The sequence below is a fragment of the Pogona vitticeps genome, chromosome 1 (assembly GCF_051106095.1).
Source record: "Pogona vitticeps strain Pit_001003342236 chromosome 1, PviZW2.1, whole genome shotgun sequence".
NCBI classification, from domain to species: domain Eukaryota; kingdom Metazoa; phylum Chordata; class Lepidosauria; order Squamata; family Agamidae; genus Pogona; species Pogona vitticeps.
Window position 1 is genome coordinate 254367097 of NC_135783.1, and position 127599 is coordinate 254494695.

Consider the following 127599-nt stretch of genomic DNA (forward strand, 5'->3'; position numbering starts at 1 on the left):
TACCACCGAGTGCCTAGTAACCTCCAAGGTGTTTTTATATACAATGGTACTCCCCCTGCCCCTCCACTCTACCCTGGTGCTGGACAGGTACTAGTTTAAATAGCTTTTGACATGGGTTATTAGCTGTGAGAGTTAAAGAAAACCTCCCTGACCAATATGTTTGGAAAAACAAAAGAATTATGCTGAAATGGGACTAAGAAATTAAAAGAGAGAAATGCAGGTGCATGCCCATAGAATTTTCACTCTGAAACACCTGGCTAGGGCTTTCTGAACACTCATTTACAGGTTATTTTAGGTAACATAGCAATCAAGCCTGAAAGTTAACATTACCTTAAAATAAAGCACCCAAACGGCAAAATAGGCAAAATCACTTCTCATAATAAGCGCTTTGTGACGAATGGCCACATCACTCCTGTCACTCATAGCTGAAGGCCAGTTGCATTAGCCTATGAGAGGACTGGAGGGGTGGGATCATTCAGTCAGTCAGTGAGTTAGACAAGGAGAGTGTGACGTGTGAAGAAGAGAGGTTGAAAAGCAAAGAGAGAGAGAGAGAAATAGAGAGAACTGATATTTATTTATTTATTTATTTATTTATTTATTTATTTATTTATTTAATTAGATTTTTACCCCGCCCCTCTAGACAATGTCTACTCGGGGCGGCTTACATAGCTAAAAACACATTAATACATTAACACATTAATATAACTTACATAAAAATACAATTATAAGAATTAATTTCAAACAAAGATACGTAAACTGGTTAGACTGAATAAATAAAGCAAATGGTGATTGAGTGTGTAACAAAATATATGAGGTTTCAATGGTTTTCAGTGCTGTCCTCTGAAGATGCCGGCCACAGAGACTGGTGAAATGTTAGGACGAACAACCTTCAGAACATGGCCAAATAGCCCGAAAAACACACAACAACCATTTCAATGGTTTTGATTCTATAAAATGATTAAAGAACATCTGTGATTCAGATTCAACCTAATATTTTTTCATAAACAAGTTCTGTTGGCAGTAAGTATCTGGTTAAAGTCTTTTACAGTGTGGATGGGGGAAATCCACTGGTGGCAGCGAAGGAAATACAAAAACATTGCCAGAGTGAACCCTTGGTTTGCTAGCACAGACTAACATGGCTGCCTCTTCTAAAACCTCTACTATAGGTGTGTGAAAGAGAAATATTTAGCTCAGTGGGATAGGAGTTGAACGTCTCAACTTCCTTCTTTGGAGCTACCTCAGCGTTTGCCTTATAATTTATATTTTCATTTCCCCTTTCTGCACTTAATATTTAATATTATCATTTATCACTGCACAAATGTCAGATTTAAGAGTAGGGAACAACAGGGAATACTGCTCTGCTCTTGAGTGCCCATAGGTGCCACAGAAATAAACAAATATCCTTAATATGGTCTATATTTAAATGTTTGGCCAAAGGCTGCATATATCCCTAATTTAAATAATTCATTGGTTTTACAGGTGCCACAATGTTCTTGTTTTCATTTTGCTTTTGTTACACTTGCTGAGTATATTTACATGGCTATTTTTGGTGAAAACCATGATAGAAATAAGTTTTATTTGAGTTCACACCCCTCTAGTCTTTCCTTCTTTCCACCCCACTGCATGATTAATGCCCAGAGGTTGCCAGGATTGTTGAGGACACTCAATCATTTCCCCTTGAGATAAGTTCTTATCTTGCAGAGATGTCACACTCCTGAAATTCAGAATGCAATACTGCATTGCTGGGGTCAAAGTAATCCCCACTCCCCACTAGTATTCCTATTGCTAGTTGTATAGAATATGGTTCTGCTTACATCTCTCTATGACATTGACTGTGTTTATGATATCACTGGCCAAAGGGGACTTAGGTTCCACCCATGGCAGGAGAGAAAAGTGAAGAGGATGCAGCAAGTTACACAGGTCCCATGATTTGGATCACATCTGTATCATCTCTTCAGTTTTCTCTAAACATTATATGCTCTTTCTCTCCATGATGTGTGTGTGTGTGTGTGTGTGTGTGTGTGTGTGTGTGTGTGTGTGTGTGTGTGTGTGTGTGTGTGTGTGTGTGTGTGTGTGTGTGTGTGTGTGTGTGTGTGTGTGTGTGTGTGTGTGTGTGTGTGTGTGTGTGTGTGTACTTTCCTGATACTGAAAACCAACTAAAATTGTAACTTACTTCTTCATTAATTTTTATTATTTATCCACAAGCTGCAAGGTTATTTTACAACTGATATTCCTCCTACCTACCTTATTGTTTAGGTGACAATAACAGAGCGCATGGCAGCCGCATGAGGCATAGCAGAAGCCAGTGTCTGAAGCATTTAATATTTTCCTTCCTCTATTTCATAAGGTCATTCTCAACAATCCGAGCAATTTAAATGTATCATCCACTATTGCTAAAGAAGTGCATCTGCTCCCTCACTAAGGGCTCTCCCAAGTGTCACATTTGTGCTCCATAATGTGTCTGACTCATCAATGAAGTTAACAGTACTTTTCTTGCCATCCATATGACATCCTCCTCATTGTGGTAAATAAAGTGACATTTTTCATTATGTTTAGTGCTTTTTTTTTGTCCTGCTTCAATAATAATAGTAATCATTTGTCAAGTCAATTCTGACTTATGGCTACCCTTTTCAAAATTTTCCAGGTAGAGAATACTCTGAAGTGGTTGACCACTCCCTTCTTCTGGTGGTACCCTGGGATTGTGCAGCTTGTCCAACACCATACAAGTTGGCTCTACTCATAGAAGGAATACTGGGGAATTGAATTCCCAACCTCTGGCTGCACAGCCAGAGTCCTAAACTACTGAGCTATCAAGCCACCTGTACCTCTTCAAGGAATGGTTTATTTTGCCTTGGGGGCGGATAGGAAATAGCACTATGATATCAAACAAAAACTAAAGAAAAATAAGAAGTAAAGACAGAAAATTGTGGCACCTTAAAGACTAACTGCTATGTTTTAATTTGAACTTTTATGGAGAAGTGCACTTTTTGTCTTCTTGATTGTTTATTGTATTTTATTGTATTGTATGTGCCTGATATGCTAGCAGACTAAAATGACTATCTTTTCTAAAACTAGAACTATAGTGTTTCCCATGAAGTTTGTTTCCCAGTCACAGCTTCCCTCTTGAAAGAGGTCAATATCCTTTAAATTCTCTCCCTCCCCTGAAGGAGACTAGACACGAATCTCTAGCAGAAAAAATTATTACATGTTTATTAAAGGATTTAATACATTTCCTTTTTAAAAAAGTATTTATTTAAGGACAGGGTAGGGAATACAAAAAGTAAGGGGAAATAGGGAAGAGGGAAAAAGGGTTAGGGGGATAGGAGAACACAGAGTATACTATCATCCAATCAATTCATATTACAATAACAAATCAACTTTTTGCTTTTTCACAGTTTGATTACCCTCCTGCTTTCATCTTATCATTTAATTTTAGTTTAATTCTATGTTACTCCAACATTATCTGGTAACTGCAGCCATTTATACAATACATCCCATCGTTCAGTTTCCTTTTGAATTGAACACTCTTTCAGCCCATCTGACAGAATATCCATTTTTGTCACTTCCCATATTTTCACAGTAAGATTCTCTTGTTTCAGTATCTCTGCTTTCTTGAGATTTTTAACATAATGCTTTTTAGTTTAGAAGCTGCATAGGTCACTGGATAACTCTCTATCCCATCTATGTTACCTGGTGCCGTGCCCAATAAAGACGGTTCTAAGATCACAGCAGCTAATCTGCAAGGAGGCAGCATCAGTACGAGGTCACAATGACCAGTCTATCTCTCTGCAAAAAAGGCAAAACAGAAACACTTTGGTCGTTTCCCCTTATTCAAGGAAGGAACGGTTTGTGGATTCATTGTCACTCCATGCATGCATGGAGGTTGCCAGAGGCAGAATCGTGTGGGCACAGGTCATATATAATTAAGGTAGGTACTTGTATGGCCATGTATGTACAATCTCTTTTTTATGGGCACATGTGGGTAGAATGGTAACTGGTTCCTCTTACACAAGTGGGCAAGTGCTGTGTGGGCAGAACACCAGAAGGCAAGATGAGGAACAGAGCTGGCAACCAGACACTCATTCTGTTACAGGTTCCTATTTATAAATGCTCCATATTGACTTAACACAGGAAGCAGTGGAGTTCATAGAGATGGGCACAGGTATGTTGGCAACACCCCAGATATAACAAGGTGACATTTTGCAAAGTCTGTCACAACAGGGTGCTATTGGAAAGACAAACTGGCAGAAGAATAACAGGTACTGACATAATAGCCCCTATATAGTGGGGCTTCACCATTCTGCGGATTTTCATAGATGTCCTGGGGGAGAGCAGATCAAGCAGCAGGAGGCACCAGACAGAACAGCAGCAGGCAGATGTAGACATTATCAGGTGCTGGAGGTACTGTACAGTAGAGCTTCCAGCCTGTGCTCATGGAGCAGATTACGAAAGATACTAGAGCATAGCATAAGAGCAATTGAAAAACAAACAAACAGAGACTGGCATTGGAGCTGAGGGAGAATATGTAGGTACCACCCTAAACCTGGCAATGTGCAATTCACCCAAAGTCAATGGCCAACTTACAGGATCCCAATAGCCAAAAATTATTGTTCAGAAACAAAGGGAAGTAGGGAAGGGAAAGAAATAGAAAGAAAAGAAAGTGGGAGAAGACAAAGAGGCACCCCAAGATAGGAAGACATTTAAAATGTAAACTAGAAATTGGTTTTTCAATGCAAACCAGTAGAAGGTTTGGTGATCTGGATTTTCAAATCACTCAGTTAAGGACCTGCTTTGCAGTTCCCTAGTGTAAATTCATTGAATAATCTTGAGCTTTACTCTCTCAAAATGTGCTTAGAGGTTTCCTGCTGTTGAAGGACTATTCTCCACAGCACTCATTATATGCTAGGATTTGGGAAATAACTGAGATGCTAGCAGCTGTCACTATTATTACCTTCCATGTGCTACTTTGAAGCATTAAATTAAAACATACATTGTAATGTTTGCATAGGAGGAAGTGATACAATTTTAACTGAAGTGATTGAGATGTCAAAATTCAAAGCAAAGTTGTGGTTTTTTAAATCTAAACTTTCTAAACCTTTCCTGAAGTCTCATCTCTGCAGTTTGTTATAGATAAACAAAATTCAGTGTTTGTCAATTCTGAACTGGATATAGATTTGCCACATAGTAAAGGCCTTTGAAAAAGTAAATGGGCTGTACTAGACAACCATAGGACCCTGCAGTAAGAGTGGTGGTTGCAATACTGTAATCTTGAACTCATTTTCAAAGAAGTAATAATGCAAACATATGCATGGTCGTTGTGGGTTTTCCGGGCTCTTTGGCCGTGTTCTGAAGGTTGTTCTTCCTAACGTTTCGCCAGTCTCTGTGGCTGGCATCTTCAGAGGACAGCACTCAATCATATGCATGTTTCCTCAAAAAAATAAATCTCATAATTTATTTTTTATTTCAAACCTCCATTGCCTTGCGGCTATATCCACTCATGGAAAAGGCTTCAGGAGTTAACCTCCAGGCAAAATCCAGAGCTGGAGTCCCGAAGGCAGTTCATGTTGTTCTGCCAACTCCTGAGGTGTTGCTGGAACCAGTTGTATTGGCTCTTGCCTTTCCATTGGACCATTTCAGCAACGTGGAGAGGGGGGATCTGCTGGTTGGGTAACAGCCTATCCTCCATACTACTTTACCCAGGCTTCATGCTCTGGAGAAACAAGATAGCAAATCTAACATCATAAATGTAAAGTAATACTGTATTACATCACAGACCCCCTACAGACGGCAACGCCCAAAGATGCCAAATAAGGCGTTTCCTATGGCGGGGGGGGGGGAATAGGTCAGTAACCTAAACCCCTTTCAAAGTCATAGTGGGTATAATTCATTTCCGAGTAAGGCCGTGACTTATGGCAGGTTGCGATTGTTTTGTTTTGTTTGCGTGTCGCCCAAGGGCACTGAAATACCTCGGTGTGCTATTTCTACCCGGCGGATGCTTCCCTAGGGCGAAAGTCCCGCCGCTTTCCGGCCTGGGGCGGGGGAGGCTTGCTCTCCGGGACGAGCCGCTCGCCCGAGGCTCCGAAGAAGCGGCGTCCCCTCCGGGCCGGGAGGCTACCTGCCCGCCTCCCCTCCTCCCTTGCCCTCCCTTGGCTCGGCTCCCCTCCCCGCAGGCCTCCTCCACACACGAGGTGGCGCTTCGGAGCCCTGCCTGGCGCCTCCCGGCCCGGTTGGGAAAGCGGAGGAGGAGCTCCGCGCTTGCGCCCCAGGCGGGGCGGCGTGGGCGGCGAGGCGGCTTCAGAGGCTAAAGGTCCTCAGAGCGAGGAGCGGCCGCCGTCGAGGTGGGAGGCTCGCTCGGGCTCGGTCGCCAAGATGCCGGCGGTGTCGAAGGGGGACGGGATGCGCGGCCTGGCCGTCTTCATCTCCGACATCAGGAACTGTAAGCGGCGGCCGAGGCGGCAGCGGGGGTGGTGGCGGCGGCGGTCCTTTATCATAGCGGTCGGGAGGCGCCGGGAGGACAGCCTTGCCTTGCCTTCCCCTCCTCTGGACAGGGGCGGGGGGCGCTGAATAATAGCGAGGGGGGGGGGAGCAGAGTCTGCGGGTGAGGGTGCGCTGGAGAGCCGGGGGCTCTTGCCGTCGGGTGGGGCTTTGGTCCGGAGGGGCCCCCGCTCCTATCCGGATCCCTCCTTTTCCCAGGAGAGGCATGACTCGCCTAGGGAAGGAGCTCCTCCAGGCTCAGGGCTGCTTGCGGAGGGGAGCCCTTGCAGCAGCAGCAGCAGCAGCAGTAGTAGAGGATCCTGCACGTCGTTGCAAGGGATATAGCGGGGGTTATTTTTTATGGAGGGGCTTGTTTATACTACGAGTTTCCCTCCTGGCCGTAAAGCCATTTGCTGCCCTCGGAATGACTTGCTTCTCTCCCCCCCCCCCCGGAAATCCTGAGGTCTTGCTTCTGCCGTCGCTTTAGTGGAGGCATCGTGGCTGGATAATCCTGTGTGAAACCACTCTCCCTTGAAGGGGCATTTTTAGGCAGTCTCTGGCTTGGTCTAAACCAGGATGTGTTCCTGGTGGACTTTGTCTAAATGAGTGAAACCAGGTGAGGTGCCAACTCAAATCCTGTGCAGTATGTTCTTAATGGAATCAATATACATACATGGTATCTGTCTTTTGGGCTAAAGAGAGAAACTAGGGGAGATGGTGTAGAAAGAAGTGCTGTGTATAAAGTGGCGGGGAGGGAAGTGGCTGCTTTTTGGAAAGGAAGTGTATACATTATTGTTCCCGTCTCCTTTTCTTCATTCATTGTATGAACCAGGAAATTTGATCTAAGATTAGAAGCATTTCAGTGTGCTGGAGAGAGATGTGGGACATATCACATTTTAAAACTGTATTATCTTTGGCTTGAAATCATTGTGGACTAGAATGGTGTGCTAGATCTCTTTAAGTGCGGCGCTGGTCTAATGAAGATGAATCTATTTGGAATCATCCTGTATGGCTGGTTTGTTTGGTTTTGCTGTTTCCAATCCCACTGTTCCCTAAACAATTCAATATAATGCAGAAAGAATAACAGTTGGAATGGCACAGGCTTAATTGCACGTTAGTAACGAGTGTGTTGGTTGAATTGGTGCTGTTTCTGTGTCTAGATAAGCCTGCAGTCATCTGAGGTTTTACAAATTCCGTGCTGCGTAGCTGGCAAAATACTCCTAATCTTCTCTTGGCAGCATGGCTGTTGTCTTCAGGAGACCTTTTAAAGCAGAGCTAGAGACATCTGTCTGAAGAGCCATTTGTGAGCTGGCCTGTGTTAATCTCAAGAACTGTGTGAAGAATGCTAATGGTGGTACAGTACATATAATCTTGCCAACAAGCATAGTTTTCAGGTACTTCTAGCAGTGCCTGTCAGAGCTGCATAAATCTGTCATGTGTAAAACGCCCTTCTTCCTGAAGAAAGATTATCCAGCACTCCAGATCCTGTATAGCTAGGCTTTAGCAGAAGGGATGAAAAGTGGTTTATTTCCTGGGGTGCCTCAGCGACAGCATCTCCTGAATCAGCACATGTGCTAGTGCAGGAAGCACTACAGGAAATATTTCCCAGTGGCTGTAGTTCAAGAGTTTGTCTTGATAGCTTGTCAGGCACTACCATTGATGTGCCATTCGCACTGATTTCTTGTGTTTAGGCTGGTTGTCACTGGAACAGAGCCTGGCATAGCGCCTATCTCATTTAGCGCTGTACAATGTTAGAAAACAGAACCAACATACCCTTCACTTGCAAAAATGCTCTAGTTGCTGGGGAAAACCACTTGAAATGAGCGCTGTGTTAATCGTTGATCTCAGTGCCCAGTTTTGAAGGTGCTTGTTCAGCTGTTTTTTGCCCAGTGCTTGCTACATCTCATTTGTCAAACAATTCTTGTTATATCTACCTGCGTGAAGTTCTACAGAATACAGTACAGTACCCAGCATAGTGTAAGGGATAGAATAATGGACTAGGACTCAGGATACCTGAGTTTGAATCTCCATTCAGCCATGGAGACTCAGAAGTGGTGATTATGGAACTGATCAAACCATTCCTTAAATGTGCCACTTACCATGAAAACCCTATTAGGGCTGTCACAAGTACGTTCTCACTTAACACACAAAGTATAACTCACTTATTTAGCTAGGGTTACACTATTTAGCAAAAGTCCTCATATTTAGATTTAGGAGGAGGTTGAGGGGACTATATCTCATTTTTTATTTACTAAATGAAAATTATCTATTGTCAAATAAAATAATTGCATACTAATGTTTCTACTACAAATTCTTCATAAGTGTTCCAAAGGGAACAAATTGAAGACAAATGTTTTATAATCCTACAGTAAAGCTTGGATCTGTGTCGTACGTGCTGTATTTTGACAGGCAAAGAGGAAGAGGCAGTGTTGAGTCAGACCGTTGAATCTGCATAAATTTCTGATTTATGCATATCCACAGATCTGACTCAAGACTTCTTTTCCCCTTTATCTGTCAAAACACACAAGACATGGAACCAAGAAGATTAGCTTTACTATAACTTATTTTTTTAAAAAATACAACTCATCTGTTACATAGAATCTGTACATGAAAAACATATTTGTCTCTTCTTTAATGCTGAGAAAAACAAAACAAAGTTGTGTATTGTTTGTCAAATCTGTTGTACTTTTTCCTCTGCATTGCCTTCTAATATCCCTTAATCACAATATTCAGTGATAAATCACAACACCAAGTAACACGTTGTACATTAAGAGTTGGGAGGTAGGATATAAAAAAGCATGATTTGTTTTAAAAACTAGTTTGGGGACGAATGCTTGAGCCTTGCACTTAATATCCAGAACATGTTCCTATCTTAGTACATACCCCTTACTATGTTTTCCCTTAACTGTAGAACTGATGGGAAAATTCTTTCCCTTCCTGCATGGATGCTTGTTGTTGGCATACTTGCCACCAGTATATCCAGTGCCAAGACAACTTCTTGCTTCCATGTCTTGGTGGAAAATCTGCCTAATATGCTAAGGATTGTAGGTGGAATGAAAAAATATCACAACATATTGAATAAAATCAAGATCAAATTTCAGTGCTACATCTAGATTGTATTCATAGCATTTGTAGTATTTTGACTCTTATGGACGTGTCACAATGCAGTATAGGTTTTATATAAAGCAATATAAAAATATAGTACTGTAGTTTTCAGTTTAAAACACGTGTATCTATGGTTTATATGTCAGTCAATTAACATTCAGTTTAACTAATTTTAGAAACAAGAGTAGGTTGGCTATTGGAAAATGAGTAGATCTTCATATCCCCTGTGCCATGTGTTCATACTATCAAGGATTCAGGTGCAGTTGTCCCGAGAGGGTAAGTCCTCCGGATTAGGGCACACAGTTTATTGTTTGTTTATTTAATTTATATGCTGCCCACATACGCGAGTCTATTTATCATCTCATTAAAATATAATTGTTGTCTTAATGTCACAGTAACTGTGCAGAGAATGGCTGTGTTTGCTTGTGATATTTAAAACTTGCCATGAATTCTGAACCCTTTTCCTGTCTCTTAACAGAAAGGACCACGGTGGGATTACCACTGTTTATGGTCATCTATCACAGAGTGCAAAAGAGGGTAAGACCCAGGCTGGGCAGACAGCTCTGTACATTATGGTCGCTGTGTAGAGGACATCCAGGACTCATGTTGTTATGTGCTGCCAAGTCACTTTCAACATTTGGCAGCCCTGTGAATTAGAGTTGATCTCCTGAAGATCTTGTTGTTACCAGCTTTGCTGTGGTCTTGCAAATTCAGACCCTTAGCTTCCTTTATTAAATCTGGCAGTCCTAGACCAAATCAATCCTGAACTGTGTTTCAGAAGTAGAAGTGACTAAATGGAGGTTCTCAAACATTCCACATGGCCTGAGAAGACGAAACTTACTGAAAACAGCAATTCAGAACTGGCAAAAGCTAATTGTAAATTTATGAACCAATTGTTTCAGCCTTGGATTTTTGATAAAAAAATTTAGCTGTTAAAACTTGAACTATTTTGCCTCTCTGATAATGCTGCACTTGTGGAGCCGAATAACAATTGCGTACAGTAGGAAGTCTGAAATCCTTACTTCGTTAAGAGCCCACATTACACCCAAATACTGTGGCTTCAGTGACAGTCACAAACTGTAGTATTGTTATAATTTGGGGTCTACTGATTGCTAAGACTGGGGCTTTCCTCATGGAGTGGAGTGGTGTTGGCATGGAAAAGAAGAGAGGCTGGTGGGACAAGGTTGTGGGCTTCTGCAGGGTGTTCTGTGCCAGTGCTTCGAGAAAGGAAAGGTGGTGGTGGTGGGGATTATGGGAAGGAGCCAGGTTAGGAAATGCCCAAGACATAGTGCAACCCTTGGGGTGGGTAGTGGGTGGGCCGGCATAAGAAATAGATGTGTGTCTGCTGCTTTGTTATTTTGACAAATGGTAGGAAGGTTATGGAAATAAGCTACCAAGAGGTATGCAAGAGCGAAAAGGTTGGGAACCACTTCCATAATGGTTTCCAGAATGTATTTGTTTTTCTGATCTGTCCTGTGAGATACTTTGGTAGAAGAATAGTGTTTCCAGGCAGGCTCATAGGGAGGAGGGGATTTGGAAGGGACCCAAGGCTTGGGCCATTCATGGTTTCAGTGTCAAAGCCATCACCTTGAATTGGGGAAGAGGTTCTGGTATTTAATGAGGCTGGTAATGTACTGGAGTAATAGGCTCTAATCTCTTGTTTCCTACCAGATTTCTGGTGGTTGTACACTGGACCAGTTTGCTCCAGATGGTCTTCAAGAATACGCCTGTGTAGAATGCATTAAAACAATCCACTCTGAAGGTGACCTAGGGTAGCCATTTTTGGCCAGGGTCATAAACACAATAGGAAACAAATATAGGCTGAATTAGAATTGTATGAATTGTATAATGGACCTTGTAAGGTGGTGTGTGAAGAATTGTTTCCAGTCTGTGGCCCCCGTCAAATGTGCCAAGGTCCCCATTGAGAATGGCTGACCTAGGCCATGAATTCTTGAGGCTTATTTTGGCATCTTGAGTTAAAGGCACAGATGGCCTTTTTAGAGAAATTGGTTGAAGGCATGTTTACTGCTCAAACACCTCTGCTCTCCCTGAGTCTTTCTGGGGCAGTTCTGTCCTAGAATGAGACTTGGGGTCTCCTTTATATTGCTGTGTTTCTGATTCTTGTGTATGGGGTAATCTGGGGACAGGGAGAGAAGGGGATATTATTTAATATGCCTATCAGTGAAGCAGGCCAGCCTCTACAAAACCCATCTGATGATTGATAAAATGCTTGTATCTTGTGTTCCATACAAATAAGTCAATGGCAAGAGACCCTTTCTTGTGTTGGATAAGGTGTTTCTTCTACTCCATAGGTTAACATCAAAGAAAAGATAAAATGGCTAGTGGAAGGAAATGCAAATTAATTTTCTCCATCATAATATGTATTCACATTCATTCTCCACACATATCTCAGTTACTTTTCTTTTCCAAATTCTGCACTCTCCTGTAGTCCTATAACAGATAATTTTTAAAAAAAACGAAAAAGCGAGTCAGTCACAGCTGGGCATGGAGATCCTGGTTAGTGCTTTGTGAACTCTTCTAGCATCTTGCCTTCATCGAAGCTTTCAGATTTATTGCTGGAAAAAAGTTTATGTTTTAATCCCTGTACTGTACTATGGGGTAAAAAGGCAACAACATGGCTTTTCCCCCCAGTCGCCCCTGCCTATTTATTCAATTCATTACTACATTATTCTGCAGTCAATTTCTGCTTTGTATATTTTAGTTGTTTGTTTATAATGCGGGGAGCTGCCCGAAGTGCTGATTGTTTTCACATATAACCTAACACTTCTCTGGCCTACAGCACTTAATTGTTTTTTAGTGTAATTAGGTTTAAAAAAAACATAATAGGAGGATTCAAAGCAGTGGCAATAAGCAAATCAAGCTGTTGCTGTCTATCAAATAGATGGAGTGCCCAGAAGGTATTTCTAATTGACTACTGAAGGTTTTTGATGCTTGGATAGGGAACATGTATGCTTGGATTTTGAAGGCTCATATAAGTACTGTATCAAATTGTTTTGGTTCCCCCCCCCCCTGTGTTTTGGATTATACTTAGCAAAGGAAAGGGCTTTTCTGTTTTTATATCTTGAGAAAGACTTGAATGCATCTTTTGGTTTTTAGAAGAATAAAAAGCCCATCTTCTTAGATACGCTTGGATGGCATGTGTTTATAGGCTACTGAAAACTGATCATGTGTTGATTTCAGTGGAACCTGCTAGAGACTGTAGTTTTACCTGGGATAAAATGTCATTGAAACTGATGAGATTTACTTCTGAGTAGGTATGCTTAGAAGTATGCACTTAAGTGTTTACATTTGGCGGAATAACACTTGCAATTGTGTGTTTTTGCTCTTTTCCTCACAGTGACATGACTATATTTTTTGCAATATTATGGCATTTGGAAGCTGCAACAGACTTTGGATGAGGTGGACTATAAAGGGGCTTAAGCAGTTCAGTATCAAAATTTTAAAGAGGGCAAGGATGGTAGAATCCTAAGAAGCATGTGTAATATTTTGCTTGTGAAATGGCATTTTCCTTTATTTCAGCCCATCTAGTTGAACCTCAGTTAAAAAAAACATCTCTTGAAGATTGTGGGAGATGGATAAAGAGGGCTACAACAGAAGGGGAAATCAACACAAATGGGAAAGAGGCAAGAGGACTTCCAACAGGTGGTACTCTGGATCTGAGTTGTATTACAAATGAACTGAAATTTTACAGTAATAAGTATAGAATTTCACATTGAGTCCTATAAAAATGAATTATCTAGTTCCATGAGGATTTGGCCAGTTTGCCTTCCAGCAGATTTTTTTTTAGAATTGTATTAGTTCTTCTTAGCAGCTCTTGTGAAGGAAAGCACATGTGGTTGTGAATGGTGGGTTTCTACTTAATTACACCTTCTTTCATTATGTTTGGTCATGTGTCGAAGTATCTGATTAAACAAGCCAGCTTAGAAATGGTCACTAACTCAGATGTTGTGTCTACATCACAATTTTTTGCATGACTGGCAATTTAGCAATATGTTTTGAGTAATAATTGCTGTGTCTGTCATCAAGAGTTTTACAAAAAACATATGCATTATTATTCTAGAATGGCATCAGCCTCTGCCCTTGATGGTAACCAATGCAATTATGCTTAAGATGGATTTGAATATTCCCCCATCACTATGACATTCTAAATATCTATAACTCTGTTATTTTATGGTTCCATTCAGTGGATCTATTTCTATATGCATGTGGTAGCTAGCTACATTTAAAAAGGTACAGTTTTCAACCCAAATTTATCTGCATTGACAACTTGGTCTTATAACAATGCAGAAACCAATCCAGCTCTTCTGTGAGGTTTTTAACTTAGGGAAAAATTAATATAATCATTGTCAAAGTTGTTAGAAATAGATGGTCATGTTGTCTTGAGAAGTGATTATACAACAGAGATCAGACAGAAAGGTTCCCATGTATGGCACCTCAGGTGTAATATAGTTGATTTCTCTCTCTCTCCTTAAAATAAACTCTAAAGTATAGCCAGAACAGTTTTGGTCCTGCCAGTATGGTGAAATGATGAAGCTGATATACAACTTGATATTGGCAACTGCTTATACAGAAAAATAGTACAGGAAATGGATAGAAACCAGTGGTTCCCAGCCTTGGGCTCCCAGGTGTTCCTGGACTAAAACTACAACTGGTTGTTGTGGGTTTTTCGGGCACTTTGGCCATGTTCTGAAGGTTGTTCAGAAACACTGACAGAGCATGGACAGAGTTCCTACTCCAGTCTTCTGAACATGCCAGCTACAGAGACTGGCGAAACATCAGGAGAAACAACCTTCAGAACATGGCCAAAGAGCCCGAAAAACCCACAATAACCATTAGATCCCGGCCATGAAAGCCTTCACGAATACATTAAAACTACAACTGTGCTGAGTTGCAGTCCAAGAACATCTGGGGATCCAAGTTTGGGAATCTGATATAAAAATAAATTGTATAACACTTTTTCTTAACATGCTGTCAGACTGGAGAATTTTTGTAGGAGTTATGCAACTATGTTATTGACAAGAATTCTCATTTAACTAAACAACCTATGTTGAGAAGCTGATTCTGTTTCAACAGCCATCATGTTTTCTTCCTTTGATCCTGCTTGAATGATACCCTTGACCTGGTACACAGAGCAGGAAGAGTAAACTTATCTGTTGGGAAACCATCTATGGCCTCTTTTATTCTTTCTGGGCTGAAGTTGCTTGGACTTACTCTTTTACCCCCTTATCAAATTTGGCTTGGGTTCTGTCAGTCCTGCTTTGGCCTTTCAATTTTGAACTTGGAGCCATGTTTTTGTACTAACCCACGACATGCACAACGTGTCTGTGACTTAAGCTACACTCACATATAATTCTTGGAACATGTTGTGATTCTGCACTGTAACAGAAACTGACAGAAGAATGCAGTGTGGATTCATGTATGGAAGGCCCAGCAATAGAAGCTTTATCTTAAACTGATGTTCTGAGCCATCATAGTATTTGATTAACCCAGAAATGAACTGGTTTATGGCTATGAATAGCTTTTGCCTTGACTATAACTCTAAAAATAGTGTTTTTCTTCCCAGGCCGTTGAAAGTATAATTTAAAGTTAATCATGGGGAAGAGAGAAAGAGGGGAAAAGCAAATACATTTTAAAAGAGAAGGAGAGATAATCTTGCCAGCATTGTAAGCTGTATAGTTTTTACCCAATTGAAGTGAGTGGTCATTAATTTTGCTAAAGGGGTATCAGCCATGTGTCTCAAACATCTGAAGCTCTGTGATGCAGTAATCTGTAGGGCACTCCATTGAAAAAACAAACCTTTGCTGCTTGGGGAGGGGGATGATATGGTGACTAGCATATCTTAGACTTTCATTTTGCCTACCCAAATTTTCTTGGATTTATTCTTACTGGCTCTGATCAATTACCAGTGAACAGCGATCATGATGATCTGTGGCTGTACTCCATTGAAGACAGTTTTGCATTCTTTTGCTCTTGGTCTTCTGAATGGCCTCCTTGGTGTCCCAAGAGTTATTTTGGATCCAGACAAAGACCATTGAAATGGATCCCCATGCATTTATCGCAGCCTGCCACCTTTGTCTATCATTCATCTTTGAGAGCACTCCCAAAACGAGCTGGGGGCAGGATGTCTGAAAGCGAGATGCTCCCTCAGAGAAGCAAACTCCTGTCCAGCTCAGCTCTGCAATGGAGAGGGAAGCAGGGCACTGGCTGTATTAGTGATATGACAGTAAGTGTGCGGGAGAGGGCATTAAATGCCTTTTAGAACTCACAAAACCAAGGGGTCTGTACAGTTTCTGCACACAGGCCAGGATCCAGTGGGGTATATCTGCTGATGGAATTGCTTCTATCTACAGAATTGGGGAAGGTTGGTTTCCTTTCCCTACTGCAACTCCCTGTGCACCCCAGTTTTGGAGGGTTGGGAAATCTTCTGGAGCCCTTTTCCGAGATTCCCTGAGGGCTTCAGTGGGAGAGAAAGTCAGTTCTCTCATACTGTCTAGCTATAGATTTAGTCTATATAATTGTAAATGCTTAGAAAAAACAGGTACTGAGGAATATGTTCCTGTTTCCCCCCTGCTTCCAGTTGTGTATCTGCCTTGGCTAAATCTAGTAGCACTGTAGAAAAAAAAGGTTACTGGATGTTCCTCTTTATCTGAATGACTTTTCCAAGGAAATGCATATGCCATTTTTTTACAATGTTCAGGGTTTGAAGCCAGTGTTTCAGTCCAGAGTAGAAAACAACACTTGTTGGCGTAAGCGTTTTCTACTTCCCTTTTCCTGATAATATGGGGAACTATAAGCAAGATGGTTAGAGCTGTTGAGGGAAATGGCACAAATGACCTTAATTCTCTCTGGTTTCGGTTAAATAACAAGACCATTTTTGGAGCTACTTGTGAATTCAGCTTATCAATTTAATTGAAGAAAGCTTAGTGGCCTTTTGCTAATTAAGCATGTCCATTCTAGCTGGAATGTAGAACCTCCTCGTGAAGAGCAGCACTTTGAAAGAGAGGTTTTTGCATTCTCTGCAGTGGTGACATTGCATTAGCAGAACATGTTCATACTGAAACAAGGTGGAACATTTAGTTCTTTGAAATTCAATTTGCAGTCGTGTTTCCAGGGAGCAAGGATTGACTTTCAGGAACAGCTTTGTGAGAATGCTGCAGGGGATGAAGTGGATAGAGGGACTGTGATATGCTTGCAAAGTGAGTGTGTTTCTTCTTTCAGAGTTACCAGTATATCCAGCCTTTTGCTTTTAAATGACATGCTTGTGTCAGCAGTTATTTTGGGAAGTTTATGTTACCCAAAAGACAGGGTGAAAAAAAATCTTGTTTTAAAGCTTTTAATCACAATTTAAATGATTATTTAAATATATATTTTTTTAAAAATTAGATTGTGAAAAAAAATCTGATTTAATTTAAAAAAACAAAACAAATCCACCCTTCTGAAGGATGAGCCAAGTGTACCTCACTGACTACATGTGGTTTACCAGCACTACGGGGGTCCCTGAGTCATCACACAGCCCAGAAATTAAAGTTCAAAAGTCCCTTGAACTTTTAAGGATTGTGGGAAGCAAATTTGGCATCTTCGTCCTGTAGCGCCACCACCATAATTTTGTAAATTTAAAACATTGGTCATTAGAGGGCACAAGGGGCTTTTTGATTATTTTGATTATTTTTTTGAAAGAAAAGTATTTTTGGAGTTGGCAAGTGTGGGAATGAGTTCCGCCGCTATTCCAAGGTCTAGGAGTAGCTATGTGCAGCCTTTGAGCCTGTGGAAACTACCCACCTCTGTATTAAAGAATAACGGGTAATAATTGTGCTTTATTGTTCTTGTGTGCTCCATTAGCTTCACATACAATTTAGGTCGTTCTTCCAACAACCGAGAAGAGAAGTCTCTCTTATTTCCAGTACACAGATGAAAGATTTGCAGTTCATTGAACTGATACATTGCACCAACTCCTGTACAGTTTAAAGTTTGAGCATATAATTTACTTTGTATGTTGGAATGATTTATGTATTGCCCTTCAGAATCACTCCAAGGTAGCTTATACAAATATGATGAAGTAAATAAATTAAGAACAAAATACTTTTTAAAAGCCAAGGATAACAAATTGATGCTTGCGCATAGTGGACCTCCCTGGGGAGGGAGTTCAGAAATGAAGTGAAACTGAAAAAAAAAAAACAATAACCGTAAAACCCCTGGGTGCCTTGCTGTGGATGATGGGCATTACATCAGGTATCCTAAGTACTAATCATATAGAATTTTAAAGGTAAGAAACTCCACTAGGAAGCAACAGCTAAGTGCAGTTTATGAACAGTTCTCACTGCCACATATGTGTATGAGACATTGCAAATGCTCATTGTAGTTTTAAAATGAAAGCTATACTTTGGCAGTTCAGGCAGTTCATTAAGTACTGATAATGGTATTCTGTCAAATTTGGCTCATGCTGCCATGCTTCATCTCCTTCATATTTGCCTCTAGATGTTTGGGTTTTTAGGTACTTGTTGGGTGAGAACTAAAATGTTTATGTACCAAAGAATATATTTCTTGCTTTGTGAAATTTCTTTGGGATTTTAGTTTAAGATTCGTTCAGTGCATATGGTTTTTTGGGTTGGGTTGGGGAAGAGAACTTATTTAAAATGCTGCACTCTGAACCAGATTCTTTCTCTGCTTTCAGGTAAGAGCAAAGAAGCTGAGATAAAAAGAATAAACAAAGAACTGGCAAACATTAGATCAAAATTTAAAGGTAAGTAAACTACTGTATTGTTGGTGTTATTTCAGTTTAGAACATGAAGGCTTGAATTCTATTCCATCCTTCCTCCCTCCCTCCCTCTGAGTGGGTGACCACCTGGAGGAGGCAGAGCAGGGAAGCACACTGCGGCTGGTGAGTGGGTGATCGCTTGGAGGACATGGAAAGGGAAGATTTGACACCCATGGGACACCTGTGGGAAACCACGTCAAACTGCCAAATCATGATTCGTGTCCACCTCTACCCATAACTGAAGAATTAATATTTTATCATCTTACCTACAACTAAAGAATTAATGTTCTTCATCAGAAACTATGGTCCTCAACCTTTTTAGCCCATGGACCAGCTGGGGAAGGCAAGGGTACCCCTCTGCACTCATGTGCATGCGCGAAGGAATGTGTACTGTCTCTCGGGCACTTGCTTGCTCGTGCGCATGAGCAAAGGAGTGGGAGGCGCCCGTGTGTGTGCCCACATGCTTGTGTGCATACGCAAAGGGTGGCGCAGCACTCATGCAGGCATGCTTGTGTGTATGTGCAAAGGGTGATATGGCACTCAGGGGGCACTCATGTGCATGTGCGAAAGGGTGGGGGAGTGCTCATGTGGGCGCAGGCGTGTGCGCACAGGTGCAAATGGGCTGTGCGGGGGGAGTGCGTGCAGGGGTGGGTGGGTGAGGTCTGTCTCTGTGGCCTAGTCCGGCTCAGGTCACGGATCAGCACTGGGCCGTGGACCGGGGGTTGGGGAACCTCTGCTATAAAACACTCAACTGCTGACTTTTTTCGGTTATACTTCCAAGAACAAATTGCACATATTGGGATAAGAGATGACTATTAATTATCTTTTTGTTCACGGTTTCTAAGTGTGTTTTGAGTATTGAACCTAGATAGTTTTCACTTGTGCAAAGGTGCATGAAACCCACTCCCTCCCTTTTTCCTTCTGTTGATCATGTTTGGGTGCCAGATGGGCATGTGAAGACACTGGCTTATTCTTAGTAGAGGCTTATGTGTTGTTGCTGCCCAGCAGGGCATCAATTTATTGTGTCTTAGCAGTATTCAACATTTCATAAGGCAAATTAAAAAAAGAGTGCCCCAAACAAAAAATTGTAGCTAGGAAACTGGACTTTGAATCAGCACCAAATTTGGCACGAATGTATCAGAGAGTCTGTTCTTGTTCTGTGCTAAATTTGGGGACATTTAGGCAAAGAACCTTTGAGTTGTGATTTTTTAAAAACCCACTGCTTTACTCCAATGCGGAAATATAACTTCTGAGAATTCCGAAGGAATTCCGAAGGAATAGCATAGCATTCTGGTTGATCAGGATGTGTCTCCAGTCAGCCCACAGAGCAGGTGTCTATCATTTTTAACCCTGCCATGGCCTTCAGCATGAAAGAAAGATGTGGTATGGTGAAGGAGAGTCTTGTATTATAGGGTGTTGTGGACAGAGCTTAGAGAAAATTACTTCTTTGACCTAAAACTCCCAGAATGACCCCTCCGTCATAGTTAATGTTTGGCATTTACTCAGAAATATATCCTCTTTGGATACCCAGTGTGATGTAGTGGGCAGAGGCCTGAGTTCGAATCACAGTTCTGCCATGGAAACTCACTGGGGGCATGGAACTAGTAAAACCACTTAGAAATTTTTGTTACCCTGAAAGCCTTGTTAGGGTCACTTCAAGTTGATTCCAGTTTAGTATTTTTTATAAGGTTTGGCTGAACCAATTCAAAAACTGATTTGGTGGCTCTAACTAAGTAGGGTTAGCAATTGAATACAGAACCATGTCTCCAGGTTTGCTACCCTGCCGGTCCCTCTACTGCCTCCTCCAGATTCTGGAACTCTCTCCCACAGGGGGCTAAACTGGCCCCATCTTTCCTGTCCTTCTGCAAGCAGTCTGTTTATGTTTTTTGGTACTGTATTCATTGATCCGTTTAGTATTAGACACTCATTGTTCATAATCTGAAATGCTGTCTTTTAATTGTTGCAAGCCACCTTGGATCTTTTTAAAGGAGACAGATGGGTTTAAATTATTTTAAAGAATTAACTAAATAAATGAACTACTGTGTTTTTACTATGTGACTGGTGATGATCTCAAAGCAAATTTTACCCAGCTTATTTGCAAGTAAGGAGAGAGCAGCAGCAAAGGATAGCTGCAGCAGGAGGGGAAAAACATTGGGGGGAAGGTTAGGGAGACAGAAGGGAGTTAAACTCACCTCCCCCACCACCACCTTGCTCACTCTGTATAAGTAGCTGGCTCACAGAATATCCAATCATTAAGCACTCTGGTGAGATCTTGCAAACCAACAGCATCTCATGGTAGGTTCTTCTCTCTTCCTGTTGTTCCTTCCCCTTGCTAGCAATATTGTCTTTTCCATTAAGTTCTGCTCAGATCTTGGAAAATAACAGGTGTGGCTTCCTTTTACTGTTTCAACCTGGCTCATGTTAGATCTTTCACTTTTCCTTCTGTTCCACTGCACTTTTCCAAACAATATAGGGATATGAAATTGGAACACAGCTTTCCAGTCTGCATTTGATGGAACAGGCATGGCAACATTAGTATAAAGAAGATGTTATAGCAAGCGTATGTTTCTTCATTGTATGTGTTTTATCTAGTCACATCTTTGCTTCAGCATTCCATTAAGTCCAAAACAGCCCTTCAAAATATTTTGGCACACAGAGATTATAGGCACATCCAAACAGGTCTCACTTCTGTCTTCTCCAGGAATCATAGTGCAGATCATGTGCTCATCTTCTTCAATCCTCTACCACTGGTAATTCTATATGAGGGAAATTTCTGACTGAATTGGTGGGTAGCATGCATATATTTAAACTCTCATTTTAAAAAGTGGGAAATTCAGTTCTTCAAAAAATGTCCGGATTATGAATGTGGGATAGTGTGCTTCTGTACCCATGATTCAAAAAGCCAGGAAATGGCTCAGTATTGCTGCACAATATCATGTCTGATTTGCCAACAGGAAAAGAGGATGCCAAGCTTTATGTAAGAAAGGGCAACTTGAATGTTGTCCACACCAATGGCAGCAGTCAAGATGGTCTACAGCAGTGTTCCCCAACCTTTTACGGTCCGTGGACCAGCTGGGGAAGGCGGGGCACCTTGCGCACATGCATGAACAAGTGAGCTCGCTGTCTTGCACGGGCACCCGTACAGGCAGCGCACCACCATTTGCTCATGCACATGGACATGCAGAAGCACGCATGAGCGTGCACTGCCATTTGCGTATGTGCGTAAGTGCCCATGCACATGCACAAATGGCAGCAATAACTCATGCGGGCCTGCACCCCCGTGCACATGTGCAAATGGCAGTGCAGCGCTCATGCAGGCATGCTGGAGTGCCTGCACAGGCGCAAACAGGCAGCGCAATGATGAGTGTGTGAGAGGGCAGGTGGCCTCTTGGCGGCCCGGCCTGGCCCACACCCCAGACCGGCACCGGGCCACAGGCTGGGGATTGGGAACGCTGGTTTACAAGATGCTCTCTTTTGGTCACTGCCATTCAAACTCTGACAATTGCTTTGTGTTTGGGTGAGAGGTGGTGAACTGATGAAAAAGGAGTCAGTTTCTGGGATTTTCCTTTGTGTGGCCTCACTTTGTGAATGGTAGTGGTGGTGGTGGTGGGCTCCTGTTCAGCACTTTGACCTGTAGAATGTCTCAGGTTTCCATAATTCTCCATACTATTTCACATATATATGAAAAACCTGAAAGAGGCTGTTGAGAATGTTGTGGTCTGGTACCACCAGTGTGCTGATGTCACCCAACTCCACCTGCTTTTTTAGGTCTTCCAGGAGGCTCTTCTCTCAGTCTCTCACCCTTGAATCTATCTTATTCCCCCATTGAAAATGGCTGACTTCATTGTTACAGATAGAACTGATAAGCCATGCTTGGATAGCTAAAATCATGCCAGACTTCTTTCTAGTGTCAGATTTGAAGGCTTTGGTCTTCTGTTACTGAAGGTTTTGGCAGGCACTCTGGAAAAAATATTTTTCTTGTTTTGCTGCTAGACTTAATTCAGAGAGTAATGATTCAGGTAAGATTCAGCGTGATTGGAAGCCCTCTGGCTCATGATGTAAAAACAGTAAAATTGTTTTGTAATCCCAGTGTAGCAATTATTTGATTCCTGCTGAGATCGCAGCTTGTCTGCTGTTTTGGCATGCTCGTGCGGGGTTGTTTTTTTTAGTGGTTTTTTTTTTAAATGAAAGTCAAACTTATATTTATTCAAGTCTTACCTTGAAACAAGGAAAGTAAATAATGGTTTTCATTCATTTAACTACTGGTTCCTGTAGAATAAATTTTCCACATTTGCTAATATAAGCAAAAGAATTTATTGTCTTTGGGGACTTTTCGGGAGCTTATTTTTACATGGGGGAATTTAGAGGTCTGTTTCACATATTCTTAATTTTAATTCTGCATTTTTACCTAAAAGCTGCACAGTGGTTCATAACCGAACATGAGGAACAATAATCAGCTGGTGTTTTTGTTTGTTTGTTTGTTTGTTTTTGTTTTAAGTTTAACACACGGGGCTGTACTCAAGCAATTTGATTTTGCAGTGTGCTCTGTGAAAAGTACAGGGAAATGTCGACACTGCTGCACATTCCTGAGATAAGCGGACATTCAGGGAAAACACTGCCTAGGAAAGATAGTGGCTTGTCTCCTCCTGCAGATACCATTGTCAACTGAATGTAGCATTGCTCTTCTTGGAAAAGAAGGCTGGGCTTTGAGCCGTTTGATGAGCAAGCATATTTGCCAGAGCTGGACATCCTCAGGCCTCCTTACACAGAGAATGGTATTTTTAAACTATTTATTAACTTGCTCTTATGTGAGAATAAAAAGGACTCATTTTTGTTAACCGGACGTATTTAAAAATCTATATATAAATCATACAACACACACACATGGAAGGCAAAACACTGCAGCCTTGCCATCATTTCTCAGTGTCCCAGTGAGACAAACATTTGGGAGATCAGTCACCATTCTGGGAAGAGGAAATTGGACAACAATCTCTCAGATCTGCTTTGGCTTGGATTCCTGGGTTGAGCAGGGGGTTGGACATGATGGCCTTATAGACCCCTTCCAACTCAATTATTTTGTGCTTCTATGATTGTATGTGAAGCAACAACAATAATGGCATGGAATGCTTAGCAATGTTACAGACTACCAGGGAATAATGCATTTTTAAATGCTTTGTCCTTCTGAAGCCTGGAATGTTCTGTTTTTCTGGAAAGGCAGTTATTCTTCCTTTGATTCTACCACATTCTCTGATATGGTTCAAAAAAGGCAACTGTCTTTCTCTGAGATCAGCACATTTTCGATTTAAGGACCCTCCTTGGTTAATAAGGTAAATCTTATATTGGAAGAAGGCTTCCAGAGTTTGTTTAACCCCGCTTGACTTGCTGGAGGTTGGTGACATTTCATGGACAGCTTAACTGTAGCAAAAATTCTGTATTTAAGCTGTTTATTGAAATGCCTGAAATAACTTTACAGTAACTTAGGTATCTTGAGCAACTTGGAAAAAGTAAATGAATAAATAAAAAATATTCAGAAGAATCCGCAAAGGCTTTCACAGCTGGGATCTAATGGTTGTTGTGGGTTTTTCAGGCTCTTTGGCCGTGTTCTGAAGGTTGTTCTTCTTAACGTTTCGCTAGTCTCTGTGGCCGGCATCTTCAGAGGACAGGGAAAAACCTTCAGAACAACCTTCAGAACACGGCCGAAAAGCCTGAAAAACCCACAACAGCCATTCAGAAGAATCCATCAATAGTGGAGAAAATCTGGGTAGACTGTGCTTGAATATAACTCAGATGTAATGAGAAATAATCTCTAATAAGATGAGCTATATTCATTGTTGTATGATATAGTGAAAATTTCAAATGCTTAACTTCAAAACAGAAAAAAGAAAATGGATCAAATATCCAAACTTGATTACTTGACAGAAAGCAAAAATCCTGTTTCCAACTACCTATATGCATAGGATGCTTCTTCAAATTCATAGAACTCAGTAGCTCATATATAAAATACTTTTAGGTAAAATGTGGTACTAATCATAGTCATCTAACATTTGCGGATGTATCACAACCATTCTGACTAGGAAAGTCTTTCATCAGTTGTTACATGAATCCAATTTCATGTGGATAACATTAACTTAAACCAAAATGGTACCTTGGAAAGCGCTTGCTTCTGGCTTGCAGATTTCCACCAGCAGTTACAACTTACATCACAGTTATAAAGGTATACTTGGGAAAATGAGTGTTGTGAGCCGTATCTAGTGTTTCAGATGCTTAGCTGATAAAATAAACCCCTTATGACTTCTGAATCTTTATCTAGAGGGCACTGTCAAATGTTCTCCTTTTGAGATTAACACTAATGTAATGTTAATGAATAATTATCTCAAAAATAAGTCTAGAAATATAGTTTGGCATCTGTCATTTTTGCAAATGAATTTGATTGAGATATGGAAACTAGCGCTGGCTCTCCTCCTGGCAATTATGACCATATTGCTGAACCTATTTCTCATGCATTGCTTGCATGAAGTTGGTGCTGGAAACTGTTTCCTTTATATATATGTACCAGATACTGGAAAAAAATTATGAGCCAGTGTCCTTGGAAATCTATATTTTTCCAAGTTCCATGTGTAATGAGTAAATTGAATGCATATTGAGAATCTGCTGTCGCTTCTATCAGCTAATTGGCCTTTTCCCATCATGTCATTTAACTTGTTTCTGCAGAGCTAGCTTGTTAAAATTTGTCTTCATAACTCCCTGGCGGATGAAGAGTTGCATCTTGAGAGACCTGGAGATGTAAACAATTTTAACTAAGACATCCGGGAAACCTATTGCTCTTATTTCCTGCAGTATTCTCAGAAGAATGGAGTAGAAAACGCCTTATCAGTTTAAATTACGACAAAGACCATTTTATTAACTCTTACCGGCACACTCACTAAAGCTTCTTCCAGGGTTTTCAAAATATGTATGCATCCCAGGTTTCAGAACATTTCATTTCTCAGCTTATGTTATGATTCCGAATACCTCTGTTCAGACCTTAGCATACATAAAATGTGAAAGGAACACTGTCTTTTCAGTGTTCAAAACTGCTTGGAGTGCCTCCACAGGCATAGGAAGCTCTCCTCTTCAGAATGTCTCCCTCCAAATACAGTCACAAATATTTTAAAAAACTGAGGGTAGAGGACTCCCTGATATGCATTTATGGTAGTAATTTTCTGAATGCTTGGATAGGAATTGTACATCTTTGGGAACAATTGCCAAAGAAAATGTTTGTAAACAAGCCTCATTGACCAGATTGCTTGGATTGAGGATGGAAACTAAGTTCTTTTAAAATCCAGATGCAAGATATGACGAGTAACGTGACTGAGGGTATTAACACATTTTTAGTGTTCATTTACTAGTCACTGTGGCCCAACTGAAATTGCTGTACTCAGTAGGATAATTTTTAATGTGCTGCCACAGATGACAAGTCTTCAAAAATGAAACAGTGTAATCCATTTGTATTCCTATAGAAAAACATCACTTTACCATAACTATATACCCTCCACTGTTCTGCTCTGCTGTTGCTAAAAATAGCTTTATGAAGCAGTTTGCATGGTTGGGCTAGAGTTGCCTGCAGTTAAGTATGAGATATGGCCATTTCAGCCATGCATACAGACATTGGTGTTCTGTATTTGATTTAAAATTCTAATTATGCCCATAATGCAGTAGTGATTAAACAACAAGTTTATGGCTTGGAAAATAGAGCAATGACTCTACTTGCTTGATGGTCTGATTACACATTCATTAAATATCATTAAAAGGGAGATTGAAAATGAAACAGTCAACATTATAATGCCATTGTACAAAATGCTGGTAAGGCCACTCCTGGAGCATTGCATACAGTTCTGGTCACCACACCTCAAAAAAGGCATAGTGGATCTGGAAAAGGTGCAGAAGAGAGCAACAAAAATGATGACTGGGCTGGGACACCTCCCTTATGAGGAAAGGCTACAGCGTTGGGGGCTCTTTAGAGAAAAGGCACCAGAGGGAGTACACGATTGAGACGTATAAAATTATGCAGGGGATGGGTAAAGTGGATAGAGGGGAGCTCTTTTCCCTCTCATGCAATACTAGAACCAGGGGACATCCACTCCAATGGAGTGTTGGGAGAGTGAGAACAGACAAAAGAAAATATTTCTTGACCCAGCGTGTTGTTAGTCTTTGGAACACCTTGCCATAGGATGTGGTGATGGCATCTGGCCTAGATGCTTTTAAAAGGGGATTGGACAGATTTCTGGAGGAAAAGTCCATTGCAGGTTACAAGCCACGATGGGGATGTATAATCTCCAGGCTTAAAAGGAAGGTACTTCAAAATGCCAGATGCAGCGGAAGGGTATCAGGAGACAGGTAGCTAGTTGTCTCGTGTGCTCCCAGAGGCATCTGGTGGGGCTACTGTGAGAAAGAGGAAGCTGGAGTAGATGGGCTCTTGGCCTGATCCAGCAAGGCTCTTCTTATGTTCTTAAGTTCTTATATTCATTTCATATAACATTCACAGTTTTTTTTTCAGATGATGTACACTCAGCTGGGTGTTGGACCTAATCCCCATTTTCCAACACATTCACATTTGAAACATACTCAAAGCCTTATCTACCACATTTACACTTCATTTTTTTCAGGCGTGTACTTAACAGTATTTGTCACAATTCTGCTGCGAAAAAAATATGTAAGGGCAATCATACAACTGATTTCTGCTGTTTCCTGTTTGGCTGTCATGTGATTTGTGGAGGGATCATTGGGTATATGATGGACAAGTCTGGAATACAGGACACTCTATTTGAGCAGTTGCCCATTTATGCTTTTAAATGCAATGGGATTCTGGCCATATACTACTGCTGTTTGATGATTGAGGAGAAAATGCCATCTTGATTGTGTCGTTGAAGCACTATAACTTGGGGACCAAATAATCTCATCTGTTTTTTCTTTTTTCTTTTTCTCTTTTAATGAGCAAAAATGTTGAGTACTTCAATCAGGTGCAGAAAATGAACAGAAAGAAAAATATTTACTTTTCCTCGCTTAGGTTGTTTCTCCTCCTCTTATACCTGTCTTGTCCCTTGGTGAGAGTGGAGTGGAGTGGGGGTGTAGATTCAGTGGCTCTGTGTAAAAGCATTTTTAGCAGGACCCTATGGAGAGCTCTCAAATAGAGGTTGTGGTGGGCTAGTTTCATAGGAAGATGTACTAGTGACACTTTGGAATTTGTGTGTGCGACTACGTTAGCATTGCACAAAGAACAGAGTTTCGGAATCTAATCTTAGGTTCATTTGGAAGTATAACTTGCTTCCAAATCATTCATGGCTTTAAAGACTTAAAATTGAGCCTGGAAAGAAAAAGAGGAATAGTGTAACTATTAGATGGTAATTACTAAAATATGAATCATCTCTCTATTCAGAAGGACCCCTCCCCAGAGTGATCTGCAGTCTCAGAAAACAACAAAGCTATTTTCAAATGCCCAGAGTACACAGTAAAACTTTAAAACGAAGCAAAAGCTGATCTAAAAAATAGTCATTAAACAGCAACAAACCCAGGTTTACTATGAAGTATGGTTATGCAAGTCTACCTGTAAAATGCACAGTGTGTTCCCAGATATGGTTGTCACAACTGTATTTTTCAGTTTGAACTTGAGAGAGAGAGATTGGAGAAGCCCATGATAGAGGCAGAATGTCCATCTTTGTACTACATGGTAACTTTGGGATATGTACATCTCAGGGTGCAATTACGTTTAAAAATTTTGGAAAACACTCAGGGATTGGGATGGTCACATTATTTTCCATTAACTACATGAGTTTCAGGTCAGTGCAAATCAGCCTGAAATTTTACCCTTCAATACGTATTTTCTCCTCTCTTGCTGGGGCTTATATATTTTTCAGAATCAAATGCATTTGCGTCACCGCAAGTGGTGTGATGGCTTGAGGCAATGCAATGAATAACTAGAAGGTGCGTGTCCCCACTTTCTCATTTGGGGTGGGGAAAGAGGAAGCAAAGGGGCATGCATAAAACTGCCAGTTCCCCTCCACCAAATATTCTTTTTTCTCCAAATTGTTTAGTTTTTTCTAAAGACTTAGTGCCAGCTCTGGTACACTAGAGGAACTGGAGACCGGGGGAAGGGGGGGGGGAAGGTGAGAGAGGAGGAAATTGGTGGGCAGCTGTTGTTTCCAGCTTGTTAAGGTAGCTCTACAGTAGCCATGCCTTCTGCAAATCTGGACAGTTGTAGCCACCTTAACAAGGTGGTAATGAATTCAGATTGACAGTTTTCTCTGCACTCTCTACTAACTCCTTTGTGATTTGTAATTTGCCTGGGGAAACCCCCCTTCCTGGATGTGACCACAGTGGATCACTTTTCATTTTTCCTCCTGTGTAGTTCTATCCTTGGATAGATGGTACAGTGTCATAATTTCACATTTCTACCAATAAGGTAGGTTTCATGATGCTTAGGGCTCATTTGATATCCCACATACCTTTCCCTAATTTTTTCAAAGTACTTTTCTTATTGTGTCTTGCAGTAAGATTTTCATTTTTTAAATTTACTTTAACAATATCATGTTTGTTCATCCTTGGATACCTAAATGTTCAGTGCTTGCTATCTTAGCATCTCTGGAACTGCATGTGCCTCAGAATAACTCAATTTTGAAGAGAACAGATTTGTCAGCTTTTGTCCTCATTTGATTAAAAAGCCCCAATTAAGTCAGTTCAACACAAGTCTTTACAAGAAAGGATGGCTCCTTTTGACCCACACTTTGTGTTTGTAAAATGCTGAGTCACCTTCCATCCTGTTTATTCTGACTGATTTTTAGTTTTAATTGGAGGGGTAGCAAAATATGCACCTATATCAAGTAAGTGTTATTTGTCCCTTTCTGATTAACTTGTTTTCAACAAATCACTATTTCTTTTTCAGGAGTCACTTATTAACAATACTTACGTTACTACAGCTTTCAGAAATTGGCTATTTTAAAGTGACAGTTCCTCTCTCTACCAATGTTCATTCAATTATTCTGCAAGTCTCCATTTCAGTTAACTCAGTAGCTGACTCTGAAGACTTAATTAACTGTCCTCTTTCCAATAGGATTGCTATATACTGTACTCCGAAGTACAGAAAATGCTGCTCTCAAGATTTTTCCAGGTTTCATTCTGGTGCGGCAATGGCTGAGATTCACTTCATTCCATTAACACTCCAGCTGTTGTACTGTTGTACTTTTGTACTGTCTCAAAGGCTGCCTCAGTAATTAGCTTCTCTTAATTTGCAGACTTCTCCAGCTGTTGTCCCAAGCAACATCAGCCTTTACTTATGATCTTCTCTCAGCCTTTGCTGCTGTGAGTTCTTCAAGCTTTATCCAGCCCAAACAAACCTGAAACAAATACTGTATAACATAAACATCAACAACTAAATAAATAAAATAAATAGGAGACTGATAAAATTAATTTATATTTTATTATATGAAATTGCATTATGTATTGTTCCTTTTCTTATAACCAAATGATCATGTGCTGTCAAGTCAACTTCAATGTACAGTCATGTGAAAAAGAAAGTACACCTTGAATTCTATGGTTTTAAATGTCAAGACTTAATAAAAATCATTGGTGAGTCTGAAAATTAAGTAAATACAATCTCAGATGAACAATAACATGTCATGATTTATTTAACAAAAAGCCAAAATGGAGAAGCCAAGTGTGAAAAACTAAGTGCACCTTATGATTCAGTAGCTTGTAGAACCACCTTTAGCAGCAATAACTTGAAGTACAGTAATCATTTTTCTCTATGACTTCATCAGTCTCTCACATAGTTGTGGAGGAATGTTGGCCCACTCTTCTTTACAGTGTTGCTTCTGTTCACTGAGGTTTGTGGGCATTTGTTTATGCACAACTCTGTTAAGGTCATGCCACAGCATTCCAATCAGGGTGAGGTCTGGACTTTGACAGAGCCATTGCAACACCTTGCTTCTTTTCTTTTTCAGCCGTTCTGTTGTAGATTTGCTGGTGTGCTTGCGATCATTGTCCTGTTGCATGACCCAGTTTTGGCCAGGCTTTACCTGCTGGGCAGATGGCCTCACATTTGACTCTAGAATGCTATGATACACAGAGGAGTTCATAGTCAATTCAATGACTGCAAGATGCCCAAAGTCCTGTGGCAGCAAAACAAGCCCAAATCATTACCCTTCCACCGCTGTGCTTGATGGTATGAGGTGTTTGTGCTGATATGCTGTGTTTGGTTTTCGCCAAACATGGCACTGTGCATTATGGCCAAACATCTCCACTTTGGCCTTGTCTGTCCAAAGGACATTGTTCCAGAAATCTTGTGGTTTGTCCAGATGCAACTTTGCAAACCTAAACCATGCTGCCATGTTTTTTTTTTTACAGAGAAGAGGTTTTCTCTTGGCAACCTTTCCAAAAAAATCATACTTGTTCAGCCTTTTTCTAATTGTGCTGTCATGAGCTTTAACATTTAACATGCTAACTGGCCTGTGGAGTCTGAGATGTAACTGTTGGTTTTTTGTTTGTTTGTGTGTGGTGGTTTCTTTTTTTCTTTTTTGCAATTTCTCTGAGCATTGCATGTCTAACCTTGGGGTGAATTTGCTTGGGCGTCCACTCCTGGGAAGATTGGCAGCTGTCTTGAATGTTTCCCACTTGTGAATAATCTTCTTCACTATAAAATGATGGACTTTAAATTGTTTGGGAATGGCCTTGTAACACTTCCCAGATTGATGGGCAGTGACAGTTGTGACCACTGCTAATGTGTTTCCTCCTTGGTATTGTGTGAATTATCCAGACCAGCAAATTGCTAAAACTTTTTTTACTCAAGGGCATTTGGTTAGCAACACCTAGCTTCTACTTAGCCTCTTAATTCCTATGGAAGCAGTAAGTATGTACTTAGTTTTTTCCATACATGGCTCCTTCATTTTGGCTATACCTTTGTAAAATAAATAATGGCATGGTATGTCATATGTTGTTGTTCATTTGAGGTTATATTTACCTAATTGTCAGACTTGCCTAAAGACCAGATGATTTTAATGTCCTGATACATAAAACAGTTTCTTTTTCACATGACTGTATGATGACCCTTTTGGTGACCCAGGTAGAGAAAGCTTAGAAATGATTTACCATTCCTTTCTTCTTGGGAGTGCCCCAAGACTGTGTGGCTTGCCCAAGGTCATATAGGCTGGCTTTACTCACAGGAGGCACAGTGGGGAATCAAACTCCCAACTTCTGTTTCCGCAGCTGGATAACTAAACCACTGAGCTATCCAACCAGTACTTATAACCAAACTTATTCTTAATTTATCAAATAACATCAATTCACAAATCTGTAAGATTAATATGAAATATACTTTCCCAAAACACTGAGAATGCCAGCCAAAACAACAGTGAGACGATCCATTGGAGAAGCTGCTCTCACTTCATGTCCCAGAGGAATGTCATCTGTCCATGCCCGCATGGGATGAGCCAATTCTAAAGAATCATGTCCCTCTTTCTCAGAAATGCATGCTCTTTGCTTAGACCCTTGTCTACACTGAAAGTGGAGGAGTTACTACCATGGAAATGAGAGGCTGCCATCAGAAACCTTGTCCACCAGTCTCTTTTTAGCTTCTTTAGATCAGCTACTTTGGCCTCAAGGGAATAAGTTTATAGCTAAAGCAAGGCTTTAATAGGACCAGGCACTTATCCACCACTTTTGCCATACAGGCAGGTAGCTGGATGCTGGATATCTTTTATGACCTTGCTAGCCTTTAGTTTTCATGCCTTTTTTTTCTTTGCCACAAATAGGAGAGAAGCATCTGCTGCACTTACAGACCAAAATCTTGTTGGTTGGCATAGTAAATTACACTAGATCAACAGGGCCTTGATGGATCAACTCCTTTGTAAGTTCTGTTGATTTAAATGGGCCCGCTCTAACTAAGACTTTAGCATAGAAAGTTGCAGTTAGAATAAGCCCATTAAATCAGTAGAATTTACAGAGGAGTTGGCTTGCAAAATCCTCAGTAAATCATTGGGCCTACTCTGGTGCAATTTATTACACTAAATAACAGGATTTGGGCCATATGTTGGGAAAAATGCCCAGTGCATCTGCCTGTTTGCTTTCTAATGATCTTGACAGTATGGCTTGTCCTCATGGTGTACAGATGGATCTCACAGTTTTGTCCTACTCTTATAGATCTCACTAGCTTCTTTCTTGTTGCAGCCAATTATATTTGGAGAGCTTTCTTTCAGAGTATACATGTGTAGGTCAAAAAGAGAGATAACCATCATATTCCAGTGAGTGAAAATCTAAATCCTTTGAGCCTCAGTGGAACACAGATCATTACAAGGGAGAAGAAAATGGGTAGACATTTAAGAAGATAACTTTGTTAAAATCTCTCTGGGAATGCAGAGTTCTGCCTTACAATATATCTGGTTTAATTTGCACTTTTCTAGAAATATACTTGGGTTTTAAAAACTAAGCTATTAAATTGAATGGAGGTATTTATATAAGCTTTAGGTTGATGAGATGCACTTTAAAAGACTTCAGTTATTGCCCCATACTTAGTTTTAATTTTTATTTATTGCCATTGCTTTTTGCTACCAAGCTTGCTTTGTGCACCTTGTCAATATAAAGATATGTAGTAGGTTTTTATATCCTTCCAGAATTTGGGTTCGGTCTAGGAATCTAAGTCTGAGCATTGTTGCAGCTGCATTGGACTTTGTTGTTAGAACTGTGAAGTTCCTATAGGATGGCCCTTGGGGGATTTGCTGTTCCGTTGTCTCAACTTGAGCTAATTGTTACATAATTTTAAATGGATTAAATAAGTGGGTAGCACTTAGCTTCTCCCACAGGTCCTTTACTTTTTATAATCTTGACAGTTTGTCAGTTGGCACAAGATGCTTCATCAGCTGGAACTCCCCACTGTGCTCTTGAGCTATTGTGGCCTTGCTCTACAGATAACACAGTTGCACACCAGACTGCTATATTCCACGTTATGTATGAATACCACTGTGGTGAGCACTAATTTCTAGCTTCAAATGTGATTCCCCTCCCCCACAAGGATTAGGAATTCTTGCATATCTATTTTGTTAAATTTCAAGTTGTGGCAGTGCTGCTTTCCAGAGATGGAGGCAGTTCCACTTGACAAAGAGAGAACATTTTTAGATGAAGTGTTGATATTTTAATCGTAAGCACTCCCCCTGCCATGCCCATACTACTTCACCACTTGGTTGCTATGTAAGCAGAGGGACATTTTGTGCACACAGCCAAATATAATCAGCAGCCACTTGTACTGTACGTCTCTTCAGTAAGAAGAAAAATTGCCAAAAGGGAAATGTGTTCTCATTTCGCTACAGTTGAATTACTAACCCTGCCCTTGCATAACAGTTTGATTTTTTAAAAAAATAATCTGCACAGCTGTATAACCAACAGTATTAAATGTACGTGGTTGTACTGTATGAACAGGGAAATATAAGATGGCTGACAGTATTGCTGGCCATGTTATTCCCTAATGTGCCTCACAGGCAATTCAGTGAGGCATACCCTTTCTAGAAAATAATGGTTGTAATGCAGTTTCAGATCATGTTTCTTCCTGACTATCGGATACTCCCTCCTAAGCATATGGGCACATGCATAAATCTGCTAACCAAATGCTTGATTTAGTACATGTCTCTGGTAAAAGATCAGCAGCTGTTTTCTGTGGCACTAAGATGTCTTTTGGCATGCTTGGCAGATGTTGCTCTTCATTTCCACAGTGCTGTCATACTATCTTAATTCAGGGAATGCTGAGAGACATGTAAAAATAGTAAATTCAAAATATTTGTGTTCAACCTCTGGTTAACCCAGTTGCCAAAATCCTGTTGTGTAGTTTACACCCGTGGAAATGTGATGATGTCACCAACAAGGAGAGATTTTTTAGTAATTAAAGGGTTCCTACATATGTCACATGGCTTGTCTGGATTGTGTGTAATCAGTTTTCATTGCTTGGAAGCCATGGGAACAGTGGGATAGAAGGAGAAAGTTTTTAATTACAAAAAAAATCTCATTGTGCCAGTAATGTCATCTGACGGGATATTTTTGGTAGCTAAAGACTTCCTCCTTGGGACTCCCACAGCTCACACACAATGAAACTACAGTAACTATATATGAGTCAAACAAGCTGTAAGACAAAAGAAGAAAGCCCTTAATTACTGAGAATCTCCCTTTGCGAATGTTGTCATTGCCCTCTGGTGCAGCAGATGGAACACAACTGACAGAACAGGATTTTGTCCAGAGTACTTTTTGAAATTCATGTTGTTGGGTTTGAAATAATGTGGCAGCTCATAATGTTTAGGAAACATGGTACTAGAATGAATTATTAAAGCTTGACTTTGGATAATGGAAATTTCTGCATAGATAACCAGTTCAAGGATTAATTTTTCAGGCTGTATTCGTATGAAGGCCAAACATTATATACAAAGCTGTTATAGCTACAACCTTGATCTGAAATTTGTGGTGGATGTGATAACAATATTACTCTTTTTTTGGAGGGGGGCATCTGTTGCCACTGTTTGGGATACCCATTGTTTCAAAGTTGAGGTGAACAAGCATTCCAAGCCATTAGTTTGTAAACTAATAAATCCGTCTTGCACTGATCGTCTCTGTTGATATGAGTTAAGATTCTGTATATTGTCAAACTAGAAGGATCAGCTCAGTTTTGTAATGTTCATGTAGACTAGTCAGTGTATCTCAAATAGGATCACCAGGAAGTAGCTACTATTTTCAAAGGCTTTACATTGTACATGAATCTTAGTAAAGAGTTTAACAGTGAAGATAGGGTTCAGAAGTACCAGGGCAAAGAGATACAAGACTTATCTACAACTCAGTCCAACTAATATTGGGTCAGGATGATGATGGTCATTTTCTCTTTCATTCAGAGAACCTGAGATGATATAGGATAATAAATGTGTGTTTATTTTTGTGCATCCTTAACATCATGAGGTCCTTCCATGAGGAAATGAAGAGCACTGTAGTTTCCAAAGTGGAATGAAACAGGGATGTGTCCTTGCGCTGACCCTGTTTGGGATCTTTTTTGCTGTCATGCTGAAGCACACCTTTGGAACTGCAACCGAGGGTGTCTATCTCCGGACTAGATCAGATGGAAAGCTCTTTAATCTCTCTAGATTGAGAGCGAAGATCAAAATCCTGCTGAAATGCATGTAAGACTTCCTCTTCACTGATGACACAGCTGTTGTTGCCCATTCTGCTGAAGACCTCTAACAACTCTGGAATTGTTTTAGCAAGGCCTGCCAAGACTTTGGATTAACAATCAGCCTGAAGAAAACACAAGTCGTGGGCCATGGATAAATGCAATGGCAAAGCAGCTGCCATGTTATCTAGACTCACAAAGAGAGTATGGCTTAATAAGAAACTGATGGTATATATCAAGATCTAGGTCTATAGACCCTGTGTCATGAGTACACTTCTGTACTGCAGAGGCCTGGACCCTTTGTGCACAGCAGAAAAGGAAGCTGAACACATTCCATATGTGTTGTCTCCAACGCATTTTCAGTATCACCTGGCAGGACAAAGTTCCAAATAGAGTAGTCCTAGAATGAGCTGGAATGTTTAGCATGTATACATTACTGAAATAGCAACATTTACGTTGGCTCGGGCATGTTGTGAGAATGGCTGATGGTCGGATTCCAAAAGATCTCCTGTATGGAGAATTAGTACAGGGCAATCGCCCCAGAGGGAGACCACAGCTGTGGTACAAGGATATCTGCAAGTGGGATCTGAATGCCTTAGGAATGGACCTCAGCAGATGGGAAACGTTGGCATCTGAGCGTTCAGCCTGAAAGCAGGTGGTCTCGCTCCCATTTTGAAGAGACAGTTGTTCAGCAGGCCGAAGCAAAGAGGCAGTCCCGAAACCAGCAAAATCAGGGATCTGGACAGGGGACAAATTGAATTTGACTTCAGTGTGGAAGGGATTGTCACTCTCAAATGAGCCTCCTCAGCCACACTTGACACTGTTCAAAGTCCTCTATTCAGAGTACATTACCATAGTCTCTCAAGAATGAAGGATGCCTAATCTAAAAATATGTGCAAGCCTTATTTTATTTTTTTTAGAGATAAATACCTTCTTCAAGGGCCTATTTGATAACAGTCAAACCGGCTCTTTGCTACTGCATCTTGGACACAGGTAATCTCTAAAGAAAAGAAGCTTATCCGTGAAAGATCAGGTTTACTCAGAAATTAAAAGGCTTTTTGCAATCTTGTGTTCCTTTTTCTCTAAGCTACTTTTCCTGTATTGTTTTGAACGATGGCAACCCTTCCCACCTTTTGTCTATGACCAAAGGTGTACATAGGATTTCCATGCAATTTGCTGATGAATTACCAATCCATAGATGTGCAGTATTACTGTTGCAGTTTTGAATGTTCATGGTTTTTATTTTGCCTTTTATTGCTCATTAGGTGATAAAGCCCTTGATGGCTACAGTAAGAAAAAGTATGTCTGCAAGCTGCTTTTCATTTTCCTCCTGGGACATGATATCGATTTTGGCCACATGGAGGCTGTGAATCTACTGAGTTCGAACAAATATACAGAGAAGCAAATTGTAAGTAATGTCTTATCCCTATATTGTGATGATAGAGTACCATCAGATACCATAGTGATGATATATATCTCTTATAGGTAAACAATAGGAGATGAATTAAGTAATTTAGTGTTTGTGTTTGTGTTTTTTAATTGTCCTTTAGATAACTGACAGATGTAGTGCTTCCAAGGACAGCACTGGTTTTTAGTTGTGGGAACAATACACTATGGCAGTGGTGTCGAACTGTGGCCCTCCAGATGTTCTTGGCCTTCAACTCCCAGAAATCCTGGCCAGCAGAGGTGGTGGTGAAGGCTTCTGGGAGTTGAAGTCCAAGAACAACTGGAGGGCCGCAGTTCGACACCACTGCACTATGGGGTTGCCATCATATTTGATGTTTCTCACATTAGAGGTGCCATTAATATAACTTTGATTATGCTCTCTTTAACGGTGCAGTGATAAAGGAAATAGTGTTAGAGAAAGTCTTCCAGTTTTGGTTCAAGGCAAAGGATTGGGTAAAATAAGATGCCACACTGTAGTTTGGGATGAAAAGTGAGTCCCAGACTGGTGAAGAGTTTAAATCCACTTCTCTAGAGAGCTGCATATATTGGGCTTTGCCCACATTTTCTATTTGTTTGCTCAAAAAGAGAAACCTATTAATTTTTTATTATCATTTTATTAAGTATTTGGTCCAAACTATTTCTTATATTAGAGCAGTTGATAAGATATTTGCAGATACTATCATGGCAGATGGCCGTAAATTTGCTAAAAGACAAATCAGTATTGAAGCCAGTGTCCCTTTGAATCAGTGGTTGCCAACCTTTGGTTCCCAGATGTTCTTGGACTGCAGTTCCTAGAAGCCATTGCTAGCACAACTAGTGGTGAATGCTTCTGGGAGTTGTAGTCAGGGAACATCTGGAGATCTAAGGTTGGGAACCACTGCTTTGGATGATCTAAAATGAAGGGGTGAATTTCTGTTATTCCTCTTGTGTCAGGTTGGCAAAGATTGGCCCTCCAGATGTTGGACTACAACTTTCACCAGCCTCAGCCTGCATAGCTAGTGGTGAGGAATAATGGGAATTGTGGCCCAACAACCTCTGGAGGGGTGCATTTTACCCGCCTTTTTTCTTACAGAAAGGCTACAAGTCATTAATCAGATTTCCTTTGTTAGATCTGTGTGCTAAAACGTACCTCTCATTAAAAAAACAGCCGCCTTATGTTTTTTGTTTCAGTTTGCTGAAAATTGTAAGTACTCAAGAATTTTTTTACAATTTTTTTTAAAGGGGGTATAGAAGACCTGGAAGGCAGCAGGAGAAGAGGAAGTTATGACATGAGATGGATTGTCTCCATAAAGGGCACCATGGCCTTTAGTTTGTGAGACCAGAGTAGGGCTGTTAATGACAGTGACAGGAACTTTTAGAGTTCATTAGTTCACAGGGCATGGTAGGCTATAATTGCTGGTAAGTGGACTGAGCAGTTCCTTCCAATTGTTGCTGTTTAACTGACAGTGAACAAAGTCCACAACACAGAGAGGCCGACTGTACTGCATAATTACCAAATTTAATTTGTTCTATACATAAAATAAAAGTGGGAGAGGAAGCAGGTGGTTTGAAATTGGACAGTCTTAAAAGATATTTTAACTATGGACTAGGTTTATTATAGCATTTTCCCCCAATATTCCTTAGTATGAATCTAATGAGCTAATCAAAGTATCAAGCGTTGTGAATGAGTTTGGATGGAACTGTTAAAGCTGAAATCCAAACAGCTTCATGCCTGGTTGTGTTGTGTGCTAATGCACAAAGAGTCTTTCCCACCCCACCCCAGTACACCCATAGATGTTTCTGTCCCCAGAAATGTTGGGCGGTGCATTCCAAAGAGGCAAGTGGGATTGGGGAACAATAAATGCAGCATGGGAAGGAAATGGCAATTCCACTGCATGGAAAAGTGCATTCTGTTCACATATGCAACTGTCCGGACGCTAATCAGTGTGACTTTCAAAAACTGTATATAAATGTGTCTAAATACTACCTCAGCAGTATTACCATCTGTCTAATTCTTTTGAATTTAGTTTCATTTGTAACAAAGGGGAAAACTGACAGCTTTACAATCTAAATTGCTTTGCATCAGGATCTCATTATGAACCTTGAGATAGCTGAATGAGCCATATCATAGTACAGGAGACTTAAAAAAACATGAATACTGCATATAAAACATTGCTCTGCCAACCAACAACTGATTTTTTCTCTTAATTTCAGGGCTATTTGTTCATCTCTGTACTTGTGAATTCAAATAGTGAGTTGATACGGCTGATAAACAATGCAATTAAGAATGACTTGGCCAGCCGCAATCCCACTTTCATGGGGCTAGCTTTGCATTGTATTGCCAACGTGGGTAGCAGAGAGATGGCGGAAGCATTTGCTGGAGAAATTCCAAAAATTCTTGTAGCTGGGTAGGTAATTTATGTTGATTTCAGATGCCAATAATAGACCAGTTAAGTTAATTATTTAGATGAAGCCAGGTCTCTTACACGAGTGAATAACCTATCTCATCATCAGTGGTGCCTCTGTTAGGTTATGCTTTCCCAGTGGAGTCTACTGTTCAGTGGTGGAGTGATGAATCAGTGTGAAGATTCATTTGCTCCTGAAACCTTTTCTCTACTTGACTTCAATGGGCAGTATTCTAGACCAGTGGTTCTTAACCTTTGTTACTCGAATGTTTTTGAACTGCAACTCCCAGAAACCCCAACCAGCACAGTTGGTGGTGAAGGCTTCTGGGAGTTGCAGTCCAAAACTCCTGAGTAACCCAAGGTTAAGAACCAGTGTTCTAGACTGCTTCATTGGGCCTTTGTTTAATTTATTGTGAATTGTCCCCCTGCTTTCAGTATCTTGGGGTTTAAACAGTTTTCCAATTGCTTCACTTTTATTCCCTGAGAATATTAATAATGGGGGCAGTATTGGATTTCATCTTGGCAGCAGCGATATCCATGGACATCAGCCTTTCCCCCAATTGAAAGTGCTTGCTTAAATAGACAGTGTAAGGGCCTTTCTGAGCACTTGTCTAGAATGGTAGATATTTCTGTTTTTACATGCCTACTTGGAATGTATGTAGGCTTCCTAATGAATATTCATCTGGCATAAAATAATCCTTTTGATACATTTCAAGTCACTGTAAATATTTATTTTAATTGCATAGTATGACACAGCTCTTGGTTAGAGAATCTTCCCTAGAAGAAATGCCACACCATAGATGGCTAGAGCAGATGGTGTATATTGTATGCTGTCAAGCCAATTCAGATGTATGGCAACCCTTTCTAGGGTTTTTGAGATAGAGAATATGCAGAAATGGTTTACCATTCCCTTCATCGGGTGTGTGTGTGTGTGTCTTGGGACTGTGCAGCTTGTCTGTGACTACATATGCATAAACCACTGAGTTGTCCAGCCAGCTAGAATAGGTGATATATACTGTATTTTTTGCTCCATAAGATGCACTTCCCCCCCACAAAAAGTGGGAGGGGGGAAGTCCGTGCGTCTTATGGAGAGAAGCTGGTGATTTCGCCCCACTGGCCCCATGGGGGGAGCCTCGCAAGGGTCTGAGGGAGCCTTCCAGGACTCTTGCGAGGCTCCCCCCACCCCCCATGGGGCCAGCAGGAGCGAAATCGCCAGCTTCTAGGACCTTTTCTGAGCCTTTTAAGCCTCAGAAAAGGTCCTAGAAGCTGGCAATTTCGCCCCCGCTGGCCCCGTGGGGGGGTGGGGGGAGCCTCACAAGGGTCTGAGGGAGCCTTCCAGGACCCTTGCGAGGCTCCCCCCACCCCTCACGGGGCCAGCGGGGCAAAATCGCCAGCTTCTAGGATCTTTTCTAAGCTTTTTAAGCCTCAGACAAAGTCCTAGAAGCTGGCAATTTCGCCCCCGCTGGCCCCATGGGGGGTGGGGGGAGCCTCACAAGGGTCCTGGAACAGACCCTAGGACCCTTAGGAGGCTCAGCTCCCCCCCGCCGGGCCAGAGGGGGCGAAATCGCCACCTTCTGGGACTCTTTTGAGACTTGGGAAGCTTCAGAAGCTTCAGAAGAGTCCCTGAAGGTGGTGATTTCGCCCTCTCTGGTCCCTGGGGGGAGCAGGGGGAGCCTCCAAAGGGTCCTAGGGTGTGTTCCATAAGATTTTTATTTTCCTGTTTTCTTCTCCTAAAAATTTGGTACGTCTTATGGAGCAAAACAACAACAACAAAAAACAAACAAACAAAAAAAAAACCACGGTAGCATATTCCCTCTTTTTAAAAATTGGGCTAGCCTAGTGTAAGGATATGCTTCTCATAGGTTAAGATTCCACAGACAAATTAAAGGGAGAAATAAAGAGAGAATTGTGATGTTTTAAAGACTATTTCAGTGTGGGCTTTCATGGGTCAGAGCTCACTTCTTCAGACACATGGAGTGCAGATATATGTGCTCTATACATAGAGTGATCTTGTCAAATGTCCTTGAGCTGAAAGAAATAATATATGAATTGAATAGTGTGCATGTGTATTCAGTTATATGTGTTGCCAAGGTGACAATCCTTTTTTGAGTAGATATGGTTGCAGATTGAACAGTACTTCTGAAGCACATGCGGCTCCTTCATTATGAATGTAAGCAGGGATGAGAGCAAACATGGACCAGTCCTGCTGTGCTCTAGAAACTATCTCTGAGGAATGTAAAGTAATGTTGCATGCTACTTTATAGATGAGTGGATTTGACACATAACTGTCATTCTCTTGAGACAAAATGCTCATGTTTATAGAGTTTATTTTTCATTCATAAGAACAGTCTCTTGGGGCTTCTAAACTGATCCAATTTCCTTTCCATCCGATATACTATTATAGCAAACCGTATACATATATATTGTTATAGTTAGAGAGAATGTATTAGAAATCAGTAAACATGTCAAAGGGGTGGGTTGGCTCATGAAGGTCAGGGGAGGCTTATCACGTGGTCCTGTCAGGCTTATACCTGATATCAAAGCATGTAATAATCATTCTTCAAGCCTCCAATTTCCATCTTGGTATTCATAAAAAACATGTTTTTCATTATTAGTATTTAAATCCAATTGAAGAGCCAAAAACCACAACATCTATAAAATGCTTCCTCCCCTGCCCTTTTCCCCTCTCCCAGTTCTGGGTTTTCTTACCATGTAGCCTGATGAAGAGTTATGGAGAAAGCTTGCCATATTTGCGATAGTAGTTCTAATAAAGATATTGCCCAACTTTATTTTTACTCATGGATCCCACAGGTGCTTCTGCTTTTTTGTTTTTACCTCTGGTTGCAAATGACTTTCACAGTCTTCCATTGAAGCCAAATTTTTATTTCCCCCTTTATCTCAGTTGCTGAACTGAATAAAGACTTGAGGCATTTCAAGTTGCAAAGTAATTTTTAACAGAAGATAATCGTTTCACTTAGACCTTTTCTAACCTCAGCCTATGCATTAAGCACTCTTTAAACACACCAGCTAAAGAGCCCCAAGACTTGGGACAAACTAAGGTAGTTTTCCTCTATGTAATGCTTTCCAGGTGTGTTGAACCACAGCTCCCACTGTAATAGGATGCTGTCCCTATCATCCACAGGCAGCATCCCCATTGTTCCTAAAGGCCTTACAGTCTGAGACATCTGGAAGGCACCAAATTGAATGATGTTGAGCCAAGGGAAGCCCCATCACTGTTCATTCCCCCTATTATCATCTGAGTTCCTCATTCATTTGCAAGTTCAGATTAACGTTGGCTGTTTGAGATCCACTGGCAGATTTCCCTTTCTTTTGCAGAGATACCATGGACAGCGTGAAGCAGAGTGCAGCTCTTTGCTTGCTACGATTGTACCGAACCTCTCCTGATCTGGTTCCTATGGGAGACTGGACATCAAGAGTTGTACATCTTCTCAATGACCAGCATCTGGTAAGCTCAGTTGAACTTGCCTCCTAACTGGAATTTCTCCTTTATAGTGTACATATTTAATTTAGTAAGTTCAGAATTTAACAACGTTGAATCATGATAGACAGTGTTTGTGTCATGTGTGCCAGAGGTCAAGTCCAAAAGTGTGACGTGTCACTCGAACACTTTGGGATGAAGATGCATCAGTGTTAGAGATGAGTGAATTCCAAAGTAATGTTTTTTTAGTTTAATGGACTGATATAGTTTATATTTGTATAGCCTCCCTTTATGTTTATGTGGTTATTATTTAATACGTTATTGTGGTTTATTTTGTTGTGAATAATAATAATAAAAATATCTTGACGTTTATCCAGTTCTCCCTCCGACAGTTGCAGGAGAAATGCAGGGAACAACAACAGCCACTCTTAGTGGCCTTCATAGACCTTACAAAAGCATTTGACTTGGTTAGCAGGGATGGCCTTTTCAAAATACTTCCCAAGATTGGATGTCCACCTCGTCTCCTTAACATCATCAGGTCCTTCCACGATGGAATGAAAGGCACTGTAGTTTTTGACGGCTCAACATCAGATCCCTTTGACATCCGAAGCGGAGTGAAACAGGGCTGTGTCCTCGCACCAACACTTTTTGGGATCTTTTTTGCTGTCATGCTGAAGCATGCCTTTGGAACTGCAACAGAAGGTGTCTATCTCCGGACTAGATTAGATGGAAAGCTCTTTAATCTCTCTAGATTGAGAGCGAAGACCAAAGTCCAACTGAAATGCATGAGGGACTTCCTCTTTGCAGACGATGCAGCCATTGTTGCCCACTCTGCTGAAGACCTCCAACAACTCATGAACCGTTTCAGCAAGGCCTGCCAAGACTTTGGACTAACAATCAGCCTGAAGAAAACACAAGTCATGGGCCAGGGTGTGGACTCACCTCCCTCTATTACCATCTCCACACAAGAATTGGAGGTTGTTCATGACTTTGTGTACCTTGGCTCAACCATCTCTGACACCCTCTCTCTAGATGTCGAGCTGGATAAACGCATTGGGAAAGCAGCCACCATGTTCTCTAGACTCACAAAGAGAGTATGGCTCAATAAGAAACTGACAACACATACCAAGATCCAGGTCTATAGAGCCTGTGTCCTGAGCACACTCCTGTACTGCAGCGAGTCCTGGACCCTTTGTGCCCGGCAGGAGAGGAAGCTGAACACCTTCCATATGCGTTGCCTACGACGGATTTTTGGTATCACCTGGCAGGACAGAGTTCCAAATAGAGTAGTCCTAGAACGAGCTGGAATTTTCAGCATGCATACATTACTGAAACAGCGACGTCTACGCTGGCTTGGGCACGTTGTGAGAATGGCTGATGGTCGGATTCCAAAGGATCTCCTATATGGAGAATTAGTGCAGGGAAATCGCCCCAGAGGGAGACCACAGCTGCGATACAAGGATATCTGCAAGCGGGATCTGAAGGCCTTAGGAATAGACCTCAACAGATGGGAAACTCTGACATCTGATCGTTCAGCCTGGAGGCAGGCAGTACATCACGGCCTCTCCCAATTTGAAGAGACCCTTGTCCAGCAGGCTGAGGCAAAGAGGAAGTCACAAAGGAAGCAAAACCAGGGAGCTGGACAGGGGACAGATTGGATTTGTCTCCAGTGTGGAAGGGATTGTCACTCTCGAATTGGCCTCCTCAGCCACACTAGACGCTGTTCCAAGTCCTCCATACAGAGCACGATACCATAGTCTTTCGAGACTGAAGGATGCCTACTATCCAGTTCCTTCTTTTAAAAAAAGAAAACCTGAATAATAGCAATAAAAGTAGACCATGTCTCAGGAATCTTTTTCCCAGTCCGAAAGAGACAGATTGAATGGAGGGAGCTTAGGGGGATCAGCAAGGGGGCTAACAGGCATCCTCAGTGAGTAAGTTGCAAGGGGTTTCTGTTTTTTGTATCTCAGCTAGTGAAGTACTGGTTCCTCTGGAACCATAACACGAAATTGAATCTGAGCCAGCCTCCCTTTATACCTAGTCTAGACCACTGATGTTAGTATATATTAGAGTACATATTTATATCAGTTCATAAAAAGTTTAGCTTTTGTTGTTAAGAAGAAATTATTGTTTCTCAACAGTTCTGTGACATAAATAACTACCTGTGGCTTTATTGGCCACCAATTATGGCTGAAAGGTGATTTATCTGAAATCTCTCAGTCTAATGACTAATCAGAGATTTCAGCAGACATTTCTTATAGCAAAACTCTGTGTTTGTGCATATGCATGTGCATGCATGCCAGAAGCTGGCTCTTATAATCTTTGTTAAAGAAGAGTATTTCTAAACCATTTGCTTTGTGCTTTTATGCAAGAGACTGAGACGAGTGTGGTTAGTAGTAATATCCCCCCCCAAGTATTAGTGAATTTGACTAATATTTGAGTGAATCACCTAAAGACAGAGCGAGTTATATTTTGTCATGTGTAAGGTTTAGTAATTAAGAACTTAAAAATTAATAAGATTTGCTCAGGGACAGGGGAAAAATTAATAGTAAAAGATCTTGAGTTTATATTTTGGTTTACTTCAAGCATGATATTAATCTAGGGAAGGAATTTCATTGGTCTTCTCTCTTTTTTTTAGTCTTAATAAATAAAATCTTTAAGTATGGTGCAAAAATGGGCCTTCAACTACATAAAGTAACATGAATTTTTTTAAAAAAATCATTTCCCTCTATTATATCACCATCCCTGTTCCTCAGTATGAACAGAACTACAAATGAGAGAAATGAGATGGCCTACTATACTTTACCATATAGAACTGTACATGAAAAGAAAATGGATGATTTGAATTGGAGAAAATAGATGATCATTATATGCACTGGACCTTACCAAATAAAATGCAATGTTATAGAAAATTGTCTCACAGTATTACATCCTGTACTGGACTTGTCCATGAAAGCTCACATTAAAATATAGCAGTTAGTCTTTAAAGTGCCATGGGCATTTATTTAAACAATGAATCACCAAATTTGTTCCCAAATCACTAATTTGTTAAATTGTATTTGTATGAATCCGTGCCCCCAAGGAATATGAGTCAATGAATTTTTAGTGATTTGTCAATTTATTTGGCTATAAGATGCCTCTCTGGGCACCTGGAGATACCAAAATTTCTTCTGACTCTCCTCTACAATCTATCCAGGTTTGGTGAAGATTGGGTTTTCAGATGTCCACCCACAAAGAGGGCTTCCCCCAGGAAAGTTCCCCCCAGGCACCTAGATACACCAAAATACACCTACAAGCTTCTATTGATTCTTCTCTACAATCCCTCCAAGTCAGGTGAAGATTGGGTTTCCCTAAGCCTACTACTAAAGGGCACTTTCCTGGAGGGACCCACTTTGTGGGCATATAACTTGGATGTCTGAAACCCAAACTTCACCAAACTTGGAGGGATTGTAGAGGAGAGTCAGTAGAAGCTTCTCCGTGATGTTGGTGTCTCTAGGTGCCTGGCGAGAACTTTCCTGTGGGGGCCTTCTTGTGGGTGCATAACTTGGACATCTGAAACCCAAACTTCACCAAACCTCAAACTTTCAGGGCATGTAGAAGAGAGCCTGGAATCTTCCCTATGAATTTGATGTCTCTAGGTGCTTGTGGGGTTGTTTTGTAGGGATTTAAGTAAAAATTAATCAATGAATCAGTTCCTCAATTTGTGAGAAAAATCCATAAATTAGTAATTCATGATTTGTTGACCTTAATAAATCATGAAATAAAATGAATCAGCATTTTCATGACTTGTGCCCATGTCTATCCATAACATTTTGTCGTTTTTATTTTTATTTTTATTTTGGTCTGATATCCTGTAACAACATAATATCTTAAACCATCAGTACTATTGCCAATGCAAAATGGTCACCATTTTTGGAACAGAGGAAGAGCAGAATACTTAATTGTCTTCTATTCCTGAAGTCCAAATTAAATTGTAAATAGGATCTCACATACGGTAATTTCTGTTTTATGGTTGTGAGGGAAAGAGTGGAGTGAACCAAAATTTGTTGTCTTTTCTCCTATATTTAAATATTTTACTTTCTGATCTGTTCATTTTCCTGTAGTGGAAAGCATTTTTTGGTCACATGTATACAGCAGTTGTCCTAATTCATCTCCCCATGACTGTTCTGATCTCATATCAAGGTATGCCCTTCCAAATACCTCAGCAACCTGAAAATCATGTGATAGATCTTGTATACAGATCGTGCTTGCAGTTGTAAGGCACCGTAGCCATACCCAACGCCATCAAGTAAGCCTTGGAAAGGACTAGGAAAGAATCCTGCTTGAAACCCAAGAGATCTAATAAGAGTGAAACAGGGCAGCAAAATTGAAGACAAAATGGAATTGAAATCCTACCAAAGCAATTGTTGTGCTGTTGCCTATTGCACCTCCATGGCACATGTGTGTGTGTATTACATTACCTCACATTCTTGTTCTTTACTGCAACCAATTGGAAAGCATGTCTATTATGCTTTTGGACAAAGTATTCTGGTGCTCATAGTGGTATATGGCAATATAATTGGGATATTTATGAGGAAAGTGACTAGGCAAAATACTCATAATTGATTACCCATTTTTTTTATAAATTGGAGTGCAAAAAGAGGCAATTGTGCCATAAAGGATATACTATGTGTTGACATTTGTATGTAATAAATGTGTTTAATAATTTGAATGGAACTGTAATTTTATCTTCTAGGGTGTGGTTACTGCTGCTACTAGCTTGATCACCACACTGGCCCAAAAGAATCCAGATGAATTTAAAACCTCAGTATCTTTGGCTGTCTCCAGGCTCAGCAGGGTAAGTAATATTTGTTGGTGGAAAACAAGCGCTGGAGTAACCCTAGGCTGAAACAAAGTTAAAATGCGCAGTTATATAAATCAGGAAACTGAGACAGGAGTGTAAATCCTTTCTGACAGTTTTACAGATGATGCAGCTGAATGATGACAAACAACACGTGTTCTCTCAGATCTCTTGAATAGTGTAACTGTTATGGACTTCAGACAATCATTTGTTTACTTTTAGCTGTATGTGAGGGCATGCACGCACTCACATTATGGAGCCCAAGCAGGTCTAGTTCTCTAGTGCAGGAAAAGGTACCAGAATTTTTGAGGTTCAGTACCAGATTTTGAAACATTATTATAAAAAAGTTAAAACATCAAAGGAGGAAGGGAGTAAGTTTTTAAGCATTATTTGTTACATGATATTCTACGATGTGTGACACATTAGTAACTTTTAAATTGCTTTTTAAACATGTTTTTTGAAACATGAAAAAAAAATCAGTGTCTCTGGTTGTGTTCTCCTGTGTCCTTTTTTTTCTAATTCTTGCTTGTTTCCTTCTCTGAATCTTGCTTGAATTTGAATTAAAACTTATTATGTGAGGAATATTTGAATTCTCTTTCACTCCCAAGCAGAGCCTTTCCTTTGTCTATCTCCAGAAAAACATGATGTAATCAAGAATTCGCTGTTCCTAAATGGAAAGTACAAAAGGCATATTGAAATATTGCAGGCTGGTTTGATACAGCTGTGTTTGTGAATACATCATATTGGCTCCCGGTCTAAAACCGTGTCACTCTAAATTTTTTTGTCTCTTGCCTCTAAAACTGCACAACTTTGCTTCTCTCTATCATGTTTTGGTCCTTTTCCCCATTGCATTGTTCCCATCCTGACCTGTATATGTCTATCTTTGGCAGAACAAAAGCGACCTTCTTGAGTCAGTCTTGCCTTCTGCATCAGCCACTTATTTGTTACTTCTCAAAGAAGACATACTGACTGCATAAAGCAGTGATGGGAAGTTCTTGCTGTAGAACCTCCTGCTTTGAGTGGTTAGTCTGTTCTCAAAGTGACTGGCATTCATTTTCTTCCATGAGCTGGTCAGGTTCTCCACTTATATTGCTGTCTCCTAAAGTAGGAATTCACAATAACATCAAATATAAATACCAGAGATAAACTATCCCCTTGTGTATTTATTTCTGGTTTGTTCTTTAGTTTTAGTGTTGTGTGAACTAGTACCTGGAGTTGTCAAGTCCATCTGATTTTTATGTATCTCCAGAGTGTTTTGCTCTCCTCCTTCTCTTTTGATGGCTGCTTGCGTGTCTCTAAACTCTTGACAACCTCTCTGCTTTATCCATATGTTCATGTCTTGCCTGTTCAGTTCATTGTAGGCCAAAACCTTTTAATAATGTGATTTCTGTTTTTGTTTTTTGTCTGCCTGTGCCCTTAAATGTATCCAATGTTTAGAATCTGTTAGAGATTGCCTAAATTTGACAAAGTGCCACAGCAGAGTAAAAGATAATTTTTGTTGTTTTAATAGATTGTGACATCTGCATCAACGGATCTCCAAGATTATACCTATTACTTTGTTCCCGCCCCATGGTTGTCTGTGAAGCTTCTTAGGCTACTACAGTGCTACCCACCCCCAGGTAAAGTACTGCAATCCATTATGTTGATTTCAGGCTTTGTTGCAGAGCAGGAAAAGCTGTTTGTGCTAAAACAGCACCTCTCTGATTAAAGACTGCACTGCACTGGTGATCAAAACAATCATTACTTTTTTGCAGATGCAAAACATTTTTCTAACACCTAGAGCGGTGAAACAAAATCAACTGTGATCTTATCCAAAGATTTTATAGCAATATTAGTTTGAAAAAGATTTCCCCCCTGAAACACAGATGAAAGCAAGTCTTAACTTGGAAAGAACTTGTGTGCACCTAATGTGTCTGTTGGGTTATTTTGTTAAGCATAATGGACTGCTCCAACATTTCAGAATTCCTCCCCACTTTTTGCTTGGTCTAAGAAAGCAGATTGGAAGAATCAGTATCTGCTTCAATGTGGAAGCCCCCTCCACCTGAAACCAGATCTGCACAAAGATTATTGTCACAAGGTCCTTTTGCCATGTTGTTGCAGTGAAATCCACCTTTTCAAAGTCCTGACATAACCTGTAATTTGAATTAATTTGATGTTGTGTACCGCATTTAAATTCAATATAAGCAGACTCTACAAATGCTTAGATGGGAAGCAATTTGTGAAAGCAGTTCTGAACTTTCCAAAAAAAAGGAGAGATGAAAATACAGTTTTAGATGCTGACTAAGTGGACATTTAGGCCAGTGTTTGTTCCACTGCGGGGACAGGCTGGTTCACTCTTAAAGATAATGGTCATTTTTTCTGGTCCTTGTCAGGGGCTTCTACTTTTTTTGGTACAGGTAGGATTACTCTGTTTTGGTCTGTTCCAGTGCATGCCATATCTGGGAATGAGCCAAAAGCTTTCCTTTATTTGATCAGGCAATATTGTAAAGTGGCTTGGTTGAGGGGCAAAGGAGGTGATTTTTAAAAAAAAACTCTCCATTAGAACAGCAAAAATGCACTGTATCAGTTATATTTTTTTAAAAAAATTCTTTTGTTTCTCTTCTCTTAAAGAGACAGTTAAGAAACTGTCTGTAGTCAAATCCACTTTCTCGACAGGCGCTTTCAGACAAAGGAAAGAACTGTATTTGTGTATTAAGTATGTGGCCGAGGCAGGCTCTCAACCCAGACCTGCAAGAAAAATTTATTCTCCTATATACTTTTATTAAAGGTTACTCATAATACATATACCTAACACTTTAAAAAGCAGCCCAAATAGGGCTGTTTGTGGTTTGTATGGCCATTTGGATGTGAGGATCACACCAAATGATATATCAGACCTCCTAGAGACCTTATTTACCTCACTCCAGCTCACTCCCTTCCCCTGATTTGTTTTGTTTGAAGCCCTGCCAGAAGATTAAGGCCTCTTATTGTGATAATTGACTAAGCCTCTGAGTCAGGGATGGGGAAACATATACCGTATTTTTCGCACTTTAAGACACACTTTTTCCCCACAAAACAGGGGGGCTGGAAAGTCTGTGCATCTTATGGAACGAAGAAAACAGATTATTTTTCCTGTTTTCTTCTCCTAAAAATTTGGTGCGTCTTATGGAGAGGTGCGTCTTATGGAGCGAAAAATACGGTAGCTCCTTTAGATACTTCTGAATTGTAAATCCTACCACCCTCTATCATTAGCTATGCTGACCAGGGTTTAGGAACTTGCAGTACAAGGACATCCAGAGATCTACATGTTTTCTCAACTGAACTACAGTATGTCTGCATGTTTGAGACTTAGCTCTTTCATAGCAAAGGTTCTATAATGCTGCTTCTTTGTGTCGGAAGCACCACAATACAATAAATAGAATGCAATATAAAATTGAACTTATCACTTCATTTGAAGTAATAGGAAAAAACCCAGATAAGCTTGGAGTAGCAACACATGGGCATGTGCCATTTGCAATTTTTTGAAACTGAAAAAATGGTACCATCCGATGTCTTATCTGATAGTAAGGGCTGTCAGAATTGCCCTGTGAATTGGACTAACCATTTTCTTTGTCCCAGAAGACCCTTCGGCACGAGGACGTCTCACTGAGTGTCTGGAAACTATTCTTAACAAAGCTCAAGAACCTCCCAAATCCAAGAAAGTGCAGCACTCAAATGCAAAGAATGCAGTGCTGTTTGAAGCAATTAGTTTAATTATCCATCATGACAGGTACGGCTACCAGTCATAATGTGTAACTGACAATAACAGTTTGAGTTGTGCACCTCTGTGTTGATATACAAATTGATTTTTTAAAAGTATGCCACTTGTAGGCAGATAGTGCAACCTATAATAATGCAAAATCAGTTTGCCAGTGTTCGAACAACCCCAGAGTGAAAAACAAAGACTGATAATTACAGGAATTCTTTTTCTGCTGGGGAGATATATACTGTACTGCCTTTGAGTCCTGTAACTTGAGTACCTGTGCTACTGATTTTTTTTCTCTACTAAATAAAATATATTGTTAGAAATGCTGGCTTAAATTGAATTGCTAGCTCCAGCGAGAGTAGATCCAATGAATCAGTGGGCTTATGTAAGTATTGACTTAATTGGTTTAATGGGTTTGCACTAGTAGGGACTAGCAAGTAAGTTTGCAGCTTCTACAATTGTTCACTTCTGAACAATGCTAAAACGTATGACTGTCAGCAGAACTGAAAACAGTAATGTGACAGGACCCACCTGAGTCTGGCTGAACTCCAAAGAGCAGCTTTGGGTGGCAAAATTCAAGTGCAGATTGCAAAGTCGAGGGAGAAAATGGCCTTGAAATGATTCATGGATGTGTCTGAAATTGCCTCCACATGGGTGCATTTCCCCCTCACCACTGGACAGATGACAACCTGGGCTGCCCTTCCTATTTCAGCCCTTAACCCTTTTATCTTGACCTAAGCATTTTCTGCTACTGTAATTTTGACCATAAAAATATACTTACAGAAAGATCAATGTGAGCATAGCCAACACCATATGAGAAATATTGTTGAAGACCATGCTAGCGAGTCAAATGATATAATTTTACTACTACGGTATTTCTTTCCCCATTGGCATGATTTAAATTATAAGCAGTAACAAAATTGTTCTTACTTGGCTGGAAATTTAGACCGAACTGATTGTGTTTCGTGCAGTCATGTTGCCTTTATTTTCTCTTTTAATTTATTTATTTATTTGGATTTCTGTCCCGCCAATCTAGGCCAAAGATCTACTCTAGGCATAAAATCCAATCAAATGGAAATGATAATGACCAAATTCAATAAGATAGATTTGGTGATGTTTCTGCCAAGTTTTTAAAGAATTTATTTTTTTAAAGGAAAAATAATTTATATTTATGTAATTTAGTTTAATCCCTTCAATTAACTGGAATATAAATCTTTCAGATCAGCAAATACAGTGTTTTTCTGTTTACTAATATCTACATAGTATGTTGCAAAATTTAATTTTGTATGTACTTCATTAGTCAAAACTGATGCTATAAACACAAATAGAAAAATATTTGTTTACACATTTGAAAATACACATGATTTTTACTTATGGACTATTATTTGTATAGTTGTGGCCTAGTTTTTATTTTATTTTACTGGAATGTACAGGTCCTGTTCCTAGTGGGTAGTTTCCATGCTATTTGATAAACACGTGATCACATAGCAGGGCTTATGTTGCTTCCTGCACCAGTGCCTAATTCTCCTAGCTTCAGGATGACACGCTAAGACATGGCACAATGTAGAAGGCAGTTAACGCTGTTACAACATTTGCTATTGCTGGAGCAGCTTGGAAGATAATTGTCTATACAGATAACATCAGATCACCACTGTGACCACCATTGTGGAACATGACCACAACATTCACCTTTCCAGTCTTTATGAGAAGCTCTGTTGCAGAGTGACTGATTAAGCTTCCAGCTTCTTAAATGGAATTTTAATTACTTTATGCAATATGTAGCTGTGTGATTACTAACTCTCCAGAAGGTATTAGCTGGAATCTTAAAGTTCCTATAGTGAAGGTACCTTTTGATACTTATTAATGCTCTTCAATGCGCTTTCGTCCTAAATAGTCTTGTCTTTTTACCTTTGCACACTCTCTCTTCTGCCTAGTGAGCCAAACCTGCTTGTTCGCGCCTGTAATCAGTTAGGCCAGTTCTTGCAGCACCGGGAAACTAATCTTCGTTACCTAGCATTGGAAAGCATGTGCACGCTTGCCAGCTCTGAGTTTTCACACGAGGCCGTGAAAACACACATAGAAACAGTAATCAATGCATTGAAGGTAACTGTTAGTATTGTATATTACCTGAAATTTAGATAATTACATTCATATTTTTTTCTGTCCCTTGAAGACAAAGCAGTCAATCTTTCTCAAGTTGTTTTCAGATAATAATAAGCTATAAAGATGGTGCTCTTTTATGGAACTACTCTAAAATAGTAATAAAATAGCTACCAGCGAGTCTGTGCCTGAATTGCTACCTAGGTCATGTTCTGCCACAGAAAAAAATTAGCAAAATGGTACAAGGGACTGGTTGTTGTGGGTTTTTCGGGCTCTTTGGCCGTGTTCTGAAGGTTGTTCTTCCTAACGTTTCACCAGTCTATGTGGCCGGCATCTTCAGAGGACAGCACTCTGTGCTCTGGTATAGTTTGCCTTTGCGAATACATTTTACAAGGGACTCATTAATATGAAATGACATGCTTGTCTCTGAGAAAGTTAGAGAGGGAGTGAAGATGACAGTGAAATTACTGGATGGGGAGAGGGTTGGATGAGGATTATGGGGGAATGCTTCCTTTTTGCTTTGTCCAAATATATGCCTGTTGCTACAAGTTTCATTCTTCTGCTCTAGAACCAGCCTTTGGAGCAATGTACAACAGTAAATAAATAATCAGCAACAAAAATGAAGAAATATAGAGAGGGAGAAGGTGTAAGAAGGGTAAACAGTAGGTTCGCCAAATTAAGTGATTGAAAATTAATAATCCTGGCATAAGACAACTGTTTCATAAAGAGTAGAATGGAGAATAGTTTATAATTTCCCCTTATTTTGCCTGTTCCTTTATTAATTAATTACATTTCATTTATATAGCGGTCCCTTAGTGCCAAAACAGTATTCTTAGCGGTTAACATGCTGTTAAAACTAAACTCAACAAGCAATAACAGTAAATTACAGTACAAATATCCTGCTGCCCCTACATCTCTCTTTCTAGCTTGCCCTTCCTGTCTTCAGTTTATATCCCAATGCTTGCACCCGTGTACCCCAGTGTAATCTTGGGTGCCTTTTAGTCAACCAAGAAGGGACTTTAGGGTGAGCAAGAAGACTGGCTGTTTGATTCCAAGGTTTTCTGCCCTCATTCTGAGGAGACCTTTGTATGAAGTATAGAAAATGTCTTCGCTGCTTTCAGTATATGATTATCGCTTCTGCTTCCCCACTGAGATACAATTGATATGGAAGTTTTAGCTCCACCTATAATTACATATCTGTTTCTGACCACATTGTGATGTTGAAGCTGAATAGCTTTTTGATGCCAGAAACATTTAATAATTCTCCGTGTCAAAACAGATCTGGCCAGTACTAATTTAGGGAACAATTTAAACTCCATTGTCAGTGTCCTGGAGTGGCTACTATAATGGTATGCTTTAAAATCCAGATAAAATTTCCATGTTTTCTGCAGATTTAATGAATGTGATTTTGTTACCTGTAGACTGAGAGAGATGTGAGTGTACGACAGAGGGCTGTGGATCTCCTGTATGCCATGTGCGACCGAAGCAATGCCCAGCAGATTGTTGCTGAAATGTTGAACTATCTGGAAACTGCTGATTATTCTATTAGAGAAGAAATTGTAAGTTTCAGAACAATTCCCCTGAGCTGTGTGGGCAGGAGGTTCAATATTGTCATAAGTTTGAGCCTTGGAATGTGTAAATATGAGAATGTCTTGTTTCTGATGTAGACAAAGGCTATCTTGAGTAATTTGCCACTTCCCTCAAGAAAACTACAAAAGAGGACATCTGAAAAGCACCCAGTAAGAATGAAGAGCCAAGGGAGTTAGGGTTGGGTATCTTTTACCCCCTCAGGACTTGAAATGATGCAGTTGTGTGTAATTGAAGCTATTCAGAGCAATATGTGTAGGCTATATATAAATGGTCAGTGAGGAAGAAATCAGTACATGGTCGGCTTCAGATATGCAAGTTCTTCCTATTAGTTCAAATCATTAGTCCTAATACTGTTGCAAGTCTCCTTTTTGTGCAAATCAAGAAAAAAATCACATTTCTCTGCATCTTAAACGCTAATAGCAGCATTTCTGAACCAGCTTTTTAAAACTGCTTGTTCAAAATAACCACAGGAAAAATATCCTTTACATTTAAGTAGGAAGTTTCTGTAGTGTTTTTAGCCTTCTTTCACTAGTTCAGGCCACAGTTTATCGAGGTAAGCAATGTTTTTGAGGTAAGCAATGATAATAGTTGGGGAGCTTCTTTATTAGTGCTTTTCAGGAATTTAAAAAGAAAAGCGTTAAATAATTATTCTGATCCAAATCTTTGACCTTTCTTAACATGATCTAACATTTTCACTGTATACAAAATATCCTATTTCATTGTACTGTACCAAATAAGGCACATGCTTATGTTAGCTGATATTGGTAAAACAAGAGTACATGGAAATTTTCTGTTATTTACTATTTAATTTTACTTCACTTTTTGCTTTACTTTTTCCAGGATAGATGTTGTTAAAATACATCTGTAAGTTAGTATTTCTTGTTTTTGGTCAGGTTCTGAAAGTTGCAATCCTAGCTGAGAAATATGCAGTGGACTACACCTGGTATGTGGACACCATCTTGAATTTGATCCGAATTGCTGGAGACTATGTCAGTGAAGAGGTGTGGTACAGAGTAATTCAGATTGTAATTAACAGAGATGATGTTCAGGGATATGCGGCAAAGACTGTTTTTGAGGTAAGCAATGATAATAGTTGGGGAGCTTCTTTATTAGTGCTTTTCAAGAATTTAAAAAGAAAAGCGTTAAATAATTATTCTGATCCAAATCTTTGACCTTTCTTAACATGATCTAACATTTTCATGGTTCTGTCATTTGTTTTTTAATCTGCCTTGATTATATGGTTGGTTCTATAAACTTCTTTTTCTTTCCCTTAATGAGATAGAGAAATCCTTGTCTCAGTTTTAAAAAAGGCAAAAAAATCTCATGGTAAGCTGTTGGACTAAGGAACATCTAGAGTCACAATCCCTGTTTAGATGCTCATAAGATTTTTTATGTCTTTTGGGAACTGGTTTGAGATGTTATATTTGAGAACATGTGTTTGGTGCCTTGCCCATTGTGTGTGATGTTGCTTAGGGATGGATTCTGTCCTCTTATTTAACATTCACAGAGCTGCTAAGAGAGACTTTTCAGAAATTCAGAATCTTTTATCAGTATGCTGACAAAACATGTCTATTTCTCTTTTTTGTCTAAAAATGAATGAAGCTATCAGTGTTATGAACTGCCATCTGAAGCAAAAATGGCCCTGATGAGGGTGAATAAATGGAAATTACCGTATTTTTTGCTCCATAAGACGCACCTCTCCATAAGACGCACCAAATTTTTAGGAGAAGAAAACAGGAAAAAAATATGTTTTCTTCTCCTAAAAATTGGTGAGCCTTATGGAGAGGTCTGTCTTATGGAACACAACCTAGGACCCTTTGGAGGCTCACCCAGACCCCCTGAAGGCCAGAGGGGGCAAAATCACCACATTCTGGGGCTCTTTTGAGGTTTGGAAAGCTTCAGAAGAGCCCCAGAAGGTGGCAATTTCGCCCCCTCTAGGCTGGTGGGGGGGCAGGGTGAGCCTCCAAAGGGTCCTAGAGTGTGTTCCAGGACCCTTTAGAGACTCACCCTGCCCCCCCGGGGGTCAGAGGGGGCAAAATCGCCACCTTCTGGGCTCTTTTAAGGCTTGGGAAGCTTCAAAAGAGCCCCAGAAGGTGGCGATTTTGCCCCCTCTGGACCCGTGGGGGGGTGGGGGTAGCGTGGCAAGGGTCCGAGGGGGCCTTCCAGACCCTTGCCACGCTACCCCCCCCCCCAGGGGCCAGCATGGGCGAAATAGCGACCTTCCAGGACCTTTTGAGAAGCTTTCCAGCCTCTCAAAAGGTCCTGGGAGCTGGCGATTTCGCCTGCGCTGGCCCCGTGGGGGGTGGGTGGGGGTAGCATGGCAAGAGTCTGAGGGGGCCTTCCAGACCCTTGCCACGCTACTCCCCCCCCACGGGGCCAGCATGGGCGAAATAGCGACCTTCCAGGACCTTTTGAGAAGCTTTCCAGCCTCTCAAAAGGTCCTGGAAGCTGGCGATTTCGCCAGGGCTGGCCCCGTGGGGGGGTGGGGGCAGTCTGGCAAGGGTCCTGGGAGGCTCCCTTGGACCCTTGCCACGCTACCCCCACCCCCCCATGGGGCCAGGGGGGGTAAAATCGCCAGCTTCTAGGAGTGTTTGGAGGCTCCCCAAGCCTCCAAACTCTCCCAGAACCTGGCGATTTCACCAGGGCTGGCCCCGTGGGGAGGTGGGGGCAGCCTGGCAAGGGTCCTGGGAGGCTCCCTTGGACCCTTGCCACGCTACCCCCACCCCCCCACGGGGCCGGGGGGGGGTAAAATCGCCAGCTTCTGGCAGTGTTTTGAGGCTTGGGAAGCCTCAAAACACTCCCAGAAACTGGCGATTTTGCCGGTGGGAGGAGCGTCGCAAGGGTCTGAGTGAGCTTCCAGGACCCTTGCAACGTTCCCCCCACCTGGAAGCTGGCGATTTCGCCTGCGCTGGCCCCGTGGGGGGGTGGGGGAGCATCGCAAGGGTCCTGGAAGGCTCCCTCGGACCCTTGCGACGCTCCCCCCTACGGGGCCAGTGGGGGCGAAGTCACCACCTTCGCACCATAAGACGCACAGACTTTCTACCCCCCTTTTGAGGGGAAGAAAGTGCGTCTTATGGTGCAAAAACTACGGTAATTCAAATAAAACATAGGTGTTTCTAGTCAGGAGATGGAACGTGAGATAAAGATTCAATCTGTTTTGGACTGGTTTAGGCTGGCATGCCAACTTTGTATAATTTAGGCTGGCATACCAGTTGCGCCTACTCTTGTGGACATCAAACCTGGGTAGACCAGTGCCTGTCTTAATTACGTTTTGATTACAGGAATCCAATGTGGAGTATGTGGAGCTATCTTCTGAAAAGTCTTCAGCAATTTTATTGGCTCTGTAACAGGCAGCTAAAGTAGTCAGCAATGGAACCATAATACCATACTGTGGATGCTCACCCATCAGACCATATTACAGTTATCCTGTAATGTGTGCACTGCTTGATATTTTGCTTTTTGGTGTAATTTGAAATAGTGATGAATGCCATTTAGAGGTCTAGAATGCCTGGGTCAAGGATGCTTGATGAATCTCCTCCCTTCATAGCAGCCTGCCCATGTATTAAAATTAACCAGAGAGTTCTTGCTCTCATTTCCATCTGTTGTGGGAGCACGATTAGCTATGATACAAGACTTTCTAGCACTAACATGGAACATCTTACCTATTGAACCTTCATTGGCTCCTGTCTGGTTGTATTCCAGTGGTTAGCCAGTGCTGTTCGCATTTTGGCAGGCTATTATTCTGTCAGATAGATAACACTTTCCCCCTGTATCTTGCTTTATGTTCTTCTTAATAGTACTTGTTGCAATATTGTGATTCTTGTCACTGCAGACTTCCCTGCAGAATGCATATGATTACAATAATGGAGTAATTTTTTTCCACACAAGTGTGTGAACATTTGGTGTATGCAAATAGCACTCTATGCAACACCTGACAGAAGGCCAAACAATTATCCAGAAAAGGGGGGGGGGAGAGAAAGGATGAGTTTAGACAGCCATGCCAGTTGGCTCTTCCTTGTAGTTTATTATAGTAGAAAATCTGCAATGTTGCATCAGTAGCTCTGTTTTTATATTAGTTAAAGGTGCTGAGAATGAATTAGTGTTATTAAAATCAGAATACTCCCATTTGAATCTCATAAATTATTTCTGACATTTTGAATAACTATGTTTTTGAAAAAGTCTTTTCATAATCCAAAGTAGTATTTGGCATAAACATGGAAGATATAAAGCAGGTTATAGCAAATAAGTAGTATTATCAGACAGCAGAAATAAAAGAACGATCATCCTAGATATTCTTGCTATCAGGACTCCACTGTTACAGATTACTTATGCACTGAAAATGAGTGCCATCATTTGGAGAAGCATTAGCCACAGTAGCTCATGATCCTTTCAGTACTCTTGTCTTTGCTGTGAGATGATCCTATGAAAGGGACATGACAATCCCAGTGATTCTGCCTTTCCCAATTCCCAAGGGCACTTTTTTTTCTTTTTTCTTTTGTCAAGATTAAGTAGTTATATTCCCTGAATCATATACTTGGGATAGACCCTTACTCTATAGCTCCATGGCAAGACCCCTGTTTTTGTGGGAGCTTTCTAGATGGATAAGATTACTCCTAAAACAATGAGGTAAGCCTGCTTTACTGTTAGCAAATAATGTTCCATATGTCCTTCTAATCTGCTGACATAAAAAGGTGAAAGATTCCAGTGAACTGAAATGCATGTTTCCATTAGAACCAATTCCAGTCCTAATTAAAAGGAAGTTGTTTCCAATTTGTTGGACAATAAATTATCATTAACTTCAGATATGGAGATCAGAGTCTCTGTCTGTCTTGTGTAATGTAATCCCTGTGTGTAATCAAATTTAGTCGAGTATCCTGTTCTGAGTGTACCCTAGTGGAGAAGGAGGAACCATAAGAACATGTGTAATAACAAGACCCTATCAGTGCTGGGACACCACTGTGACTTGTGATGTACCAGAATACAATAACGATGATATTTTAACAATACTAGGCAAAATCCTGTTGTATAACTTTGTACCTGGTGCAACATAGATCGAGCTTTGGAAACATTTAACTTTCACAAATTAAAAGCTTCATGCCCCCCTGTTTTAAGTTCTGAGACTCTCTTTTGCCACAGGGAAGTCTTTGGGAGCCTTTAAAAGCTGAAAATCACCCTCTTGGGCTGCCATCACTGATCCAGTGGAGATTTTTTTTTTAAAATTTAAAGATTCTTTCCCCATCTCAAGGCTACCAAAGTCTTCCCCAGGGCAAAAGGTAGCACAAGGGAGCTTTAAAACCTAAGACGGTAGAATAGGAAGTTTTTAATTGGTATAAATTGAACATTACCTATGCCCAGTCTAAGTTGCACCATGTACAAAGTTAAGCAATAGGATTTTACCCACTATGTTTTTGTGTATGCCTATTGAATTTATTGTGGTTTTTTTTTTTACTTCAAATGACACTTTCAACAGGCTCTTCAAGCACCAGCCTGCCATGAAAATTTGGTAAAAGTAGGTGGCTACATCTTGGGAGAATTTGGAAATCTGATAGCTGGGGATCCCCGATCTAGGTAAGAACACACTCTTAAATGGAGTCCAGAAATCCCTGGGGGTAAAAAAGATTCAAAATGGCCAGTGGGCTGTTCACAGTAACAGTATGTGTTCATTCTTGTATATTCAGCAGCCATATACAATTACACATACTTCTGTAGACATGTGTGTATGCTGTTGGTGGTTTTGTGGTTGTGGTTTTATACTTGGGTGGCAGTCTTAAGTGGAGATGTTCCCACTGGGCTTCTCTGCAGTGGTGTGGAATCTGTAGAGATGGAGAGAATACCGTGTTTTTCGCTCCATAAGACGCACCAAATTTTTAGGAGAAGAAAACGGAAAAATAATCTGTTTTCTTAGCTCCATAAGACGCACAGACCTTCCACCCCCCTGTTTTGTGGGGGAAAAGTGCGTCTTATAGAGCGAAAAATACGGTACTTCACCAAGGTTCCCTTTTCTTGTCAATTTAAGCTATTTTGATAGGACAAGGAACCCTCAACAGGATGAGTTTTAAAGCCCTACAAGTGGCCTTGGTTACAGCCAAGAGCAAAACAAAGAGTTAAGCACCATTCCCCCGCTCGTAATTTCTTTAAGACATCACTAATATTCTTTCCCCTTGAGAAGCAAAGCATGTACACAAACATAAAGAAAGCACCCGGCCAGGTGACTGTTTGGAAAAAATGCAAACAGCCCAGCTGCTGGTTCAGATTCTTAATTAAAGCAGTATACTCTCTAGTTTTGCCTAATTTTGTCCAAAAGGGGGCGTTTTTGCACAAAACATAATTCCTGATGCAAGAACGGTGGCAAGAGTGTTGGGAAATTCCTTACCATTTTCATTGGCAGGAAGGACAATATTTCAGTTCCTCTTTCTTGTCTCTATGGATTTACACACCCCTGTAATTGAAGCAGGTGTTATCTAGCCTTTGATTGACATGGCTGAAGGAAAATCTGTCAGCAGAGCATTAATCCTGGGAAGATGATCACATGGAAGTGAGGAGATGCGCCTTGATTTAATATATAGGCTTGAAATTCCCTGTCCCTGTGTTGAAATAGTACTACACCTGCATAAAATACAATTTTATTTATTAATTTATTTATTATTTTATTTTATTTATTTATTGTCATTGTAAGGATATACACAGTACTGTATACCCATACAATGAAATTCACAGACATCCAGAGACCAGACACATGCACACACATAAAATCCCCCAACACTCCCCACTCACTAAAAGTCCCCCACTAAAAATATAAACATCTACACCGCAGGCCAAGTAACACAGTCCAACTAACTATTCACTACTGGTGGTCTTTAAGCTCATTATTAAGTGGAATTATAGCTCTGGCATAAAAACTATTCAGAAAACGTGTGGTCCAAGTCTTAATTGTTCTATATCTTCTGCCAGACGGCAACAGTTCAAAAAAGTTATAAGCAGGATGGGAAGAGTCTCTCAGGATGCTGTGTGACTTCCTCACACAGATGTCATCCAGGGTTGGTAGCTGGAGCCCGACGATATTCTGGGCAATTTTGATGGTTCTCTGTAGAGCTTTTTTGTCCGCTACAGAGCTACTCCCAAACCATGCCAGAATGCCATTGGTTAGGACACTCTCAATGGTGCTACGATAGTATGACAGAAGTAAATGCTGAGATAAATTTAACTTGCCGAGCATTCTCAGGAAATACAGCCTCTTCTGTGCCTTCTTCACTAGCATGTTGGCATTTATAGTCCATGAGAGGTCCTCTAAGATGTAAGTGCCCAGAAATTTAAAACTACCAACTCTCTCCACTTCCTCGTCATTTATGTACAGTGGTAAATGTACATTTCTCTTCCTCCTAAAATCAATTATGAGTTCTTTAGTTTTTTTAATGTTAAGTATGAGATGATTTTCTTTACACCAAAATATCAACCCTTGTACTTCTTTTCTATAAGCAGACTCATTATTCTTATTTATGAGCCCCGCCACTGTCATATCATCCGCAAATTTAATAATTGCATTGGTGTTATACAGTGGGGTGCAATCATGTGTGTACAGGGAATAGAGGAAGGGACTTAGCATACAGCCCTGGGGAGCTCCTGTACTTAGTACCAGGGTAGAAGAATGGTGAGATCCCATCCTAACTGACTGTGGCCTATCTGTCAGAAAGTCCTTTATCCACACGCAGATCTTCTGAGGTAATCCCAGGTTGATCATTTTAAAAAACAACCTATTTGGTAGAATGGTATTAAAAGCAGAGCTATAATCCACAAACAACAGCCTCGCATAAGTTCCCTGTTGTTCTAAGTGGCTCAATACAGTATGGAGTACAATTCAGTGATCAGTGGCCAGAGAAATGTTATTACTTTAGAACTTAAATTTGGGACTTTGACAGTGAACTCTTTTTTAAATCATTAAACAAATCTTAATATTAGCTTTGTATTTCTCCCCCCCTCTTCTTTCTCAGTCCTCTGATCCAGTTTAACTTACTACACTCTAAGTTCCATCTCTGTAGTGTCCCAACGAGGGCACTGCTTCTATCTACGTATATCAAATTCGTGAATTTATTTCCTGAAATAAAAACTACCATTCAAGATGTACTACGCAGTGACAGTCAGCTAAAAAACGCTGATGTCGAGCTGCAGCAGAGGGCTGTGGAGTACCTGAGGCTCAGTACAATTGCAAGCACCGATATCTTGGTATGTATGTGTAACTGACTGTGGAATGAATACTTAGTTTTTTTTTAAACAATGATTCTGAGAAAATATTACCCAGTTTAGATTTTTTTTATAGTTCTTTTGAATAATGACTTGTGAGTCACAATATTCCCAACTGTAGCAAGCAAATGATTTAATAGGAATCATTATGTTTTTATATTTGTAAGGCATTACAGTATATGTCTTATCTCTTTGAAGTATGCGCGCTCTGGTCTCATATAGCTTATTTCTCTTCTAAGGCAACAGTGCTGGAAGAAATGCCTCCATTTCCAGAGAGGGAGTCTTCCATTCTGGCCAAGCTGAAGAAGAAAAAAGGCCCCAATACTGTTACAGATTTAGAAGAGACCAAAAAGGAGAGAAATTCTGATATGAATGGTAGCACAGAAGCTACTCTCGTGAATGCCAGCACTGCGGTAGGTTTCCTGGAGTGACACACACAATGCTTCCTTTGCAGTGTAGTTTTAGAAGAAGTAGCTGTGTTAGTCTGTGCTAGCATGGCAGGCAAAAACAAAACAAAAATGAAAATTCTGTGGTGCTTTAAAGACTAATCGCTGTATTTTAATGTGAGTTTTCATGGAGAAGTCTAAAGAAGCTTGACTGAAGTTATATCATCTTAGCAGCCGTGTTTAATTGTAAAACATTCCTTTTGTCTCCTGCAGTCTACTCCTTCTCCTTCAGCAGATCTTCTGGGTCTTGGTGCAGCCCCGGTCACAAACTCTGTCCCGCCTCCGACATCTAGTGGTAGCCTACTGGTGGATGTGTTTTCAGACACATCTGCAGCTCCTGCATCTCTTGCTCCAGGTTCTGAAGACAACTTTGCAAGGTACGGAATGAATGAATGCCTCCTACCCCATACTCTCCCTAAATCCACTATCTAATATAATTCTTTCACTTTTCAATAGGAGAGCAAAGACTTGGTATGCAACCTTAAATTTCTTTTGCATGAATTTTCCCTGGAGTTGAATTGGTCATTTGATGGGAGCCACTGGAATGTCCCTTGCTATGCAGTATAGCATAGCTCTCTAATCATCTTTTTTTTGGCACATGAACTTTTTCATTAAAGAGCATATGCATTCAGGCATCGCTTTATTTACATGAAGGTATTTGACATATTATAGAAATGTTACAGAGTAACTCAGTGTTCTGTTCTGATTATCCACAAAATATTGAACATCATCCCTGTAAAAGGAAAACTTATTTCTTCATGGGATTGAAACTGTATCTTTGTCATGCCTTTATTTTAAAATTTGATAGGAGTGTAGAACAAGATAAATGTTTATGGAGAGCTAGGTTTGGCCCGTCATTTACTAGCTGATCCTAGGATAATTTTATGTACTGAAATAAAAAAATATGAGTTAATCAGAATTTCTAATTAAAAACTACTTTTAAAAGTATGAATTATGAAAACACGGAATATATTTTGGTTTGTTAGCAACAGTATTTTTTCCCATTGTTCGAAAACTTGGTTTTAAAGTTAAATGCCATTTAAGCTTCAGCACATAAGACTGGGTTAATTTTATAACTACAGTGGTGCACCGCAAGACGATGTTAATCCGTTCCATTGAAATCGCTGTTTAGCAAAAACTTCGTCTTGCGAAAAGCATTTCCCCATTGGAATGCATTGAAATCCGTTTAATGTGTTCCAATAGGGTCGTTGTTTTTCAAAGATTGCCCATAGGGAAGCCATTTTGCGGAGCAAAGCATCGGTCCAAAAAACAAAAAAATCTTGCGAAGCACGGACCGAAACATCTTATAGTGAAAATCACCCATAGGAAACACTGTTTTGCGAAGCGCAATGGCGATCGCAAAACCTCGTTGTCATGCAGATTCGTCGTTTTGTGGGGTAATCGTCTAGCGAGGTACCACTGTATTCACATGGATGGTGTCCAATTAGCTTGCATTCTGACTGGGCCAAAGGTTGAATGTGCCAGATAATATGAAATAGTTGTAATAAGATGGATTCGCAATTGCTGTTCAAACACAAGCTTTCTTAGAAGAGTAGCCTGATGAAGATCCTGTCTAACATTTCTTCCTACTCACAACCTGACATCTGTCTTTCTTTCTCTCTTTAATCCTCTAATTCATGGGTTCCCAACTTGAGGGTCATGACCCCTAAGGGGGTCACAAAGTGTTTTCCATGAGCTGGGAGTCACTGCAGGTTATTTTAGTTGCAGTTATTTTATAGGAAATTTCAGTACAAGGTTATTAACACTTATTTATTGCCCGGATGCAAGTACAGCCATCACATTAAAATAGGATAGAATTATATTCTGAAATATCTATTTTTAATTGGTTTTCTTTACCCAGTTGAAAAAAAAACTTTTATACAAAAGTGGTGGGGATCACAGGTGTCTTGGCTGTGATAAAAGGGGGTCACGACTCGAAAAAGAATGGGAAATACTGCTTTAATTACACACCCTCTGTGTAATAGTAGCCCAGGTACTCGCCCACAGAGGAATTTGGGAAGTATCTGCTGACTTTTTTGCACTTGCCCTACAAGTCTGCATTGACTCTTTAAATGCCCGAGGACTTTTGAACACCTGAGGATATCTGAATAAATAGGGACAATACATTTCGAATACCTTTCAGTAATCCGGGGTGATTAGGCAGTGCTGCAAGAAAATGGACACTTGGGGGGCAAAACAATTTGCTATGAATAGGTAACCTTGCTGGCAGGAGGTTGGTGTCATATAAAGTAGATCTGTCACCTGAATTTCTTTGTGCTCTGTTGTTTGGGAGGGTATTATATATGGCGGGGGGAAGGGAGTTTAATGATAGGTACAGCATATATTGGCTGGTATTAATTGCATCTTTAATAGAAAAGGAGGATAGAATTATTCCCAACCACTCACCCACCCCATTTTTCTGCTGACTAACTCCCTCCTCTCTCCTTCTGTGCTGCCTGCTTTCTTCCTGCTTCTCCTTTTTAGTCCTGACCTGGCTTCAAGTGAGCAGGTAGTTTCTGAGGAACCATCTGATGCTGTGCATGATGCCGATGAGCTTTTTCACAAGTAAGCAACACCAAAACCTTGCAGGAATGGGCAGCTGCTACAGCATTTTCTTCTTTATAAAACAGAGACTGAAATCTAATTGGTGTTCGCCTAAGGTCCGTGTTACTGGCTGCTGCTATTTGGGGTTAATGGGTGAGATGCCAAGGGACTTCTTGATTGGTGTCTGGCTACATGGCCAGTTGTGAGATGCACTCGTGGAACCTTGTCAGTTAGGCAAGTTATGCGAACTTTACATGAACACCAAGAGGATTCTGACCACAGTATCTCAAATGAATTGCTTGTTAGTACTGGGATCAGAGCAAGCGAGCCTGTCTCATAGCAGATGTGATAAAATGTGCGCCCAGCAATTATTTGCTTTTTAAATTTTTCACTTCATCAAGTTATATGATTCAAAGCCAGGTGGGCCATGAAAGACAAGCAAAAGATGATGAGCTCTTTTAACTGTGGATGAAAAAAAGAGTATTCATAATGTGATCCTAGATGGTGGGTAGAGTTTCTCACACAAAGTTATTCACTTAGGGCCATGTGGCACTTTTCCTCTAGAATCACTATTTGGGTATTTTATCATGTCTTGATTCATTAGTGGCCAACGCCAGTCCTTCTGTATTCATTTTGAAGAATTTATCTATTGACCAGTCTTCAAAAGATGTATCTTACATGTGCCACACAGCTTCTTAATGTGTCATTTGTTAAAGGCAACTCTGAATGTATGAAAAACAGAGTGCATACTTTAAGTGATTGGCTGGCCTACAGCTTGATCTTAATTTTGTAGTCTGTTCTTTTAAACTTTCTGTGGATTTCTTCTAACATCTTTTGGGGTTCATATGCCTGTACTCATCCCTTCTTGAGGCAGCACTGCAGAATTTGGTAACTAAATGTAATGTATCAAAATACAATCCCTATAGTGTGATTACTCCTCCTTAGGTTCATTTGCAAAAACAATGGAGTCTTATTTGAGAATCAGTTGCTACAGATTGGTCTGAAATCTGAATTTCGTCAGAACTTGGGTAAGAATGACAGAGGCTGTAATAAGATTTTTTTTGTTATTTATTTCCTTGTTTTAAGACAAAACTTTTTGTTTTCTTTGTGTCACTTAAAAAACACCGTATAGCATATTTAGCTATCTCTTGATGCTTATAATCAATCCCTCTGGTATTCTATTTTGCATCTTGTTTCTGTTGTGAAGGGCATTAATTCTCTTGTCATTCTGATCCTGTGGTGCCCTGAAAACTAACCACCATCTTCCAATCTGTTTTCAGATTCAAAGCAGCTCCTCTGTCCTTGTCTTAAAATTCCACCATGGCCTTGCCCACCCTCATCATCTTTCAGTTCTGATACCATTTCGCTCCTCCTCCTCCAATGCCACCATCCTCAGCCTGCTTCATATGTTTGGAATGCCTCGATGTGATGGTCCTTCCCATTCCAGTAATCCCTTAGAATCTAGTTTTTTTCCACAAGGTCTTAGCACAGACCACTAGTCACCATAACAAAACCTAAGTATGTCTAACTAAAATCATCCATATTCTCATTTCCCTTGCCCGTTCACTAACTCTTCTGTATCAGACTGTGCATCACAAGAGCTGGAAAGAGGCCCCTTTAAAAATAAAGTTTTGTGAACATTGATTGTATTGATAGTTTTACATAAATAGCAACAATAATAGTGGACATATTAAAAATTATGTTTTGACTTTCTTTTCAGGCCAAATATATAGTTCTTTAAAAGACCCATCTTTTAAATGTTTTTCAGGTTTCTGCTGTTCCTTGACTGTGTATCTAGAATATATATAAAATTCCTAGATATACAGCATATAATCAGCCTGGAAGTGAAATGCATGCATTGTACTTCAGGCAATTTCTGATAAGGTTATTATAGTAATGTGTGTTATATAATCAAACTGTTTTTACCTCTCTTTTTTTTCCAGGTCGGATGTTCATATTTTATGGTAACAAGACATCAACACAGTTTTTAAACTTTACTCCAACACTAATCTGCTCAGATGATCTTCAGTTAAATATCCTTTGCTACTTGACTTCCTAATAAGAGGGAGGTATTTTACATGCCAGCAGGGACCCCAGGAGAGTACAGAATCCAGAGATTAATGAGTCAGGTTGCTCATTATATTTCTGGGTTGAACTTACTAAAGAGAATGGTGTTTTCAGATAACCTTGCTGGGAAGGCAAGTAACTTTTTTTCCTCTCTGGCTTGAAGAAAGAATGAGCCTTCTCTTTATGAGGAGCTGATTGCAATTGTAGTATTCCTTGATTTGGTTGTCTTATGGCCTTCCTACTGCAGATCTTTTTTTCTTTGTAAATATTCAGCTAGCATTTTACCCACCCAAATTGGGAAAGTGGTTTTGGAATTACATATAGCTATAATACCATATCATGAGAAGAGAAGACTCCTTGGAAAAGACCTTGATGTTAGGAAAGTGTGAAGGCAAGAGGAGAAGGGAACGACCGAGGATGAGATGGTTGGACACTGTCATCAAAGCAACCAACATGAATTTGACACAACTCTGGGAGGCAGTGAAGGATAGGAGGGCCTGGTGTGCTCTGGTCCATGGGGTCACGAAGAGTCGGACATAACTAAACAACAACGACGATAATACCATATTATATCATATAATGTTGTATTATGTTATTTTCGGTTTTTCTTTAAAAACAAAACAAAACCTGCTCATGAATGTGGGATCATGTGCTTCTGTACCCATGATTCAAAAAGCCTGGAAATGGCCCAATGTTGATGCATAATATCAAGCCCATGTTGGCAGCAGAAAAAGGGATGCCAAACTTTAGATAGCAAAGAGCAGCCTGAATATTGGCAACACCAATGGCAGCAGTGAAGATGGGTCTACAGGATACAGGATTCTTGTGTTCACCACCACAAAGTGACACCATGCAAGGGAATAACCCAAAAGCAGACTCCTTTTTTCATCAGTTAATCACTTCTCACCCAAACACAAAACAATTGTCAGGGCTGTTCTTCAACAAGTGTGAATGTTAGTGAGCAGAAGAGGGTATCCTCTTCAAGAGCAGACTAACTGTGCCAGATTTGGTGCTGTTTCAAAGCTATAATTTTTGTATGGGGGCCCTCTAGTTTTTGAATTGCCTGATGGAATGTTGAAATGGGCCGTCACACAATATCTGTTGCTACACATCTGTGCAACAATAATAAATAGGCTCTAATATTAAGGGTTAGCTTGAAATACTATGTGCTGTGCACATGTTCTGAAGTTTTGGTTTTTTCAAGACTAACCTAAGTGATAAGATTTTTTTTCTTATATAAATTGTAGCCCTGAGGAGGCCTAAGCAGAACTGGAACCAAAAAAAATGAAAAGCATAAGATGTGCTTATGCACAGAACAGTATTCTCATACTTTGAAGAGAGATGGACTATTTAAACAATAAAGCAACCTTGATACCGAGATGAATTTTGATATGACTGATTTCACACTGGAATTAACCCCTTAATAGAGAAAAATGTTAGTTGTGATAGACCACAACAGACTTAAACTATTGAGGGTGTTATAAATTTTACAGTGCTCTGAGAACTTTTGTTCAAGTGTCAACATTTGACCACAACAACCCTCTCTACCCTAAACTTCCATTTGTATCTAGAAGGATTTCTATACTGGAGCCAGTGGAATCTCCACTCCTAGCAAACAGCAGGATTTATCAAGGGGAATATTGTAATTTTTAAATTATTATTATTTGGCATAACTGTGGAAAGTACAGGGAGTAATTAAACTTTTCTTCTCTGTACCTTTCAATTGACACAATTGCAATTAATACTGGTTCTTGTTTGGCCTTCAGCAAGTTCATGTAGTAATTTCTGTTGTGTGAAAATAAATAATCTGGCAGCACTTCACCATGTTGGCATGGTTCAAAGAGCTTGGTTCCTTAACCTGTCACGCCTGAATCTGCAGACAAAACCAGTTGATCCCACTGTGGAAGGAGGTGCTCAAGTGCAGCAAATTGTAAACATTGAATGCTTATCAGACTTCATGGAAGCTCCATTCCTCAATATTCAGTTCAGGTATCACTCATAATTTTGAACTTTATATGAATTCCTTTAAATAAGCCTATCTTCTGAAGAGCAAAAGTGGTATTTTGGATGAATTCTGATTCATCAATATTTCAGCTGTTAATGATTTTTTTTTTAAAAAAAATAGATGCTGTTTTTTAATAGCCAGAATAGCTTTAATTTAAATCATTATGTCTTGCCATTTTCAGATATGGAGGGACATTGCAAAACGTATCTGTAAAGCTGCCTATTACACTGAACAAATTTTTCCAGCCTACAGAAATGAACTCTCAGGATTTCTTCCAGAGGTGGAAACAACTGAGCAGGTGAGATGGTTCAGACTCTTCATGACCTACCTCTTTTTTCCCCCCAGACAATATTCTTTTGTCTGGATCTTGTCCTTGACTTGAGCTTCCAAAAGGGTGTACCCAAACACAAAGGTTATAATGGCCAAGTTGCTATAGGACAGTGGTTCTTAACCTTTTTGAAAGAAACGCCCCCTTGAGCCATTGAGGAAGTTATCATCGCCCCCCTCTTATTTTATCTTATTTATTTATTTATTTATTTATTTGTTTGTTTGTTTGTTTGTTTGTTTGTTTGTTTGTTTGTTTAAGACACTTAAATCCAATGACCCCTGAAAACAAAATTCAATTCCAAGAAAATGAAATGCCCCCAAAAAGTAACATTTAATGATTTAGTTGCAAGCGAATTTTAATACTCAAAAAGAAATATAAAAAGGGCATAAAATGCAGGAACTAAAAATTTCAAGACGAAAACTCTGAAACTAAATTAAGATAGGAGGAAAATATATATTCATGCACATTGTAAAAAGGCTGCAGCCATCTTCACAGGTTTGGCTTGCTCCAGCGCCCCCCTACTGCCCCCTTCTGCTCCAGCGCCCCCACGCCGCCCCTTTTCGTTCTACTGCCCCCCTGAAAAATGAAATCGCCCCCTGGGGGCATTATCGCCCAGGTTAAGAACCACTGCTATAGGATATTCATGTACAAATGCCTGTGAAGGATGGAGTAAGGATATGAGGGAGGGACCAATAAAAGGTATATGTAACAACACTAGTTTGTTTATTTAGATTTTTTTCACTTTTCCTTATAAACAAATATCAAATGTCTCAGAAAATTCACTCAAGGACGTAAAAACAATAAATAAGGTAAGAAAACTAAGAGGCACTAAAAGTAATATCTTGTTCAATGTGATTCAGAGTTTAGAGTTGGCATAAAACAAATCTAAATTCTAAAGCTCATTGAATCCAGCAAAATGTTAAGGTTTTAGCAACACGCCTGACATTTAAAGAGATGAAGCTGTTTACACATCTCTAAGGAGAGTGGTGTGCTGCAATAGCTGCTTTTTACATCCCAGCTAGTTGTGCTTCTGGGAATAATAAGATGGCAAGGCAAGGCCTTGAAACTCAATGAGTGGACAGCAAGTTTTCCTCTGAGGTACGCACCTTCATGACTCTTGTCTCCTCCCCCCCCCCCCCCGTGCAGGGCTTCTCATCATCTGTGCACCCACAGCGATAGTTTTTAGCCCCTTTGGTTTTGGTTGCGACAGAACCCCACTGAGGGGGCCGAAGTTGCACGTGAGAGGGGCAAAGCCCCACCTAGCGGGGCTGAAAATTAGAGGTAATGTCAGAGGACAGGATATTATGAGTGCAGGTGGTCCTTAGATGCCCTTGCTGCAGACTACTCAAAATTTCACAAGTAAGAAAGCAGCATCACAAGACCTGCACCTAGAGACCCAGTGTAGATGTTATGAATTCTGCTGTAATGTGGAGGTTCAAGAGACCAGTTTAAAAAAAGGGTGATGCCAGTACATTTAACAAGATGGGCAGCCTACCTGAAGCACAGAGGGAGGAGCAACATGGGCTGCTAATTCATTGTATTCCTGCCTTGAGCAGGGGGTTGGACTTGATGGCCTTGTAGGCCCCTTCCAACTTCACTTTTCTGTGATTCTATGATTGGTTTAGCATTTGCTCTTGTGAGCAAAAAAGGAGCCCAGGCTTACCCTCTAGAGTCGAGGAAGGCAAACTCCAGAGGTTCAGATGCTGGCACATACTCCTCCCTAGACTTTGAAGGGCCACTCCCCCGACTCCTTCTCCCACATGGGTATATATATTTTTAAAAAATTACAAGACATTTTTGGTTTTCCAATTGATGGGAACCACAGCAGTGGGGGGCCCTTTAAAACATTAAATTGCTGCCTGTCCTCTAGAGCTTCTGAGCCCAAAATATGTTCCCACTCATTTAAAAAAAGAAAAACATGTTGCCCACCCCTTCTATAGACCATGGCTTAGGCACCAGCCTCCTATTATTTTGTGCTAAATTTCATTTTGGCTTTGATCACAGCCATACTAGCTAGGACTTCCTTAAAGAAGAGTTCCAAACCATCTAGAAGTCCAGTTTTCTATGTAAAATGGCACATAACCGTCCAAATTGTGTGTGCTGTAAATTTTAATTACTGTGACCTTGTTGTTTATACACAGCCCCCAACAAGAAATGCAGAACATATTTAAAGCAAAACATCCAATGGATACAGAAATTACAAAAGCAAAGGTAGGTATAACTATTTGTGTTTTTTTTAAAAAAACTCTGGCTTTTAGTGTTATATTGCCAACGATGGCTCACCAGAATATTTAATACTTAAGTGGTCAAAATAAAGCACCCTAAAGACAGCATTGAAACAAATAATGGAGTAAACATTAATGTTCCAAATTGAATGCTTTTGTCACATTTGAAAGAGTGAGATGGGGAATGAAAAATTGTGAAGAAACTCTGAATTTAGCTGCTGAATTATTTAGAGGTGAGAAAGGTTTGCATTAAGAACGAGTGATAAAGATTTCTTTTCCCCCACTTTATTTCTGTCCTGGTGGCACTCCTGGAGGTATCTGGTGCCATGCTTCCTCATAATGCCTCCTTGCACAAGGATGCAACATGACAACATAGTATACTTCTGGCAACACCATGGAAGGAAAAAATGTCTCCCCCTGCCCCAAGCAACGTCTTAGAAACAGAAGTGATGGTGTAAGTCTCTGCCTTTGCTCATTTCAAAGGGAAGTTCCCCTACCCCTGCAAGTTTACAGAATTTAGCCGCTTCTCACCCCCCCCACACACACTTCTCAAAATGAAGAAAAAAATGATGATACTCAATGTGGATGACAGGTGAGCCTATATGTAGCAAACTGGTACTGCTTTCCATCTTTTCTGGCAATAATCAGTTGTTCCACAAAAATGTGATTTCTCTTCTACTGAGTGCTGCATGCCTTGAAATTTGCTCAGGTCAGCATTGGAAGATATTGGACAATTGTAGTATGTGTAACTGGCTCGTTAGAGTCTGGTCCATTGCATCAAAGAGAGTGACCTATACAGTGAGAGCAGCAAAGAGGGAGTGACAAAGAGATGCATTTGCTGCTGTGGGGACTCCATCTATTCTATTTTCAGACAAATACTCATCACTCCATGGCCCACTTACACATTATATGGCACACTGGAGGAATGACTTTGGATTGTTGGACTTCTTTCCTCTCAAAAATTAGACATTTGTCTGATTCTTATGTTGTTTCTTCATGCAAATGAAAACTTGCATCTGTGAATCAGTCACTGTGTATTATTTTGTTTGGCCCACACTCCTTTTGGTGGGTACAGTATATTTTTGTTTAACAACACAAACATTTTTTAAAAAATTGTAAAGTGCCTCCTGATTCCTGGTGCTAGAGAATGGCCTTACAAAGGGCCAAGAAGCACTTTTCACATAGCTATAAATGAAGACAGAGACTCTGCTATTTTTCTCTACATATATGGTCTGATAATGACCTTTATCTGTGAAGGAACTATCATGATTCCTGGAGGGCATGGCTGCCAGAGGCCTCGCCTACAGAATCACAGGTTCCTCCAACTGTGTTCTTGTTCCCTGTCCTTTAGATGTGAATGTCTGACTGCAGAAGCCTATGTGCATGAAGGTCACTACAAATGTACACTTTTCTCCCGGTGGGAAACTGTTTAATGAGCAGGTGTCAGGGGACAGGGTATGCAGCATAAAGGGAATGCAGGCTGGACAGAGCAGCCATGTTTCCATAATGTCATGTGGGGGGGGGGTGTCCCTTCATACATGTCTAGAGTGTAGGAAGTGATAGCCAAGCTGCATTCTGTAAAGATGGATGACCACTTGTTTTAGATGACATTGTTAGTGATGAACGTTGTGACAAACACAACTGATGTCAGGCCTACTGAGATACACACTCCATTTCTTGCCCTCAACCTGCCATCTTTAGTTTCATCACTCTGTTGCATGTGAGGGGACAGTGAGTCTGAAGAGTGATAGCTTAGTTGTTTGCGGTTGCATTGCCTGTGAATCAGGACCCTGGAAGATCAGATGGTCCCAACTCAGCATCCACACATAGGAGAGCATCTCCAGATTTACCACTCTCCCTGTGTAAGAGGGTGACAGAACTGGGAGCAGAGGTAGATGGGCTAAAGCGCTCTCCTCCACCCATGTTAATTATATGCAGCTTCCTAAGTCCTGAGCAGTTCTAGCATCTCGTGTGTATCCTTGTCTCCCTTCTTCTGACTTTGGGAGAGTTCTCGTGCATTAATTAATGTGCAGAAGGTTAATAGCAAGATGTTTAATAATGGAGAAATGGCATTTCATCATGTTATCCAAAATATATCTTTTAAAATTTTAAAATAAAGTTACTGAGCTTCATAATACAGCAGATGTAGCAGTTTGGGGAGATGGGATAACTGCTTCACAATTGGCTTTTTACTACTGAAAATGTGTTCAAAACAAGGCCTCCCCGCTTTTTGCACTTTCTGATGATCTCTGAAATTGTATTTGCGAAGGCTTTCACAGCTGGGATTGATCAGTCAGTCAGTCAGTCAGTCAGTCAGTCAGTCAGTCAGTCTGTCTGTCTGTCTGTCTGTCTGTCTGTCTGTCTGTCTGTCTGTCATCTATCTATCTATCTAATTTGCTAGCGTATAAGATGACTTTTTTGCCCTGAAAAACATGCCTCCAAGTGTGTGGGGGGGGTCGTCCTATATGCTGGGTGCACTTCAGTTGGGCCAGGAGGGCGGCGGGCAGACTTTCTCGAAGGAGCTGCCACCGCCGTTGAGTGAGTGACGCAGGGCCGCGCCGTCCGGGCAGGCAGGCAGGCAGGCAGGCAGGCAGGCTGGCAGGCAGGCGGTTGGTCCAGACGGAGGGAGGGAAGCAGAGCCGGTCATGCCTGAGTGGCCAGAGCCTGCCGCCGGGCTGCCCACCACGCTGCTGAGCCAGCTGCCCACTCGCCCGCCCACCGCCAGAGAACTGCTTCCCCTCCTCCTCCTCCGCTGCCACTGCCCGCCCGGCCACTTCCCCTCCTCCTTGCCCTCCTCGGGCCTTGTCGCCGGCCATGAACTTCCAGGTTGGGCCCGGGCAGAGATCGGGTGCTTCGAGTCGGTGCACCCCAACATCTACGCCATCTGATCGAGCATGTGGAGGATCTGGCACTCCAGAGCCAGATCTGCGAGCATGTCATCTCCATCGAAGGTGGGCAAGCCATGCCGGGGCCAGGGGAGCAGGAGGGTCCGTCAGGGATGCTGCGAGGCAGGGTCTCTCTTGCTCTCCGGCAGGCAATGGCTGGCGGGCTGCCGTATACAAACTCTATATTTTGAGTGGAAATGTTGGGATCATCTTATATGCCCAGTCGTCTTATACGCCGGCAAATACGATCTCTGTCTGTCTGTCTGTCTGTCTGTCTTGTATGCCACCCATCTAGACAATGGTGGCTCACAACAGAGTATAACTCCCAAACAAACTGCACCAGAGCACAGAGTTCTAACTCCTGTCCTCTGAAGATGCCGGCCACAGAGACTGGCAAAACGTTAGGAAGAGCAACCTTCAGAACACGGCCAAAGAGCCTGAAAAACCCACAACAGCCATCTCTGAAATTCATTATTCTTACATTCGCTTTGCTTTTGTTTGTGACTTGGTTCTCTGTGATGGAAATGTTACCAGACATACGCCAGGCTTTGCACGGATCATCTTTTTCACTGTCACCTGCATGTCTGTTATCTGTAAACGGAAGCAGTTGTACCTAATGAGCTGCAGCCAGGCATGAAAGCCGATGATTCTTAAAATTCACACAACCGCTTTTCAGATTCCCAGGAGCTTCATATCAGTCAGTCAAGCACGAGGCGTAGTGGACAGAGTATCAAAGGAGGACTCAGATACAGGTTCAAATTCCTGAATGACCATGGAGACTCACTGGGGGTGGCAATGGTGAATTACTCTGGTAACATCTCACATTCCTTGAAAACCCTGTCAGCTTATGGATCTCCATAGGTCATAGTGACTTGACAGCACATAACAAGCACTGCATCAGTGCTCCACAGACACTGCCACTGTAATCAAAGAAATCCCCATTGGAACATATCTCTGTCTTAGTCAAGAAGTCCTAGAGTCCAAGAATAATTGCTTTGTCTAGTGTTTTTTACACATAGTGATTGAGCCTATTGCTGAATTTTTCTGAGCCTCTTATTCTTTCTTTCCTTTTGTCATTGATCTTCAGCTTAAACCACTTTTTCACTTTCCTTTTGTAGATCATTGGCTTTGGCACAGCTTTACTAGAAGATGTGGATCCCAACCCAGCTAATTTTGTAGGAGCTGGCATCGTCCACACAAAATCAATACAGATTGGCTGTTTGATGCGTCTTGAACCTAACCTACAGGCACAGGTATTCTTTCCTTGGTAACTTGCTAAAGGTGTAAAAGTATATGGAGCATGAAATATATTTTCTGCTTCACACCTCTGTGACTCTGACAAAAATCATCTAATGTTACAACATAAATTGTAGTTGGAGGGAGACGTTTTATAACACCAATAAACTAAAACAGCATGAAGTCTTCAGCAGCTATTCTGGAGTTTTAGGAGAAGTAAATATTCTGGCTTCTCAGTCTACATAAGTGCAGGCCTAAAGCATTATTTTAAAACCGTATTCTAGAAATGCATCTGCAGAAATATTCTACTCAGTACTTTTCTAACTTATCCATTCATAGAATCATAGAATAGCTGAGTTCAGAGGGGCTTTTAAGGTCCAACTCCATGCTTAATGCAGGAATCTGAATCCAAGTATATTTGACACATGGTTGTCTAATTTTCTCTCGAATGGCTTCAGCTTTGGAGCATTCAGCACCTTCCTAGCTAATTGGTTCCATTGTTGTGTTGCTCTGACAGTTAGGAAGTTTTCCCTGATATTCAACTAAAGTCTGGTTTCCTGTACTTTGAGTCCATTATTATGTGTCCTGCACTGTGGAATACTTGAGAACAGATGCTCCTCCTCCTCTATATGACAATCTTTCAAGTATTTTAAAAGTGCTATCATATCTTCCCTTTAGTCTTCTTTTCTCAGAGCCAAGCATGCACAGTTCTTTATATCTTGACTCATAAGACTTGGTTTCCAGTTCCCTAATAATCCTTATTGCCCTTCTCTGAACTTGTTCCAGTTTGTGGGCATCCTTCTTGGAAGTCCAGAACTGGATACATTACTCATGATGAGGCCTAACCAGTGTCAAATAGAGCAGAACTAGCACTTCACATGATCTGAAGACCATATTTCTGTTAATGCAGCCCAAAGTGACATTTGCCTTTTTTTGCAGCTGTATCACGCTGTTGGGTCAAATTCAGCTTGTGATCTACAATAATCCCAAGATCCTTTTCATATGTAGTATTGCTGAGCCAAGTATCCCCCATTTTGTAACTGTGCATTTGGTTTCTTTTTTACACTTCTCCTTGTTAAATTTCATTCTGTTGTCTTCAGCCCAGTGCTCAAGCCTATCAAGATCCTCGAAGGTTTTCATGACTGGGATCCGATGGCTGTTGTAGGTTTTTCAGGCTGTTTGGCCGTATTCCAGAACACGGCCAAACAGCCCGGAAACCTGCAACAACCCATCAAGATCTTTTTAAATGTTGTTTTGAATTTTCAAACTGTCATTCCTAGTTCTCCTTTTTCAATATAGGAACATTAGCTCTTCTCCAGTCATTCGGCACTCCACCCATCCTCCATAATTTCAAGAAAATAATAGATAGTGGTCCTGGGAGTACTCTCAGATGCAGTTCATCTGGCCCTGGGGTTTTGAACTCATAGTCTTCCTTGACTATTTGTTTACCAGTCTCACACTGCAATCATGTCCCCTCCACTTGCACTTCACATTTGCCTTGGAGGGTCATAGACTCTTTCTTTTTTGGATACAACTTTGCTATAAAGTAAGAATTGAGCACTTCTGCCTTTTCTTTGTTGTCTGTTACCACTTTTCCATCTCCACTGAGTAGCTGCGCTACTATTTCTTTTTGTTTGCAGCATACATACTTGAAGAATTCTTTGTTGTTGATCTTAGCATCTCTTGCTAACCTTTGCTTATTCTCAGCTTTTGCCTTCCTAACACCATCCCTGCAATTCTTTGCTATCCTTCTGTACTCTTTCTATATGGTCAGGCCTTCCTTCCATTTCCTCTCTGAGCTTTTTTGTGAAGCCACATTGCTCTTTTTTACTGCCTTCCACCTTTTTTTCTTGTTAGAATTGGTTGTAATTGCTTGCTCTGTTCCTCTTATTGTGCATAAGCCGCCTCTGTCTTTACCTCTGAGTTTATGTCTCCCTCCCCTTTCCAATGCAGTTTAAAGCCCTCCTGATGATGGTCTTCATGCTGTGTCCAAACACACTTTTCCCAGCCGGTTTGAGGTGCAACCCATCACTTGCTAGCAGCCCATCTTCTAGGAAACAGTGCCTGTGGTCACAAAATTCAAATCCTTCACACTGGCACCACTTTTCATAGCTAGTTATTCACCCAGAAGATTTTCCTTTCAACTTTCTATTCTGAGTACTGTTGGGGGGTGGATTAGAAGACTGTCTGGGCTCCCCAAATCCTTGTTTTTCCTTTCAAGAACATCAAAGTCTGATCTTATTTCTTCATAGTTCCACTTGGTTGTGCCATTTGTTCACACATGGATGAGAATAAAGAGATATGCATATGAGTTTTATGAGTGATGGCAATCCTTCTGTCACATCCCTTATGCCATCTTCCAGGAAGATGGCATGCCTATTAAATTCATGGATATTCCCAGCATATTTCAATCTTGTGCAGTTACACTAGTAGCTGCTAGTGAAAAATAGCCTAAGTGAATCCTAAACTCCAACACTTTCCTCTATCATTTCCTTGGGCAGAAAGCTTTCTGTGATGATTAGAGGAAGTCACTCTTCTATTGTTGTTGTGTTCATGTTTCTTTTTCTTCCTTTTGCCCCATGCGTAGTAAGAAATATATGTCACTGTTTTCTGAAGAAAAGCTTACAACCAGGAAAGAATCTGAAAATAAGTAGATACTTTAATATTGCTCTCACATACTGTGCTTCTGACATGTACACCATTGTACACTGTTTGCTCCCATCCAAATTGTACATTTATAACTCTGCCTTCTTGAAGATTCAACAGCTTTTACATTTTGAAAAAAAAATATGTTTATTTTCTTCCAGATGTACAGATTAACCCTACGAACAAGCAAAGAAACAGTATCCCGGAGGTTGTGTGAATTGCTGTCAGAACAATTCTGAACCAAAATGGAAGACCAATTTTGATTTTCCATTTTTTTTCACTGTCCTTGTCCAGCTCCAGAAACATCTTATACACCAGTGTCTGCAAAAATAACTGCCACCAGCTTCACATCCCTGCCTTTCAATATCCTATCTGTTTTATGCAAAATATATATTTTCTGGCATGAAGAGGCAAGGGGGGTGGTCTGTATGGGTCAACTGTGCTCCATTTACTTTGACATAAGTTGTTTTTGTTTAAAAAATCCCCTTTAACACTGGTTCTGTGAAATGTGGTTTGTTTGAAATACCACTGTAAATTGTTAGGAATGTGCTGCACTTGGCACTTTTTCTTCCAATTGAAGATAATTCAGTGAGTTTCTAGATAAAAAGGGTTGCACTGGTCATAGTGCTGATGTACTCTTGTTATTCAGTCTTCTATGACTCATCTCGTAAGGGGTGTATGGAAGAAATCTCCAGAGTGTGACAGCAGCATCTGTTTCTACTCTGGCAGATTGTCACTGGTGTCCCTTGATCTGGAGAGGGTTGTGAACATTTGCTGTCTAAAGACTATTCGGAGACCCATTACTGCACATATTCATTGACTCCCTTAGACACCTTGACTTTAGAGCTTTCAATTCTGCTCCTCCACGTCCCCCATGTTTTGAATGACCAAAGAGTACTTGTCTTGTCAAATGTTTAAGTATGTTGGATTCTCTTGTGCAGTGTGTTTTTTCCAAAGCTCTAGTTAATCCATATAAACATCTGTTCTCTTGGGCTGTAAATAGTTAAAAAATCACATGGAAATATTCTTAGAAGCTAACACTTTCCCTCCAAAAATCTATGCATTTGCATTTTGCTTGCCTGCTTCCAATTTTTATGATGAATGTGGAATTTCCATTTAATAATTGATTGATCATATCACTGGCTAGCTGGCTCGGATTCTGGATGCTCTCGTTTATTCAGATTAACTACAGACTACAGCAAGTAAGAATGGTTGTTACTATTGTTTGGAACAACAATGTCATGTCCGCAAATGACACTGTTCGCGAATACAGTGTCATGTCCGTTGGTCTGGACTGTCTGTTTATCATCTCTAGACTTTATTGCTCTATTCTAAGTAAATACAGTAATGATGCATGGCTTCTGTTGCTTTACATGATTTATGCATTCATAATATATCATGGAACAACAGGATGACTATTACTTTTATGTAAATATAATTAATTTTAAACTGACTTCAGACACGCACCTCTAAGAAATGCATTTGTCATGATCATTATATAGGAAGGCTAAGGGGAAAATATAATACTAAGAACTTTTTTGGGCTGATCACAAATTTTTCTTGGTATTTGAGTTAGTATATATTTTTAAAAAATCCAGGACTAGGCTATCAGAGGTGTTGCATCTTCTTACATATAAATTATTAAATTGGAATCTAAGAGGGTTTTATTTTCAATTTCTCCAGCTAGATTTAGTATACTGAAGCACATTGTATTGACCTAGGTGGCATGTAATGGTAAAGTGATTAAAACTAGGATGTTTATCTTTTATATTCTCCTATCACTGAGGAAATTTTAGGGATTATCACTACGACAGACACCTTCATCTACCACAATTGCACCCTCAGTTGCTTCTTCTGAAGCTTGTTTTTATACAGCAGATATCCTTGTGAAGAAATACCATTTCATATTTTAACACAAGTCAGTCTCTCTCTTGAAGCATGGTTTGTTTGTCCTTTAATGACACCTCGAGATACTCTTCTTGTGTACTGTCCATTGGTACAGTTTTTGTGAAGAAATGTGATTTTTCCATACAAAGCCAGGGGACTCTGAATAGACAGTCAAATGATAAACTGTAAATATAGTTAAACTTACTTTATGCAAAAGACTTCGCTTCTAATATGAGCCATGTAGGCATTGTTTTGATGAAAACTGAGATGTCTATTTTTTCTGGGATAAATAACTTGTTTACCAGAGTTGTGAGTCCTTCTTTATGTCAAAGAGAAGGAACCATTTCTGTGGCTAAAGCAGTATTAGTAATCAAGGTACAGTATTTGTTACATTGACATGTGAAAAATGCCAGAACAGGAAGACAAAATATTCTGCACTTCTAGGCCTGCACTCCAATATGTAATGTGTATCATTTCACTTGTAAAAAAAGAAAAAAAAAGAAACTACACAAGCTTATGTGGTAGACTTCCATTATTATGATTGTACAAAATTTGAAAAGACGTAGATCTAATCATGTTATCTTTATTGAAAAAAATAAATGGCTAGAAGAACAAAATTTCTGTTATTTTTCCATGCTTGGTTTATGAACTAACAATGCATTTCATTTTGCACTTTGTTAAGACTGACAACAAGATGAACCTGTTCATGTCCAGTGCAAGTCACTTACACTATCTTTTGTAAAAGGCTAATTTAAATACCAAAATCACTTTCCTGTCCAGACGTTGTGGGGACAAGAATCTAGACCAACAGTTCTTAACCTTGGGTAGCCATAGTGTTCTTGGACTGCAACTCCCAGAAACACCGGCAGCACAGCTGACGATGAAGACTTCTGGGAGTTGCAGTCCAAGAACACCTGGGTTACCCAATGTTGAGAACCACCGATCTAGACCAGTGGTTCTTAACCTTGGGTTACCCAGGTGTTTTTGGACTGCAGCTCCCAGAAACCTTCACCACCAGCTGTGCTGGCTGGGGTTTCTGGGAGTTGCAGTTCAAAAACACCTGAGTAACCCAAGGTTAAGAACCACTGATCTAGACTAACAGCTGTAACAAAACATTGGTTTGTAACTATCTATTTTAGCTTGGATAATAGTCTTTATAGTATATAGGAGCATGATCAAAGCTCCTTGTGTGTTAACCCATTTGTTTTTTTATGCTACAAATTATATGTCTGCTTAGCCAAGAGCCAAGAAGTTATGAAATGAATTTAATTTGCTTGGCTGCGTCTTCACATCCAAAAACATAAAGGAAGATCTTGTGAAGGCTTAATTAATACTTGTGTTTTGTGGTTTCTGATTTATGGAGACCCTCTCATGGCTTTTTAGGATTAAGCACTTGAAATTAGTTTACCATTATGTCCCTTTGGAGGTGCTCTGGCAACATGTAGATTGCCCAAGGCTGCACACAGGTGACATGGCACACAACTTTATGCATGATACACACTCCAGATAATCTAGATTGACCCATCACAGTGGGGATTTGAACTCTCAGCCTCTAGCTGAGGTGTTCCTGTCTATTGAGTTGGATCATACATTCTTGGGGATTTGTTGTCCAGAAAATTCCAAAAGCAGGGGCTGGCAATGACTGGGCAGGAGATAATGGAAAAGAAGACTCATATTTTAAGCGGTTGTAGACACTCTTTTTAACAACTTCAGCATGAATTTCAGTAGTTTATGTGAGATGCAAACTTTATTACCTAAGGCAAACATAGCTAGATTTCTTTTACTTCCCTTGGTGATTTCTCCCCCCCCCCCCCCCGTGTGTTGCTTCTTACAGAGTTTTGTTGGGAAATTAATTATTTTTCAACCTTTCGGCAGGGGCAGTAAGTTAATGACAGGAGGCTTATAACAAATTGTTTCCAGATTTATTTATTTTTTTGTGCCATAAGACCTCATATCCCCTTTAAATCAAATGTTTAGACACACCATTCATGAGAAATGCCATGAAACATTAAAGAAAACACTAATGTTGCTGAAAATTAGGCAATAAAATATGTATTACCTATGCAAAATGTCCAAAAGGCTTTTTACCCTTGTGTACTTCACAATCAAACTGCTGTTCAACATCTGGCAAACAGTGCGTGGGTCCATCTCCAGGAGTCCCCAGACTCTTTGGACTGGGAAGCCTATGTAAGACTGTGAAATGTTCTGGACGCCAACCCAAGTGGGTTGCTGTTGTGGAATGTGTGTGTGTGCCCATTCACAAAATAACTGCTAATGAGTGTAGTCAGTCAACATTGCACCTTTTCCCCCCACATAAATAAAATACAGTAATAAATAAAAGATGACCGGCCCAAGAACCTGGGTGTAGCACATAGGTATATCCAGGAATGTTTTTGCTCCAGTAAACCATTCATTTTGTTGAAAAGTAAGCGAGCACATCCCCCCCCAATACTTTTAAATACTTTTAAAATACTTTTAAAGTTCATTTACTCTTCTAAGTGTATCCCCCCCCACACATAGGAATGTCACAATCGAGAACCCCTATTTCCCTCTGGATTACTCTCCAATTGTAGGCACACACTTCCTGTGTGGATCACTACTTTAAAAACCCTTTCTTACATGTGTGCATCTTACATATCTCTAGCCATGCACTACATTCATCCATCACAGATCTACATGCTCTAACTTTTCATCACTCCAGCCCGTTGTGCAGAGGCTCAAGCTAAAAATAATTCTGGGAGAGAGGGTAGCAAACGTCAGTGGGTGCTACAGGAGGTACTCTGTCCAGGAAGTCAGATCCAGAAAACCCTTTTTCCAAATCAAAGCAGAAAAGTCCACAAATTAACAGTAGCCATTGCCTCCCGGAGAGCAGAGGAGTAGAGAAAGATCATATGTATTCTAGCCTGGGCTTGACTTTGGTAAGAATGAGAAATATTTGTTTGGTTGAAACCAATATTACTGGATCATGTCTGTGTAGGCTGAAAGCTTTGTTTACAGGTACTGCCTATGTCAGGGGTATGAGACTCCCCCAAAGTGTTCTGAGCTGCTTCTGCAAATCTCTTTCCATGATCGGTCCTCTTTATGATGTAGGTTTGATCCCACAGTCTGTGGAGTGGGTTTGATCCAAGAGGTTTTGATACCATTGCCCCAGGAATGTTGCATTTCTCCTGTTTGGGAATATTACCTGTGAAGACACGCTTTTAGTAATTGTGATTATATCCGAGTGATTAAAGGATGGGTTGTTAAATTTTTGTGTGTGAAGATCAGATTAATCTCAGTTTGAGCACAATCCTTTATATGTTTACTTAGAAGTAAATTCCACTGAGTTCAATTATGGTTCTCTCCAGGTAAGTAGATGTAGCATTGCAGCCTTAATTATTTATAAGCATTGCGCAAGAGTGGGCATTGTTCTTTAACAAAAGGCCCTATCCCATGGGAAAATACAACAGTGTCTGAGCTGGAGTTGTCACTGCCTATTTCAATCTGAAGTGCCTTGACCACATGACATAAACCTAATTACAAGTAACCCTCTTCTATTTAAGTGGTCCTTCAGTGCATTTCAATTGAAGAGCAGAGGCTACTTCCTTTTGCTTCACTTCAATTTGTGCCATATGACTGTATAGGTGCAAAGGAGCCATGAGGAGTGGCCTCTGCCTGAGCTTCTATTCTTTCCCCCCAAGAGCTGTGGAAAAGGATGAAAGAATGAGGCAGCTGGCGTCTGGCAGAAGGAGGGCCATACCATGGTGGTGGCCATGGCTGCTACCACTGGATCTTGGACATTTCCAAAGTGAGGAGAAGGTGGCAGTGGCAACAGAGGCTCCTCTCCTTCCTCCCCCATTGATTGATTGATTCATTGATTGATTCATTCATTCATTCCTACCACCCTCCCTACCTTAGCAGCTTGGTAGAGAACAAGCAAGCAGGTGTGCATCTTTGAATAGCTTCCAGTATATTCTATATCTGTGGATGCATGAAGCTGCTTCTCAGCTTGCTTTGTTACTTAAAAAGAGGCAGGTGCAGTTGTAAGACTCATTTTGTTTTTAGTATCTCTTGCAGCCGGTCACCACCATAGCAGCTAGCCCCATTAACGTACATCATAGGTGTTACTCTCCATATGTATGCAATGTTGGCAAAGAAAAATAAAAAGGAGGGGGAGCATACAAAATTTTGCAGCATCTTTTGGCCCATATCCTGATGCTGAGTGTAATAAATTGCACTAGAGTAGCCACACTGAATCAATGGAGATTTGGTAAATCACTTCCTCTGTAAGTTCTGCTGATTCAAATGGGTCTACTCTGGTTGAGACTTGCTTTGGCAAACTTCCACTGTACCATGGGTGACAAGCAGCTGCTAGAAGAGGTATTCATATAGACCTGGGCACATATGCACATGTGTAGACGAGCAAGCATATATTTTCTGTTCCCAGATGAGTTGTAAATTATCAGGGCAAGGAAGGCTATATTTGAATGAATTTCTGTCTGTATATGTATATGTATATATATGTACAGTATATATATGTATAGACAGACAGACAGACAGAAATTCATTCAAATATAGCTTTCCTTGCCCTGATAATTTACAACTCATCTGAGAACAGAAAAACACACCTTGCCTACAAATTATAAATGTTCTCACCTACTGCTATTCCACCCAGGTCTTAACTTTATAGCTGGACAGTTTACTTTTTTTGTTCCCATTCATTCTTTTTCTTCCTTCCCCATCACTTGCACTCTCATATGTAGATACAAAGTGTAATGAGGGTGAAAGTTCGGGGGTGGGTGGGATGGGGAGATGGAAGGCTGATCTCCTGTTTCCGGTACATACAGGAATGTGCTGGCTGGGGGCACGCCTGAGCTGGAGCCGGGGCACAGCCTCCTTTGCCACAGCAGACCAGCTACCTTTGTGCTAATGGTTTGATAGGAACTGACACAATTCTCCAAGCATGAACTAGAGCTCCGACTAGAGCTCCAAATGGTTTATGAATGGACATATTTTACTTACTGGATTGCATTATGAACCACCAGGAGCAGAGGCAGACTTCTCATACCCACAGCATACAATGGCCAAAATCGTATTGGTTAACGTTGTATATCACACTAAAAAGTAGTTCCATTGAACTGATGGGGATTTGCTATGTAAATTCCTCCATAATTTCCATTGACTGAAATGGCCCTCCTCTGACTGTGACTTACTGTGGTGAAGTTACACTGGCACAAATGTCCTGGGCATTGCACCAAGCAACAAGGAATTCCACTCTTCAGTTGCACAGTTGGTGATCTGTTCTTGGCATGTCCCGCTGTGTGGATAGCACTTCTGTCTAAGTGTTAGTACAGCTACCGGAGGTGCAGTTGTGCATGAATATGCTAAAGGATTTGGGCCACTGTATGTTCTAAATACCTTGAGGATACTCTTCTGCAGGCCACTGATAATGTGTGTTTGTGTGTGTACATATCTGTGTCCATGTCTCTCTCTGTGGTGTTGTTTGTGCTATACAAAAACTAGAGTGATATCAGTATTTAGGATTATAATCATTAAGTCCCCACCATCAGAAATCAGAATGGCTAGCTAATATCTTTATTAAAACTAATAACTATGTTATAACACACAGATAAACATGACTGGTGAAAACCTTCTGAAAAAGGCAGTACTTTCTTCATCTTCTCAGTCTCCCAAACTATGAATAAGTTAACGCAACCAGTTACCAGTACCAGTCTTCTGGAGAGCGTACCCTGATTATCCTTGCCAAAGTATGTACACATTCATATACACAAGCAGGTTGGAGTTCCAGACATAGCTGATTGTGTGTTTTGACAAACTCCTCTACAGCTTGTATTGTTAGATCTGGCTAGAGTGTGTGCATCCATCATAGTTGCATATGCAGTCATCGAAAAAGGGGATTTCCATAATCAGTGGTTTATCTGAATCCAGGCAAGACAGCTCCACCGTCTTCATGGTGATTGTTCGTGGTGCGCAGCATCCACACACCGTGTCTACTGTCTTCTTGGCAATATTCGTCCTGCAAAAGAGAATAGCCTTGCTTTAAATACGCTGTGCATGTGTGCGTGCATGCTTCCTTACTCCCTGGATTTTTTTAAAAATAAAATTTATTTCCATGAAAATAACAAAATGTCCAGATCCTGATATTATTCATTAAGAAGTTCACTATCAAAATACTTAAGCATTGCATTCTACTTTATTTAATTAAGTTGTTCTGTTTTATTTATAGATTGCCTTCATTACAATACTTTGTACTTTGGCTTGTAATCACTCCCCGTGTTTGAATGTCACATCCTGGAGATAAAATTGCACTTCATGTAGGAAGCAAAACATGCCATATAAGTAATATTTGTAAGTATATACTGTAGTATAGAATCAAGGTTCCCTCTAAGCTGTGCATGTGGGACTTTGCCTCCCTCCATGCAGCTGTCTTCCTCCTCTGCACAGCAATCGTGTTCAACCATTTAGGTTCTGGTCGCAACAGAATCCTGCACATAGAAACCACACGCAGGGGTGAGGTTGCACATGCAAGAGGCAGAGCCCCATCCAGTGGGGCTGAAAATTAGATGGTGCATTATTCAGAAGAGAAATCCACACTGCGGATGTCCTAGTTCAAATAGCTGTGAGAGCCTACATGTATTCAAGTGTTATGCCAGCAAAGGGTAAACGAATTTATATGAAGAGATAGGGGGCCCCATTTGCTAAGATCCTGACTTCCTTGGGTATTGGGGACATAGGTCTGCAGAGTATTCCTTTGCACATTCACTTGAACATAAGTATAAGCTTCTACACAAAACGACAACCTCTGCTTTATTGGGGCTTCTGATTGTGCAAAGGGTTCTACTCTGTTCTGTTACCCTTTATACTTACTTATGCTGAATGTCATTTCAGTGCCCATTCCCCCAGTTTGGAGAGATTATTCTGGAGTTCTTTGCAATTGCTTTCTGTTTCAACCAACCTTAACCAACTTCACATCATTAATAAATGTGATGACCTCACTGTCATCCCAACTGCAGATAACTTATGAGCAAATTTAGAAACTCCACTATCAGTACAGGTCCTTGGGGAATGCCATTGTTGATCTCAAGAAATAGCCCTTTGGTGCAAATTGGCTACTATTTACTTATCTTTTCATCAAGTAATAGAGCAAAAGTACTTCTGACTGAACAATATGCCACTTACTTTGCTGATGATGGACACATTCCTTCGCAGCGCGTCAAAATAACAGTTTTAGAGCAATTCTTGTAACTCACTCGCTCCTCGTATTTAATAGGTTCACATTTACCTGCCAAGCATTTTAAAGCAGAACTAATGTAAAAACATCACTGAAAACATTGTCATTTTCACTTGGCAAACTAGAACATACACTTTCCTATTTTTATTGATTTCTCTTGGTCATCAATGATCAGTGTGGTAACTGGAAGAAAATGGAGTGGTATATTGCTGTGTCACATGCATACCATGTCCAGTTTCATCTGAGTTTTGTGGAGTTTATGGTCTATATTGCTTAAGGTTTAAACACTATAGAAGTTAGTCTATATGTAATAGTAGAATACAGCTCTCATCATCTTTGACTCTTGGTTGTGTTGCGCAGGGCTAACAGAGGTTTGAGTTGAGATGTGAAGGATCACAGATCCCACTCAACCTACCTTTCCAGTAAGTATTAACTTTTGTTGGAGATGTATGAATATTAACTTGAACTATCAATTTACATTTCACTTCATTCTCACTGGTAAAGAGCACTGAGAACATTATTGAGAAACAACACAGAACAACAGAATTACCTAGTCTTGCAGAATGATTTAGAAAAAAGTATTGGAGGTAGCTTTGTGTACAAAACTAAAACATGGAATAAATATATTGCACAATTCAAACAATGATATGTCTATGCAATATTGATAATTATTCATTTTTTGAATGATGTTTGAATGCAGTATCCAATTTTGTATCTTTTTTCAGTTTAATGGAAAGGAAAGTTTTAAAACTTTTATAAGAACAACAACATTATAAACAGAGATGAGTGGCTACCTTTCATTTCAGCTCAATGAGTATTTGTGTTTTTTTTCCATTGTGCATCCCAATTCTGTCTATGTTTTCCTTGGAAGCACATTCTGTTAGCTTCAGAGTCCATATTCCCAGGTTATGTGTGCAGAAGAATGAAGCCTTTCCAAGTGAAACTTTTTACACAGAACTTTTCGTGTGACTAACCTGTTTGAGGTTGAGGGACTCTAGTGATAGGCGGTGGAGTAGCGGTTATGATGGTAGTATTGTGGAATGGAGTAGGAACTGGCAAAATAAAAGCAAACATGTAAATGAGAGAAAACAAAATAAATGAAAAAAGCAGCAATTTTTTAAAAGCACAGTTCATCTTCATTTGTATTAAAAATGCTTTTTTCACATTGTTGCATAGTTTCCATTAACAATCTTTGTCTTCTTTTGTGAAGAATAAAAAAGCTATCGCCCACTCTCAAGGCAAAGAGAATAATTTTGCACATCCTCTTTTGCTTTAGCAATGTTGAGCATTTAGAGGCCTAGGTCTCTTTCCTCAATGTGGCGCTCGCTATGAAATGTGCCTCTGCCTCTGGAGACCCAAAGAAGCACAGCAGTTCCCTGGGACTTTACCTGGCAACCTGAGATTTCACCACCCTACATATAAAACATGATACTTTTCAATTAATGGAGAATGCACATCTTCAAGATTGTTAATGAAACATCCAGTTGACTATGTGCCCACAACTGTTTCTCATTTCATAAAAACATCTATTTTGTTTTTCCTCTTCAGCCTAGGCATTTATTTCTACAACATTCTCTGCTTCTCACTTTAACATATATCATTTCACAATCTGTTTTTAGATTCCTAAGCAGGCTACTCTTCTTAGAGTTAAAATGTTCAAAATGTCATGTCTCTCTCCTACTGCTCTGATTTTTGTAGCTACTATTGAAAGCAAACCAGTACTAAGAGGAGCTCCACTTGTCAGCTCCCTGTTCTCTTCTGGTAGATTATGGACATTTGTCAAGATTACATAAAAATCACTAGTGGAATAGGAGGGCTTATTCCACAGTGATATCCCCCCCCCTCCACACAAGGTGACCGGTAGTAACAACATTATTCAAATCTGACCATTGATTTACTAGTAGGAAAGTGGAAAAATGCCGGAATTACAGAGGGACTTCTTTAACATTTCTGTCAGCCTGCTTAGTTACTGTTTTCAGACAACCATAGTATTTGGATCAAGCGGAAAAAGGATATTTAAGTAAAAATACCATTAGAATTTGAAAATTAGCTAAAACAAAATATTGATTACTTATGAAAAACGATTCTGAAAAGAAAACGTTTACCATAATGATCACTTTAGAAGGCCAAAACCCAATATCCAGGGTCAGATCTCTGTCATGAGTGAGCTCTGTCAGCCATATGCAGTGGGATCAACAGCCATTTCCTTTGAAAAGACAGGAAATGGCTGTTGACCCCACTGTACATGGCTCTCTCAACCACATGCACTCTAAGGATGTCTTCATGCACTTGAGGAATTCGCCTGTGTGTCTGAGATCGCAGCTGCCAGTAAGCATGCTTGGAGCGGGGCTGCGGAGGACAGCTAGGGCTGCCCCCCATGCGGCCCAAACCAAATTTATGTGCGGCCCAAACCAATTTTTCATCTTCTAATGTGGCCCAGGGAAGGTGAAAGGTTGGACACCCCTGATCTAAACCAAGTCCCTTATGAATACACAGTGGAAGTGAAGAACAGATTTAACGAACTAGATTTGGTGGACCGAGTGCCTGAAGAACTATGGATGGAGGCTCGTAACATTGTACAAGAGGCAGCAACAAAAATCATCCCAAAGAAAAGGAAATGCAAGAAAGGAAAATTGGCTGTCCTATGAGGCCTTACAAATAGCAGAGAAGGGAGACAAAATGCAAGGGAGATGAGGAAATATACGGAAAATTGACTTCCAAAGAATAGCAAGGAGAGACAAGAGGGCCTTCTTAAATGAGCAGTGCAAAGATATAGAGGAAAATAATAGAAAGGGAAAAAATCAGAGATCTGTTCAAGAAAATTGGAGATATTAAAGGAACATTTTGTGCAAAGATGCAGAGTGAAGTAAAGTGGGCCTTAGAGGTGATGGCATTCCAGTTGAAATATTTAAAATATTAAAATATGAGGCTGTTAAGGTGCTACACTCAATATGCCAGCAAGTTTGGAAAATTCAGCAGTGGCCCAAACCCAAGGACAGTGCCAAAGAATGCTCCAACTACCGTACAATTGCACTAATTTCACATGCTAGCAAGGTTATGCTCAAAATCCTCCAAGGTAGGCTTCAGCAGTATGTGGACCGAGAACTCCCAGAAGTACAAGCTGAATTTCGAAGGGGCAGAGGAACTCGAGACCAAATTGCTAACATGCACTGGATTATGGAGAAAGCCAGAGAGTTCCAGAAAAACATCTACTTCTGCTTCATTGACTATGCAAAAGCCTTTACTGTGTGGACCACAACAAACTATGGCAAGTTCTTAAAGAAATGGGAGTGCCTGACCACCTTATCTATCTCCTGAGAAATCTATATGTGGGACAGGAAGCAACAGTTAGAACTGGATATGGAACCACCAATTGGTTCAAAATTGGGAAAGGAGTACGACAAGGCTGTGTATTGTCTCCCTGCTTATTTAACTTATATGCAGAATACATCATGCGAAAGGCTGGACTGGATGAATCCCAAACTGGAATTAAGATTGCCAGAAGAAATAGCAACAATCTCAGATATGCAGATGAGGAGGAATTAAAGAACCTCTTAATGAGGGTGAAAGAGGAGAGCGGAAAAAATGGTCTAAAGCTGAACATCAAAAAAACTAAGATCAGGAGACCGGCTTGACGCCACAATGAGACAGCAGCAGGAAGATGGAGCTCTGTCCCCTGAGCTGAATTCTGACCTGTTTGGGACACCCCAGGGTGTTGAAACCACCCCGAAGATGTGGTGAACTGGGGGGGGGGAACTCTGTTGATCATGGGGGGGCGGCGGCGGTCATTCCCGTTTGATCCAGGAAACTTCCCAATCAGCCAACGGGCAGAAACAAGCAGCTAGGAAGCTTGCTTGCAAGTCTCGTAAGCTATTACTAGTTAAGTCTGCAGTTATCTTCTTATGTTTTGGCTACCTGAAGTCTTTTGGCATAATGCCCAGAACAGTGACTTTGTGCACTCTACTGCTGTTTAAAGCTTGGAAACCTGTTTTTTATTTCCTTTTAATTTTTTCATGCCTGGCTGGAGCATAGACACATTAACCCTAAAGTGGATCTTTTTAAATTGTACTTTGGGAATCAGTATATTGGGCCAAAGTGAACTTTTTGGAACCACATCCAGGGACTTGGAATTTCAGTTTTGGCCAATGCAGAATTGCAGGAACTAGGCTACCAGGACATGGATACAAACATTGAATTGGACTGTGAAATTTGGGGGTTTTGAACCTCGGTTCAGGCCTAATTGGAAAAAGTATATCCTCTGAAACTGCCCCGGGAGCTGGAAGTGTTTGTGTTTGACTAGCTGGTATAAATCTGTGGGAATTAGGCCATCAGACCACGGATACAACCATTGCATTGTACCTTGGTACTTTGGGGGTTTAAATTTTGGTTCAGGTCTATTTAGCCAAAGCGGACTCTTTGAACTGTCTCTGGAGACTTGGAATATCTGTTTGGCTGGCATTAATTTGCCAGGGATCAGTTAGGCCACAGATACAATCATCGAACTGGACTGTGATACTTGGGTTTCGAATCTTGGTTTAAGCTCTTTGGCAGCTGGAACAGAATGGCTCAACAAGGACAATTTTGGGATGAAACAAAATCTACCCTTCAAACAATCCTAGAAATAATGAGATCTCACTACCAAGAGGCAAAATTATTCAATGAACATCTGAAGAAGAATTATAGTCAAAAAGAGACATGGAATAACGAAAAAGGAAATGAGAGTGTGCCGGATGATGTATGTCAATCAAAAGAGCAGCTGGAGGAAATTAATGGGGAAAACCTAAGAGAAACAACTTCAATCTTGGATTCGAGGAGAGTATTAAGGGAAGACAAGGGGAGAAAATCAGCAAAATTAATTTTAAAAAGCCCGGAAGCTCTATTGAAGATAGACCAAGTGCATAAAGATCTAGTGGAGATAAATCAGATGCACAAAATGGTTTCAGAGGGCATGAAAGATGGCAGAATGCTTAGAGAGACAGAAACAACAACAACAAAAAACCAAGATCATGGCCACTGGCCCCATCACCTCCTGGCAAATAGAAGAGGAAGATATGGAGGCAGTGACAGATTTTACTTTCTTGGGCTCCATGATTACTGCAGATGGTGGCAGCAGCCATGAAATTAAAAGATGTCTGCTTCTTGGGAGGAAAGTTATGACAAACCTAAACAGCATCTTAAAAAGAGAGACATCACCTTGCCGACAAAGGGCCGCATAGTCAAAGCTATGGTTTTTCCAGTAGTCATGTATGGAAGTGAGAGCCGGATCATAAAGAAAGCTGACCACCGAAGAATTGATGCTTTTTAATCGTGGTGCTGGAGGAGATTCTTGAGAGTCCCCTGGACTGCAAGGAGAACAAACCTATCCATTCTGAAGGAAATCAACCCTGAGTGCTTACTGGAAGGACAGATCCTGAAGCTGAGGCTCCAATACTTTGGCGATCTCATGAGAACAAAAGACTCCCTGGAAAAGACCCTGATGTTGGGAAAGTGTGAAGGCAAGAGGAGAATGGGACGACCGAGGATGAGATGGTTGGACAGTCTCTGCGAAGCTACCAACCTGAATTTGACCCGATTCCGGTAGGCAGTGGAAGACAGGAGGGCCTGCTGTGCTCTGGTCCATGGGGTCACAAAGAGTCGGATATGACTTAACGACTGAACAACAACAAAAGGTATGTGCAACTTACAGTAGATATAATGAAGATATTGTTGGAGCAGGTTTGGTTGGTAAAAGCAGCTCATTGCCTGTGTATGTGGAGAGGTGCCTCATCATCCCATTTCATGTTTTCACATCTTGTGCTTTCTGTGCCCTTCCTTCTTCCAAAAGCCTTGCCCCCTTCTCTAGTTTTCTTTGAGGAAATACTACAAGGTTGCTTTTCTGTAATTCTCAACTGAAAATCTCAGTTCTTAATTCATGAATGAAAATCAGGCTTCATCAATGAAGTGCCAAAAGGGAGATATCCATGTAGTTGTGATGTATGACTTCCAGATTAGCACTCCACTGATGTGACCATTTTTTCAATACATTGGTGCCTCGCTAGACGATGATAATCCATTCCACTGAAATCACTGTTTAGCAAAATCATCGTCTAGTGAAAAGCATTTCACCATTGGAATGCATTGAAACCTGTTCAATGCGTTCCAATGGGGAAGAATCGTCATTGTCTAGCAAAGATCAGCCATAGGAAAGCCGCTTTGCGAACTGCCGATCAGCTGTTTAAATAGCTGTCTTGTGAAGCATAGGTCCCGAAAACACCCATTTTGCGAGTGCAGAGGGAGCTGTCAAAATTGTCATCTAGCAAAAATCGGTTTGCGAAGCAGGGACCAAACATTGTCCAGCGAAATTCCCCCATAGGAATCACTGTTTTGCGAATCGCTATAGCGATCACAAAAAGTCAATGTCTAGCAAAAAAACTGTCATGCGGGGTAACTGTCTAGTGAGGCACCACTGCACTGGACTGGTAACGAAAACAGGCTGTAGGAAGTCTGGAGAGGATCTGTCCTGGGGATCAACCACTCATTAGTAAGTGCCAAAGCAGGGAATTTACGTCTTAAATGGATCTGCCTCTATATTCCTGGTGGGGAAATGATGAATGGAAATGAAAACAACCCCTAACAGTGTAGCATCAATTTCATAGGAATCAGAAACTAACGGAAAGAATGCCAATCAACAAGTCTCGTCCTGTCTTACAAAGAGTAAGAGAAAAGAAAAACCAGAACCCATTATAAATAATAAAAAAGGAAGAAGAATCATTGAATATCAATACTGCACTGAAAAGCACACAATTAAAGAAAATCAAAGAAACACCCACACTTATTGAATGGAATGAAGCTGACACTTTTGTAATGGTTGCAATATACAAAAATTATAGCTGGAAGATGATATCTTCCACGAGAACATGTATGCATTTACAAAATTTAATAGAACAGGTTGAAGAAGTTCCTAATGAACATGAAACCATAAAAAGAGTGATGAGAAAAGTAATGATTACTACTTATAATTCTTCTACTTGCAGAGGTTGGAATATTAGAAGAGATGATATTGATACCAATAGTTACACGAAATGTTGTGGCTCATGTATTTGAGTGAGCATAGTAGAAGTAGCAGTGGGTCACTTAAGTCGATAACAAAAAGGAAATAAAAGTTTTTGTGGACACACTATTTCGGCTAATCCAAGGTTTTACTGGGAGGTGAGATATTGACAATTTTGGTCAACAGAAATGCCAGTAGAGATGAATATGTGCTACTGAAGATGTGGATGATAGTTGTCTGGGGATTGGAAGTAACAGGATGGCTATGAGTCATGGGTACAATGAAAAAGAAAGGACTACAGAGGACCGGTCTCAATACAAAACATGGGGGTTGCACATCTGGTTATGGATAGGAGTTGTAACATATGTCTAGAGGTAGTAGAGATAATGGTCACCAAATGAAAATCCAAAGAGAATGCCCAAAAAAACAAAGAGAGAGAAGGGAAAAAGAGAAAGAAGAAAAGTACAAATGAGGATGATAATCCTAATACATTAAGGAAGTTCCATCAAAGCAAGTCAGGTTAGATTTCAGTGATTACTGGAAGCGGATTAAACAAATGGATTGTTACTGAGCAGGACAATAGATTGGCTAGAAAAAAATTACCTCTAGTACTTATGACAGAAGTGAGAGCAGGCGTGGTAGAGGTTGTGGTTGTTGTAGTTTCTGTAGAGGTGGGTGTGGGAATGGTAGTGGTTAGAGTGATGGCGCTCACAGGGGTGGTGGTGGTAGGCGTGGTGAAGGTGGGCACGGAGGTGGAGACAAGTTTCGTTGTAGTCAAAGGGGTGGAAGTAGGAGGGGTGTGGGAAGATATGGGGACACTAATGGTTGTGATTGGTGTGGGTGTGCTGGGTGTAGTAGTCATGGTGGATAAGGTGGTGGGGACGCTTGTCGTTGTGGTTGGGGGCAGTGGCGTGGGGCTGGATGTTGGAGAGGTGGTAGTGACAGGGATGCGGTGCTTAGTGGTGGGGGTCGTCCTGGGCGTGCTAATGGTGGATGGCACTGTGGAGACAGTGGTGCTTGAGGTGGTGGTCAGCGAAGTGGTGGACGATGTTCTCGGTGTGCTGCTGGGGACGGTTGTGCCTGGAAAGGAAAAGAACTGCAATCAACAGGTGGTGGGGTGTCCAAAGGCAATTTGGTGGGAAAGCAGACCATTCAACAGACTCGGACTTGTTCCTCGGTCATGCACTTACCTGGAGATGATGGTGTTGGCGCCGTACTGGTGGTAGTGGGTGGGGCTGCAGAAGAAGAGGAAAGGAGAGAGCAATTCATTGGCTACACCACAGAAAAGGTGACTTAGAATACTGCCGAACCCGAGGTGGAGAACAGCTTCCTTCAAGGCCCGGTGCACACGTTCCCAGGAGGATGAATTTCCTGCTTTCGTTGGGCCGAAGGATTTTGGGAAAGTAGGCGGCCCACCAGCTTTGGGGTCCAGCCATCCTCCGCAGGTGTTTCTTTAGAGAGCGGAGCCCAAAGGAGAACTTACCAGTGCTAATTTTGGCAGAGGTGGAGAAAGGCGTGGTGGTTGTTGTCGTGGTGGTTTCCGTAGTGGTGGTTGTGGGGATGGTGGTGGTTAGAGTGCTGGTGCTCACGGGGGTGGTGGTGGTAGGCGTGGGGGAGGTGGGTTTGGTGGTGGAGACCGGTGCGGTTGTGGTCGAGGGGGTGGAAGTGGGAGGGGTGTGGGAAGTTGTGGGGACGCTAACGGTCGTGGTTGGCGTGGGTGTGCTGGGTGTAGTGGTCACGGTGGATAAGGTGGTGGGGACGCTTGTCGTTGTGGTTGGGGGCAGTGGGGTGGGGCTGGAGGGTGGAGAGGTGGTAGTGGCAGGGATGCGGTGCTTAGTGGTGGGGGTCGTCCTGGGCGTGCTAGTGGTGGATGGCACTGTGGAGACAGTGGTGCTTGAGGTGGTGGTCAGCGAAGTGGTGGGCGATGTTCTCGGTGTGCTGCTGGGGACGGTTGTGACTGGAAAGGAAGAGAATTCCCCTCAGCAGGTGGCGGGGCGACCAAAGGCAATTTGGTGGGAAAGCAGACCAGTCGACAGACTCGGTCTTGTTCCTCGGTCATGCACTTACCTGGAGATGATGGTGTTGGCGCCGTACTGGTGGTAGTGGGTGGGGCTGCAGAAGAAGAGGAAAGGAGAGAGCAATTCATTGGCTACACCACAGAAAAGGTGACTTAGAATACTGCCGAACCCGAGGTGGAGAACAGCTTCCTTCAAGGCCCGGTGCACACGTTCCCAAGAGGATGAATTTCCTGCTTTCGTTGGGCCGAAGGATTTTGGGAAAGTAGGCGGCCCACCAGCTTTGGGGTCCAGCCATCCTCCGCAGGTGTTTCTTTAGAGAGCGGAGCCCAAAGGAGAACTTACCAGTGCTAATTTTGGCAGAGGTGGAGAAAGGCGTGGTGGTTGTTGTCGTGGTGGTTTCCGTAGTGGTGGTTGTGGGGATGGTGGTGGTTAGAGTGCTGGTGCTCACGGGGGTGGTGGTGGTAGGCGTGGGGGAGGTGGGTTTGGTGGTGGAGACCGGTGTGGTTGTGGTCGAGGGGGTGGAAGTGGGAGGGGTGTGGGAAGTTGTGGGGACGCTAACGGTCGTGGTTGGCGTGGGTGTGCTGGGTGTAGTGGTCACGGTGGATAAGGTGGTGGGGACGCTTGTCGTTGTGGTTGGGGGCAGTGGGGTGGGGCTGGAGGGTGGAGAGGTGGTAGTGGCAGGGATGCGGTGCTTAGTGGTGGGGGTCGTCCTGGGCGTGCTAGTGGTGGATGGCACTGTGGAGACAGTGGTGCTTGAGGTGGTGGTCAGCGAAGTGGTGGGCGATGTTCTCGGTGTGCTGCTGGGGACGGTTGTGACTGGAAAGGAAGAGAATTCCCCTCAGCAGGTGGCGGGGCGACCAAAGGCAATTTGGTGGGAAAGCAGACCAGTCGACAGACTCGGTCTTGTTCCTCGGTCATGCACTTACCTGGAGATGATGGTGTTGGCGCCGTACTGGTGGTAGTGGGTGGGGCTGCAGAAGAAGAGGAAAGGAGAGAGCAATTCATTGGCTACACCACAGAAAAGGTGACTTAGAATACTGCCGAACCCGAGGTGGAGAACAGCTTCCTTCAAGGCCCGGTGCACACGTTCCCAAGAGGATGAATTTCCTGCTTTCGTTGGGCCGAAGGATTTTGGGAAAGTAGGCGGCCCACCAGCTTTGGGGTCCAGCCATCCTCCGCAGGTGTTTCTTTAGAGAGCGGAGCCCAAAGGAGAACTTACCAGTGCTAATTTTGGCAGAGGTGGAGAAAGGCGTGGTGGTTGTTGTCGTGGTGGTTTCCGTAGTGGTGGTTGTGGGGATGGTGGTGGTTAGAGTGCTGGTGCTCACGGGGGTGGTGGTGGTAGGCGTGGGGGAGGTGGGTTTGGTGGTGGAGACCGGTGTGGTTGTGGTCGAGGGGGTGGAAGTGGGAGGGGTGTGGGAAGTTGTGGGGACGCTAACGGTCGTGGTTGGCGTGGGTGTGCTGGGTGTAGTGGTCACGGTGGATAAGGTGGTGGGGACGCTTGTCGTTGTGGTTGGGGGCAGTGGGGTGGGGCTGGAGGGTGGAGAGGTGGTAGTGGCAGGGATGCGTTGCTTAGTGGTGGGGGTCGTCCTGGGCGTGCTAGTGGTGGATGGCACTGTGGAGACAGTGGTGCTTGACGTGGTGGTCAGCGAAGTGGTGGGTGATGTTCTCGGTGTGCTGCTGGGGACGGTTGTGACTGGAAAGGAAGAGAATTCCCCTCAGCAGGTGGCGGGGCGATCAAAGGCAATTTGGTGGGAAAGCAGACCATTCAACAGACTCGGACTTGTTCCTCGGTAATACACTTACCTGGAGATGATGGTGTTGGCGCCGTACTGGTGGTAGTGGGTGGGGCTGCAGAAGAAGAGGAAAGGAGAGAGCAATTCATTGGCTACACCACAGAAAAGGTGACTTAGAATACTGCCGAACCCGAGGTGGAGAACAGCTTCCTTCAAGGCCCGGTGCACACGTTCCCAGGAGGATGAATTTCCTGCTTTCGTTGGGCCGAAGGATTTTGGGAAAGTAGGCGGCCCACCAGCTTTGGGGTCCAGCCATCCTCCGCAGGTGTTTCTTTAGAGAGCGGAGCCCAAAGGAGAACTTACCAGTGCTAATTTTGGCAGAGGTGGAGAAAGGCGTGGTGGTTGTTGTCGTGGTGGTTTCCGTAGTGGTGGTTGTGGGGATGGTGGTGGTTAGAGTGCTGGTGCTCACGGGGGTGGTGGTGGTAGGCGTGGGGGAGGTGGGTTTGGTGGTGGAGACCGGTGTGGTTGTGGTCGAGGGGGTGGAAGTGGGAGGGGTGTGGGAAGTTGTGGGGACGCTAACGGTCGTGGTTGGCGTGGGTGTGCTGGGTGTAGTGGTCACGGTGGATAAGGTGGTGGGGACGCTTGTCGTTGTGGTTGGGGGCAGTGGGGTGGGGCTGGAGGGTGGAGAGGTGGTAGTGGCAGGGATGCGGTGCTTAGTGGTGGGGGTCGTCCTGGGCGTGCTAGTGGTGGATGGCACTGTGGAGACAGTGGTGCTTGAGGTGGTGGTCAGCGAAGTGGTGGGCGATGTTCTCGGTGTGCTGCTGGGGACGGTTGTGCCTGGAAAGGAAGAGAATTCCCTTCAGCAGGTGGCGGGGCGACCAAAGGCAATTTGGTGGGAAAGCAGACCAGTCGACAGACTCGGTCTTGTTCCTCGGTCATGCACTTACCTGGAAATGATGGTGTTGGCGCCGTACTGGTGGTAGTGGGTGGGGCTGCAGAAGAAGAGGAAAGGAGAGAGCAATTCATTGGCTACACCACAGAAAAGGTGACTTAGAATACTGCCGAACCCGAGGTGGAGAACAGCTTCCTTCAAGGCCCGGTGCACACGTTCCCAAGAGGATGAATTTCCTGCTTTCGTTGGGCCGAAGGATTTTGGGAAAGTAGGCGGCCCACCAGCTTTGGGGTCCAGCCATCCTCCGCAGGTGTTTCTTTAGAGAGCGGAGCCCAAAGGAGAACTTACCAGTGCTAATTTTGGCAGAGGTGGAGAAAGGCGTGGTGGTTGTTGTCGTGGTGGTTTCCGTAGTGGTGGTTGTGGGGATGGTGGTGGTTAGAGTGCTGGTGCTCACGGGGGTGGTGGTGGTAGGCGTGGGGGAGGTGGGTTTGGTGGTGGAGACCGGTGTGGTTGTGGTCGAGGGGGTGGAAGTGGGAGGGGTGTGGGAAGTTGTGGGGACGCTAACGGTCGTGGTTGGCGTGGGTGTGCTGGGTGTAGTGGTCACGGTGGATAAGGTGGTGGGGACGCTTGTCGTTGTGGTTGGGGGCAGTGGGGTGGGGCTGGAGGGTGGAGAGGTGGTAGTGGCAGGGATGCGGTGCTTAGTGGTGGGGGTCGTCCTGGGCGTGCTAGTGGTGGATGGCACTGTGGAGACAGTGGTGCTTGAGGTGGTGGTCAGCGAAGTGGTGGGCGATGTTCTCGGTGTGCTGCTGGGGACGGTTGTGCCTGGAAAGGAAGAGAATTCCCCTCAGCAGGTGGCGGGGCGACCAAAGGCAATTTGGTGGGAAAGCAGACCAGTCGACAGACTCGGTCTTGTTCCTCGGTCATGCACTTACCTGGAAATGATGGTGTTGGCGCCGTACTGGTGGTAGTGGGTGGGGCTGCAGAAGAAGAGGAAAGGAGAGAGCAATTCATTGGCTACACCACAGAAAAGGTGACTTAGAATACTGCCGAACCCGAGGTGGAGAACAGCTTCCTTCAAGGCCCGGTGCACACGTTCCCAAGAGGATGAATTTCCTGCTTTCGTTGGGCCGAAGGATTTTGGGAAAGTAGGCGGCCCACCAGCTTTGGGGTCCAGCCATCCTCCGCAGGTGTTTCTTTAGAGAGCGGAGCCCAAAGGAGAACTTACCAGTGCTAATTTTGGCAGAGGTGGAGAAAGGCGTGGTGGTTGTTGTCGTGGTGGTTTCCGTAGTGGTGGTTGTGGGGATGGTGGTGGTTAGAGTGCTGGTGCTCACGGGGGTGGTGGTGGTAGGCGTGGGGGAGGTGGGTTTGGTGGTGGAGACCGGTGTGGTTGTGGTCGAGGGGGTGGAAGTGGGAGGGGTGTGGGAAGTTGTGGGGACGCTAACGGTCGTGGTTGGCGTGGGTGTGCTGGGTGTAGTGGTCACGGTGGATAAGGTGGTGGGGACGCTTGTCGTTGTGGTTGGGGGCAGTGGGGTGGGGCTGGAGGGTGGAGAGGTGGTAGTGGCAGGGATGCGTTGCTTAGTGGTGGGGGTCGTCCTGGGCGTGCTAGTGGTGGATGGCACTGTGGAGACAGTGGTGCTTGACGTGGTGGTCAGCGAAGTGGTGGGTGATGTTCTCGGTGTGCTGCTGGGGACGGTTGTGACTGGAAAGGAAGAGAATTCCCCTCAGCAGGTGGCGGGGTGATCAAAGGCAATTTGGTGGGAAAGCAGACCAGTCGACAGACTCGGTCTTGTTCCTCGGTCATGCACTTACCTGGAGATGATGGTGTTGGCGCCGTACTGGTGGTAGTGGGTGGGGCTGCAGAAGAAGAGGAAAGGAGAGAGCAATTCATTGGCTACACCACAGAAAAGGTGACTTAGAATACTGCCGAACCCGAGGTGGAGAACAGCTTCCTTCAAGGCCCGGTGCACACGTTCCCAGGAGGATGAATTTCCTGCTTTCGTTGGGCCGAAGGATTTTGGGAAAGTAGGCGGCCCACCAGCTTTGGGGTCCAGCCATCCTCCGCAGGTGTTTCTTTAGAGAGCGGAGCCCAAAGGAGAACTTACCAGTGCTAATTTTGGCAGAGGTGGAGAAAGGCGTGGTGGTTGTTGTCGTGGTGGTTTCCGTAGTGGTGGTTGTGGGGATGGTGGTGGTTAGAGTGCTGGTGCTCACGGGGGTGGTGGTGGTAGGCGTGGGGGAGGTGGGTTTGGTGGTGGAGACCGGTGTGGTTGTGGTCGAGGGGGTGGAAGTGGGAGGGGTGTGGGAAGTTGTGGGGACGCTAACGGTCGTGGTTGGCGTGGGTGTGCTGGGTGTAGTGGTCACGGTGGATAAGGTGGTGGTGACGCTTGTCGTTGTGGTTGGGGGCAGTGGGGTGGGGCTGGAGGGTGGAGAGGTGGTAGTGGCAGGGATGCGGTGCTTAGTGGTGGGGGTCGTCCTGGGCGTGCTAGTGGTGGATGGCACTGTGGAGACAGTGGTGCTTGAGGTGGTGGTCAGCGAAGTGGTGGGCGATGTTCTCGGTGTGCTGCTGGGGACGGTTGTGACTGGAAAGGAAGAGAATTCCCCTCAGCAGGTGGCGGGGCGACCAAAGGCAATTTGGTGGGAAAGCAGACCAGTCGACAGACTCGGTCTTGTTCCTCGGTCATGCACTTACCTGGAGATGATGGTGTTGGCGCCGTACTGGTGGTAGTGGGTGGGGCTGCAGAAGAAGAGGAAAGGAGAGAGCAATTCATTGGCTACACCACAGAAAAGGTGACTTAGAATACTGCCGAACCCGAGGTGGAGAACAGCTTCCTTCAAGGCCCGGTGCACACGTTCCCAGGAGGATGAATTTCCTGCTTTCGTTGGGCCGAAGGATTTTGGGAAAGTAGGCGGCCCACCAGCTTTGGGGTCCAGCCATCCTCCGCAGGTGTTTCTTTAGAGAGCGGAGCCCAAAGGAGAACTTACCAGTGCTAATTTTGGCAGAGGTGGAGAAAGGCGTGGTGGTTGTTGTCGTGGTGGTTTCCGTAGTGGTGGTTGTGGGGATGGTGGTGGTTAGAGTGCTGGTGCTCACGGGGGTGGTGGTGGTAGGCGTGGGGGAGGTGGGTTTGGTGGTGGAGACCGGTGTGGTTGTGGTCGAGGGGGTGGAAGTGGGAGGGGTGTGGGAAGTTGTGGGGACGCTAACGGTCGTGGTTGGCGTGGGTGTGCTGGGTGTAGTGGTCACGGTGGATAAGGTGGTGGGGACGCTTGTCGTTGTGGTTGGGGGCAGTGGGGTGGGGCTGGAGGGTGGAGAGGTGGTAGTGGCAGGGATGCGTTGCTTAGTGGTGGGGGTCGTCCTGGGCGTGCTAGTGGTGGATGGCACTGTGGAGACAGTGGTGCTTGACGTGGTGGTCAGCGAAGTGGTGGGTGATGTTCTCGGTGTGCTGCTGGGGACGGTTGTGACTGGAAAGGAAGAGAATTCCCCTCAGCAGGTGGCGGGGCGATCAAAGGCAATTTGGTGGGAAAGCAGACCAGTCGACAGACTCGGTCTTGTTCCTCGGTCATGCACTTACCTGGAGATGATGGTGTTGGCGCCGTACTGGTGGTAGTGGGTGGGGCTGCAGAAGAAGAGGAAAGGAGAGAGCAATTCATTGGCTACACCACAGAAAAGGTGACTTAGAATACTGCCGAACCCGAGGTGGAGAACAGCTTCCTTCAAGGCCCGGTGCACACGTTCCCAGGAGGATGAATTTCCTGCTTTCGTTGGGCCGAAGGATTTTGGGAAAGTAGGCGGCCCACCAGCTTTGGGGTCCAGCCATCCTCCGCAGGTGTTTCTTTAGAGAGCGGAGCCCAAAGGAGAACTTACCAGTGCTAATTTTGGCAGAGGTGGAGAAAGGCGTGGTGGTTGTTGTCGTGGTGGTTTCCGTAGTGGTGGTTGTGGGGATGGTGGTGGTTAGAGTGCTGGTGCTCACGGGGGTGGTGGTGGTAGGCGTGGGGGAGGTGGGTTTGGTGGTGGAGACCGGTGTGGTTGTGGTCGAGGGGGTGGAAGTGGGAGGGGTGTGGGAAGTTGTGGGGACGCTAACGGTCGTGGTTGGCGTGGGTGTGCTGGGTGTAGTGGTCACGGTGGATAAGGTGGTGGGGACGCTTGTCGTTGTGGTTGGGGGCAGTGGGGTGGGGCTGGAGGGTGGAGAGGTGGTAGTGGCAGGGATGCGTTGCTTAGTGGTGGGGGTCGTCCTGGGCGTGCTAGTGGTGGATGGCACTGTGGAGACAGTGGTGCTTGACGTGGTGGTCAGCGAAGTGGTGGGTGATGTTCTCGGTGTGCTGCTGGGGACGGTTGTGACTGGAAAGGAAGAGAATTCCCCTCAGCAGGTGGCGGGGCGATCAAAGGCAATTTGGTGGGAAAGCAGACCAGTCGACAGACTCGGTCTTGTTCCTCGGTCATGCACTTACCTGGAGATGATGGTGTTGGCGCCGTACTGGTGGTAGTGGGTGGGGCTGCAGAAGAAGAGGAAAGGAGAGAGCAATTCATTGGCTACACCACAGAAAAGGTGACTTAGAATACTGCCGAACCCGAGGTGGAGAACAGCTTCCTTCAAGGCCCGGTGCACACGTTCCCAGGAGGATGAATTTCCTGCTTTCGTTGGGCCGAAGGATTTTGGGAAAGTAGGCGGCCCACCAGCTTTGGGGTCCAGCCATCCTCCGCAGGTGTTTCTTTAGAGAGCGGAGCCCAAAGGAGAACTTACCAGTGCTAATTTTGGCAGAGGTGGAGAAAGGCGTGGTGGTTGTTGTCGTGGTGGTTTCCGTAGTGGTGGTTGTGGGGATGGTGGTGGTTAGAGTGCTGGTGCTCACGGGGGTGGTGGTGGTAGGCGTGGGGGAGGTGGGTTTGGTGGTGGAGACCGGTGTGGTTGTGGTCGAGGGGGTGGAAGTGGGAGGGGTGTGGGAAGTTGAGGGGACGCTAACGGTCGTGGTTGGCGTGGGTGTGCTGGGTGTAGTGGTCACGGTGGATAAGGTGGTGGGGACGCTTGTCGTTGTGGTTGGGGGCAGTGGGGTGGGGCTGGAGGGTGGAGAGGTGGTAGTGGCAGGGATGTGGTGCTTAGTGGTGGGGGTCGTCCTGGGCGTGCTAGTGGTGGATGGCACTGTGGAGACAGTGGTGCTTGAGGTGGTGGTCAGCGAAGTGGTGGGCGATGTTCTCGGTGTGCTGCTGGGGACGGTTGTGACTGGAAAGGAAGAGAATTCCCCTCAGCAGGTGGCGGGGCGACCAAAGGCAATTTGGTGGGAAAGCAGACCAGTCGACAGACTCGGTCTTGTTCCTCGGTCATGCACTTACCTGGAGATGATGGTGTTGGCGCCGTACTGGTGGTAGTGGGTGGGGCTGCAGAAGAAGAGGAAAGGAGAGAGCAATTCATTGGCTACACCACAGAAAAGGTGACTTAGAATACTGCCGAACCCGAGGTGGAGAACAGCTTCCTTCAAGGCCCGGTGCACACGTTCCCAGGAGGATGAATTTCCTGCTTTCGTTGGGCCGAAGGATTTTGGGAAAGTAGGCGGCCCACCAGCTTTGGGGTCCAGCCATCCTCCGCAGGTGTTTCTTTAGAGAGCGGAGCCCAAAGGAGAACTTACCAGTGCTAATTTTGGCAGAGGTGGAGAAAGGCGTGGTGGTTGTTGTCGTGGTGGTTTCCGTAGTGGTGGTTGTGGGGATGGTGGTGGTTAGAGTGCTGGTGCTCACGGGGGTGGTGGTGGTAGGCGTGGGGGAGGTGGGTTTGGTGGTGGAGACCGGTGTGGTTGTGGTCGAGGGGGTGGAAGTGGGAGGGGTGTGGGAAGTTGTGGGGACGCTAACGGTCGTGGTTGGTGTGGGTGTGCTGGGTGTAGTGGTCACGGTGGATAAGGTGGTGGGGACGCTTGTCGTTGTGGTTGGGGGCAGTGGGGTGGGGCTGGAGGGTGGAGAGGTGGTAGTGGCAGGGATGCGTTGCTTAGTGGTGGGGGTCGTCCTGGGCGTGCTAGTGGTGGATGGCACTGTGGAGACAGTGGTGCTTGAGGTGGTGGTCAGCGAAGTGGTGGGCGATGTTCTCGGTGTGCTGCTGGGGACGGTTGTGACTGGAAAGGAAGAGAATTCCCCTCAGCAGGTGGCGGGGCGACCAAAGGCAATTTGGTGGGAAAGCAGACCAGTCGACATACTCGGTCTTGTTCCTCGGTCATGCACTTACCTGGAGATGATGGTGTTGGCGCCGTACTGGTGGTAGTGGGTAGGGCTGCAGAAGAAGAGGAAAGGAGAGAGCAATTCATTGGCTACACCACAGAAAAGGTGACTTAGAATACTGCCGAACCCGAGGTGGAGAACAGCTTCCTTCAAGGCCCGGTGCACACGTTCCCAGGAGGATGAATTTCCTGCTTTCGTTGGGCCGAAGGATTTTGGGAAAGTAGGCGGCCCACCAGCTTTGGGGTCCAGCCATCCTCCGCAGGTGTTTCTTTAGAGAGCGGAGCCCAAAGGAGAACTTACCAGTGCTAATTTTGGCAGAGGTGGAGAAAGGCGTGGTGGTTGTTGTCGTGGTGGTTTCTGTAGTGGTGGTTGTGGGGATGGTGGTGGTTAGAGTGCTGGTGCTCACGGGGGTGGTGGTGGTAGGCGTGGGGGAGGTGGGTTTGGTGGTGGAGACCGGTGTGGTTGTGGTCGAGGGGGTGGAAGTGGGAGGGGTGTGGGAAGTTGTGGGGACGCTAACGGTCGTGGTTGGCGTGGGTGTGCTGGGTGTAGTGGTCACGGTGGATAAGGTGGTGGGGACGCTTGTCGTTGTGGTTGGGGGCAGTGGGGTGGGGCTGGAGGGTGGAGAGGTGGTAGTGGCAGGGATGCGGTGCTTAGTGGTGGGGGTCGTCCTGGGCGTGCTAGTGGTGGATGGCACTGTGGAGACAGTGGTGCTTGAGGTGGTGGTCAGCGAAGTGGTGGGCGATGTTCTCGGTGTGCTGCTGGGGACGGTTGTGACTGGAAAGGAAGAGAATTCCCCTCAGCAGGTGGCGGGGCGAGCAAAGGCAATTTGGTGGGAAAGCAGACCAGTCGACAGACTCGGTCTTGTTCCTCGGTCATGCACTTACCTGGAGATGATGGTGTTGGCGCCGTACTGGTGGTAGTGGGTGGGGCTGCAGAAGAAGAGGAAAGGAGAGAGCAATTCATTGGCTACACCACAGAAAAGGTGACTTAGAATACTGCCGAACCCGAGGTGGAGAACAGCTTCCTTCAAGGCCCGGTGCACACGTTCCCAGGAGGATGAATTTCCTGCTTTCGTTGGGCCGAAGGATTTTGGGAAAGTAGGCGGCCCACCAGCTTTGGGGTCCAGCCATCCTCCGCAGGTGTTTCTTTAGAGAGCGGAGCCCAAAGGAGAACTTACCAGTGCTAATTTTGGCAGAGGTGGAGAAAGGCGTGGTGGTTGTTGTCGTGGTGGTTTCCGTAGTGGTGGTTGTGGGGATGGTGGTGGTTAGAGTGCTGGTGCTCACGGGGGTGGTGGTGGTAGGCGTGGGGGAGGTGGGTTTGGTGGTGGAGACCGGTGTGGTTGTGGTCGAGGGGGTGGAAGTGGGAGGGGTGTGGGAAGTTGTGGGGACGCTAACGGTCGTGGTTGGCGTGGGTGTGCTGGGTGTAGTGGTCACGGTGGATAAGGTGGTGGGGACGCTTGTCGTTGTGGTTGGGGGCAGTGGGGTGGGGCTGGAGGGTGGAGAGGTGGTAGTGGCAGGGATGCGGTGCTTAGTGGTGGGGGTCGTCCTGGGCGTGCTAGTGGTGGATGGCACTGTGGAGACAGTGGTGCTTGAGGTGGTGGTCAGCGAAGTGGTGGGCGATGTTCTCGGTGTGCTGCTGGGGACGGTTGTGACTGGAAAGGAAGAGAATTCCCCTCAGCAGGTGGCGGGGCGACCAAAGGCAATTTGGTGGGAAAGCAGACCAGTCGACAGACTCGGTCTTGTTCCTCGGTCATGCACTTACCTGGAGATGATGGTGTTGGCGCCGTACTGGTGGTAGTGGGTGGGGCTGCAGAAGAAGAGGAAAGGAGAGAGCAATTCATTGGCTACACCACAGAAAAGGTGACTTAGAATACTGCCGAACCCGAGGTGGAGAACAGCTTCCTTCAAGGCCCGGTGCACACGTTCCCAGGAGGATGAATTTCCTGCTTTCGTTGGGCCGAAGGATTTTGGGAAAGTAGGCGGCCCACCAGCTTTGGGGTCCAGCCATCCTCCGCAGGTGTTTCTTTAGAGAGCGGAGCCCAAAGGAGAACTTACCAGTGCTAATTTTGGCAGAGGTGGAGAAAGGCGTGGTGGTTGTTGTCGTGGTGGTTTCTGTAGTGGTGGTTGTGGGGATGGTGGTGGTTAGAGTGCTGGTGCTCACGGGGGGTGGTGGTGGTAGGCGTGGGGGAGGTGGGTTTGGTGGTGGAGACCGGTGTGGTTGTGGTCGAGGGGGTGGAAGTGGGAGGGGTGTGGGAAGTTGTGGGGACGCTAACGGTCGTGGTTGGCGTGGGTGTGCTGGGTGTAGTGGTCACGGTGGATAAGGTGGTGGGGACGCTTGTCGTTGTGGTTGGGGGCAGTGGGGTGGGGCTGGAGGGTGGAGAGGTGGTAGTGGCAGGGATGCGGTGCTTAGTGGTGGGGGTCGTCCTGGGCGTGCTAGTGGTGGATGGCACTGTGGAGACAGTGGTGCTTGAGGTGGTGGTCAGCGAAGTGGTGGGCGATGTTCTCGGTGTGCTGCTGGGGACGGTTGTGACTGGAAAGGAAGAGAATTCCCCTCAGCAGGTGGCGGGGCGACCAAAGGCAATTTGGTGGGAAAGCAGACCAGTCGACAGACTCGGTCTTGTTCCTCGGTCATGCACTTACCTGGAGATGATGGTGTTGGCGCCGTACTGGTGGTAGTGGGTGGGGCTGCAGAAGAAGAGGAAAGGAGAGAGCAATTCATTGGCTACACCACAGAAAAGGTGACTTAGAATACTGCCGAACCCGAGGTGGAGAACAGCTTCCTTCAAGGCCCGGTGCACACGTTCCCAGGAGGATGAATTTCCTGCTTTCGTTGGGCCGAAGGATTTTGGGAAAGTAGGCGGCCCACCAGCTTTGGGGTCCAGCCATCCTCCGCAGGTGTTTCTTTAGAGAGCGGAGCCCAAAGGAGAACTTACCAGTGCTAATTTTGGCAGAGGTGGAGAAAGGCGTGGTGGTTGTTGTCGTGGTGGTTTCCGTAGTGGTGGTTGTGGGGATGGTGGTGGTTAGAGTGCTGGTGCTCACGGGGGTGGTGGTGGTAGGCGTGGGGGAGGTGGGTTTGGTGGTGGAGACCGGTGTGGTTGTGGTCGAGGGGGTGGAAGTGGGAGGGGTGTGGGAAGTTGTGGGGACGCTAACGGTCGTGGTTGGCGTGGGTGTGCTGGGTGTAGTGGTCACGGTGGATAAGGTGGTGGGGACGCTTGTCGTTGTGGTTGGGGGCAGTGGGGTGGGGCTGGAGGGTGGAGAGGTGGTAGTGGCAGGGATGCGGTGCTTAGTGGTGGGGGTCGTCCTGGGCGTGCTAGTGGTGGATGGCACTGTGGAGACAGTGGTGCTTGAGGTGGTGGTCAGCGAAGTGGTGGGCGATGTTCTCGGTGTGCTGCTGGGGACGGTTGTGACTGGAAAGGAAGAGAATTCCCCTCAGCAGGTGGCGGGGCGACCAAAGGCTATTTGGTGGGAAAGCAGACCAGTCGACAGACTCGGTCTTGTTCCTCGGTCATGCACTTACCTGGAGATGATGGTGTTGGCGCCGTACTGGTGGTAGTGGGTGGGGCTGCAGAAGAAGAGGAAAGGAGAGAGCAATTCATTGTCTACACCACAGAAAAGGTGACTTAGAATACTGCCGAACCCGAGGTGGAGAACAGCTTCCTTCAAGGCCCGGTGCACACGTTTCCAGGAGGATGAATTTCCTGCTTTCGTTGGGCCGAAGGATTTTGGGAAACTAGGCGGCCCACCAGCTTTGGGGTCCAGCCATCCTCCGCAGGTGTTTCTTTAGAGAGCGGAGCCCAAAGGAGAACTTACCAGTGCTAATTTTGGCAGAGGTGGAGAAAGGCGTGGTGGTTGTTGTCGTGGTGGTTTCCGTAGTGGTGGTTTTGGGGATGGTGGTGGTTAGAGTGCTGGTGCTCACGGGGGTGGTGGTGGTAGGCGTGGGGGAGGTGGGTTTGGTGGTGGAGACCGGTGTGGTTGTGGTCGAGGGGGTGGAAGTGGGAGGGGTGTGGGAAGTTGTGGGGACGCTAACGGTCGTGGTTGGCGTGGGTGTGCTGGGTGTAGTGGTCACGGTGGATAAGGTGGTGGGGACGCTTGTCGTTGTGGTTGGGGGCAGTGGGGTGGGGCTGGAGGGTGGAGAGGTGGTAGTGGCAGGGATGCGGTGCTTAGTGGTGGGGGTCGTCCTGGGCGTGCTAGTGGTGGATGGCACTGTGGAGACAGTGGTGCTTGAGGTGGTGGTCAGCGAAGTGGTGGGCGATGTTCTCGGTGTGCTGCTGGGGACGGTTGTGACTGGAAAGGAAGAGAATTCCCCTCAGCAGGTGGCGGGGCGACCAAAGGCAATTTGGTGGGAAAGCAGACCAGTCGACAGACTCGGTCTTGTTCCTCGGTCATGCACTTACCTGGAGATGATGGTGTTGGCGCCGTACTGGTGGTAGTGGGTGGGGCTGCAGAAGAAGAGCAAAGGAGAGAGCAATTCATTGTCTATACCACAGAAAAGGTGACTTAGAATACTGCCGAACCCGAGGTGGAGAACAGCTTCCTTCAAGGCCCGGTGCACACGTTCCCAGGAGAATGAATTTCCTGCTTTCGTTGGGCCGAAGGATTTTGGGAAAGTAGGCGGCCCACCAGCTTTGGGGTCCAGCCATCCTCCGCAGGTGTTTCTTTAGAGAGCGGAGCCCAAAGGAGAACTTACCAGTGCTAATTTTGGCAGAGGTGGAGAAAGGCGTGGTGGTTGTTGTCGTGGTGGTTTCCGTAGTGGTGGTTGTGGGGATGGTGGTGGTTAGAGTGCTGGTGCTCACGGGGGTGGTGGTGGTAGGCGTGGGGGAGGTGGGTTTGGTGGTGGAGACCGGTGTGGTTGTGGTCGAGGGGGTGGAAGTGGGAGGGGTGTGGGAAGTTGTGGGGATGCTAACGGTCGTGGTTGGCGTGGGTGTGCTGGGTGTAGTGGTCACGGTGGATAAGGTGGTGGGGACGCTTGTCGTTGTGGTTGGGGGCAGTGGGGTGGGGCTGGAGGGTGGAGAGGTGGTAGTGGCAGGGATGCGGTGCTTAGTGGTGGGGGTCGTCCTGGGCGTGCTAGTGGTGGATGGCACTGTGGAGACAGTGGTGCTTGAGGTGGTGGTCAGCGAAGTGGTGGGCGATGTTCTCGGTGTGCTGCTGGGGACGGTTGTGACTGGAAAGGAAGAGAATTCCCCTCAGCAGGTGGCGGGGCGACCAAAGGCAATTTGGTGGGAAAGCAGACCAGTCGACAGACTCGGTCTTGTTCCTCGGTCATGCACTTACCTGGAGATGATGGTGTTGGCGCCGTACTGGTGGTAGTGGGTGGGGCTGCAGAAGAAGAGGAAAGGAGAGAGCAATTCATTGTCTACACCACAGAAAAGGTGACTTAGAATACTGCCGAACCCGAGGTGGAGAACAGCTTCCTTCAAGGCCCGGTGCACACGTTCCCAGGAGGATGAATTTCCTGCTTTCGTTGGGCCGAAGGATTTTGGGAAAGTAGGCGGCCCACCAGCTTTGGGGTCCAGCCATCCTCCGCAGGTGTTTCTTTAGAGAGCGGAGCCCAAAGGAGAACTTACCAGTGCTAATTTTGGCAGAGGTGGAGAAAGGCGTGGTGGTTGTTGTCGTGGTGGTTTCCGTAGTGGTGGTTGTGGGGATGGTGGTGGTTAGAGTGCTGGTGCTCACGGGGGTGGTGGTGGTAGGCGTGGGGGAGGTGGGTTTGGTGGTGGAGACCGGTGTGGTTGTGGTCGAGGGGGTGGAAGTGGGAGGGGTGTGGGAAGTTGTGGGGACGCTAACGGTCGTGGTTGGCGTGGGTGTGCTGGGTGTAGTGGTCACGGTGGATAAGGTGGTGGGGACGCTTGTCGTTGTGGTTGGGGGCAGTGGGGTGGGGCTGGAGGGTGGAGAGGTGGTAGTGGCAGGGATGCGGTGCTTAGTGGTGGGGGTCGTCCTGGGCGTGCTAGTGGTGGATGGCACTGTGGAGACAGTGGTGCTTGAGGTGGTGGTCAGCGAAGTGGTGGGCGATGTTCTCGGTGTGCTGCTGGGGACGGTTGTGACTGGAAAGGAAGAGAATTCCCCTCAGCAGGTGGCGGGGCGACCAAAGGCAATTTGGTGGGAAAGCAGACCAGTCGACAGACTCGGTCTTGTTCCTCGGTCATGCACTTACCTGGAGATGATGGTGTTGGCGCCGTACTGGTGGTAGTGGGTGGGGCTGCAGAAGAAGAGCAAAGGAGAGAGCAATTCATTGTCTACACCACAGAAAAGGTGACTTAGAATACTGCCGAACCCGAGGTGGAGAACAGCTTCCTTCAAGGCCCGGTGCACACGTTCCCAGGAGGATGAATTTCCTGCTTTCGTTGGGCCGAAGGATTTTGGGAAAGTAGGCGGCCCACCAGCTTTGGGGTCCAGCCATCCTCCGCAGGTGTTTCTTTAGAGAGCGGAGCCCAAAGGAGAACTTACCAGTGCTAATTTTGGCAGAGGTGGAGAAAGGCGTGGTGGTTGTTGTCGTGGTGGTTTCCGTAATGGTGGTTGTGGGGATGGTGGTGGTTAGAGTGCTGGTGCTCACGGGGGTGGTGGTGGTAGGCGTGGGGGAGGTGGGTTTGGTGGTGGAGACCGGTGTGGTTGTGGTCGAGGGGGTGGAAGTGGGAGGGGTGTGGGAAGTTGTGGGGACGCTAACGGTCGTGGTTGGCGTGGGTGTGCTGGGTGTAGTGGTCACGGTGGATAAGGTGGTGGGGACGCTTGTCGTTGTGGTTGGGGGCAGTGGGGTGGGGCTGGAGGGTGGAGAGGTGGTAGTGGCAGGGATGCGGTGCTTAGTGGTGGGGGTCGTCCTGGGCGTGCTAGTGGTGGATGGCACTGTGGAGACAGTGGTGCTTGAGGTGGTGGTCAGCGAAGTGGTGGGCGATGTTCTCGGTGTGCTGCTGGGGACGGTTGTGACTGGAAAGGAAGAGAATTCCCCTCAGCAGGTGGCGGGGCGACCAAAGGCAATTTGGTGGGAAAGCAGACCAGTCGACAGACTCGGTCTTGTTCCTCGGTCATGCACTTACCTGGAGATGATGGTGTTGGCGCCGTACTGGTGGTAGTGTGTGGGGCTGCAGAAGAAGAGGAAAGGAGAGAGCCATTCATTGTCTACACCACAGAAAAGGTGACTTAGAATACTGCCGAACCCGAGGTGGAGAACAGCTTCCTTCAAGGCCCGGTGCACACGTTCCCAGGAGGATGAATTTCCTGCTTTCGTTGGGCCGAAGGATTTTGGGAAAGTAGGCGGCCCACCAGCTTTGGGGTCCAGCCATCCTCCGCAGGTGTTTCTTTAGAGAGCGGAGCCCAAAGGAGAACTTACCAGTGCTAATTTTGGCAGAGGTGGAGAAAGGCGTGGTGGTTGTTGTCGTGGTGGTTTCCGTAGTGGTGGTTGTGGGGATGGTGGTGGTTAGAGTGCTGGTGCTCACGGGGGTGGTGGTGGTAGGCGTGGGGGAGGTGGGTTTGGTGGTGGAGACCGGTGTGGTTGTGGTCGAGGGGGTGGAAGTGGGAGGGGTGTGGGAAGTTGTGGGGACGCTAACGGTCGTGGTTGGCGTGGGTGTGCTGGGTGTAGTGGTCACGGTGGATAAGGTGGTGGGGACGCTTGTCGTTGTGGTTGGGGGCAGTGGGGTGGGGCTGGAGGGTGGAGAGGTGGTAGTGGCAGGGATGCGGTGCTTAGTGGTGGGGGTCGTCCTGGGCCTGCTAGTGGTGGATGGCACTGTGGAGACAGTGGTTCTTGAGGTGGTGGTCAGCGAAGTGGTGGGCGATGTTCTCGGTGTGCTGCTGGGGACGGTTGTGACTGGAAAGGAAGAGAATTCCCCTCAGCAGGTGGCGGGGCGACCAAGGGCAATTTGGTGGGAAAGCAGACCAGTCGACAGACTCGGTCTTGTTCCTCGGTCATGCACTTACCTGGAGATGATGGTGTTGGCGCCGTACTGGTGGTAGTGGGTGGGGCTGCAGAAGAAGAGGAAAGGAGAGAGCAATTCATTGGCTACACCACAGAAAAGGTGACTTAGAATACTGCCGAACCCGAGGTGGAGAACAGCTTCCTTCAAGGCCCGGTGCACACGTTCCCAGGAGGATGAATTTCCTGCTTTCGTTGGGCCGAAGGATTTTGGGAAAGTAGGCGGCCCACCAGCTTTGGGGTCCAGCCATCCTCCGCAGGTGTTTCTTTAGAGAGCGGAGCCCAAAGGAGAACTTACCAGTGCTAATTTTGGCAGAGGTGGAGAAAGGCGTGGTGGTTGTTGTTGTGGTGGTTTCCGTAGTGGTGGTTGTGGGGATGGTGGTGGTTAGAGTGCTGGTGCTCACGGGGGTGGTGGTGGTAGGCGTGGGGGAGGTGGGTTTGGTGGTGGAGACCGGTGTGGTTGTGGTCGAGGGGGTGGAAGTGGGAGGGGTGTGGGAAGTTGTGGGGACGCTAACGGTCGTGGTTGGCGTGGGTGTGCTGGGTGTAGTGGTCACGGTGGATAAGGTGGTGGGGACGCTTGTCGTTGTGGTTGGGGGCAGTGGGGTGGGGCTGGAGGGTGGAGAGGTGGTAGTGGCAGGGATGCGTTGCTTAGTGGTGGGGGTCGTCCTGGGCGTGCTAGTGGTGGATGGCACTGTGGAGACAGTGGTTCTTGAGGTGGTGGTCAGTGAAGTGGTGGGCGATGTTCTCGGTGTGCTGCTGGGGACGGTTGTGACTGGAAAGGAAGAGAATTCCCCTCAGCAGGTGGCGGGGCGACCAAGGGCAATTTGGTGGGAAAGCAGACCAGTCTACAGACTCGGTCTTGTTCCTCGGTCATGCACTTACCTGGAGATGATGGTGTTGGCGCCGTACTGGTGGTAGTGGGTGGGGCTGCAGAAGAAGAGGAAAGGAGAGAGCAATTCATTGGCTACACCACAGAAAAGGTGACTTAGAATACTGCCGAACCCGAGGTGGAGAACAGCTTCCTTCAAGGCCCGGTGCACACGTTCCCAGGAGGATGAATTTCCTGCTTTCGTTGGGCCGAAGGATTTTGGGAAAGTAGGCGGCCCACCAGCTTTGGGGTCCAGCCATCCTCCGCAGGTGTTTCTTTAGAGAGCGGAGCCCAAAGGAGAACTTACCAGTGCTAATTTTGGCAGAGGTGGAGAAAGGCGTGGTGGTTGTTGTCGTGGTGGTTTCCGTAGTGGTGGTTGTGGGGATGGTGGTGGTTAGAGTGCTGGTGCTCACGGGGGTGGTGGTGGTAGGCGTGGGGGAGGTGGGTTTGGTGGTGGAGACCGGTGTGGTTGTGGTCGAGGGGGTGGAAGTGGGAGGGGTGTGGGAAGTTGTGGGGACGCTAACGGTCGTGGTTGGCGTGGGTGTGCTGGGTGTAGTGGTCACGGTGGATAAGGTGGTGGGGACGCTTGTCGTTGTGGTTGGGGGCAGTGGGGTGGGGCTGGAGGGTGGAGAGGTGGTAGTGGCAGGGATGCGGTGCTTAGTGGTGGGGGTCGTCCTGGGCGTGCTAGTGGTGGATGGCACTGTGGAGACAGTGGTGCTTGAGGTGGTGGTCAGCGAAGTGGTGGGCGATGTTCTCGGTGTGCTGCTGGGGACGGTTGTGACTGGAAAGGAAGAGAATTCCCCTCAGCAGGTGGCGGGGCGACCAAAGGCAATTTGGTGGGAAAGCAGACCAGTCGACAGACTCGGTCTTGTTCCTTGGTCATGCACTTACCTGGAGATGATGGTGTTGGCGCCGTACTGGTGGTAGTGGGTGGGGCTGCAGAAGAAGAGGAAAGGAGAGAGCAATTCATTGGCTACACCACAGAAAAGGTGACTTAGAATACTGCCGAACCCGAGGTGGAGAACAGCTTCCTTCAAGGCCCGGTGCACACGTTCCCAGGAGGATGAATTTCCTGCTTTCGTTGGGCCGAAGGATTTTGGGAAAGTAGGCGGCCCACCAGCTTTGGGGTCCAGCCATCCTCCGCAGGTGTTTCTTTAGAGAGCGGAGCCCAAAGGAGAACTTACCAGTGCTAATTTTGGCAGAGGTGGAGAAAGGCGTGGTGGTTGTTGTCGTGGTGGTTTCCGTAGTGGTGGTTGTGGGGATGGTGGTGGTTAGAGTGCTGGTGCTCACGGGGGTGGTGGTGGTAGGCGTGGGGGAGGTGGGTTTGGTGGTGGAGACCGGTGTGGTTGTGGTCGAGGGGGTGGAAGTGGGAGGGGTGTGGGAAGTTGTGGGGACGCTAACGGTCGTGGTTGGCGTGGGTGTGCTGGGTGTAGTGGTCACGGTGGATAAGGTGGTGGGGACGCTTGTCATTGTGGTTGGGGGCAGTGGGGTGGGGCTGGAGGGTGGAGAGGTGGTAGTGGCAGGGATGCGGTGCTTAGTGGTGGGGGTCGTCCTGGGCGTGCTAGTGGTGGATGGCACTGTGGAGACAGTGGTGCTTGAGGTGGTGGTCAGCGAAGTGGTGGGCGATGTTCTCGGTGTGCTGCTGGGGACGGTTGTGACTGGAAAGGAAGAGAATTCCCCTCAGCAGGTGGCGGGGCGACCAAAGGCAATTTGGTGGGAAAGCAGACCAGTCGACAGACTCGGTCTTGTTCCTCGGTCATGCACTTACCTGGAGATGATGGTGTTGGCGCCGTACTGGTGGTAGTGGGTGGGGCTGCAGAAGAAGAGGAAAGGAGAGAGCAATTCATTGTCTACACCACAGAAAAGGTGACTTAGAATACTGCCGAACCCGAGGTGGAGAACAGCTTCCTTCAAGGCCCGGTGCACACGTTCCCAGGAGGATGAATTTCCTGCTTTCGTTGGGCCGAAGGATTTTGGGAAAGTAGGCGGCCCACCAGCTTTGGGGTCCAGCCATCCTCCGCAGGTGTTTCTTTAGAGAGCGGAGCCCAAAGGAGAACTTACCAGTGCTAATTTTGGCAGAGGTGGAGAAAGGCGTGGTGGTTGTTGTCGTGGTGGTTTCCGTAGTGGTGGTTGTGGGGATGGTGGTGGTTAGAGTGCTGGTGCTCACGGGGGTGGTGGTGGTAGGCGTGGGGGAGGTGGGTTTGGTGGTGGAGACCGGTGTGGTTGTGGTCGAGGGGGTGGAAGTGGGAGGGGTGTGGGAAGTTGTGGGGACGCTAACGGTCGTGGTTGGCGTGGGTGTGCTGGGTGTAGTGGTCACGGTGGATAAGGTGGTGGGGACGCTTGTCGTTGTGGTTGGGGGCAGTGGGGTGGGGCTGGAGGGTGGAGAGGTGGTAGTGGCAGGGATGCGGTGCTTAGTGGTGGGGGTCGTCCTGGGCGTGCTAGTGGTGGATGGCACTGTGGAGACAGTGGTTCTTGAGGTGGTGGTCAGCGAAGTGGTGGGCGATGTTCTCGGTGTGCTGCTGGGGACGGTTGTGACTGGAAAGGAAGAGAATTCCCCTCAGCAGGTGGCGGGGCGACCAAAGGCAATTTGGTGGGAAAGCAGACCAGTCGACAGACTCGGTCTTGTTCCTCGGTCATGCACTTACCTGGAGATGATGGTGTTGGCGCCGTACTGGTGGTAGTGGGTGGGGCTGCAGAAGAAGAGGAAAGGAGAGAGCAATTCATTGGCTACACCACAGAAAAGGTGACTTAGAATACTGCCGAACCCGAGGTGGAGAACAGCTTCCTTCAAGGCCCGGTGCACACGTTTCCAGGAGGATGAATTTCCTGCTTTCGTTGGGCCGAAGGATTTTGGGAAAGTAGGCGGCCCACCAGCTTTGGGGTCCAGCCATCCTCCGCAGGTGTTTCTTTAGAGAGCGGAGCCCAAAGGAGAACTTACCAGTGCTAATTTTGGCAGAGGTGGAGAAAGGCGTGGTGGTTGTTGTCGTGGTGGTTTCCGTAGTGGTGGTTGTGGGGATGGTGGTGGTTAGAGTGCTGGTGCTCACGGGGGTGGTGGTGGTAGGCGTGGGGGAGGTGGGTTTGGTGGTGGAGACCGGTGTGGTTGTGGTCGAGGGGGTGGAAGTGGGAGGGGTGTGGGAAGTTGTGGGGACGCTAACGGTCGTGGTTGGCGTGGGTGTGCTGGGTGTAGTGGTCACGGTGGATAAGGTGGTGGGGACGCTTGTCGTTGTGGTTGGGGGCAGTGGGGTGGGGCTGGAGGGTGGAGAGGTGGTAGTGGCAGGGATGCGGTGCTTAGTGGTGGGGGTCGTCCTGGGCGTGCTAGTGGTGGATGGCACTGTGGAGACAGTGGTGCTTGAGGTGGTGGTCAGCGAAGTGGTGGGCGATGTTCTCAGTGTGCTGCTGGGGACGGTTGTGACTGGAAAGGAAGAGAATTCCCCTCAGCAGGTGGCGGGGCGACCAAAGGCAATTTGGTGGGAAAGCAGACCAGTCGACAGACTCGGTCTTGTTCCTCGGTCATGCACTTACCTGGAGATGATGGTGTTGGCGCCGTACTGGTGGTAGTGGGTGGGGCTGCAGAAGAAGAGGAAAGGAGAGAGCAATTCATTGGCTACACCACAGAAAAGGTGACTTAGAATACTGCCGAACCCGAGGTGGAGAACAGCTTCCTTCAAGGCCCGGTGCACACGTTCCCAGGAGGATGAATTTCCTGCTTTCGTTGGGCCGAAGGATTTTGGGAAAGTAGGCGGCCCACCAGCTTTGGGGTCCAGCCATCCTCCGCAGGTGTTTCTTTAGAGAGCGGAGCCCAAAGGAGAACTTACCAGTGCTAATTTTGGCAGAGGTGGAGAAAGGCGTGGTGGTTGTTGTCGTGGTGGTTTCCGTAGTGGTGGTTGTGGGGATGGTGGTGGTTAGAGTGCTGGTGCTCACGGGGGTGGTGGTGGTAGGCGTGGGGGAGGTGGGTTTGGTGGTGGAGACCGGTGTGGTTGTGGTCGAGGGGGTGGAAGTGGGAGGGGTGTGGGAAGTTGTGGGGACGCTAACGGTCGTGGTTGGCGTGGGTGTGCTGGGTGTAGTGGTCACGGTGGATAAGGTGGTGGGGACGCTTGTCGTTGTGGTTGGGGGCAGTGGGGTGGGGCTGGAGGGTGGAGAGGTGGTAGTGGCAGGGATGCGGTGCTTAGTGGTGGGGGTCGTCCTGGGCGTGCTAGTGGTGGATGGCACTGTGGAGACAGTGGTGCTTGAGGTGGTGGTCAGCGAAGTGGTGGGCGATGTTCTCGGTGTGCTGCTGGGGACGGTTGTGACTGGAAAGGAAGAGAATTCCCCTCAGCAGGTGGCGGGGCGACCAAAGGCAATTTGGTGGGAAAGCAGACCAGTCGACAGACTCGGTCTTGTTCCTCGGTCATGCACTTACCTGGAGATGATGGTGTTGGCGCCGTACTGGTGGTAGTGGGTGGGGCTGCAGAAGAAGAGGAAAGGAGAGAGCAATTCATTGGCTACACCACAGAAAAGGTGACTTAGAATACTGCCGAACCCGAGGTGGAGAACAGCTTCCTTCAAGGCCCGGTGCACACGTTCCCAGGAGGATGAATTTCCTGCTTTCGTTGGGCCGAAGGATTTTGGGAAAGTAGGCGGCCCACCAGCTTTGGGGTCCAGCCATCCTCCGCAGGTGTTTCTTTAGAGAGCGGAGCCCAAAGGAGAACTTACCAGTGCTAATTTTGGCAGAGGTGGAGAAAGGCGTGGTGGTTGTTGTCGTGGTGGTTTCCGTAGTGGTGGTTGTGGGGATGGTGGTGGTTAGAGTGCTGGTGCTCACGGGGGTGGTGGTGGTAGGCGTGGGGGAGGTGGGTTTGGTGGTGGAGACCGGTGTGGTTGTGGTCGAGGGGGTGGAAGTGGGAGGGGTGTGGGAAGTTGTGGGGACGCTAACGGTCGTGGTTGGCGTGGGTGTGCTGGGTGTAGTGGTCACGGTGGATAAGGTGGTGGGGACGCTTGTCGTTGTGGTTGGGGGCAGTGGGGTGGGGCTGGAGGGTGGAGAGGTGGTAGTGGCAGGGATGCGGTGCTTAGTGGTGGGGGTCGTCCTGGGCGTGCTAGTGGTGGATGGCACTGTGGAGACAGTGGTGCTTGAGGTGGTGGTCAGCGAAGTGGTGGGCGATGTTCTCGGTGTGCTGCTGGGGACGGTTGTGACTGGAAAGGAAGAGAATTCCCCTCAGCAGGTGGCGGGGCGACCAAAGGCTATTTGGTGGGAAAGCAGACCAGTCGACAGACTCGGTCTTGTTCCTCGGTCATGCACTTACCTGGAGATGATGGTGTTGGCGCCGTACTGGTGGTAGTGGGTGGGGCTGCAGAAGAAGAGGAAAGGAGAGAGCAATTCATTGGCTACACCACAGAAAAGGTGACTTAGAATACTGCCGAACCCGAGGTGGAGAACAGCTTCCTTCAAGGCCCGGTGCACACGTTCCCAGGAGGATGAATTTCCTGCTTTCGTTGGGCCGAAGGATTTTGGGAAAGTAGGCGGCCCACCAGCTTTGGGGTCCAGCCATCCTCCGCAGGTGTTTCTTTAGAGAGCGGAGCCCAAAGGAGAACTTACCAGTGCTAATTTTGGCAGAGGTGGAGAAAGGCGTGGTGGTTGTTGTCGTGGTGGTTTCCGTAGTGGTGGTTGTGGGGATGGTGGTGGTTAGAGTGCTGGTGCTCACGGGGGTGGTGGTGGTAGGCGTGGGGGAGGTGGGTTTGGTGGTGGAGACCGGTGTGGTTGTGGTCGAGGGGGTGGAAGTGGGAGGGGTGTGGGAAGTTGTGGGGACGCTAACGGTCGTGGTTGGCGTGGGTGTGCTGGGTGTAGTGGTCACGGTGGATAAGGTGGTGGGGACGCTTGTCGTTGTGGTTGGGGGCAGTGGGGTGGGGCTGGAGGGTGGAGAGGTGGTAGTGGCAGGGATGCGGTGCTTAGTGGTGGGGGTCGTCCTGGGCGTGCTAGTGGTGGATGGCACTGTGGAGACAGTGGTGCTTGAGGTGGTGGTCAGCGAAGTGGTGGGCGATGTTCTCGGTGTGCTGCTGGGGACGGTTGTGACTGGAAAGGAAGAGAATTCCCCTCAGCAGGTGGCGGGGCGACCAAAGGCAATTTGGTGGGAAAGCAGACCAGTCGACAGACTCGGTCTTGTTCCTCGGTCATGCACTTACCTGGAGATGATGGTGTTGGCGCCGTACTGGTGGTAGTGGGTGGGGCTGCAGAAGAAGAGCAAAGGAGAGAGCAATTCATTGGCTACACCACAGAAAAGGTGACTTAGAATACTGCCGAACCCGAGGTGGAGAACAGCTTCCTTCAAGGCCCGGTGCACACGTTCCCAGGAGGATGAATTTCCTGCTTTCGTTGGGCCGAAGGATTTTGGGAAAGTAGGCGGCCCACCAGCTTTGGGGTCCAGCCATCCTCCGCAGGTGTTTCTTTAGAGAGCGGAGCCCAAAGGAGAACTTACCAGTGCTAATTTTGGCAGAGGTGGAGAAAGGCGTGGTGGTTGTTGTCGTGGTGGTTTCCGTAGTGGTGGTTGTGGGGATGGTGGTGGTTAGAGTGCTGGTGCTCACGGGGGTGGTGGTGGTAGGCGTGGGGGAGGTGGGTTTGGTGGTGGAGACCGGTGTGGTTGTGGTCGAGGGGGTGGAAGTGGGAGGGGTGTGGGAAGTTGTGGGGACGCTAACGGTCGTGGTTGGCGTGGGTGTGCTGGGTGTAGTGGTCACGGTGGATAAGGTGGTGGGGACGCTTGTCGTTGTGGTTGGGGGCAGTGGGGTGGGGCTGGAGGGTGGAGAGGTGGTAGTGGCAGGGATGCGGTGCTTAGTGGTGGGGGTCGTCCTGGGCGTGCTAGTGGTGGATGGCACTGTGGAGACAGTGGTGCTTGAGGTGGTGGTCAGCGAAGTGGTGGGCGATGTTCTCGGTGTGCTGCTGGGGACGGTTGTGACTGGAAAGGAAGAGAATTCCCCTCAGCAGGTGGCGGGGCGACCAAAGGCAATTTGGTGGGAAAGCAGACCAGTCGACAGACTCGGTCTTGTTCCTCGGTCATGCACTTACCTGGAGATGATGGTGTTGGCGCCGTACTGGTGGTAGTGGGTGGGGCTGCAGAAGAAGAGCAAAGGAGAGAGCAATTCATTGGCTACACCACAGAAAAGGTGACTTAGAATACTGCCGAACCCGAGGTGGAGAACAGCTTCCTTCAAGGCCCGGTGCACACGTTCCCAGGAGGATGAATTTCCTGCTTTCTTTGGGCCGAAGGATTTTGGGAAAGTAGGCGGCCCACCAGCTTTGGGGTCCAGCCATCCTCTGCAGGTTTTTCTTTAGAGAGCGGAGCCCAAAGGAGAACTTACCAGTGCTAATTTTGGCAGAGGTGGAGAAAGGCGTGGTGGTTGTTGTCGTGGTGGTTTCCGTAGTGGTGGTTGTGGGGATGGTGGTGGTTAGAGTGCTGGTGCTCACGGGGGTGGTGGTGGTAGGCGTGGGGGAGGTGGGTTTGGTGGTGGAGACCGGTGTGGTTGTGGTCGAGGGGGTGGAAGTGGGAGGGGTGTGGGAAGTTGTGGGGACGCTAACGGTCGTGGTTGGCGTGGGTGTGCTGGGTGTAGTGGTCACGGTGGATAAGGTGGTGGGGACGCTTGTCGTTGTGGTTGGGGGCAGTGGGGTGGGGCTGGAGGGTGGAGAGGTGGTAGTGGCAGGGATGCGGTGCTTAGTGGTGGGGGTCGTCCTGGGCGTGCTAGTGGTGGATGGCACTGTGGAGACAGTGGTGCTTGAGGTGGTGGTCAGCGAAGTGGTGGGCGATGTTCTCGGTGTGCTGCTGGGGACGGTTGTGACTGGAAAGGAAGAGAATTCCCCTCAGCAGGTGGCGGGGCGACCAAAGGCAATTTGGTGGGAAAGCAGACCAGTCGACAGACTCGGTCTTGTTCCTCGGTCATGCACTTACCTGGAGATGATGGTGTTGGCGCCGTACTGGTGGTAGTGGGTGGGGCTGCAGAAGAAGAGGAAAGGAGAGAGCAATTCATTGGCTACACCACAGAAAAGGTGACTTAGAATACTGCCGAACCCGAGGTGGAGAACAGCTTCCTTCAAGGCCCGGTGCACACGTTCCCAGGAGGATGAATTTCCTGCTTTCGTTGGGCCGAAGGATTTTGGGAAAGTAGGCGGCCCACCAGCTTTGGGGTCCAGCCATCCTCCGCAGGTGTTTCTTTAGAGAGCGGAGCCCAAAGGAGAACTTACCAGTGCTAATTTTGGCAGAGGTGGAGAAAGGCGTGGTGGTTGTTGTCGTGGTGGTTTCCGTAGTGGTGGTTGTGGGGATGGTGGTGGTTAGAGTGCTGGTGCTCACGGGGGTGGTGGTGGTAGGCGTGGGGGAGGTGGGTTTGGTGGTGGAGACCGGTGTGGTTGTGGTCGAGGGGGTGGAAGTGGGAGGGGTGTGGGAAGTTGTGGGGACGCTAACGGTCGTGGTTGGCGTGGGTGTGCTGGGTGTAGTGGTCACGGTGGATAAGGTGGTGGGGACGCTTGTCGTTGTGGTTGGGGGCAGTGGGGTGGGGCTGGAGGGTGGAGAGGTGGTAGTGGCAGGGATGCGGTGCTTAGTGGTGGGGGTCGTCCTGGGCGTGCTAGTGGTGGATGGCACTGTGGAGACAGTGGTGCTTGAGGTGGTGGTCAGCGAAGTGGTGGGCGATGTTCTCGGTGTGCTGCTGGGGACGGTTGTGACTGGAAAGGAAGAGAATTCCCCTCAGCAGGTGGCGGGGCGACCAAAGGCAATTTGGTGGGAAAGCAGACCAGTCGACAGACTCGGTCTTGTTCCTCGGTCATGCACTTACCTGGAGATGATGGTGTTGGCGCCGTACTGGTGGTAGTGGGTGGGGCTGCAGAAGAAGAGCAAAGGAGAGAGCAATTCATTGGCTACACCACAGAAAAGGTGACTTAGAATACTGCCGAACCCGAGGTGGAGAACAGCTTCCTTCAAGGCCCGGTGCACACGTTCCCAGGAGGATGAATTTCCTGCTTTCTTTGGGCCGAAGGATTTTGGGAAAGTAGGCGGCCCACCACCTTTGGGGTCCAGCCATCCTCTGCAGGTTTTTCTTTAGAGAGCGGAGCCCAAAGGAGAACTTACCAGTGCTAATTTTGGCAGAGGTGGAGAAAGGCGTGGTGGTTGTTGTCGTGGTGGTTTCCGTAGTGGTGGTTGTGGGGATGGTGGTGGTTAGAGTGCTGGTGCTCACGGGGGTGGTGGTGGTAGGCGTGGGGGAGGTGGGTTTGGTGGTGGAGACCGGTGTGGTTGTGGTCGAGGGGGTGGAAGTGGGAGGGGTGTGGGAAGTTGTGGGGACGCTAACGGTCGTGGTTGGCGTGGGTGTGCTGGGTGTAGTGGTCACGGTGGATAAGGTGGTGGGGACGCTTGTCGTTGTGGTTGGGGGCAGTGGGGTGGGGCTGGAGGGTGGAGAGGTGGTAGTGGCAGGGATGCGGTGCTTAGTGGTGGGGGTCGTCCTGGGCGTGCTAGTGGTGGATGGCACTGTGGAGACAGTGGTGCTTGAGGTGGTGGTCAGCGAAGTGGTGGGCGATGTTCTCGGTGTGCTGCTGGGGACGGTTGTGACTGGAAAGGAAGAGAATTCCCCTCAGCAGGTGGCGGGGCGACCAAAGGCAATTTGGTGGGAAAGCAGACCAGTCGACAGACTCGGTCTTGTTCCTCGGTCATGCACTTACCTGGAGATGATGGTGTTGGCGCCGTACTGGTGGTAGTGGGTGGGGCTGCAGAAGAAGAGGAAAGGAGAGAGCAATTCATTGGCTACACCACAGAAAAGGTGACTTAGAATACTGCCGAACCCGAGGTGGAGAACAGCTTCCTTCAAGGCCCGGTGCACACGTTCCCAGGAGGATGAATTTCCTGCTTTCGTTGGGCCGAAGGATTTTGGGAAAGTAGGCGGCCCACCAGCTTTGGGGTCCAGCCATCCTCCGCAGGTGTTTCTTTAGAGAGCGGAGCCCAAAGGAGAACTTACCAGTGCTAATTTTGGCAGAGGTGGAGAAAGGCGTGGTGGTTGTTGTCGTGGTGGTTTCCGTAGTGGTGGTTGTGGGGATGGTGGTGGTTAGAGTGCTGGTGCTCACGGGGGTGGTGGTGGTAGGCGTGGGGGAGGTGGGTTTGGTGGTGGAGACCGGTGTGGTTGTGGTCGAGGGGGTGGAAGTGGGAGGGGTGTGGGAAGTTGTGGGGACGCTAACGGTCGTGGTTGGCGTGGGTGTGCTGGGTGTAGTGGTCACGGTGGATAAGGTGGTGGGGACGCTTGTCGTTGTGGTTGGGGGCAGTGGGGTGGGGCTGGAGGGTGGAGAGGTGGTAGTGGCAGGGATGCGGTGCTTAGTGGTGGGGGTCGTCCTGGGCGTGCTAGTGGTGGATGGCACTGTGGAGACAGTGGTGCTTGAGGTGGTGGTCAGCGAAGTGGTGGGCGATGTTCTCGGTGTGCTGCTGGGGACGGTTGTGACTGGAAAGGAAGAGAATTCCCCTCAGCAGGTGGCGGGGCGACCAAAGGCTATTTGGTGGGAAAGCAGACCAGTCGACAGACTCGGTCTTGTTCCTCGGTCATGCACTTACCTGGAGATGATGGTGTTGGCGCCGTACTGGTGGTAGTGGGTGGGGCTGCAGAAGAAGAGGAAAGGAGAGAGCAATTCATTGGCTACACCACAGAAAAGGTGACTTAGAATACTGCCGAACCCGAGGTGGAGAACAGCTTCCTTCAAGGCCCGGTGCACACGTTCCCAGGAGGATGAATTTCCTGCTTTCGTTGGGCCGAAGGATTTTGGGAAAGTAGGCGGCCCACCAGCTTTGGGGTCCAGCCATCCTCCGCAGGTGTTTCTTTAGAGAGCGGAGCCCAAAGGAGAACTTACCAGTGCTAATTTTGGCAGAGGTGGAGAAAGGCGTGGTGGTTGTTGTCGTGGTGGTTTCCGTAGTGGTGGTTGTGGGGATGGTGGTGGTTAGAGTGCTGGTGCTCACGGGGGTGGTGGTGGTAGGCGTGGGGGAGGTGGGTTTGGTGGTGGAGACCGGTGTGGTTGTGGTCGAGGGGGTGGAAGTGGGAGGGGTGTGGGAAGTTGTGGGGACGCTAACGGTCGTGGTTGGCGTGGGTGTGCTGGGTGTAGTGGTCACGGTGGATAAGGTGGTGGGGACGCTTGTCGTTGTGGTTGGGGGCAGTGGGGTGGGGCTGGAGGGTGGAGAGGTGGTAGTGGCAGGGATGCGGTGCTTAGTGGTGGGGGTCGTCCTGGGCGTGCTAGTGGTGGATGGCACTGTGGAGACAGTGGTGCTTGAGGTGGTGGTCAGCGAAGTGGTGGGCGATGTTCTCGGTGTGCTGCTGGGGACGGTTGTGACTGGAAAGGAAGAGAATTCCCCTCAGCAGGTGGCGGGGCGACCAAAGGCTATTTGGTGGGAAAGCAGACCAGTCGACAGACTCGGTCTTGTTCCTCGGTCATGCACTTACCTGGAGATGATGGTGTTGGCGCCGTACTGGTGGTAGTGGGTGGGGCTGCAGAAGAAGAGGAAAGGAGAGAGCAATTTATTGGCTACACCACAGAAAAGGTGACTTAGAATACTGCCGAACCCGAGGTGGAGAACAGCTTCCTTCAAGGCCCGGTGCACACGTTCCCAGGAGGATGAATTTCCTGCTTTCTTTGGGCCGAAGGATTTTGGGAAAGTAGGCGGCCCACCAGCTTTGGGGTCCAGCCATCCTCTGCAGGTTTTTCTTTAGAGAGCGGAGCCCAAAGGAGAACTTACCAGTGCTAATTTTGGCAGAGGTGGAGAAAGGCGTGGTGGTTGTTGTCGTGGTGGTTTCCGTAGTGGTGGTTGTGGGGATGGTGGTGGTTAGAGTGCTGGTGCTCACGGGGGTGGTGGTGGTAGGCGTGGGGGAGGTGGGTTTGGTGGTGGAGACCGGTGTGGTTGTGGTCGAGGGGGTGGAAGTGGGAGGGGTGTGGGAAGTTGTGGGGACGCTAACGGTCGTGGTTGGCGTGGGTGTGCTGGGTGTAGTGGTCACGGTGGATAAGGTGGTGGGGACGCTTGTCGTTGTGGTTGGGGGCAGTGGGGTGGGGCTGGAGGGTGGAGAGGTGGTAGTGGCAGGGATGCGGTGCTTAGTGGTGGGGGTCGTCCTGGGCGTGCTAGTGGTGGATGGCACTGTGGAGACAGTGGTGCTTGAGGTGGTGGTCAGCGAAGTGGTGGGCGATGTTCTCGGTGTGCTGCTGGGGACGGTTGTGACTGGAAAGGAAGA

The 127599-nt window shown here is 44.9% G+C and overlaps 1 protein-coding gene and 1 long non-coding RNA gene across 9 annotated transcripts; one reads left to right on the forward strand and one right to left on the reverse strand.

Annotated features, from left to right (window-relative positions):
• The first annotated feature begins 6047 nt into the window (after nt 1-6047).
• AP2A2 (adaptor related protein complex 2 subunit alpha 2) lies at nt 6048-82166 on the forward strand. 8 transcript variants are annotated; one of them, XM_020784158.3, is made up of 23 exons: nt 6048-6436; nt 18272-18340; nt 36785-36927; nt 39159-39352; nt 42686-42815; nt 47524-47625; nt 49139-49247; nt 51226-51376; nt 53287-53455; nt 54874-55011; nt 55936-56118; nt 60513-60610; nt 63031-63262; nt 63520-63693; nt 63940-64103; nt 66211-66291; nt 67216-67298; nt 68214-68303; nt 70203-70326; nt 70524-70640; nt 72812-72881; nt 76899-77033; nt 79824-82166. In XM_020784158.3, exons 1-23 carry the CDS (start codon nt 6370-6372, stop codon nt 79899-79901), a joined length of 2901 nt encoding a protein of 966 aa, XP_020639817.1. In that variant the 5' UTR covers nt 6048-6369; the 3' UTR covers nt 79902-82166. The 8 variants fall into 8 exon arrangements, with proteins under 8 accessions (XP_020639817.1, XP_020639818.1, XP_020639819.1 ...); XM_020784159.3 differs by having other exon boundaries at nt 6244-6436; nt 51229-51376; XM_078383672.1 differs by lacking the exon at nt 6048-6436 and adding an exon at nt 11713-13242.
• Nucleotides 82167-87425: 5259 nt separating this feature from the next.
• On the reverse strand, nt 87426-96546 carry LOC110074208 (uncharacterized). Its single transcript, XR_013540754.1, has 4 exons — nt 96414-96546; nt 89755-89832; nt 88729-88831; nt 87426-87565 (listed from the first exon to the last, which is right to left on the reverse strand). It is a non-coding gene; the product is annotated as an uncharacterized LOC110074208 (long non-coding RNA).
• Nucleotides 96547-127599: the final 31053 nt, after the last annotated feature.

What these genes read in the sequence shown, in the direction of transcription:
- AP2A2 (XM_078383672.1), top strand. Translation starts at nt 13,098, where the DNA reads ATGGCATTTTCCTTTATTTCAGCCCATCTAGTTGAACCTCAGTTAAAA. An exon ending in GCTGGGGATCCCCGATCTAG is followed by an intron (nt 60,611 to 63,030) that starts GTAAGAACACAC and finishes CTTCTTTCTCAG; the next exon opens with TCCTCTGATCCAGTTTAACT. An exon ending in AACCTAACCTACAGGCACAG is followed by an intron (nt 77,034 to 79,823) that starts GTATTCTTTCCT and finishes ATTTTCTTCCAG; the next exon opens with ATGTACAGATTAACCCTACG.